The sequence below is a fragment of the Mizuhopecten yessoensis genome, unplaced genomic scaffold (genome assembly GCF_002113885.1).
Source record: "Mizuhopecten yessoensis strain PY_sf001 unplaced genomic scaffold, ASM211388v2 scaffold9309, whole genome shotgun sequence".
In the NCBI taxonomy this organism is placed as follows: Eukaryota; Metazoa; Mollusca; class Bivalvia; order Pectinida; family Pectinidae; genus Mizuhopecten; species Mizuhopecten yessoensis.
Genome location: NW_018407983.1, coordinates 743904 through 862361, shown reverse-complemented (window position 1 = coordinate 862361; position 118458 = coordinate 743904). Strand labels below are relative to the sequence as shown.

General features: G+C 34.6%; 6 protein-coding genes across 6 annotated transcripts in view; 3 read left to right on the top strand and 3 right to left on the bottom strand.

Annotated features, from left to right (window-relative positions):
• Positions 1-3567: 3567 nt before the first annotated feature.
• On the top strand, positions 3568-15040 carry LOC110457766 (neuronal acetylcholine receptor subunit beta-2-like). Its single transcript, XM_021509152.1, has 6 exons — positions 3568-3649; positions 7602-7804; positions 10180-10224; positions 12343-12455; positions 12696-13231; positions 14355-15040. The coding sequence occupies exons 1-6, from the start codon at positions 3619-3621 to the stop codon at positions 14891-14893; spliced, it is 1467 nt and encodes a 488-aa protein (XP_021364827.1). The 5' UTR covers positions 3568-3618; the 3' UTR covers positions 14894-15040.
• Positions 15041-39245: 24205 nt separating this feature from the next.
• Positions 39246-46768, top strand: LOC110457762 (acetylcholine receptor subunit beta-like). The gene is made up of 6 exons (XM_021509148.1): positions 39246-39273; positions 39630-39799; positions 41269-41313; positions 41499-41611; positions 44626-45173; positions 45953-46768. Exons 1-6 carry the CDS (start codon positions 39246-39248, stop codon positions 46402-46404), a joined length of 1356 nt encoding a protein of 451 aa, XP_021364823.1. The 3' UTR covers positions 46405-46768.
• Positions 46769-52091: 5323 nt separating this feature from the next.
• Positions 52092-56951, top strand: LOC110457785 (acetylcholine receptor subunit beta-like). Its single transcript, XM_021509184.1, has 6 exons — positions 52092-52365; positions 53451-53641; positions 53898-53942; positions 54699-54823; positions 55076-55611; positions 55847-56951. Exons 1-6 carry the CDS (start codon positions 52344-52346, stop codon positions 56278-56280), a joined length of 1353 nt encoding a protein of 450 aa, XP_021364859.1. The 5' UTR covers positions 52092-52343; the 3' UTR covers positions 56281-56951.
• A 5789-nt stretch (positions 56952-62740) lies between these two features.
• LOC110457789 (neuronal acetylcholine receptor subunit beta-4-like) lies at positions 62741-81573 on the bottom strand. Its single transcript, XM_021509191.1, has 8 exons — positions 81506-81573; positions 79818-79917; positions 71912-72075; positions 69045-69089; positions 68569-68681; positions 65122-65657; positions 64365-64595; positions 62741-63048 (listed from the first exon to the last, which is right to left on the bottom strand). The coding sequence occupies exons 2-8, from the start codon at positions 79867-79869 to the stop codon at positions 62837-62839; spliced, it is 1353 nt and encodes a 450-aa protein (XP_021364866.1). The 5' UTR covers positions 79870-79917; positions 81506-81573; the 3' UTR covers positions 62741-62836.
• Positions 81574-88966: 7393 nt separating this feature from the next.
• LOC110457761 (neuronal acetylcholine receptor subunit alpha-3-like) lies at positions 88967-96602 on the bottom strand. The gene is made up of 5 exons (XM_021509147.1): positions 96563-96602; positions 94278-94480; positions 92345-92457; positions 90772-91310; positions 88967-89433 (listed from the first exon to the last, which is right to left on the bottom strand). Exons 1-5 carry the CDS (start codon positions 96600-96602, stop codon positions 88967-88969), a joined length of 1362 nt encoding a protein of 453 aa, XP_021364822.1.
• Positions 96603-105296: 8694 nt separating this feature from the next.
• Positions 105297-118458, bottom strand: part of LOC110457760 (acetylcholine receptor subunit beta-like) — a 15520-nt gene continuing 2358 nt past the window's right edge. The window contains exons 2-4 of the mRNA XM_021509145.1: positions 107225-107397; positions 106266-106310; positions 105297-105413 (exon numbers count right to left, since the gene is read on the bottom strand). Of these exons, the coding sequence (XP_021364820.1) occupies positions 105297-105413; positions 106266-106310; positions 107225-107397 (335 nt within the window). The remainder of the gene's footprint in view (positions 105414-106265; positions 106311-107224; positions 107398-118458) is intronic.

Below are 118458 nucleotides of genomic sequence, written 5' to 3'. Positions count from 1 at the left end.
GACATCTAAGGTCATTTAAGGGCGTGCCTCCATGTGTGTTGTGTATGTGTGCAAGTGCGAATGGATGAATGTAGGATATACATACCAGCTACATATTACACGGTTTTTGTGGTTTAATTTCAAGTCACAAACAGTATATTCATTCCAGAAAAGTTTCAGACACTGTTATAGGTCGAGTTAACTGATATTTTTCTGAGAAAACTTAAAATGCTACATTTCTCTGTAATGAATGTTATCAAAAAGTGCACTATTATTTTATGATCATGAGCTAGTCTTGCTTACGTATAATGGGAGGTAATCCAGGAACTGCAAATTACACAACATGGAAACTAGAATTGGAAAATAATTCATAAACGACATTAAGTTGAAAGATAATGAATGATTGAATGTTTCTCCAAAATCAGATATCAGTTAGTGACTAATAAACTATCAAATTAAATTTGTGAAGTGAGAGATATTCGTCAAGTGTTGTTAAAAGTCATTTGACTCGTGGAAATAATACTGCTTCAATATCCGCCCCGGTTTTGTTAATTAATTAATGAATTTTGGTATGTATGTTCATTAATTTGTTGAAAAAGGAAATATGTTTTATGCATGTAGTCGACTGAAATTAAAAGGGCTTTAAGGATGCATTTTGAAGTAGAGAATATTTGTATCATGCGTCTTATCACCTCGTCATAGCGTGCCATTATACATGAGCTTTTTCAAAAGATTCCTTTAAGAGGATTTATCAGCGGAAGACATTTCTTGTACTTGAGACATTATCAAATATTCAACACATATTCGAGTATTACTCAACACCTATATACCCGATAGCTAAAAGATGATCCGGTAAAAAGGTCCTTTCAAAGGAGTAACTTGACATTATTGTGTTCATAAGTTGGCACTTGAACGTCATTTTTCGTAATCTTAATATGCCTATCCCATCCGTTCGTTATATAAGCCATGACCTAGAATCGCGTTTGGCGTATACAAAATTTGTCACTTCACGATTCACTGATCCCTGTTAATAGTTGTTCTGCATGTATTGTTGAGATAGCCTTTTACACTGTTTGTACGATGCCAAAAGGACAGTATTACCTTATAAACTTTCAGATAACATGTTAAAATAGGTGGCATGTGATAAGATAAGAATTAGTTCGTCTAAATATGTAATAATCTATTGATTGGCAATTAAGTAATGATTGCAATTTATATAAGCATTCTCTAGCTATTATCTTATTCGGCAAAAATCTAATATAGAATAACCTTCAAAGACTAAATTAAGTAATTCTGGAACCCAAAACGTTAAACAGCCATTAAGATATTTAAACGATACGAGTTTATTTCAAAATATAGTAGATAAATTTGATGATGAAATTTGAATAATGATAGCATTTTAATTACGATATAACGCAAATTCGATACGAGATATGCTCTTAGTGACACAATATTAGATTAAGATATTTTGTAAGCAGTCCATCATTTCGGTAATAATGTTATCCTGTTTTTAGTATTCAGTGGTGGAGACTTGATAATACACATACCGGTTTAAAACTTCATTGAAACCCTCAGACACATTAATTATTCACAATGTCTAACCTCAGTCTAACACTCCGTGGTCAAAGCACTCGAACTATCGTATCTGATTGGACGTTGTAAATATATGTACTACCTGTCCGATAACGGGTTTGATTTATTCATATCGATTAACAATTGACTTAAAACGCATGCATTGTTATTGGAATTCAACAAGATATTTTAAAATTTGCTGTTTTGTTTTGTAGATGTGTGAAAAATTAGCACAAATAAAGCAGTTATCGTAATAATTACAAAATACGATAAACATATTTAAAACTTGTTTTTCTCTTTACTTTAATACGTATAATTATGACGACATTTTTTATGATGCCGGTTGATTACAAACGGCTATGATACCAACAGAGTGGCAGTAGAGTTAAAAGTTTGGTTGATTTAGGGATATAGAATCGCGAGTGTTCTGTGTGGAGGAAGGCACATATATTTGAAGCGGTGATGAATAATTAAGTAATTTAAAATACAATGAATGCACAACAAAAACGATTTTACGATTATAAATAACATTTCATTTCATAAAAATAGAAGTCTAGCGATAGACATCTTTTTCACAAACGTATATATTCATGTGCAATATATTATTTGAATTTCCCGGTGTTTAATTTTGGTATACAATTTCATGGGTCAAGTCTAAACCACGTGATAGCTGACCCCTGTTTCAGCAGGTGAACCCCACAGGGGGACAGAAAAATTTGCAACCGCACGCCATCTTTGATTTTCTGAACGATAAACAAAAGATACAAGTAATTTGACCTTTTATATGGCAAAAGTTTTCTAACCCTCCCACCGCACCCCCTTTTTAGATTATATATGTTAAGATGTTTCTATGTTGTTTCAATTTTATGATGTCTTGTGGCGCTTAATTTATAGGCCGCAATTTTACTCATAAAAAATGATATCTGAAAATATTTTAATCCTAAAATATGTTAAATAAACTTTCGGCCATCCAAGAGATGAGCCATGTTCGGCCAATACCTTGTTGTGTCATTTTCTCTGAGTAAACAGAGCTTGTTGTCCTGTAAGGAGGTGTGAGGGTTTATAACTATAGAAGTGCAGTGTAAAAATGTAATTCATCTGATGTATTTTTATCTATCCTTATTGACTAAATGAATACAAGAATCAGTGTTTGAGATATCCCTTTGATAAGCAAATCAATTAAGCTAGAATGAGTTAACATAGTGACTGTGTTATTTAAACAAAACAAAACAAAAATGAAAAAATTCTAAAAGACTACTTGTCTATTCAAACGATGGCGTAGTTTTGGTTCTATGATAATATAGTTTTTTCGTACATTTAATATTTTCAGTTTGTTTGCTTGTGAATGGATAGTGCCTTAGAAAAGTGTGAAAGTAAAGGGAAGACAATTTTTAATGAATGAACTAATGGAAGAATATCAGGTAAGTCTATGAAGGAAATTTAAGAAGGAAGCCGGAAAGATTGAAAACTTGGATAATGAATAACCGAATAAATAGCTGAATGAAAAAAAAATCAACCGGAGTTCCTCATCTCCACTAGGGGCTGCCAGAGTCCTGGAGCTCTCGGTTCAACATTCTTATCAATGCATTGCCTTCACGTTGGAGGGCTTTCATTCATTATAAAATAATTACCGTATATATGACCTATATATTGGCTGGGAATTATACATTTAAACTAATTTGTATGTTACATACAAATCACTTGAATAGCATAAGAATTACGTTGGTATATCTAGACCAATCAAAATGCATCTGAAACACGACGAGATGACACCACAATGGAGACCATTGGATATGCCACTCGTAAACACAATTTTTCTAGAAAAAAATATCTGTTACTTGTTTGATGAAATCTACTATAAGAATGCAGCATTTTATAAGGTCGTATTTCTTTAAATGTAAACATATTATGGCATAGTGTTTGACTTTTAGGTATGAATTCTAGGCGGCCTGCGTACAATATGTATATATTCATATATAAGAAATAAATTCCAGGCTGTTGCGTGCATTGTTCGATCTGGAATACATGCGAGCAGAAGTTGAAACGAGTTGACAGCTCACAACAGACATGTCTGCAACAAAATCTGATATCCTTGTCGGTAAGAATTTAGAGTTTTGCTAAACACCGCTTCCTGTGTATGAACCTGAATTGACAGGAGTAATTAGATGAAAGGAAAATGGAGCGTTATTTCTAGAACAAGTATCAATTCGAAACTGATAATACATGTTTTTTTCAAATGCATTCTAAAAAGATTGATCAATTGATGTTTAACTTCTGTAGTTAATATTGATTACTGTTTTTATTTTCATTGTAAATAAACACTTACAAACAAAATCATATCAATTATATCAAAAGGTTTTTAAAAATTTAATAATCAAATTATCATGATTTAAATTGACATTTAATGAGTAGTAAACGATTCATCTAATCTAAAAGGTAACTGTTGTACAGCATAATTGATGTGAAACATGCTACGTTTTTCTATTATATGCGTAAAATCGCAAACTCATTTTTAATGTCTGTGTGAAATCTACGTCAAACGATTCAATTTTCTAATATACATTTAGCAAAAACACATAATTTTACTTCAAACTGATTAGGTTTAATGCAATGTTGTTGCCTTAGTTTATACGAAGCCATATGATCAACGAAACGTAGAAATGAAAAACAGTATTCGATGTTATGTAAAACCAGTTTACCTTTTTACTCTTGTGTTCAGACACAATGTTTATATTTTATTTCTGATTCGAAACATTTTTTTTTATTAAAGAAACATTTTCGAAATATCTATTTCTTACATAACATGATTTCTGTGAGCAACTCTAATTTCCTAAGGACGGTTTTTATGATAAATACATATTTGTAAAAAAAATAATCTTATGAAAGCCCTGCTTTTATTAGTAACTGTTTGTGGATTAATCATTAAGCTCACGAATACCGTGAAGCTACCTGAAATAAGGCTGTGAAGATAACATAATAAATATCACATTGTAGCTCTGGTAATATTTAGAGTCCATTCATCCAGTCACCACCTATGGTACGGTCAATAACTGTAGTTTGGAGATGTATATCGTCAACCTAGTCCCGATCACACCTGTCAGGCAATCTGATCCGACTGACGAATAGTTTTAGTGCTTACCTTGTAACACAATACACAGGAGGGTTTATCGGGTTCCGGGTCTTACCCTAGATTAAATTATCCATCCTTGACAAAAATATGTACTATACAAAATGTAAATGTGTGAACATGTATGTGATGTCGTTCATCGCTATGCCAAACTCATACAACAGTTAGGGGTGCTCTGATGGCTGATTTAGACATCATTACAGTGTCATTTAATTAGTTTTATAACTTAGACATGAAATCTGTTACGTATAGAAATGTAATTATAAGTTTATTCATTTGCTATCATTGTATCATTGATGACACCATAAATATAATTTGATTGATACATTCACTTTAAACATTGCTTTTAGCGGTTTGAAGGAGATGTAATTGTGGTATGACGAACTGTTTGCGAACTGCTTAAATTCGAAGATTTTAATAATAATTTCAAACGATCATACTCTGACTATTATGTAAAAAAAAGAACGGCAACGTTTAATAATGTTACTTTATTTTTTTGCAATAATGACATAAACAAGGTGGTTTGTTCCATTACATTTATAGAGGTTAAAATTAACAAATGAATAAGATATTTGGTGTGAAAGGAAAGAAAAAGGAAAGGTAGGGGGAAAATCCAAAAAAACTCATTAAAAATGGTGGCAATGGAAATACGCTGTCCCTTCCCCAGTGAATTACATATTGAACTTTATCTATATATTGATGATATCCTTGACCTCTATGAGTCTATAGAAAAATGCAATGGTATTTGAACATTAATAATATAAAAGAAAATATAAAATGACGATCTAACCAGCGCGTTAACATATTTTATGTTCTCTTGTATATAGATCACCGTTTGGTATTTAAAGCAAACATTTTTTTTATGTATTCTTTTCTTCACATTATCCTTGTAAATTTATAATGGTTTAATGGAATACGAAGATTACGAATTATAAAGAAAGCTTATTGCATATTTATTACATCAAAAACTATTTTTATAACATCAAAAACTATTTAAAGAATATGACGCAGAAGCGCTTTCCACAACATCAACGTATACTGTCTATATTCGAATGAACCACATGCATACTGTATCGGCTGAATTCCGGTTGAAATATCAGCTTTACGAAAGCGTTTTTCAATGTGCTTCACGCTTAATACAGAACTATATTTCGTATGATTAATTTGAAACATTAATCTGAATTTGATTTCACCTAAGCACTGAACAATAACCGAAATCAATGGACTCCCCAACAGTTAAGTTTTAATATGCTACACAGAAAATGAATAATTTTCCAATACGATACACTGTATAATAATAAAAAATATAAAAAACCCACTTCATATCAATAATTTTTATAACGGTAGTAAAAGATTAACCTTAAATTTAATGTGATATACTAAATATTAATAATTTTCATAAAGATACACTTCTTATCATTTTTTTCAATGCTTTGGTACGTTTTATATGAACTATGTTTTAATATGATACACAAAATACCAAAAAGATCGACATATATAAAACTTAGTACATAATATATTAATAATTCTGCCAAAGTGTGTTTGAATAATATTAATGTAAGTTAAACGTATACTTAACTAAGTTTGAATAATATATATATGGTATGAATGTATGAATAATATTAAATTTAGTTTGACTAATAATAAAGTAAGTTTCAATAATATTGAAGTAAGTTTGACTAATACAAAAGATTGAATACATGTAATACTTAAGTAATTTTGACTAATACCAAAGAAAGTTTGACTTATTCAAAGGAATGTCTGACTAAAACTAAAGTACTTATGAATGCTATTTAAGTAAGTTTGGCTAATACCGAAGTAAGCTTGACTAAACTAAAATAAACCAAGGTCCAGGAGTGATTGAGCCAAGTTTGTAGTTCAGTATAGAAAACACAGTGTATCGATCGGAGTGTATCAACACTGCTGGTGGCACGTCTACAGCGTTGTGTTGTATGTGTGTAATTGTAATATATCATACAGATATAATCAATATTTGAAAAGCATTATAAGGCGTGCTGATTAAGTTTAAGTAATATAAAGGCAATATAATTTGACCCACTGGTAGATGAGGTAATTTTTCGAATAACTTCAGTGAAGATCTAGATGTCTAAATATCTAGATGTCGTTGACATTGGTTATCAGATCGAATTTTAATCATAGTAAAATCATATCATACGTAGACTTTGCAATCGCATATTGCCAGCAATCTTTTCATGCAAATTAATGGTCGTTTATGCTTGGTTTACGACAAGTATGTCAATGAGTTGATCCTTGGGTTTCTCGTATGTTTTAAGAAAAAATCTAGACCTTACTGGGCTATACATGTGGAGTATTTTATTAGTGTATAGTTGACCGTTTTAAGACATGGTTCTGTAATAAGAATAGCGTACAGCTTTGTTCTCGTGTCACGATGTATTTGATAAGAAAACTAGTTGAATCATATCCTATTTATAATACCATTGAGAGAATGAGAGAAAATCTATAGTTTCAAGTTGAACATTATTAATATTTCACGAATGTGGAAGACTACTTCAATATTGTACACGCTTGTCAGCACGAGACAGTGTTAACAGCAATACACAGTATTATTGATGATACTCTTTTACTTGATGAACGCGAGACACACACGTGATCACACCTTTAAAGCGCCATACAGCTGTTTCGGTCTTCTAGGACTTATCTGTGACGCTAGGGGCCTAAAAAGTCGAAATCCTAGTTGGTCTATCCTGCTGCAATCTCTACCCAGAGTTGTCGTTCCTTTTCAATCACACCCACATTAAAGGGAGTGCAAGGACCGTAACTCTGCGTGAAGATTGATCCTGCTGTTGAAAGGGGAGAGGGGATAAAAAATCCTTTACTACACAAATTTGAAAAATAAAATGGACTTGGATGTTTAGATAATACATATGCTATGTTGTTGTAGGAATTATAATAGTAAGTGTCACCATGCAACTGTCTGAGGCTCCGCCTCCACCCGGCGGAGGCGGCCCGGCCGTATACAGCCGCGAGCTCGAGGAGGCACTGAGGGAATCACTATTCACAACCAACAACTACCAGGTTTTACAACGGCCGTCAGAGAAGGTGGAGGTACAGGTGTCCCTCAGTCTGCTCACAGTCAACGACCTGGTAAATAAACTGAAAACAACCTTTAGAATAGGAGACGGATATATAAATATTTCTCGTATCTAAGACGAGGATATCCCACTAGATACCACGCGCTGGATTTGTCCATTCGTCCGATCTTTTTGGAATATTTCATGAGAATATTCAATTTTGTCATTTAATCTCATGCATTGATGCGATTTAATTCACGATATTATGTGTAAAATATAATACATTGAAATATGTCTTTTTCTTCGTTATCAAACACAGTTGTGACATCATCCTTTGTTCTCATTGTACATTATATAGTAGAGTGTACAATGAAGTACCTGTCCATTATTAAGCCATAGCTGTCCATTATTGTGTTTAATCATGGACAGTTTCTGGCCTAAATATGGATAGTTACAGGTAACAAAAATAATTCAAAGCACCAGCAAGTTTGTGAAGAAAATTTACAATTTATCTATAACATATGGCTTTACTAGATATATGTACATTTGATAGTAATGCAATTTTTTTACAATACAATACAATACAATCCATTGAAACACCACAGATAGTTATATTTTATCTAGTTATGATACAGCAGCCATATCACTGTTGAATTTTATTGAGGAAAAAAGTCTCTGAGAACAGATAAATCCAACAGAATGATTTAAACTTACTTAATGAGGGAAAACGGTAATCCAATTTTTATTTTTTTAAATATAAATAATGATGGGTATAGAAAAACATAAATCTTGATCTAGGAATACTCCAAACAGATCTTCACACAAAAAGATCCATACTTGGAGGTAGAATAAATCCAAAAGACTGTTCCTTATGTTTCACGAATATAGTGGTTATTTCCTGAAAGTGAGATGCAATGTAATTGAACTGCCGCCAGTGTTTGTTTTGGTGATATTTGAGGTTCTCTCTGCTTCAGGAATTTCTCAATTTTGGTCTCGATAGCCTTTTTAGTAAACTTTCACTTTTGTTCTCTGTTCAATGTGTCTTTACATTAAAAATCTTTCAAAAATGATGTTGAAAGTGATATTGTCGTCTCCTGATAATCTCATGTTCTCGCTTCACGTGCCAAAGATTCACTATATCAGTATTTGAACATGTAAATCATGTGCATTCCTAAATATAATACCAAATGTATCGTCATTGTAAGCTTCATTACCGGTACATTGTTCAGTAGCTGTCCATACTTAACACAAAATGAGGCCACTATTAATACAAAGGGGCGCTGTGTTTTAAGTAGGAGAAAAGTCGCAAACTTTCCATTCTATGAGAGAATGGACTGATCGATGCCTTTAGGGGCCAATTTGAGGCATTTTACCTTTACATAGCACGGACTACTTTTAACGCGAAGGCATTCATACGTTGCTTAGGCAGGGAAAGGTCACATTACTTTGAGGCCCCAGACGGTCTACTTGGCAGTCATGAACGTCCAAATGTTATTTTTTTTCGAAACAATGACCTGTAACTTTATTAGTGAAATCGGGATATCTTGGTCTCGGTTGAGGATTTTGTACCACCGATAACAAGGCTTCCGTCACGGTTTTGATTTTGTTACATAATCTTAGCCTCGTCTGAGATCAATTACAGATAAAGGTATTATTAATCAGTACTTTGTTTAATGAAAAAGGGGGTGTCTCAAGAGACAGACGAACAAGGTGTTGTTTACTATGAACAGGGGCTCTTTCACTGTTAATACGTTTTCTCTGTAGTACTGATAATATGGCATTCTTATGCTGACGAATTTGTGCCATTTTAATCCCTTCGTTATTTCGCGTTATAAGCAGGCGAAGGAACGATACGTTTCGTTTGTCGCTTTCGTGTTACTGGGGGCAAATTCGCGGCGACGTACCGATAATTAGCGTTCCTTCGTTTCGTTGCCTCTACAGAAGGCGAGGTTGAAGAAAAGAAGGGACGAAAAAAGAACATGGCGCTAATTAGCGTCCTCTTATCTTCGTTTCGTCGCCTGCATTTTTCTGTATTTATTTTGTTCACGAATGCGACAGGGCGATATGTATCGTTCCTTCGCCACGTATAAAGTAAAATAATTTTAGGAGAGAAATTTACATAAACTCTAAGGTTGTTTTCAAATCCCTCTGAAATTCCATGTATATAATAAAATTGCCTGATTGTTGATTAAAACACTGTTAAAACAAAAACTGAATAACGATGGGAAGAAATGGCATACAAATCAGTAACCATGCATTTTGCTGGATGACGTCTTGCTACAACACTAAAATGAATGACTATGTAAATATAAATGATTAAAAGTATGGATATGAAATATTTTCTGACCTTTTTGTTTAAATGACAAATTGCCAAATGATAATATTTTACTGATAAACAACTTTATTCAATAACATATGTCCTCTCATACATTTCATGTATTATTATAGGATATTCGGGACCAAACATTGTCCTTGACGGGATTTTTCACATTTGTAAGTATTAATTGCAGTACCGATCTACAATACTAAATATATGTTTATAAGTATGCCACACACGGACCATATACTGTATACCAGGAAATGTTCGCCCGGTCAAATGTTTGACTTTCGTCCTATGTTAACTTCGTCCATCACAATTAATTACTAGTTTTATTATGTTGTTAAATAGTGGTCGCTGTTATGATATATTCGGCCTCATGACAGGGGGTGAAAATGGCGAAAATTAAATTCCAGATAAGATTTCCCTGTGTAAAGTTATATAGTAACACAATCTTTATTTCCGATCGAATTTCACCATTTACCTTGTACCAACGTTTTGTGGTGTTTAAAAATAATTATCAATATTCCAAACCTGACTATCATTGACCCTTTCCGCTTCCTCTATTTCTTGCCAAACTGTTGGAGTTAATTATTTCCAGCTGTCCTCAATGCCATTTTGAGTCTTCTCCATTCAGTCGCTGTTTCTGCTATCCATTACATCGCCAAATTGATCCTTATGACTTGTCTTATCACCTTCATCTTCTAGGTTAGTTGCTATATTGCTGTCTTCGGATATATCCAGAATTCTTGAGTTTGGAAACTGTGTAGTTATATCCATATCAGGGTGTTGTGAATTGTTCTTATCTTGTCACTTGCTTTCATTTTTGCAATGAAGAAATGGACCAAATATTTCGTGTGACATTTTATGAAATTTTATACCAAATGATAGCAAAAGGAGAAAAACATTATATCAAAGATACCTGTTTGGACTCGGTACAGAAACAGCTTCGCCTGGTTAAATATTTCCTAAGACTTCCCAACAAACCTTGCAATACGGACACTTTTATCCATACATCCAGTCTTAATACATAGCAACAGTCACTTTACACAAAATGTGAACTTCCTGTTTTCAAACATGGATGTTACATAAGGGTGATGACCATTCAAACCCTGACGAAGGGCTAAAACTTGGATGTAGAGTGACTTTTGCTATATATTTTGTTTTATTATACCTCAAGTGAAAATCCTTTAATCTGATTGGTCGAGAAAAATCATTCATTTCACACTGTCCTATTCATTTTAACATTGAGTCAATGGAATGCAGCTTTCCAAAGCCCTAGCAATGATTGACAGTGTGTGTGTAAAGGGCAAAATAGTGACCGCGCAAAGAAGATGTGCGTACGATTTCTTCAAGTCGCCATGTTCGTTTTCGGTATGATAAAATAAATACTACATTCATTAGAGTGTGACAGTGTCTAGGTTCATCCCGAGGGTGTCACTGTCACCCGAGGCGAAGCCAAATGATTCTGGAGATTTCCTCAGAAACTACTATCCGGGTACTTATGAAACTTCTCATGAGTATTTGTACGATTATAACTTTTCCTCTTGTTCTTGTCTTCGTTCTTGTTGTTCTTCTAACAAAATATTTCCGGGCGATTTCTTCTAGGTTACTACCGGGCATTTATGAAACTTCACATAGACATCGGTATGAAAATGTAGATATGCGCAACCTGTTTCAATTTCCGATCTGTTATCACAGTGGCTTCTGGTCGATTGACACATATATGGGTGTACACCAGGGTGATGCAAAGGTTCCTCTCTGACCTGATTTTGTTCAAACTAAGTATGTTATTGTATTTTGGCATTCCAAACTCTTTCTGATGCATCATTGGCGACTATGGAGCAATCTGTGGGATTTGTGTTAGGGTCCCGTTACAATTGAACCTATTCTATTTACTATAGCGCAGCCAACTCATTGTCCTGCAATTGTAGTGAAATACTAGTTAATGTGCGTCAATAAAATGTGAATAGGATGTAATGGTAATGAAATCAACATAAACCATCAGTGAATATATGCATTGTGAGAAAAAAGGCCATAGTATGGTAATTCCAGTATTGTTTAGTATCGAAGAGTTTTGTATAGTGTTATATCTTAGACGACTCGCTTTTTTATTCAATATTTCGGTAGTAATTCACTTGTAACAAACTGAATACATGTATATTCAATTCCATATCTGATATTGCTTGAAAGAATCTAAAAATGAATATTATAGGTTAAGCTAAATCACAAATTGGACAATAATTCAATATTATGTTCTTTTTTTTATTATGTCTTTCTCGGTCACGTGACAGTACTGGCAGGACTCGAGGCTCGAATGGAGCACAGACTCGACCTATGACAACATCCGATTCCTGTTCAGCACCGAGACATACGTTTGGCGGCCGCCATTGATCATAGAAAACTCGTGAGTTAAATAATATAGGTCGTCTTTTTTTTCTTTCCTAGCTTTATATAAACGCTTTTCAAATAGTCTGAGGTCATTTGTTCGGAAACGATAAAACGTGGTATACTTTAATGCTATAGTTCCTCCGAGCTTTTAAATCCTCGGGAAGTCGTTTGCACTGCACCACAATGGCGACAATAATTGGTAAACGTTTTTTTCACAATAACTTTAAAGACTGTATTTGATAAATTTGCTTTTCAGAGTGGAAGATGTGTCCATTATAAGTGACAAGAATATCCCAATGAGATTCAACAACCGTGGTCTCGTCACGTGGAATCCGGCGGGGATCTACAAGGTTGCGTGCGAGGCGGACACGCGCTTCTACCCCATGGACATCCAAAGTTGTAACATCTCAATCACAGCTTGGGCGTACACACAAAACGAAATCAGTCTTCGATTTAAGGACGATCCTTTTGACTTGACGTTTTATTCTACAAATGGCGAGTGGCAGCTCGTGTCCACAGAAACCATTCTTCCAGAAGCAATCGCCCGAGGTGGTCAAAGCTTTTCTGGCCTTGACTTTCAGATCAAACTTAGGCGTCGGCCCATGTTTCACATCCTCAATACGTTGTTTCCTGTAGCTCTTATGGGGATATTGAGCGCCATGGTGTTCAAACTTCCGGCAGATTCCGGAGAGAAGATTGGATTTTCGCTGACGATCTTGTTGGCCTACACCGTGTACCTGACACTGATATCCGAGAACATCCCCAGTACTTCTGTCACACTCTGCTATCTGTGTAAGTATTTCTATAGAATTATAAACATTTATGTGACAGAATAATCCATTATGTTATTAATCTTACTATTCATAAAGTAATACTTCGAATGAAGTCAGGAAATCGACGTATTTTACTGAGCGAACTATATCATCATCGACAAAGAATCGTCCAATGCCATTTATAAACAAACCCATTTCTTTTCCTTTGTTTGGTACAGTCCTTCAATCACTAATGTTTATCTCAACACGGCACTTAACGGTTGGTCAGTCGATTACATGAATTTAAAAAATAAAAGTCTATTTCCTCCTATTTTTGTAAGATACCAGCACAAATAAATGCGTCAATATTATCTAGTCTTTGACTTAAATACAGACGTCGGCTACGGTGGGTTAACGGTAAGTTAATTGGGACATGCTTTATCTTTGACCAATGCGTTATTGAACTTGTCAAGAACATAGTGTACCTTAAAAGTAGATAGGTCTGCAAAATCATTGTGACGTGGGTAATGATACTAGGACAATACTGTAGTTGTACCATACGCCGTAATGTTGTCCTTATTCCACAATTGACGCGTTGTTATTCACAGGGACAGTTCACATGCCGTTTACTTGAAGATAAATGGACATGTATAAAGTAGGATACTATTTTAGATAGAGCTGTGATGTCCGTTTATATGGACATGTCGCTCTGTTATTTTTGGTATTGTTATAAATCTAGTGACATGTCCCTGTGTTATGTTTGGTATTGTTATGAATCCAGTCACATGTCCCTGTATTATTTTTGGTATTGTTATAAATCTAGTGACATGACCCTGTATTATTTTTGGTATTGTTATAAATCTAGTGACATGACCCTGTGTCATTTTTGGTATTGTTATAAATCTAGTGACATGTCCCTGTGTTATTTTTGGTATTGTTATAAATCTAGTGACATGACCCTGTGTCATTTTTGGTATTGTTATAAATCTAGTGACATGTCCCTGTGTTGATTTTGGTTTTATTATAAATCTAGTGATATGTCCCTTGTTGATTTTGATACTATTATACATCCAGTCAAACTTGGTACATTTTCTTTCCGTTTGGAACAACTACAGGAGACAAAAACTGTGTCTTGATTTCTGTCTTCTTTCACCGTGTTGCAGCTTTGTATCTTGCCCTCACCTTAAGCCTGGGGTCCTTGAGTGTCCTGTGCACCATCGTGGTACTGAATGTGTACTTCCGGTCGGACGTAGACGAGCCTATCCCAGGATGGTTGAAACAGTTGACGTCGAAGGTACTGATGCGTGTTGCTTGTTACAAAAACAACTGTTGTTGCGTCAGAATGAACGATATCCGGATACACCCTGCTTCCGAAATCTCGTCCACGGAACAGGGCAGTTTGGTTTTACAGGAGGTTGAGCAGGCTGATATAACAAAGAAGACAGTGAGAAAGAGAAATAAGAAACTTGATGAACAACCACTGGAGTCTGCGTCAATATCTCCTTCCTCGTCCACAGCAATACTCATGGTCGAAGAGGCCGGCGACGACCTCGACTTGACCTGGAAAGAACTCGCCGTCATTTTGGATAGACTGTTTTTCCTGTTGTTTATGTCGACAATACTTTTGTCGACTGCTACTCTATTCTATCTCATCCTCGGGGAGTGGATCAATGTTGAGGTTTCTAATATCCATGACGAGTGACGAGGATCTGTTTAGGACTGGATCAATGTGTCGATTTCCAATACCCAAAACGTTTGACGTGGATCTGTTTAGAAGTGGATCAATGTTGAGGTTTCTATTATCCAAGACGTCTGACGAGGATTTGTTTAATTATCAAACACATGTACAAAGGCGCTCTAAACTTATGTAAATACTTGTAGAACGATTTTATATCGGTCAATTTGTCTTAAATGTTTTTTCTTCTTCTTGATAAACTGTATATAGTAAGATATATATAAAGGGCGAAACACATTTCTTTTTTCCCCTTTGGAACTTAAGCATCCAATGAAAAATTAATGAATTACAATGTTATTCATGGTAACTAAATAGTATTAAATAACAAACTTAAGGGACTGTACTTCTTTCCTATTGAAATCCCTGTCATATCTAACTGTTTAGACAAGGCAGTATCTATGTTTACCACAGCTTGGGCTTACAAAACCTTACATGTTAGGACGGTAAAGATCTAAGTTGTTCACAGTCTCCTTCAATCGGGAACCGTCGGCACTTTCCGTAAACGTTTTCGGAAGGTGTAAAATGTATACGAGGGTTTGCATTATTAGGCTGGACAAGTATTGCGTCTTATATTGATATTAAGAAATTATTATTTTTGGCACGAATAAATCGACACCAGTACGCTAGTACACCGAATATTTGTCACTAGATTTTTTATGTTCAATGTAAATGTTGGTAACATTATTGTTCAACACCAGCATTCCTTCATCTGTATAACCACGGTGACTATATATATATATACCCATCACTAGTTAGGAGATGGTTTTACATAAGCTCTAAGCTTGTTACCAAATCCTTTTGCATACTTTTGATTTATTGTTTCAAGTTTTTAAGTTTTATTCAAACTTTAGGCCATAGGCCCATCGGTATACAATACATATTATACACAAATTATGGACAATCTACAGAGAATGAAGACAATCATATTTAAGCAATAAACTGCATAGATGTNATTTTTTTTATGTCTTTTCCAAATTTCAAATTTCCCGCTTATTACCGTCAGGTCAGGTCAGTATCTAGAACGGCACAAAGATAACAGCTGACGTCATGCGCTATTTCCCATACAAAATTGAAAAGACTCCGCAACTTTCGTTAATAATTCATTTGATTTTGATTTATATATATGTATATCATATTCTCGATTCATAAATAGTAACAAGTGTCGTAAAACATTTTCCGATTTTATTGCGACCTATATCCGGCGCACGCACTCAACGGAAGCCCGCAGTAATCAGGTCAGAGTTATATTTGCAGTCCGGCATGTTGTTGATGTTGATCGCGCAACCGGAGAAGGTTGAATTGGTGAAAAATCCAGGCGTAAAAATGTTTGTTGCTCTCACAGACACTTGAGACAGGCAGCTGGTGTTCGGGATCAAAGCATAAGATACCTATAAGTTCGGTAGTGACACTGTTAAGTCGCTCGGAGGTGCAAAGACCAACTTCAGTTATAGTCTCTTAAGATGAAGCCGCTATTGGCAGTACTTTAGTAGTAATATAGAAGGGCTTTGCCACACCAAATGTAAATATTCCATTATAATACCCTTAATTTGTTTGCCTCACAGATGAATTTTCCTAGTAGATACAATTCTTTAATATTATGGACACTCATGAATAACTGAACGACTTTAAACACAGACGGGTTTTTCCAATAATAGCTTTTGATAAAACGGGATATGAGATTTTGGAATTTAGAACAGACCAATGAAAAATGAAATTCGTCCTCTACTTCAAAGGGGGAGTTACACTGTATACACTATCTACGTTATCTAGGTATATTATTATACCTTCCAACTTCTACAGCCAAAGAATGGGTAGATGTACGGATTCGAGTAAAACAAATCAATGCGATATTTCTTTGGTATAAATTTTGTGAGGTAAAATTGTAATGATTCTCCAAAATCTTTTATATGTTTATACAATAAACATTTTGCAGAGTTTTCCACTGTGGCCCTTAGGAATTGTATGCCTTGATCAAAAATTCTTTGTTTTATCAATGGTAATAACAAATTATGCTGAGAAATACATGGATTTAACCAAACATCACGAAGACCTAGATTATTTAATATATCTCTTACTGCTATAGCCCAGTTGAAATCATTTCTACTACAACATTGTAATAAAATGTTCTACCTTATTCTTCAATAAATATTGTTTAAAATAAATGTTGGGAAACACTATGGATTTATACCAGGTATCATATGTATCCTAAGAAAATATTCTTTGTACGATGAATTTGTTGATTATATAAAATTAGGTGCATATCCAGGAAAAAGACAGTGGAAAAAAGTTGTATATAAAAATTGATATCGAACCGAAGAGTTTGCATGGTTAGAACGTATGTCGGATGACAACGATTTCGTACGATTTATGTCCATTCACCATACGCTAGAGTCGCATTACGTGGGGAAATTAGCTGCAAAGTGTCCACGGAATTCTTAATCTATACACTGTAAGTAGGTTAATAGTTTGTGTAACGTCTCGTATGTCAAAACTCGTGGAATTATGTCATTACTGTGGGAAAATCTATTATGATAATGTTACACATATAGCCTTACATTGTAACAAAACTACTTTAGTAAGAGAAAGATGATGGTGACATTTAATTACCATATTGGATATACAGCTAAATGTTTATTTTCATAATTTACCAGATTTTGATTTGGCTTATACCCTATCGGGTAGTGAATTAAATTATAAACTGTCTTCTGAAGATTATGAAAATTTAAGATTATGGGTAATAACACATGTGTATCAAATGTTAAAAAAATGATCTACAAATCATTTGATAGCTTAAAGCAATGGTGCCCATTGCCGTGTACATCTTCTTTCTCTTATAAAATACTTATGTACACATTAATGATACATGTGTACTTTTCCAATGCCCATGTATATATGTTGATTGATTCTTAAATGTAACTGTTCTGTTTATGTAATCTTCATATTGGAGGAAATAAAAGGAATAATACAAATAATGATAATAATATTGATTTGAATTCATTTGTTGGAAATGAAGTCTTTGGGAAGTTTGGAAATAATCATATCGAGAATGTGGTACCTGATCCAAATTATATGCAAAAGATATCGGAGTAGGGTTACTTTTGTTTTGTTTAAATATGTTTTAAAACATTGTATCATACAAATAAAATATACAACATTGAAAGCTAATGAGTTGGTCTTTGATGTGATTTATTATCACTGTCGTTGATATTTTGTTTCGACCGCTTCACAAAAGTAACGTATTCTTATACGCTTGGTAGTATTGAAACGTGTGTTGCTGTAAAAAAAGTATTTGCCATATGTATGTCACCATTTCAGCTTTAAATTTTGAGCCAAAACAAATAACGTATTTCCCGTCCGTTTCAGAAGAAGTACTTGCATTTTTGCGAAGGCACACATCATCGGTTTTACATGGATTATAATGAATTATCTTCTTGGAATGAGCGATATTGAATTAGAATATGTAACTGTACTGTGTATTGAGATTTGTATCAGCATAAAGCACTACTCTGTCGCAAACACCCCCATTTTTACCTTAGCTCTACGTTACTAGTAAAATTCAATTCAATTTCGACAGTATTAATACGACACACTGTTCTGATTTCCCCGATGACTTTAGCATGGTGTCAAGGGAGGTAACTGCGATATCTATCGACAGTATTTGCCAATATGATGGTCTGCCATCACCCTCATTTTTGTTATGATCTGCACGACTTCCTCCATTTCATCGACCTCCAGGCTAATTTTACATTTTAATGAAATGATTTCTCAACTATTTCGTTTTGCTAAAATTTCAATAGCTGATTATTTCACAAACACATGTATAGGAGGAAAATGAATGAGAATTAGTTTCTATTTTACAAATGATTTAATAACGCATTTATGAAAAAAATGCATTCCTTCTTTGTTTGATATAAAAAAAAGTGTTTATTATAAAAATATCGATATTTCCATGAAATATTGATGTTAGGTAACCACACGGTATGTGTTGTTATCATTATAAATTAAACCAGCGTAACGAGAAAGAGTGTAAAATATAGGTATAGGCAGTGGATTTTAGAGAAACCCCCACGTTACTTCATAGAACAATACGTGTACGTGAATCATCACAATGATCACATTATGCGAGGATGAACATTCATTTTTACACATTCACATTTAAGTATCCCTGTCCCAATATATTTTGTTTTGTTTGTGTGAATATACAGTAACCTCCCCTTAATTCCATTTAAGATACAGCGGGAGTGTTGTCCAGGAAACTCAATCTGTTAGAGCTATAGTGTAACAATCCGAAGTCCATGGTTCGAATCCTGGTATAACCCCATATAATTTAATAAACTCAGAACACTGGTGTTGAATATATTTTGTTCGTTTCATCTTTATGAAGGAGGCACGGTAGTCCAGTGGTAGGACGCCGGGCTCATGACCGAAGGGTTGCGGGTTCGCGCCAGGGCACGGTAATGCGTTGTATCTTTGAACAAGATACTCCGCTTGTTCCAGTCTACTCAGCTGTAAATGAGTACGTTTTTCGGCGGTGCTACAATTGTTGAATGCTAGCGGTTAGCGCCGAAATGGCAGCTCCGGCTGTATGCTCCCCAGGGAGTTGAGAAAAGTATTGGCTGGTTTCAAAGGCCCTATAACCACGGATATTAATTTGTGAAGCGCTTTGAGACGACCTACGAACTAGGTTGTGATAAAGTGGTATATAAGAACCTCGAACTATTTTTATTATTATTGTTTGTTATTTTTTCATTAAAAACCCGCAAGGTATGGTTTTCTTTTCAAAAATGATTTATCAGTCATGTCGGAAACACTTAGTTCCCATTGCGTAGTTACAGGGTTTGGTAGTGGTACAAGCATCCTTAAAGAAATGTATTCTGTATTTCTATTTGTCAAACATATCTGAGAAGGGATTTGTTATTGATCCCTGTCTGTTTATGTCTTCAATCTTCACCAATACACGTATACTGATGCACCTTAGCATGTCCTGTACAGCTATGTAGTGAAAACAAAGATTTCAAAAAAATACTTACAATCGAACAAACAGCTGAAAAGACCCATAAATGTGTGTTATGTAATAAAACCCGACGGTTAAACGAGTAAATCTGTCGCCAAGACCTTATGAAATATAAAATTATGTCATCAGATATATAGATTTTCTGGTAAATCTGTGTACTGGGACAGTATTTAGCTATTGGTGACATGCAACATCAATGACTCAATTTACAGTTGTTGATAACCTGTCACGGGTAGAACGCATTTTTTTAAATTTCATTCAAATTTGCTTGGTAATTTTTACAATTTCCTCATAGTATCTACTGTGTAAAAAAACGATTATTTCCCGGGAAAGGACTAGACATTTAGCATTTACAAAGGAACCGACAAGCTATTGTTTTAATCTTTGCAAATAAGATCCATGGTTCACTGCGTAGCATTCCTGCCATGCATACATCTATACAGTTAAATTGGTTTTTGTTTGATAACTACTGCTTTGTCTGTAGATCTGATACCGTTATATGGGTACATTGTACATATGTCACACCTCATAAAGTATACAAATCAGGTCTAGTCACTGATGGAAGAATAAATTGATTTACATGTCACTACAATCGTGTCGACCGTGGAAATTAATTACCCGGAACACCACCGGTACTTCCTATAGAAACTCGATAATTCTTAACACTTCTATCTATCTAGCTATCTATCTATCTATCTAGCTAGCTAGCTATCTATAAGCACACAACTATATAAAAACCATCGTACCAGCTTTGTTTATCAAGTTTCCGTCACATTACCCAAAATTGTCCACATTTTTTGTTTTATGCATTTTTTCTGTTTTCTGTTTTATGAAAATAAATGGAAGGCCTTTCAAAAGTAGATATCTTAAGTGTTCAGAAAGGACTGGATATGGCATAAATATTAATTAAATGTAAACTGTCAATAAATGGTTTCTGAAATTCAATGTCCGCATGTCTTATCATCTATACCTTATATACAGTCCACGAAGAATTGTTTAAATGTGATCTGATTCTCAATAACGGTTGTCTTTATCTTTTATTTTTTAATATCATGAATCTAAATATCTTATGCTTTATAAAGAATCAAATCAGGATTTTTCAAAGACATAAATTAATCTGAATAATTTAATACTTGTAACGTCATTTAATCTTCATATTTACTACCGGTAAATTAAGTCGGTTTCGCTTTTGATGACAACATGGATGTCAAAATCCATTAAAACTAAGTAAATAAACTAAAATAATAATAAAGAAAACACACGGTACAGTTAGAATAACATGCATTAACGTTTCATTGTTCTAGTCGAGACATTAGTATAAAGGGTGGGAAATGTAGGGACTGAGGATGTTTTTATATCACTGGGAGTATAGATACATACCCAGGAGTCGTACAAATTGTAGGTGTCGTATGATACCCACAATACGCATTCACTGTGTTCACAACACCGATATATTAAATTAGACGAATAAATGACAGTCAAGCTTCGGTTTACCCATGCGTAGACTGCCTTTCAGTCCATATGATTATTTTCTTGTCTATGGACTTGAGCAAGTCTAATACCGGAGCGATATTTTATGCTGTCTAATCCACGCCCAGAAGTCTTCGTTCCGATAAAAAAAAAACGTGTCTGGTTATGAGAAGTATGGATTTAACACAAATTCCCCAAAACACTGGATTGATTAGAGAGCCGGATTAATGGTAATGTGGTATAGATAGTTTGGTAACCGGATTAGTGGTAATCTGGTTAACGAGGCTTATGTATGAATAGTTAGCTAACCGGATTAATGGTAATCTGGTTAGCACGCTGATGTATGAATAGTTAGATAACCGGGTAAATGGTAATCTGGTTAGCACGCTGATGTATAGATAGTTAGATAACCGGGTAAATGGTAATCTGGTTAGCACGCTGATGTATGAATAGTTAGATAACCGGGTAAATGGTAACTCATTCATTCATTCATTCTTTATTACCTTCAACCTTGCGGTTCATCAGCAAGATCAATAATAACTTGATTAACGAAGTTGATATCTGGATGGCTAGACAACCGGATTTATGAAAACTGGATTAATTAGACTAATATCTGGATAGTCAGACAACCGGATGAATGATAACTGTAATGGCTGAACTGTAAATACCCGAAACGACAGTTTATCTTTACACAATTATGAGGCTTGGTTTTATTTCAGAAGATAGATATCGCTGTTCCCAGCCAATAGTATACGATGCGACATGCTTATTTTCACCAGCGCAACTTTTAAATTAATATAAGAGCTTATGGTTAATTGATCCGGGACTACACGTGGGTTTATTTGATGGAGCATGACAAGTGCCTCATGTTTTATGAATAACACATTCTTACTAGTCAGCTAAGGCTCTGGGCATCCAGTTAAGTAGGAAAACTCAACTCTAACAAGAAAGTGAACCATCCCGGTCTCCAGTCATCGGGTTGTATATACTACCTAGTGTTGCTTTAACTTTAAGCATATAAAACGAGGATAAGATGGCTTCTGGATTGGGAATAACAGTATTCTGTAAGTATTCGAAACACTTTTATTTCTATTTTGTTTATTTACTTTATTTATCTAATTTTATTTTTCTGCAAGGCCCGTTTATCTTACGAAATCTTGAATTTTAACCCTTTCACCACTGTTGCCTCTTATGGACTCATCTAATCAATGCATGGTAGAGTTTACTGAAGTTACATAGGGTGAAACGATTAAGATCGAATGTGACATGTATCATAGCAACAATTTTAGTCGTTGATTGGTTAATTAGCGAGTAAAGCAATATAGCGGTATTATTTACTTAAACAGCAGGATCTCATCTAGTTCCATGATTGTACATAATTCGTTAATACAGTACGGTACATAATATACTTTTAATTATTCAACTGATCTCTATAAAATATGATGAGCCCTTAAATTGTGTCAATTGTAAACGCACCGTACCCCACACCCTTCTTTACAATTATCGGAATATACGATTGAAATTGGCAAAAAATACGCAGGTCCCTACTCAAAATTAGCAGCAACCCGTGTTTTATCTCTAGTAATAAAATATGTAACATTGTGAAACTTGTGACGTATACGTGGTGTCTTGTGACGTTGCATTAAATAAAGAGGTATGGGGTGGAGAGGTACATTTTCATATTTTTATTATTGTTTTGTTTTTGCAATCCAGTGAATTTAGGAAGTTAACAATTACACAACTTTTCATTGTCAGATGATAAAAAATATATTTACGCACAAATTTTAAGAATCTTGCAGAAGGATAAACTGTCCATTTCACGCATCTGATGAATTAGCATGTCCAGGTCTTGTAAATATACTTGTGATTTGCGCAACATGGTCCAGCACTATTTCCTTCGTTCCTGGCTTCATACACCAACATACTCTGTCTCCAACACACATACACACATGTAGGCACGTCCTTAAATGACCATAGATGTTGATTCAAAATGTTATTAAACAAAATTAAACCAAACCAGAACAAATTCTTTCGCGTGATGCAGTTGTACTGATTAGGGTTTGAATATATGCAACATTCTCTTTGACATTGCTTACTCATTATATTTCTGCATATTTACCTTTGAAATTGATCCTTATTGATTTCCCCGTTATCTAGCCTGGGGACATTATTGTTATATGGAAATTGGAAGACATATAATCTACGTACTTACTCCAGGAGATTACCCACTCGCCCACCTGCTGACATCCCTTTGACGTCATACATGGACACACACATGTATATGGATGTCAGTATGGTAGCATAAAGCAAAAGTGATATAAGAAAATGTGTTGTATGAAAGTCAAACCCAGGTAAATATCAGATATTTACAGGTGAACGGCAGCATTTATGAAACAGCATATAATTGACTTCCCATTGTTTCATAAAACAACACCTGCCTTTTGTTGGTTAACATGGGAGAACATCCCGTCAGTACTGTACACAGGTGTCACGAAGATAGATAACGAAGACATTATATCTTAATCTCATAGAACAATTAAATTCACAAAACAAATATTATATAGCATTTATATAATGCTACTTAAAAATGAATGTGTATTTTTTGTCGATTTTTTTCCTGCTGACCTAACACAAGGAAGACACAATATCGTCAATTTGTGATTATACAGTAGGTAAGAGTGGATATTTAAAATATGCCGGGCATTTTATTGCTTTTGAATTATAGCAGTCGCAGACGTTAAAATAAAGCCGTATCGGTATTACAGTATATAACATACTGATTATCTAGCTAAAAATAAAAAGAACCAACATGGTTGATCAACAACATAGTGTCAACAATCATTTTTGTGTTCTATGTATGCATTAACCTATACGCTGTATTGCATTCGGAAATAGATAATTAAAAAAACTTGAACGTTGATTCGGCAATCTTCATTAACGGCTCAGAAGGTGGTCATGCAATGCTACCACGGATTTAGATATCACAGCAAAAGCGTCCCGTTCACCGGATTTGAGGGTTAAGGACAACTGACAACAGTACACTTTAATCGTCAATTTTGGTCAGGGAACACTATTTTTGATTGAATTACACGGTAATAGCCCAAATGACATGAGCCTACCGGTTAAAAATCAACTTCTTCTGACGTCCCAGTTGGCAAGAAACATCTATACATAAATTTTATTACATTATTATAAGGTGTTTACTTTTTGACCCAGTAATGTTCTTATTATACTTTAAATATTTTTGCTTAAAATCCATTTTAAATGGTATATGTTGTTATTATTGGTATATTGAACTAAAAAAGTAACATATATATTCCAATATTTATGACATTTTTTTGCCAAAAGTCAAACCACAATCTATAAAACTAAGGGAGGTAACTAAAACAATTTCTAGAAATTGTTTGAGTTACCTCCCTTAGTATACGGGTAATACGCCCTGACACAAGTACCACCACTTTCCCGCGTTTCGGAAAATAGCAGGAAATATTTGTCCTGTATACACGGAGTATACGAGGGCAGTTGCCTGTCTCGTGCAGAGGTTTTGACCAATCAGATTGAGGCACATGCTAAGGGTAGTTTACGGGTACGTGTATGTTTATTCTGGCTTCGAACCTCGCACGGTGTAGTACAGTTTGAAATAGAATTATAGCAGAATTTTATGTTTTTGTAACAGATGTATGTGTGGGCATCGTCATTTTTAAGAAATCCCAGCATCAATTTTGTAAAAATCCTTAAGCATTGTCGGGCTGGTACACCTCCTGTCGCGCCTAATAAGGTTTTCAGGTTGGGTGACGCTTGGGTTTACATTTGTAGGGCGATGAACCATGCGAGGGTATATGTGGGAGGATTGTTTGTGTGTAAGGTAAATAAAGTCAGAGTAGTTATTTTGATTAAATTCATATTATATTTATGAATAAATGCCGACTCCGTCCGTGCTATCGGTCGAGCAGCTATTTGCTATTTAAGTGTTTGTGTTGTGTTTGCCTTGGCACGTATAAGGAGTATATAGAGGACGTGTATTGCACAAGCTGCTAAAGGTATTGGTACAATGCAAATATTTGGTTTATTAAATGGATATTAAGATTACAACGCAAATTTAGAATCAGTATATTTTGTTCTCTACTTGTTTTGGTATAGCTTTTAGTATAGAACGTACTTTTCAGAGAGGCTGAGGCTGTATTCATGTTCTTTGTCGATACGACGAATTTCCTAATTAATTGGATTTGTTTGATTTACATGGTAAGAGTTGTGTGGGAAGGATCTGCCCATGAATGGCTTTCAGACTGTACATACCATGTACCTATTGAAGACACTGTAAAAATAAGCATACTATGCTCTTGAATTGATCTATCTTTGGTTGTAATTACACGGTATTAGCCCAATTTTTATTTTATTTTATTAATATGGTATTATATGGTTTACGGTATTACCCCAAATGACATGAGCCTACCTGATAAAAATTAACTTCTTCTTACCGTAAATATGGTACAAAACTATTTATATATAAATTTTGATATTTTATCAAAAGGTGTTAAACTTTTCACCTATTTTTCTTATCATGCTTTTGGGTTTTTACACTGAGTACTTGAGAAATTATTTATATTGTATCACTATTGATATATTTAACTTATAAAGGCATATAATTTCAATATAAAGCACGTGTCGAGCTAAAACTCAAACAAAAGTCAATTAAACTAAGGGGTGTATCTTAAATAAGTCCCAACGCTGTATACAGGTTACCCACCCTGAATCATGTACCACCGATATGTCTATAACACGAGCTGCAATGGTTTATTGATATATTGCAATAGTTGCTTTTTAACATGGACATACAAGTTTTGATTATTTGATAACAGATACGTATTTATGATATATACATGTGTGGCAGATTCTAATTGTCCATATGATTAAGATCGCCTTCTAGCTTCGAGCTAGAGGGAATTTCCCTTTAGCTGAGTGGTATCGCGTCCGACTAAAAATCTAGGGATCGCGAGTTCGATCCCCGGTGGAAGCACACCATCTTGGCCGCTTTTGTTTATCGCGATCCAAACGATTGAACCGGTTGAACCACAGTGGTTGTGTTTATGAAAATAGGTCGGACCTAGTATTCACATGCTCTTGCAAAACTTATGTAAACTTTTGCAGGTCCGCCAATAAATGCTACATGTAAAGACAGACGAACCGATTTTTCCGCATAAACGGACAGGCTTTTAGTATTAGATGTCCATTTCTGAGCTTTTGTAAACCACATAATCTCGTAGCGATGAATTTTTTAATGATCTATATTTGATTGAATTACACAGTAATAGCCCAAATGAATGAGCCTACAGCCGAAAAATCAACTTCTTCTTGACGAAATGGGGTTTCAAACATTCATATATAAATTTTGATATTTTATAATAAGGTGTTCATATTTTGACCCGATAATTTTCCTACTATTCTTTGGTTTTGTTTACATTAAGTACTTTAAAAATAATATATGTTGTTTTTATTGATATAAAAAAAAAGCAAAAAGCATAAACATTTCAATATTAATGACATATTGAGCAAAAAATCAAACCGAAGTCCATAACACTAAGGGAGGTAACTCAAACAAGTCTTCAAGTCCCATCGCTGTATACTGGTAATGCGTGCTGAACAATGTACCATTGATGGGTCTGTAACACGAGCTGTAGTAGTCTTGATACAATCCTAATAGTTGATTTATGAACTTGATATTAAATTATATGCATATTTGATATCAAATCCGTACCTATGTTCTCTACTTGTTTTAAATAAATAACATTTGATATAGCGCCCTATCTAGCTAACATAGGCCTCTCTTAAGCGCTTTACTACAGTACATAGATATACAATTTTAATCAATACAATTTTGTGAAATTCGCAGGAGCTGCCTTATCAGGCGCTAATTACTAGTTCTATACCACATAGCTAATATATCCCTGTGTGTGTATGCCTGCGTGTGTGCTGGAGATGTATTGTGTTCTGTTTGTAGTGGGACCGTACTTAAAACGTTAGCATTTATAGTGCCACCTCGCTTGAATGCCGCAGCACAGATACGGCAACATCAACCACAGACCATTTTATTCATCACCTGTGTTTTTGGAGTTGTGTGGGAAGGAGAAAGACACTTTCTCTGACTATTCCATGTCGAACCCCGGCCGCCTGCTTGGAAGGCCGGAGTGTTAACCACTTGACCAATCTACCCATGATTGGCTTTCAGGCTGTACATACTATGGACCTATTACAGACACTGTAAATGGCGCACTATGTTCTTGAATGATCTATCTTTGGTTGTAATTACACGGCATTAGCCCAAATGACATGAGCCTACCGGATAAAAATAAACTTCTTCTTACCGTAAGTATGGTATAAAACTATTTATATATAAATTTTGATATTTTATTAAAAGGTGTTAAACTTGTCACCCGATAATTTTCTTACTATGCTTTTGGGATTTTACACTGAGTACTTTGGAAATTATTTATATTTTATAATTCTTGATATATTTAACTTACAAAAGCTTATCATTTCAATATTAAGGACATGTTGAGGAAAATTTTAAACCAAAGTCCATCAAACTAAGGGAGGTAACTTAAATATTTCTAAGTCCCATCGCTGTATATAGGTAACACACCGGGTGACCCTGAATAATGTACCAAAGAGATGTCTATAACACGTGCTGCAATGGTATTGAATACATTGCAATAGTTACTTTTTAATATGTATATATAAGTTTTGATTATTTGATAACAGTTAATTGTACATAAGATTAAGATAGCCTTCCAGCTTCGAGCTAGAGTGAATTTCCCTTTAGCTCAGTGGTAAGACGTTCGACTATAAATCTAGGGACCGTGAGTTCGATCCCCGATGGAAGCACACCATCTTGGCCGCTTTCGTTTATCGCGATCCAAAAGATTGAACCACATTTGTTGTGTTTATGAAATTAGGTCGGACCTAGTAATCAGATGCTCTTACAAAACCTATCTAGACTTTTGCAGGTCCGTCAGGATTTATACCAATAAATGTTGTTCCGCATAAACGACCAGGCTTTTAGGATTTGATGGATATTGTAAAGATATGAACGTTTTAAATGATCTATATTTGATTTAATGACACGATAATAGCCCAAATGACATGAGCCTATCGGTAAAAAAAAAAACTTCTTCTTACCATAAAAATGCTATCAAACATGCATATATAAATTTTTATATCTTATAAAAAGGTGTTCATATTTTGACCCGATAATTTCCCTATTATTATTTAGCTTTTTTTACATTGAGTACATAGATAAGATATATGTTGTTTTTATTGATACGATAAAATAAAAATAAAAAGCATAAACATTTCAATATTCATGACATGTTGAGCAAAAAGTCAAACCAAAGTCCATAAAACTAAGGGAGGTAACTCAAACAATTCTAAAAGTCTCATCGCTGTAGTACCATTGATGGGTCTGTAACACGAGCTGCAGTAGTCTTGATACAATCCTAATAGTTGCTTTATGAAATTGATATCAAAATTAGAATGCATATTTGATATCAAATCCGTACCTATGTTCTCTACTTGTTTTAAATAAATAAATATACAACATTTGATATACCGCCCTATCTAGCTTACATAAGCCACTCTTAAGCGCTTTACAGTACATAGGTATACAATTTTAATCAATACAGTTTTTTTGAATTCGCAGGAGCTGCTTTATCAGGCGCTAACTACTAGTCCTATACCACCTGGCTAATATCTCCCTATGTGTGTATACATGCGTGTGTGCTGGAGATACATTGTGTTCCGTTTGTAGTGGGACCGTACTTCTTACAGTATCATTTATAGTGCCACCTCACTTGAATGCCGCAGCACAGATAAATAAATAAATATACAACAATGTATACCCAATCTAGCTAACAAAAGCCACTCTAAAGCGCTTTACAGTACATAGATATACAATTTTATACAGGCAATACAATAAGAATATATATATTAATCAATACAATATTGAGGAATTCGCAGGAGCTGCCTTATCAGGCGCTAACTACTAGTCCTATGCCACCTGGCTAATATCTCCCTATGTGTGTATGCTGGAGATGTATTGTGTTCTGTTTGTAGTGGGACCGTGCTTCCAACGGTATCATTTATAGTGCCACCTCACTTGAATGCTACAGCACATATACCGCAACACCCAACCAAGACCATTTTATGCTCCACCTGGGTTGTTGGAGTTAACAATTACGGCAACATCAACCCCAGACCATTTTATACTCCCTCTGGGTTTTTGGAGTTGTGTGTGAAGGAGAAAGACACTTTCTCTGAATATTCCATGTGTACGACGAATTCGGGGATCGAACCCCGGTGTGTTATCCTAACCACTCGACCAATCTGCACATGAATGGCTTTCAAGCTGTACATACCATGTACCTAATACAGACACTGTAAAAGGCGTACGATGTGCTTGAATGATCTATCTTTGGTTGTAATTACACGGTATTAGCCCAAATGACATGAGCCTACCGGATAAAAATAAACTTCTTCTTACCGTAAAAACGGTACAAAACTATTTATATATAAATTTTGATATTTTATTAAAAGGTGTTAAACTTTTCACCTGGTAATTTTCTTACTATGCTTTTGGGTTTTTACACTGAGTACTTTGGAAATTATTTATATTGTATAATTCTTGATATATTTAACTTACAAAAGCTTATACTTTCAATATTAGGGACATGTTGAGCAAAAATGTAAACAAAAGTCCATCAAACTAAGGGAGGTAACTTAAACAATTTCTAAGTCCCATCACTGTATACAGGTAACACACCCTGAATCATGTACCCCCGAGATGTCTATAACACGAGCTGCAATTGTATTGATACATTGCAATAGTTGCTTTTTAATATGGACATATAAGTTTTAAATATTTGATAACAGATACGTATTTATGATATATACATGTGTGGCAGATTTTAATTGTACATAAGATTAAGATCGCTTTCTCATTTCGAGCTAGAGGGAATTTGCGTTTAGCTCAGTGGTATGGCGTCCGACTAAAAATCTAGGGACTGTGAGTTCGATCCCCGGTGGAAGCATACCTAATTGGCCGCTTTCGTTTATCGCGATCCAAACGAATTAACCGGTTGAACCACAGATGTTGTGTTTATGGAATTAGGTCGTACCTAGTAAACAGATACTCTTGCAAGACCAATGTAAACTTTTGCAGGTCCGTCAGGATTTTATACCAATAAATGTTACATTTAAAAACAGACGAACCGATTGTACCCCTCAAACGAACAGGCCTACTGGGTTAGCCTTTAGGATTGGATGCCCATTACTGAGATATTGTTAAACACATGTTTCTGTAGCGATGAACTTAGGAAATGATCTATATTTGTTTGTTTTACACGGTAATAGCCCAAATGATATGAGCCTACCGGTTAAAAATCAACTTCTTCTAATGAATCAAGCGTATCAAATATTCATATATAAATTTTGATATTTTATAAAAAGGTGTTTATATTTTGATACAAATAATTTACCCCCTATTCTTTGATTTGATTTACATTGAGTACTTTAAAAATGATATATGTTGTTTTTGTTGATATAAGAAAATAAAAAAAATGCATAAACATTTCAATATTAATGACATGTTGAGCAAAAAGTCAAACCAAAGTCGATAAAAATAAGGGAGGTAACTCAAATAAATTTAAAAGTCCCAACGCCACTCGCTGAACAATGTATCACTGATGGGTCTGTAACTAATATATAAACTGAACGTCATAGAAATATTTGTAGAGAACATAGATTGTGTAACAGATGTAATGACGGTGATGTATTGAAGTGTCCATTTTATAAAGAGTTAAGGGAGAGATATATAAAATAATTTTACAACAGAAATCCAAGTGTGTTCAAATTAATAAAACTTTTGAGCGTAAATAATGTCAAAGAAATTTGTAACACTGGGAAGTATCTATATTATGCTACGAGGAAACGTGAAAATCTGTAATGTGTTCAAGTATTTAAGTATAGTCTTTAGTATTAAGTAATTTGGTGTTCAAGTATTACTGATTATGTATGCATGCACAATTGTATTATAATGTGTTAAAAGGATTTCGTCATTACTCTCCGGATGATGTATGTAGATGTGTGTGTGTGTGTGTNTACTGATTATGTATGCATGCACAATTGTATTATAATGTGTTAAAAGAATTTCGTCATTACTCTCCGGATTATGTATGTAGATGTGTGTGTGTGTGTGTAATAGTGCCCTTATAAAATTAGAATGCTTCGATAACAAATCCGTATATGTTTTGAATGGCTCTCAGACTGTAGATACCACGAACGTATTTAAAATGCGTACTATGTTCTTCAATGATCTATCTTTGGTTATAGTTACACGGTACTAGCCCAAATGACATGAGCCCACCGGTCAAAAATCAACTTCTTCTTAGTTAAAATCATGAAACAACTATTTATATATAAGTGTTTAGATATTATCGATAGGTCTATACATTTTGACCTGATAATTTATATATCATGCTTTTAGATTTATTTACACAGAGTTCTGTTAGAATAGTGTATTTTACTTTTATAGAAACAAGACACTTTAAAGCATATATATTTCAATATCAAGGACATTTTGAGCAAAAAATCAAACCAAAGTCAATAAACCTAAGGGAGGCAACTCAAACAATTTCTAAGTCCCATATTGGCCTTAAACACTGATTGCTATGGTATTGATACAATGCAGATTTTTACTGTAACAAATAAATGTGAAATATTCATATAATACAAATATATTAACAAATAAATGTACGTATCAAGGCTGTTACCGTTTCAGTGTTGCTTCAATAAGTTGTTTTAGGATGTAAATAACGCACACTGTAAAGTGTGTTGCTTCTAAAATCAACTTTTTTCTTTCTATAGAATATCACGTCAATAACACAAAACTGGTATTGGCCTCCATACTTCATTGAGAATATTAATTTGTTATGTGTATCTTTTTTAATTCTTTATAAAGATGGTTATGTTTTAAAGCTAATTTTTTTTACTCTTTATGGTTTGGATTTTCTTCTATAACGATAATATTAACATCCTATAGAGCAACTAGTTGTTAAAATATAATATAGTTTGATGATGTAGAACAGAGATACATTCTCCCCACGTACATCTCAACATATCTGACCACCACGCGACGACTGTTGAACTGACTGTTGGCACTAATATCTCACGAGCTTACAAAAGGAAAATAATATGTTATGGCGACACAAATTACGAGCTTTTTAAGACGAGAAATCAGGAAAAGAGACCGACTACTACTTAAATCCAATCGTTCTCCTTATAACTTCAATAATTTCCGGAAACAACGTAATCATGTAAATAATCTAAAAAAACACACAAAAGAACTTTTCTACGCAGATATAAATGGATTTCTTTAATCGTTATTCAAATTCGAATCCAAGAAATTTCTGGAAAATTGTTCGTAGATTAATTAAAACTTCGGATAACTGTAATAATATACTCAAAATAAAACTGAAAATATTGAAATTACAAATTTAGGTAAAGCTAACATTTCTACTTTCGACGATACTAATATTGATGTACCTAGGCTAGAGCTTAAGACGGACGCCACCATATCTAACATACCTTTCCAATTAGATGTCATTGTAGACATTTTGAAATCTTTAAATATTAGTAAATCTGTTGGTAGCGACACAATCAGTCATACCATGTTAAAAAATACAGCACATACAGTAACTTTTCCTTTATCACTAATATTTAGATCTCCTTGGAAACTGAAATCTTTCCAAAACCCTGGAAATAAGCGTTAGTCCTGCCGTTATTTAAAAAGGGGATAAAGAGGATTCTGCCAATTATAGACCTATTTCATTACTTAGAACTGTTGGGAAAGTTTTTGAACGACTAGTTGTAAGATATATAAATAATTATTTATTAGAAAACTCATTGATATATAAATACCAATCAGGTTTCCAGCCTGGACATTCTACAGTACATCAGTTAATTGAAATTTATCATACTTTATGTGAAAATCTAGAGAAAAAAACATCCTACATGTTTAGTTTTTGGCGATATATCTAAAGCGTTCGATCGTGTGTGGAACAAGGCACTGAAAGGGAAACTAGAAAATTATGGTATTTCGGGAATATTGTTGAATTGGTTAAATAATTATGTTAGTGATAGACAACAACAGATATTTGTTGGTGATACTAAATCACATATGAGAAATACTAATGCTTGCGTTCCACAGGGTTCGGTTCTAGGTCCATTATTATTCATTCTCTATATTAATGATATTTCTGATAATCTGTTTATGTTATAGATATTGATTTTAATAATGTAAGTGTTGACTTCGTGGATAATCGTAGACACCTCGGAGTAGTTTTGGATAATAATTGTAAATGGAGTAACCACATTGATAATATATGCCAAAAAAATTCAAAACAGGTAAGTGTACTGCGCAATCTAAAATATATATTAAATAGACCAACTCTTAATAAAATATACAGACATATATTCTTCCATTACTAGAATGCTGTTGCGAGGTATGGGTGGGTGTACTCTCGGTGACGCAGACAAACTAGAAAAACTTCAACTTGAGTCTGCACGGATAATCACGGGTTTACCCTCTTATTCTAGCAGAGAATCTTTATACTCTGAAAGTGGATTCGAACCCTTATCTCAGAGAAGATCTAGGAGAAACCTTCAACAATTCTACAAAATTCACAATAATTTCACGCCAACCTATCTTACTTCTCTACTGTCTCCTCTTGTCTCAGGAAATTCACAGTACAACCTCCGTAATGCCGATAATTATTCTCTTCCTAATTTCCGACTTCAACTTTCAAACTCATCCTTTTTCCCTTCTACAATCCGACTTTGGAACCAATTAGACCTAGACATAAGACAAAGAGTTTCACATACAGCGTTTGTGTTACATGTTCCAAATTATTATCTGATTGGCGAAAGAAAACTTAATATTTTATATACCAGATTAAGAAACAGAGCTACTTCCTTAAATAATGATCTATTCCATGCAAATATAATAAATTTCCGACACTGTCAATGTGGTCATCAAATTGAAGAGACTTATCACTTCTTTTTTGAAATAAAATATATCGTGAACTAAACTATTTCATTTGTCTGGACCTGCAGCTGATACTTTTTGGTAGTTTGGAATTAAACCAACAGGAAAATGAAATAATATTTCAACACACTCGGCAATACATTCTAGATTCACATAGATTTTGAGAACGATACCCCCCATACACACACACACACACACACACACATACACACAACCCCCCACCCTTCACTTTTCTACAGACATTGTACGCTCTTGGTATTAATTTGATCTATGTTGGTAATTTATTAGTCGACAATCTTTTTATCTTAAATGTTGAAGAGTCGTGTTTCTGGTCTTCCCCGATACGAACGGCCCTCAAGAAACGAAATTACCTGAAGGAATGGAACTTACAAGGAGAAGGCAACAGAGGCACGGGAAGTGATGAACATTAGAAAAGCAGAGTGTTATGAATAGTGGACAGTGTTACTAGTGCCGTCTGTGTCGGAAAAGATCACTACCACGATCTCGCATTAAATATCTTCAAGCTATGACCCCCTCCCTCTCTCTCTCTCTCTCTCAGTAACATTAATCTTAATTGAAACTATGGCTTTACATAGGCTGGAGAACTTGTGCCCAATCCCTTTGAGTATTAGATGAAAATATATTTAAATCAGCAACGATTTAGCTACTTAGTGATCTATTTTTGGTTTATTATTGAAACGGTACTAGCCTAAAAGGCATATACCTACCGTCTAAAAACTCAATTAACTTCTTCTGATGCTACAATGTGGTATAAAAACGTGTATATATTTTTTGATGTATTTTTTAAAAGGTTTTTTAATTTTTACCCACATTTTTCTACTTATTGCTTATATATATTTGTACTAAATACTGATATTCGAATATATTCTGTTATGAATAAGATACTTAAATTTAAAGAAAGTATAGTCATTTTGATTTAATTGCATTTTATTCAACTAAGTTAAACCATTTGTCTATAAAAATAGGGGAGGTAACTCAAACACGCTCTGACACTTGTATTCATCATGCGTCTGCATCACACCGACTACTTTAGTTTGATACAGTAAAAACTAAAAAGCAGTTGCTTTGAAATATATAGATAACTGTATATGATATTATAAATTTGATAATATCGAAATAATTAATTAAAGTTAATTAAATGTTTCTACGAAAAAGAAAGATGTTTAGTGGCATATTCGAAAGTCGATGGCAGAAGTATACCACAATAAAGGTGTATATTTTTATTTTGCGGTAAAAGAAATGAGTCATTCACATGTTTATTGCTTTTGGCTTGTATATGAATCCAACTGATTCGTTTAATTATTTGTTATTTTTTATCGAATTTACTTGATGTGCATCTGGGAAAAAACAGTTATTTTTTACACAAACATATACGTTTTATGTGTCCCTGGTTGACCTAAATATAATAAATGAAATAAATATTATGAATTGTTGAATGAGAATTGAACATTCTTATAATGCTGCGATGTAAAAGATTGATTTATGATTTCAATTTTCCAAAATCCAATAACACTATTCTTGTGTAAAAATGAACTGACCACAAATATGTCATAGTGTTTTTTTGTGTAATCCTGTTTTAGTTAAGATGCACGTCCATTTTTTCTCTCGACTCCGTGTTTTTTATTTGTGCCAAAAAATGACAACCCCTATCCTAAAAGAATAGCAGTTGTGCGTATTATACGAAGATTAAAACTATTGGATGATTGTTTTACAGGTGATTAAAGATGTGGAGAAAGAGAACAATATTTTCAATAAAATAACAAAAATTATTATACGAAATCAGGACTCTGTTTTCACTTCCACACTCAACTCACTAAGTGCTCGTTTCAGAAACAAAGATATTCAAATTGAAAAAAAAATATGCAGCGCTTGAATGTGAGAATTTCCACACACGATTTTGTAGGTTTATTCTCTGAGTTCATAAAAAGTGCTAACATTTTGCTGTTCTAACTGAACTAGGTAGATTCCCCCTCTATTTTGATATGGTAAATAAAATGGTTAGCTTTTGGTATCGTTTTAGAAAATTTGTACGTGTAAATTGTTGATCAAATCACATTATCATCATTATTGGTGTTTATTACATACTTACTAATAAATACGGGTTTTTTGTATATGCGATACGACATAATTGCTCTAACCCATATCAGCCCTCGCCGTATCACACCCCAAAACCCGTATCAGCCCCCGCCGTATCACACCCCAAAACCCATATCAGCCCGCAAAACCCATATCACACCCCATTTGGAAAAAAAATCGTTTTTCAATATTTCAAAAATTAAAATAAATCATAAGATAGTAGTTTTTATTAGTAAGTATGTAATAAACAGAATAAAACACGCCTTTTTCCATATCACACCCAGTATCAGCCCTTGGGCTGATATTGCAGTCTCGGGTTGATACTGGGTGTGATATGGAAAAGGGCATGTATTATTCTCTATATATTTGGGACCTATATCATGTTTAAATCAAATTTTGGACTAGTGCAATATTTAACACTACTCTCATGTGGCCAAAGAAATAAATTATCACGATTACATGTATAGAACGTGGAAGATACACAGGTATACCAAGACATCAAAGGTTATGTAACAATTGTTCATTAGAAGAAGTAGAGGATGAGTGTTGCTTATAATACATCCGTATTAATTAACGTTTAATAACAGAATCATTGTTATATTACAGAATTATACATTTCGGTTTTCCAAGTATGAAGCAACGTAGGCAGGAAGACACATTTAGATAGGGAGGAATAAATAGGCACGTGTACGCTCCATGTTTGCCTCTTCAAGTATCTATGGACGGATATCTGTATTGAGAAGTATAAGATAAGGTTAAACATTTCGACTACTATTATTTCCCACGGGGCTATTTTCGTACTAAAGTTAAACGGATCTTTTTGTCAAAAGAGAAAATACATTCCGGATTCTTTTACAGCTTTTTTGATCGTGTTTCATCAACTTTCGATGTGAATAGGTTCATCAACTTTCGATGCGAATGAGTTGTCAATAGACTATTCATTCAATTGAAAGTAGATAATTGAAGTGTGCTGCCGTCATTTGTACTATATGAACTAGATTCAACAGCAACTTTCTGTATCTGTCATGTATGTAGCATTTTATTAAAAAGATGAACTGTCTTAATTGGACTATAGTGAATGCTTGAAAGCACAGGACATACATACAATATAATTCTATCCAGGCATGTGCGAATCGACATTTAAAATGTAAAACGTGACTCAACCCCATGGTCTAAATATTTATTTAATGCATACGGTGACATATTTGATTATTTTTTCGGGATTTCTTTATATTCGTACACTTTAAATTGATTAATGGTGCCATGTACGTACGTCACAGCTAACAGTCCGATTTTTTTAACTCCTCTATTAAAGTGTATGATTTCAATGTGTTCGTGTCATCGAGAAACACATCTAACGGAACTCAAATTAAAATCATAAAAATCAATCAGAAATTATAAATTAACACTTTGAAGCGTTGTAAAAACTGGAATAGATGACTAAATGAAATATAAATAAACAGCATGACATATGGAGTAATCCTAATGTATTTTCATACGCTTCGAAATTATTCTTTCCCTTTGGGTCGTTTACTGGACCAGGGCCATACGCTATCTTTGTGTAGATACAAAATAAACTTCTTTTTAAAACATATGTCTTCATAAATTTATCCGGGCCTGGACGTGCAATGGAATGGACAACACAACTGGGGAGGGTGGAAGTAGTTGGACTTAATGTAAGGTTTGCTTACGACAATTGTACTCTAAGTGACTTCATGCTAAGTGTTTTCTAAGTTTTTTTTTTTTTTATCATAGAAATAATCATTACAGAAGTAAGTTTTATGGAACATATCTTTCAAATTGTGCCAAAAACATCAGCGGGATTCCATCATTGAATACTATATTAGTTAAATTAATGTGATATTTTTTAATTATCAGAGTAACACAGTCATTGAAAACAGAAAAAATCAACTAAACATAATTGAAAATATAGCTCCGAGACTTAATAAACCTACTGCAGTTCATATCTGATGCAATAAAGAACAAGTCGTGTCGAGAATGAGTTTCTGTGACGTGATTAACTGAGTAACCTCTGTTGACAGTTTTGATGACGACGAGAACATCGACTGCTAATTACCTGTGTTTACTGTAACTATTAGTTACCTGTACTTCTTACATTAACTATTTATAAAAAGTACTGTAAAATCACGGATTCGTGACTGATTAGCACTGTTTAACTATTAGGTGTCTCGGTACAAATTACACACTTAGTACCTCTCACGTTGATACACGCTGTTAACATCTTGTCTCAATCCAAGTTGTGACGAAAAGGTACTGAAAGAGATGACCCAGTGGTCAGAGAAAAACACCCTTTAATTTTCATGTCACCCCTTTCTTGTGTGTGAAATCCTACAAACACATGTTATAACGCGAATTGCTCAATTATCTACCTCTTACAAACAAACTTATAACTTAACAAGTCATCTCTCTTAAAATGTCTAACCTGTATTCCAGAACGATTGTACATGTTAGGAAGGCAATGTGTTCTGTCCTGTCCCTATATATGGACACCCAGATGTTTTGTTTAAATAGCAGTTGCTATTTCTGCTAAACAATCCCATTTAAGGTAAGCGTAACAACTGGTGAACCCGTTGCAGGCATAATGTCCGGTTCGGGTGCTGTAATGGGTGGCTTCATCGATCATGGTGCTACAGCCTCCATCACGCATACGTACATTACACAGACGGAGGCACGTTCTTAAATTGCCTTAGCTGTTAGGGCGATAAAACCTAAATCCAAAATTCAAATCAAACTAATCTTTACAAAAAAACAAAAAAAACAACTTTATAACTTGACTCTCCCAGTTATCTCCCTTACAGTGTGTCATTTCTTACAAAAAAACTTTCAAAACTTGTCTGTGTTTTCTCCTCGTGTGAGCGTTATATCTGTAAAACTCATGTCATGATTAACATGTTGTCCCCCAGGGTTTTCTCGTCTGCCTTGCATTAAAATCTCTTATGATAATTTTAACTCTCCATTGTTTAAACGTAACTTGACTTTCCCTGCTTTATTTTTTTCTATTCAAGTGGGTGCTGTCCTCTTCAACGACGCGCAAGCCCTTACTCCAATGAACTATTCCACAGCCCTGGAGTCAGAGCTCCGGTCCGGTCTGTTTTCCAAATACGAGGTACTCCAGCGTCCTTCACAGAAAGTAAGAGTTAGGGTGTCCATCACACTTCTGACCATCAACGAACTGGTGAGTGACCATTGTCCGTGTGAGTTATAGTGTAGTACCCTAACTAATTAATATTTAATAAAATAACTTAATACGGATAAGTAATACATTAAAGAATTTGAACACTATTTGATAATTGTTTAGGTAGCAGTGATTGTTAATTTTGTGCCTATCTTCAAATATTTGTTCATAAAAATGTAAAACCAATGTTACAGAAAGTGACATATTGTAATTTCTATTTATAGGCGAACTACATTGTGTAACAACGTACCTTAGTGTGATTGCTATTTATTTTATTATCACAGATTTTAATGTATTATTGCGTGTGTGAATGCTTTTGGTCGTATGCCGGTATAGTTTAATGTGATTGATGTTCAGCCAAAGGGTACCATTGTTCCAGTAACAGTTGTGTAATAGACAAGACGATTTCCTTTTCGGAGCTGTTTTTAATAGTCTACCTTGTATATTTCGTCTTTTCGTATTGCAGAGTTATCTGCTCTTGATAGCAGGTATTGATTGTTACGTCATTTGTTTGTGAGAGTAACCTCATATTTTTTTTCTCACACAAACTAATGACGTAATAATTAATACCTGCTCACAGGAGCAGATAACTCTGCAATACGAAAAGACGGAATAGAAGATAGATCTAACTAAATGTTGCTTCTGGGTTGAAATGGTTAACCTTGGCGAGGTATTCGTCTTTCATCTTGTTACATTAACAATTCATGGAAAGCAACATTGGTATTCTCCAAGGGATTCCTTTATTTTGGTTTTCAAGTAAGTAAAGATTGAACAACTGTTATTCTTCAAAATGTGTCGTAAGATGTGTTTTTACATGGAAATGGAAACATCTGTAGAAACTAATTTAAACAAGTCGTGTTTACATCGTACAAGTTTGTAAAATCAATGACTTAAACAAATTTTTACATATTAATTTGATGGTATCGTTTACATTAATATACACATGGTTTCTTACGGATAGAGAAGATGTTTTGTGAAGAGCAGATATAAATTAATCACAGGTAGATCTATGCTGATACTTTATCAATTATGGACTTTTGATGAGGTGAATATGTGTTCAAATGAACATGAAAAGGATATATCGACATGGACGAAGTCGAGGTCAATATACATAATTATATATATAACTTTTCAGGTCCATATATCAACATATTCACCGAAAAAAGTCCTTAGTTACTATATCAGATATATAATTATGCTGTTTTTAATTATTAAATAAAATAAGGAACGTTATGAAATCGTGAAGAGAAAAAGCGGTGCATTTGGCAAAAGGCATTGTGACGTTATAATTGAAGTGACGTCATAAAGGAAATATTAACCTTCCGTTTCTTAAAAAGGTGACTCCGAGTCAATATCACAATCACCGACCTCCATGGGATTATCATCAAACCCATGAGAATTTATACATAAGTTGTGTCATCTAATAGTATGAAATGTGGCCTTATCACGTACCTGTATTGTCATTACAGAACATCAAAGACCAGGCGCTGTCCATCACCGCTTACTTTACACTGGTATGTACAAATGTATATTACAGCGGTTCACAACGAATTACTTATGTTTACCTATCCAGACTTGGTTCAATTCAAATTCGAAAACGAAATCAAATTTGGTTGAATTTTCTTATTGAAGTTTAAAAATTAACTAACCTGATCTAAAAGAAATATGTAATAAAACCCTTAAACCTTTCCTTTTATAGTCATGGATGGACTCGCGTTTGTCATGGGCGTCCAATGTGACCTACAGCAACATCATGTTCTTGTTTAGCACGGAGACCTATGTATGGAGGCCCTCTCTCATCATCGATAACGCGTGAGTATAGCCGTTGTTTACTATACGTATGGAGCCCTATGCATGTAGGCCCTCTCTCATCATCGATAACGCGTGAGTATAGCCATTGTTTACTATACGTATGGAGACCTATGCATGTAGGCCCCCTCTCATCATCGATATATAAGTATGGAGACCTATGTATGTAGGCATCTCTCATCAGCGATAACGCGTGAGTATAGCCGTTGTTTACTATACGTATGGAGACCTATCCATGTAGGCCCTCTCTCATCATCGATAACGCGTGAGTATAGCCATTGTTTACTATACGTATGGAGACCTATGCATGTAGGCCCCCTCTCATCATCGATATATAAGTATGGAGACCTTTGCATGTAGGCCCTCTCTCATCATCGATATATAAGCATGGAGACCTATGTATGGAGGCCCTCTCTCATCATCGATAAGGCGTGAGTAAATCCTTTGTTTACTTTACTTTAAGTACGTATTGAGATTTATGTATGTAGACCCTCTTACCTAATCGATATTACGTGAGTATATTCGTTAAGTAGTGCACGGAAACCTATGTATGGAAGCACTCTCTCAACATCGATATTGTTTGAGCATAGTCGTTGTTTACTATAAAAATGGATCAATAAAGAATGGGACACTCACTCATCATCGATAACGCGTGAGTATAGTAGTTGTTTATGGACTAACATCATTAGTTTGCACACTATGGACACATTCAGTAATCTTACGCTGTTATCCAACGAACCTTGTCAAGAACGTGTTTATTGTATCCATAATTTCCTTGTGTATCATTTAAAGTCTCGTGGTATAAATGCTCGTTGAGATACTTTTTTTGCTTTGGTGGTGGTCATGGTGACTTGCCCTAACGTCATACATGTCACTAAGAACATGATATAATTACACGTTACGGTCAAATCACGTTTCTGTGATTAAAAGCATCATCGAAAATCCACAAGGAATGTTCTCCTTTCAATAATTGAAGACTCGGCAATCAGTGCGGAAACCAACCCATATAACAGGCCATAAACCCCATACATCTTTGTACTGTATAAGGTTAGCCTCTACGCCTCCTGGCGAGATTTAATTGATTATAACTACACATGCCAGTGGCTATATTACCGAATCATGTACATCACACATTAACGATTTATGGCTAAATATAGGAAAACTTAGTGTCAAATACAGCGAAATCTCAATATAATGCCCCTCGTTTCATTAGCCACCTCGCTTACGGACAGTGTGTTTCAAGTTTTCTTCTGGCTTCCTTTATAACTGTTCCTTTATACGTCTCACTACGATATTCCACTAAACCCTTTATACCGTCAATATCTACCTAGATTCATCGTTACAATGTAACGCGATTTCACTGCATGCTTAAATAATAACATATCTCTAAATGTAAAATTATTATTAAGTCATGAATTAAAACTTCGTCATCCTGTAACTATTCTTGCCTGACAAGTTGTGGCGTTGTAACGGGGTTTGGTGATATGTCGAGAGTTACATACAAAGGATTATGGTAAGGGAAAAGAGAAAGGGGGCGACGAGATAGGCTGGCGGTATACTAGCTCGCAAAGGACATAAGAACATTATTTCGATTGCCATGGTTCAACTATAAATCATAATCTTAATGTTGCATTATGAAGGCTTACACACTTTACATGTACTATTGAGGCATTACCTTTCTAGATCATTCAGATAGTTACTGATTAGTTTATTACATTTATTAAAAAATCCCGAGATTAACTGTTTAGCCTTCTCCCTCCTTTTAGTCTTACTGCGTCTTACCTTTTTAAAAAAAATCCCAAGATTAACTGTTTGGCATGCTCCCTCTCTAAACCATCCAGAGATACACTATAAAGCCTTCACTTCGGCTCTATCCTTATCTAATTACAGTTGAGTGTGATCATTCTCTAAAGCATAAAGTTATGTACTGGAGAGCCGACTTTCTTTCTTAAGCATACCTAGGTTTTCTGTCCTCCATCTCTAAAATACCCAAAGATTTTCAGCAGAACCTGTTCTCTCTATTAAACTACACATTTCTTAACTGGAAAGCCAACTTCCTCTTTGAAACATCCGAGCCTTTCTCTCTCTCTGAAAATTCCCAGGATCAACTGCAGAGCCTGTTCCTTCTTTTAAACACTTTTAAACATTTGGGTATTTTCCTGTAGCACCAACTCTTCACTAAGACATCTTTACATTTGTCATTTATTTATCTATTTGTTTAAATGGCTTTGCAAAAAATATTTCTCGCCAAAATTAAACGATATACAGTAGATACAGATTTGAATGAACTTTCTGTATCGTGTCGTTCAGGACCATGCGTACTTCTTGAACTCAAATATTTTACGTGAAATGCTTCCCAGTTTGCGTTTACTGATTTTGCATATGGATCATGATCAGACGAAACCAGAAACAGCTGTACTTCATGTACTTAAATCGATGTTTCTGCATAGCTTATTTCGAACTGTAGCTAATCTTGTTCTCGTAAGTTGACAGGTTAGAAACGATTTTGTAACACAATATAAATGTTTCAGCCAATCAAATTTTAAAGTAGATATGTGTTCCCCAATAAGTAAGCGTGTCACATTGTCCTCGATGCTTCAGGGGTTACGCTCACTTTCGCTCTCAGCACCCATGGGATATGCCATAGAAAAAATTGAAGGCACACAGCTAGCTATTTGATTGGTTTCAGGTAAAAAAAAGCCTGACCAACCACTAGGTTGATTCATGTCATTTGAATATTAGAGAGGACCAACACCAGACTTCAAAGCCAGTCAATTTTACCGCTACACGAACGCGAGGTTCTTTTGATGTACATCAAAGGATCAAACTATTCTTCTCGTCACATCCACAAGGTAGTGCACACTGAGCCTTCGATTTTGCTATGACATATTCCAGGGGTGCAGAGAGTGACTTCGAGGAAGGGGTCACATATGACGAACTCAACAAAAATCAATAATGAAATCTAAACGAAAAACAGATATAGCATCAAACTGATATGCGCTTGTCTTTATTTCTAGGGTGGACGAAATGACCGTTATGAGCGACAAGAACATACCCATCCGGATTGACTCGTCGGGAGGTCTGACCTGGAACCCCGCAGGTGTGTACACTGTGGCCTGTGATTCGGACATCACCTACTATCCTCTGGACATTCAGACGTGTACACTGTCCGTCAGCTCGTGGGGCTACACGAGCGGCGAGATTACACTTGTATATGACACTGACCACGGTCGCGGTATTGACACCACCTCCTACAGCGAGAACGGCGAGTGGTCGCTCGTCGGCTCGAACGTGGAGACGGAGGGTGAAAGTCAAACGCGAGGGTCCCAGACCTTCTCCAACGTGAAATTCAATATCGTTCTGAGGCGCAGACCACTGTTTCATCTACTCAATACGTTATTCCCTGTTTCATTGATGGCGTTTTTAAGTGCAATGGTGTTTAAGTTGCCGCCCGACTCCGGAGAGAAGATCGGGTTCTCTCTGACCGTTTTACTAGCGTACGCTGTGTACCTGACCTTGATTTCAGACAACATCCCAAGTACTTCAGTCTCCGTCTGCTACTTGTGTGAGTATAACTTTAGGCCATACACTCGTTTCGGGGGGATCTGTCAATAATCATTAAGTGGGATGTATTATACCGCATTTCATTTGATTGTGCAAGAATCCAAATTTTCACAACCCTTATAAGCCTTTAACAATGCGTACGACTTATACAAATACGACAGTGTAATATAAAACATAGCGAAAAATCCTGTATTTTTGTTTTAGTACCGGCGTGTAAATACATAAGTTTTTTCAAATTTGGTTTACTTGCTTGAGTTACATAGCGTGCATTTTGATACCGAGACCTTCGTGGCCTGTCCATCACCTTCTAAGGTAACAGCATTGAAGTTGTCATTTAGAAGGAGAAAGGAACAAATTCTTTTCTATAGAATAATTATTTATAACTACAGGTTCTTCCTTGGATGGGTAAATCATGTATATCATTCAAATGAGGCAGTAGATTCACATGTCGTTTCAAATACATTTTTACTCCAATAGACATCAGCCTGAGATCGAAATCTTCGTACACATCGACTAGAATTAACATGTACTTTTAAGTCTTTATGGAGGAAATTATCATTACTTCTTACATGCGTGTCATTGTCAAAGACACAGAAACTATGCCATGAAAATTATGATATAACTCTAGATGAAACAAAATAAAAGTAAGAGAATGTAACCCGACTAAGATTCATATGTATTTGTTGCAATGTTAACAATGTCCTATTATTGAAAATAATAAATAAATGTCATTTTTTTTTTACCTGTGTTGCTCACTGATTGTGCGGTTGTGCTTTGCAGCTATCTACCTTGCGATGATCCTGTCGTTTGGTTCTATCTCTGTGATCTGTACAATCCTGGTACTCAACTTCCACCACCGCTCCAACGAGAAGGAACCCATACCGAGGTGGCTGAAGATGTTCACATTCGCCGTTGTGGCCAGGGTCGTCTGCTGGAAAGGACATTGCTGTTGTCGGAAACGGAGCGCCTTCAGTCCTTCATCTCCAAACAATCAAGGCCATTCTTCATCTGCCAAGCATTTGGATGCTGAGATCAACGAAAAAGACGTGCCTGTGGATGACACACCGGGACAAAACGACGACGATTTTGACGAGGTGGACGATGTGACATGGAAAGACATCGCCGGGATCTTGGACAAGTTTTTCTTTTTCATTTTCATGGTGTCAATTGGTCTGTCCACCATCGTAATCTTCTCCCTGCTAATGAACAACTTCTTTGAGGCTTCGTACTAAACGAGTGGTCAAGCCGGACACATAACTGATTATACAACACAGATCTGGTCAGCAAACATGTCCTGGATATTGCTAGACATATAGACAAATGATTCCTTCTTTCTCCTTGTTGTTACCGACTAAAGGTTTGGCCATTTTCAAAGAAAAAAGTCACGAACAAGGCGTCTTAAAGTCTTTTAAATCAGTTGACGCATGCATTTTTGGCATCCATATACTGATGTTTGGTAGCTTCAGTGCCTGGCTGTGCGACCGCGCAGCAAGGATAAAAAGCCCGAGTGAATAATTTTATAGCAATCATGTGTTTTTGTGTTAAATGGTTGTATGCTACCTTATGCTGACATTCGTCTCTTTGCCCCTGAAAAGTGTTTCATAATAAGAAGCACTGAAGCTGTATTTTAAGAATCCCCGACCTACATGAGGAAAATCATTCAAGAATTCCACTGTATGGTTTTTGTAAATGCAGTAACCCCCCTTTGATTTCGTTTTGCTATTATTGTAACTCGAATGGGCCGGGTTACTGTAGCAGGCTTGCATGCATTTTTAATAATTAGATGATTTTGAGTTATAGAATAAAGTAGTACACTGATTAAATGGTTGGTAAGGGAGACAACTGTGACTAAGATAACTGATACAATGCGTAAGGTAGCAGATATATATTAAAGTATATAAATATTTATGCACTTTTAGAAATATAAATATTTTTGAAAAAATGATGTTTCTGGTATCGTTGTAATCAAATTTTGTTATCCGGAGAAAACCTTATTTGAAATGATCTATTATGGTTTATAAACGAATGAATGAAGAAGGACATTATTTTCTTTACTGGTAAGAAGATGAATTTGTAGCATAAACGAGGGACAATGACACTGTGATATAACCTTGTGAGCTGTCTTTGATTATTAAATTTTAACGTGTATACATAGAAAATAACTTATTCTCTGACGTACTGTACAATATGTGATTTTGTGACGTGAAGTATTAGATATGCTGTTGACGTGTTGTGTCATGTATGATTTTGTGACGTACTACCAATATATAATTTTGTGACTTACTACCAATATATGATTTTGTGACGTACTACCAATTAGATTTTGTGACGTGCTGCTAAATGTGTGATTTTGTGACGTAAACAATAAGTGATGTCGTGAGGTGCTGTTCAATTTTTAATTTGGTGACGTGCTTTGCTATAAAGGGTTTGTATGGCGTACTGAACAATTTTAAAACATGTTCATCGTGTAACATTGGATTCTCGGGCGTAAACAAGTTGTAATTATGTCGAAATCGTTGGAAAAGGAGGCATTTTACATTGATGAAAAATTTAATAAAACAAATAAAACTCGTTCCATCTAACTTTTATAAAAAATTGAATCTTGTTTTGAGATTCTCTCTTCGGAAACATGCTCATTTGGTGAATGGATGATATATCATATCTTCATATTTTGATGAATACGAGAAGATTGCTTTTTTCCCCCTCAAACAGTGTCTATCTAATCTAGACACATTTTAGATAACAGTTCTGTGGAAGAAGTAAGCCTTTCATTTTCATTAAACCTGTTGCTCGTCCGATATGCGTTAACATAGTAAATAGAGGGCTTCAAAGCTCCCGCACTTACCATAACGTTAAGCATCTCTAACATTGTTGTTTGAAAAATATTCCATTACTGCTGGAATAAGCGATTCCACATCAAATGTACTGTTTAACAATGACTTGTAATCTATGATATATATTAAATATTTTGCATTTTTTTAAGCATGCTGATTTTGTGAGAAAAAATAAATATTTGTTTAAATGTGTTTGTTTTTCCTGTTTATTTGATACTGGTGTAGATATTACTATATTCTAGATACGTACGTCATACATAAAACAAAAGTGTTATATTACACAGTTATACAAAGAACAGTATTCAAACCAAGTATGTTCCATATTGCATACACAACTCAGATACACTGTGTCCCAATTTTTGCAGAAACTAAAGTTTCGAAAATAACTGGTTTCATAATGGAAAAATACTTAAATTGAAGAGATGAGATTTAGCATACGAGAATGCTTCGACTAACGGGGTTCAAGTAGGTCAAAAAGTGTTAATGCAAAATTGGGGAAAAATATATAAAGATCAGTTAAGATAACAAATAGGATAAACACTTAAACGGCATATTTACGCCGATAATTGTTATCCTGACCGTTTTCAAATACTCTGGAATAATACGGATAATATACACAGCTTTCACACACAATTCTTGTTTTTGGTAGAAAAGATTGTATTTTATGTAATGAGATCTGAAATGGTTCTTAAGTAGGAAGAACCACTGTCACTTGGAAATGGCAGCCTACCTTTACCGCGAAAATAAAACTGTCACAAAAACAATACTGAATACAGTATATTTCATTGGTGACTTGATGAGAACTTGAAATACTCGACCTACACTTCTCGTAAATGACACGAAAATGGATACCTTACAAAGTATTAATGACTTAGCGTGTACTGTTATTTCCTTATACAAGGTCGATGTATATTGTGGTTTTCATTCAGCGAGCATTGTCGAGGATTCTGCGCTTTTTAACTACAATCTTATAATGACATGCTCTACCCGATACTCTTTCGGCGCTGTTCTACATCTTGATATATATATTATTTGCTTCGAAAACTCCGGTTGAGTATTAGATTTCTTTCAATTCAAATTCATCCCATCATAAATTTAGATATATCTTATATGCTTTTCGTTATGTTTTATATAAAAGATTTGACACAGAAAACAGTAGTATTTGTCGACACACTCAATTATCTGAACCATAATTAGAACTTATTTGAGCGTTTCTAAATAAGATCAGCATAGGACATAGATAATAATTTACATAAATGTGTAATGTGGCACATGTATAGTGGTTTACCACAATATCTTTTGTTTGGTGGTATATACGTACCATTCAGTGTAACACAATACCTTTTGTTTGGTGGTATATACTTACCATTCAGTGTAACGAAATTCCTTTTGTTTGGTGGTATATACTTACCATTCAGTGTAACACAATTCCTTTTGTTTGGTGGTATATACGTACCATTCAGTGTAACACAATACCTTTTGTTTGGTGGTATATACGTACCATTCAGTGTAACACAATACCTTTTGTTTGGTGGTATATACTTACCATTCAGTGTAACGAAATTCCTTTTGTTTGGTGGTATATACTTACCATTCAGTGTAACACAATTCCTTTTGTTTGGTGGTATATACGTACCATTCAGTGTAACACAATACCTTTTGTTTGGTGGTATATACGTACCATTCAGTGTAACACAATACCGTTTGTTTGGTGGTATATACGTACCATTCAGTGTACCACACTACCTTTTGTTTGGTGGTATATACTTACTATTCAGTGTACAACAATATCTTTTGTTTGGTGGTATATACTTACCATTTAGTGTACCACAATCCCTTTTGTTTGGTGGTATATACCTACCATTCAGTGTACCACAATACCTTTTGTTTGGTGGTATATACCTACCATTCAGTGGAACACAATTCCTTTTGTTTGGTGGTATATACCTACCATTCAGTGTAACACAATAACTTTTGCTTGGTGGTATATACGTACCATTCAGTGTACCACAATACCTTTTATTTGGTGGTATATACGTACCATTCAGTGTACCACAATACAATTTGTTTGGTGGTATATACTTACCATTCAGTGTACAACAATACATTTTGTTTGGTGGTATATACGTACCATTCAGTGTAACACAATACCTTTTGTTTGGTGGTATATACTTACCATTCAGTGTAACGAAATTCCTTTTGTTTGGTGGTATATACTTACCATTCAGTGTAACACAATTCCTTTTGTTTGGTGGTATATACGTACCATTCAGTGTAACACAATACCTTTTGTTTGGTGGTATATACGTACCATTCAGTGTAACACAATACCTTTTGTTTGGTGGTATATACGTACCATTCAGTGTAACACAATACCTTTTGTTTGGTGGTATATACGTACCATTCAGTGTAACAAAATTCCTTTTGTTTGGTGGTATATACTTACCATTCAGTGTAACACAATTCCTTTTGTTTGGTGGTATATACGTACCATTCAGTGTAACACAATACCTTTTGTTTGGTGGTATATACGTACCATTCAGTGTAACACAATACCGTTTGTTTGGTGGTATATACGTACCATTCAGTGTACCACACTACCTTTTGTTTGGTGGTATATACTTACTATTCAGTGTACAACAATATCTTTTGTTTGGTGGTATATACTTACCATTTAGTGTACCACAATCCCTTTTGTTTGGTGGTATATACCTACCATTCAGTGTACCACAATACCTTTTGTTTGGTGGTATATACCTACCATTCAGTGTACCACACTACCTTTTGTTTGGTGGTATTTACCTACCATTCAGTGTACCACACTACCTTTTGTTTGGTGGTATATGCTTACTATTCAGTGTACAACAATATCTTTTGTTTGGTGGTATATACTTACCATTCAGTGTACCACAATACCTTTTATTTGGTGGTATATACGTACCATTCAGTGTACCACAATACAATTTGTTTGGTGGTATATACTTACCATTTAGTGTACCACAATCCCTTTTGTGTGGTGGTATATACCTACCATTCAGTGTACCACAATACCATTTGTTTGGTGGTATATACCTACCATTTAGTGAACCACAATACCTTTTGTTTGGTGGTATATGCCTACCATTCAGTGTACCACAATACATTTTGTTTGGTGGTATATACGTACCATTCAGTGAACCACAATACAATTTGTTTGGTGGTATATACTTACCATTCAGTGGACAAGAATACATTTTGTTTGGTGGTATATACGTACCATTCAGTGTACCACAATACAATTTGTTTGGTGGTATATACTTACCATTCAGTGTAACACAATTCCTTTTGTTTGGTGGTATATACGTACCATTCAGTGTAACACAATACCTTTTATTTGGTGGTATATACGTACCATTCAGTGAACCACAATACAATTTGTTTGGTGGTATATACTTACCATTCAGTGTACAACAATACATCTTGTTTGGTGGTATATACGTACCATTCAGTGTAACACAATACCTTTTATTTGGTGGTATATACGTACCATTCAGTGTAACACAATACCTTTTATTTGGTGGTATATACGTACCATTCAGTGTAACACAATACCTTTTGTTTGGTGGTATATACCTACCATTCAGTGTACTGTTTTTTACTAGTTATTTACTAGTATTACATTATTAAAACACAACAAACCAAACTTGAAATTTGAAGTCGTTCATTTTTCAGGGGCAATAATGAATAAAGAATACCTAATTACTGAGGACAGTAATCACGTGCGTATACATATTATAGTTTTAAAATAATATCCTACAAACAACGATGGATTTTGTATTGATAAACTTGTATGACTCGTATATGTATCGCAAGTGCTTCAAAATACCCCTCTGATAGGTTTAACTGTTCTGGACATTATCTACTTCTGTAAACTTAGTTGTATTTAACAATTAGAGCACGAAGATAACTTTTTGTCACTACACATTGTAACGATATTCACAAAGGGGTATTTAAAACCGTGTCCTTATTTTTTGGGTAAACAATTGCTCTACACTCGCCGTGGAACGTTCTCGTTGTTGACGGATAGGCCGAGAGCGCTTTGACGACACACCTGTAAATTGGAAACAAAACAACCCGTGAGGCATAGTGTCACAGACCTATTTGGTCTCCATTGTCATGTTATTGTCGTAGAACTATGTATTGGAACGTGGGTATCATTTAAACAAAAAACATAACTACCACTGAAAACAAGTTTAAAGAATATGTGTCCTGCATTTCATAAATAGGAAAGAAACAACAAACGAACAGTTCATTTTGTCTGTGGAAAGAGGATGACATGATTTGAATAACTTAGCGAAATGAGACGATTTTACCTTTCAGGTAAGTAAAATTTGCTTTTATCATAAATGAAATGATATTGCATTTTCAAGTTTCAAAATATTTATTTCCCAGTAATTTACCATTAACTAGTCATCATAGGTAGGTTTTGGACCGTTTATAAAGATGTATCTCAATACATGTCGGCTTTTCGCCTTACGCAGTCTTTCACAATACATCTCCAGCACACACGTAGGCATACACACATAGTGAGATATTAGCCAGGTGGCATAGGACTAGTAGTTAGCGCCTGATAATGCAGCTCCTGCGAATTCCTCAAATTGGTATTGATTAATGTATATGCTAATTGTATTGATTGTATAAATGGTATATCTATGTACTGTAAAGCGCTTTATGGTGGCTTGTTCTACCTAGATAGGGCGCTATATCAAATGTTGTATATTATTATTATTATTATTTTCTCCGACATTGCCTCATCTATTCGTTCGTTCGTTCGTTCGTTTGTCATAAGTATCTACTACAATTAAACACATACATATAACAGTTTCCATACAAACCATGACAACCTTTTATCTCTATTATCGACCATGGTATGCCACATACATATTCTTTTTACACATATGCACAAGTATCTATTTCAAAATCGGTTGACACAAAATATCGTTTTTAGCTCTTTATTTCATATGTTTTCGAATGAGAACCCTTCTTCATACTAGAGCATTATAATTGTGGAACGAATCCCAATAAAAAGATGCATTTTTTGTCGGAATATAGTCCGTTATGAGAAATGGTCTAACTGTTCTGGCACGTCATGTATAGAAGTATATAATTTTTTTATATGGTGATTTGGCCAAAGAAAAAAAGGCACTTGTAATACATATTTCTTCTAAGTGAAATGATACTAAATATTTAAAAAATACATTTACCTTTTTTTGTACGGAACTAAATTACTGGAATTTCAATAATGAAGACGTCAGTTTTACAAAAGATTCACTTTCCCGGCTTAATTGACAAAAATGTTTAGAAAAAAACAATGAAAAATAAAACACCTATACTGTTCAAAGAATTAAATGTCCAACAGATTTATAAAAATTATTTGAATATTCATTAACATTTTATATCATTAGTTCTACTGATCCTGATTTTGAACCTGTGTCATGACATCAATGGCGCGGGAGTTGGAACCCCTCCCGTCTATTCCACAGACTTGGAGACGAGTCTGAGGACGGAACTGTTCACAGGGTACGAAGTCTTACAAAGACCGTCCAAGAAAGTCGACGTCTTCGTGACTTTTAATGTCCTAACTGTCAACGATCTGGTGAGCTTGACCACATCACATCCGCCCTAGTATCCATATAACGTACGGTACCATGCCGGCTTTCGTTTTCATAAATGCATGCCATTCCGTTTTCACGATAATATTTAACATCATAACAATATCTCCGGTTCTTTGTTCCTCCTATTACTCCAAAATAATTGAGGATTAGTTTACTGTTCATGGTATCAAAGGTGATGAAATGGATGTTTGTAACAGACCAAGCTGAACTAATGTTTGATATGACTTTTTATTCCAGGATATCAAAGACCAGTTCATGTCCATCACTGCCTATTTCGAATTGGTAAGGAAACGATACACCAACAAGGATAAGAATAAGAATATAAAGCTTTACAACATGTTAATTATATATCTAACCTGTGTTTAATATGCATAAATTAAACGATTTGGTGGGATTGAATTTCCAAACTCATCAGTGGATGGCCTTGTGTGATACAATGGACTTTTTGGCCTGTATCTGTTGGGTGCGGTAATTTAATCCAATCAAATGTTTATACATGCAGCTCCATAAACAAATTGTTTTTCTTTTCTCTTCATAATATTTATATACCGGTATATATTTTATATGTCTTTTCAATATCAAAATAAAAGGTTAGAATTCAAACCATTAGAATCAATTATAATAAAAATGAGTATTAGTAGTTGTTTCCCCTAATTTGATTATTAATTTGATAATACCAACTTGTTTATATGTGTTTGTATGTGTTCTATGTCTATGCTTGTACCACTGTCTGTTACTATGTTTGGAAAGGGCTTAAATAGGCTATGCGTGCTGCCCAATCCATTTATCCTTTGACAATAAAATTTATTGAAATACACCAACAAGGACACATATTGGTATTAATATAGTGCTAGGCATACACATTTGTATAGATAGATTCTATATTATAAGCAACTTTGTTGGTGAATTGCTGAATAAGAAAAGTATTTCTCTTGATATGTGAGTTTTCGCAAAATCCCATGATTCGAGGTTCTGTTTATTGCTATCTACAAAGTGAGTTGTTATGACTTTTTATATCACTGTGATTGTGTGTTGCAGAAATGGGAGGATGCTCGACTTTCCTGGTCCGATACTTCTTCTACAACACAGGACTTCTCCTCCGTCCAGTTTCTCTTTTCCACGGAGGAGTACGTTTGGAGACCCTCTCTCATTATTGACAACACGTACGTAAACGTCCATACTTCCGGAAGTGTAAAATTTTGAGTAATATTTACAGTAACGATTTTTATAATTTCATGTTTCATTATTTTGACAACTGATACAGAGTCTTTGAATTTCAATTGATTCCTTAAATATTTCTATCATGAAAGAAAATAAGGAAAATTCCAGTATTTGCTAAATTTATTAAGATATTCAATTTATCTTTTTCACAAAATCATATGAGCTTTTATTTCTTTTTCATTTTTTCATTAAAGAATCGAGGATTTCTCTGTCATTCACGATAAATACATTCCTATGCGAGTCACATCTAGTGGCTTTGTGGTGTGGAATCCGGCTGGGATATATACCATCGCCTGTTCGTCCGACATCACCTACTACCCATTGGATATCCAGTCCTGTACGCTGTCCCTTAGCTCCTGGGCTTACACTAGTGATGAAATCGACCTCAAGCTCAGTACTCCGGCCATCGACTTTTCTTTCTACTCAGATAATGGAGAATGGGAGATGGTCACTTTTTCAGCGTCTACTGGGGACGCAAAAACAAGGGGCGATCATACATTCGCCAATGTAAAGTTCACCTTGACGATGCGGAGGCGCCCCCTCTTCCACGTGTTAAACACTCTTTTCCCTGTAGCATTGATGTCTGTACTTAGTGCTATGGTGTTCAAGCTTCCAGCTGACTCTGGCGAGAAGATGGGATTTTCTCTAACTGTCCTCCTGGCGTACGCTGTTTACCTGACTCTTATCTCTGACACCATCCCAAGCACTTCTGTGACGGCTTGCTACCTCTGTAAGTTATTTCTGTTCAAATAAAATACACTTGTCTTTTTTTCCAAATATATTCACTTTCTGACTGTTTTAGTTATATATTTAATAGTTCAGTCTGCATGATTATACAATAACTGTATTGGACGCATTTTCCCGCTATTCAAACACATTTGGAAATTCATATCTTTAAAACAATTCTGAAATCGAAAATCAAACAAAGCGATTGAATTCTTATATATTTTGTTTTAAAATTTTAGCTATCTACCTTGCCTTGATTTTGATGTTTGGAACTTTTGCGGTGATGTGTTCCATTCTCGTCCTCAATGTTTACTTCCGTGCAGAGGAAATGGAAATCTCGAAAGGTTGGAGGCTGGCCACCAAAGTAATGGCGTTTTTAGTGAGGTGGCAGCAACCTTGCCTTCCCTACAGATGCCACATACGACAAAATGACAGAGGAAACAAAGTGGAATCCTTGTCATTGCAGAAAGCTCCCCTTCCTGACGATAAAAATAGCATAGTTGATCAACAGGAGGTCGTGATAGAAAATGAAGTAAACGATGACTTAGAGATCAGCTGGAAGATCATAAGCTACATCCTTGATAAATTCTTCTTCGTCTGTTTTCTTGGTTCGATTGGTATTTCCACTTTCGTGTTCTTGGGTCTCATATTCTCGGAGTTTAACTCTGTGTGAGACGCAAACATACGAGGCGGTAATGGTAATCACTCGTAGGAAATGTGGAAGGTGTACGTCAAATTACTAATAGCTATGCATCATTATACCGTACTATTGAGAATCATACAGGAGCCTTTCTAGTTCGTTAATATTATGACCAGTATTCACATGATGCCGTTTAAGTTTTGTAATGTCACTTCGAGGCGTATCAGGAAAAGGCAAATCAGATGATAATGATTTTCATGAAACAGATCTATGATTACTCATTTTCATTCCACCCGGGACAGGGTTTGTAGAGAATAGTGTCATTGTACCATTTACGTATCAATTTTGTCTTTGCGCACCTACAACAAGAACGTGACGTCAATAACACCGTGACTCATACAAGTGATGACACTGGCCAAAAGGTCGGACTAATCAAAGAGTGACGTATGAAAATGTGTTGAAATCCATCATCTTGGGAACAATTCTTTTTTTAAGAAATATTTCACTTTGGCATATATTTTATCGTGAAATAATTCATGTGGACGTGAAAATATTAGATGATGTATATGACGGCGGCCGTATGTTATTATTTCTGTGAAGAGTTTTCTCGAACCTATATGACTTATCGCTGTTGTGAAGTGAGGAAGCCAACAGCGCATTTACACAGACCATTAGTGTATTCATAAAACCGTACTAGTACTCAAGCATGGGTTCTGTTCCCAAATCGTTTTATTGTATCTTGTTTACATCAAGTGACACGGTCAAAATGTCAAGTCTTGACATTGAAAAAAAATAATCGGCGATATATCTGTGCAAAATCATTGTTCCATATCATTGATAAATGTACTGTTCTTCACTCTATCCCAAGATCATTAAAACCTGGACTTAATCAGAAACGACGATTTACTTTCCTAAATGTACAGTTAAGGCAATTTTAACATCATTGAATCTATATCAATGCAAAGTCTTTGCGTACCTCTTGTTATCCATAAACCAGGCAAAGGATTAAATTAACCTTTGACGCGAGTTTATTCTGTGTGAGAACACTGTCACATTATTGAATATATGGGCTCTTAGATGTGTACCTTTCTGCTTTAGGGGGACCGAACGCTCTTCAAATAATATTTATATAAAGGAACATTTCAATGAATTGTATCAGTTTCTATTACCGTTCCTGAATAGATATTTATCTTGAAATCAATACCAATGTCACACCTTAGGTTTCTACAGTTATCACATTGGTAAATAGACGTACTGGCACCATGGGTTACGATTGATAGAGAGTGTTTGCTATCTAAGGATATTAAATTCTACCAGAGGTCATACGATATATTCTACAAAAGATAGGATAACTACAAAATTTCGTCAAGACGGATTTTGAATTTTTATAAAACTTTTGTATGTTTGACTTTTTAAAGGCGCTAAAAATGTACTCTGAATATCACGTATTGTAGCCGAGACATGTTCACTGTTGACGGTAGAACCTTAAATTGTGTTACATATAGTTAGTGTTTGAAAGTAGCGCCTGTCTGTCCTTTGTGATGACTGAGGGCAAGGCAAACGTGTTACTTATAATGAGTTAGACACGATCAGCCTATAGTATTACTGATAATCTGGGTCAAGGCTTAGTACTCAACATTACAATGAATAGAAATCGTGATGTTGCCGTGATTTAAAATTGTCTAATTTTTTTTAAAGACAATGTTGTAAAGCCGAGGCGAAAGTTAATGCTAAAGAAAGTGTTCTTTAAAAATGATTCGGTTTGTTACATGAAAAGAAACTCGGAGAATAACGAAGTAATAACATAAGTAAGACTGAAAATCGATAAAACTAGCGCAATTTGTACCAGTGTCAATTTCACGTTACACACGCTATGACTTAGCACAACAGGTAGGTGTTATTGTATTTATATATATTTTAGTTATACAAAGTGTGCCATTGTCAGAAATTGTTGTTAAGACGAGGTGAGAGTTATTAGTAATCCCGTAATTGGAAAAAAAATGTACGATAATTCTTCAAACTAGGGTTATGATATAAAGTAGGACGATATAATTAACCAATCAAAAAACCAAAAAAAACACCATATAACAAAACAAAAACCAGAAAGAAATGAGGATAATGGAGGAAATTTAATGACAGGCTATTCTTAATATTTCGACACAATGATATGCAAAAACAAGTTTTAAGCAGCGGAGCGGATATATACATGTACCACGCACAGAGATAAAGAAGCGTAGTTACAGGTGCATCGCAGAACAACTTAACATCTTGCATTGGATTCAATAAAGTTGTCCCCTTTTGGCATCAATATTTACAATAACAGCAGCAATAACGGATTCTCTATTCTTACTTTTGAATATCAATTTACTTTCATTATAAATTTTGGTCAGACTTCCATAGTTTCCATAGATAGCCCAAACGGTTAGAGTAATAGCAGAACAATCTGGAGTCCAGTGATCGAATCCTGATCTAACCCCTCTGGATTTTACCCTCCTAACAATGTTGTTAATTAAATACTTTTTCTTTCATCTTAATTTTTTTTTCAAAAAAGTCCCGCAAAGTATATTTTTCTTCTTAGAAATAATTCATTTAAACTGCAGTCATGCCAGAAACGTCAGTTTTCAATATGAAGTGACAGTTTTGACAGTGGTACCGGGATCCTTAAGCTGAGAATGTTACGTAAATGAACATTGTTCGAATAGTTGGAAGGTATATATTGTTAACGGACTTTTGCAGAGACGGTCATTTTAAAGAAGAGAAGGATCAATATATATTTAGCGTGTAATTAAAACACGAGTTGACAATATATAGTCTTTAAACATAAAGACTATATATGTGTACTTTTAAAGTTTAAATATGGGCATCTACGGTGAACACATCCTCTTCAAAGAGTTATTTAAATAACGCTAAAAGGATCGTAACATTTTCAATTTCCATACCCCAAAACGATACATAATTGATAATCTGTGCCATGGTCATATTATCAAGTTTCATACCCAGTATCAAAAATGTACATAAAACCACTGAGATCAGGAATCAAAGTGATATACAGTGTTTGAAATGTGTAAATAAAACCGTGACGTATATGGTTTAAATCAATACTCATACAAGATATCTTTCAAAAGGTAAAAAAGCAATTTTCATAAGAGGAATAACAAATCTGATATTAGTTTTGTACTTTTGAAACGGGTACAGTTCATTGGCAAACCATTCAGGCAATAAACATATAGTATACTGTTTAAGATATGATGACTAAAGGATTAGCATACTTCAAAGATTAGAAACGTAGTGTTAAGTAGTCCCTGTGCCTCGTACTTGTAGAACGGCCTACTATGTGTTGTAAATGAGTATCACTAAATCCTTTTTAGTGCAATAGACACGATTGACATGCAAAGTGTGCTAATCATGAACCGATAGATAGTTATTCATAGGTATGACAATTTGTACTTCGTAAAGGGTCTTATTATTATGAAAACAAATCTAGTGACATGAAACGAAAAGTAAATGCGAAAAGGACATCATTAGAAAATAGCTACGTGTGTTATTAGTTAAAAGTACATCTGTATATATTTACGATATTTGATGCACAATCCAAACAAAACATTGCTCTTATAACCAACTATAACAAGGACCTTAACTCGTAAATGTTTTCCAATTTGAAATGTTCGTATTACTGTAAGATTTTTTTTAAACGGAATCCAATCATACCGTGACCTCAAAATATTGACGGAATTTCCGATTGACGTTTGATGCTAGGTGGAAATGGTTGACATAGAAACACGTCCCCCCTGAAAACAGGACATTCTACAATTTGGTTACATTTTGTTTTTCAAATGTTTTACGAGCAAACCGCCCCCCCCCCCCCTAGTAAAATGAAATTAAAATTTCCATGTTGTTTTGAATGGAGTCATAATGATTGAAATGCTTCTTTTGAACATTTATGATGGCATGTAATACAGTTCATTACAGTTCTGTTTAAACATTATCTCAAAGCTACATGCATCATAATCTCAAAGCTGCATGCATCATGTGCTTTGATTTCATACTTATCTAATTGACGGCAAGCTGTATCTATTACCATATGTTAATGGTGCAGACCCACGTGTGTGTCTTACGTTCTCCTTGAACGTAACAGTGTTGTATTCTATTTGTATAGCTGCCTTGTAAAAACCTTGGGCTTTCAATGTTATTTCCAAGTAAATAGTTGTTTTGCAGGGCATCAGTACAGCTCACATGGTATGCATGTATATTCAAAGGGAAAGCACTCGAATGAAGTTAACATTGACTGGTATGTAACGCGTATGTACACATGGGTAAATAAATCTTTGTTCTAAAACAGAAATAAACTAATTCACTTAAAAGTGACATAGATACTCTCAATCCGATTCATTTTAATGTCTATGAACTGATTACACCGCTTCAGAGATCCGTTTCTGGTAACCTTTGCGTCAATTAAGTGGTTTTATAGACACTAAAAGTATATTTATACAACCAGGAATTTGTGAACGTCACAATGGCATGACATCTGATGCTGTGTACATAGGATGAGGGATGAAAGATTGATTTAGATCAAATTGCAATATCCATAACTTTGAATCTCCCCATTTTCTAGTTTCAGACAAATCGATATTCATAAAAAAAGAAAAACGCTAATTCTGTCTTTAATGGTCCCCAACACGGCTTCATTAGTTATTTATTGATTCGGATAAGTAGTGGAATATTACTAAAGTATGTTACTATTGCATTCTAAAAAAATCATTATTTACATAAATATAGTTCATATTTTGTTCACAAGAACTGTTACAATCAATGGAAATTAATTTAATAACAATATTTAATGACTACAGTAATAACATTATGGACACATTCATTCGGTCTATCTCTATGCTCTATTTAATAGAAAATATGTAAGTATAAATACTAATGTAAATGTAACAATAATGTAATATTATTTTATACATGATTAATATAAATCGAAAAAGAATCGGTACACCCTGTTATCTTCACAATCTTATGGAAATACTTTTTTAACGTAAATACAATATTCCGTCTTTGCGTATTGCAGAGTTATCTTCTCTTGGGAGCAGGTATTGATTGTTACGTCACTTGTTTGTGAGAGTAACGCCATCAACTTTTGAGAAAACGACGTAATTTTCTCACACAAATCAATGACGTAACAATCAATACCTGCTCACAAGAGAAGATAACTCTGCAATACGCAAAGACGGAATATGTTTCTTTGAAATAAACATTTTCATTTTACGTGACGGTACAATACACAAATCTCCAATAGAGAAGGTAAGCAGGTCAACAATAATATTTGTCAAAGGTCTGTTTGTCTAGCACGGTATACCACGAACAATTGTTTTCATCTGGTTTTAATATTATTGCATTTTCTCGATTTTCAAATTAATTAAAAATAGATAGGTATATCAAGTTAAAATAACGTAAAAGTATGTATACGGAGTGTTTCTTCCAAAATCGCAAATTCGACACTTCGTCAATAATGATTGCAACATCAAATTAGTTTACAGTATACAAAGTTATATGATCAATATCTATTTTTCTTTCTGTAATTTCTATTTGTTGCATGTTACAAATCTGCAGCATGAAATAAATGAATATAGCATTGAATGTGATAAAGTATTAATTATTATTTTCCAGCAACAAATACAAATAATGTTGTCATACTATCTAGCCATTATCCCAAAATGGTAAGACTAATAATGACAACAACAGTCCAATATGTACGACTACTTTGGAAAGGTAGTAGTTCACGTTAGTGAGTCAAGTGAACTCAACCTTTCCAGAGACACTCTCCTAATATCCTAATTGGCATGACGATTATAAACATAATTTTCATCAATCTAATTGTTTAATCTGATATACAGCTTATAAGATATGCCGGATAACCAGTTACTTGGTGCCGACTTATATCCCTTCTCTATTATTTTCGAGAGAAGTTTGCCGACATTTACCGCCCCTTTTCTAAATATGATATACCTATTACGTCTCTTGTTTGATTGACGTGATAATCTGATCATTGTGCTGTTTAGAACATTAATGAGGTATATAGACCAAATATATTATACAGACCTAACGGTAACATATATGTTTTGCATCATCATTATGCTTAAGCTTCCGATTCATATGATTAAATTCGATCACACGATCAAAATTGCTCAAACATTATTTGAGATTCTGAACGTTTTTATCTAATTATGACGTGATGCTAATTGACATTATGTCAACGCCAACAGGTCCTATTTGTTTTTAGAAGTTCAAGACAGAGTTCTGTGTTATATATAAAAATATTTATCATTGATAATGACGTATACAATTATCGTCATGTTTAAAAAACCCATTAAATCATTCATCGATTTCATTTCAAAAGTAATCAAACTTGTAGCATAAAGTCAACGAAGCTTGATTTCACGCATTGCGTATAATATCAAAATACAATTTTCATATAATACAAAATGCATCCGAAAGTCGCAAAAAATGCATATATCAGCACATGCAGTATCAGCATTATAACGTTATCTGAGACGAAACGCAGAGATTGGGGTAGTACTCCTCGGCTGCTCCACTAGATATTGGCGAACTCGTTCGATAGAATGCCAAAGAAGACGATGGAGGTGAGGACAATGACCCACATAAACACATTGAAGAACATAGCGTCCAGGACCTGGGAAACTATCTGCCAGGACAGTTGATGATCGTTGCTTTCCAATGAGGCCGAATCGTAATCCTCAACAACAGACATGGACTTTTCATTGACGTCCACCTTGATCTTGGAGACTATAAAACAGAGATAACATGTGTAAGATTATTCTCTAAATTGTGGATGTGCATGTTCTCATGGCGTTTACATAGAAATTCATTGACTAAAAGGGTTGTTTAGGAAAGGAATGTTATCAAGAAAAAACAGCGCGAAAACGTCCACGTTTCGATTAGACAAAACCATTGGTATGTGTAAAATCGTATCAAATTACTGCATAAACATTATGCTTAATATTATATGGGCCAAAGAGGTAATATCAAGGGTAACTGCCCTATTAACACTAGATCCTTGTAAATGTATGTTTGTAGGAAACGAATTACTTAAAATTGGTATATGAGGCAAGGAAGTTATTCCAATAGTGTAGACAATATGAATTTGCTCCGACAATTGGCAACCTCAAATTGTCTTCACTATTGGAATGACTTCCTTGCCACTTTGCTGCTAATTAGATATATTAAAATTCCCTTTCATCAAGAATACAGAATAAGAATGCATGGTACCATACTAATGATTTACGAATGACAAAATAGATATTGCTATATATGAAAGATTCATGAACTTTGTGAAGGTACGAGGGCTAGCAAAGGATAATGTTGAAAGAGAAGGGAGATATTCACCAGCAAATATGAGAATAACATGCGTTAACCACTTTTGGCATGAGAACAATTATTTCAATGAGAATTCGGAAACCACTCAATGTGCTAAATGATATTGAAACAATTTCACCTATTTGTATTCTTTTACCAAATTACGCAATGTTGGAAAAACGCTAGAGCTGAACTTTAAGTTAAGTTTTTTAATATCATTAATAAAATATGAGAATTGTTTTGGTAATACTACACATATGATAAGTGTTATGAAATACTTGTGTATCTAGAGATTTGTTATTGATCAAAATAATTTATTTAATATTTTATTTGGCTCATGAAAAAGTAACAATAAAACAACACACTTATCTTTATGATGTTTCATGCTAGGCTGATTGGCATATTGTGATGTTGCTTGTTATAAGTGCCTAAACTTGGCATCAAATTGTAAATAATTGTCATCGGGATTATTCTTCTATTTGGCAATTATTTGTTGCGGTCAAGGTAGAATAAAATGTAGGCCGAAGTGTCAAATCACGAGGACATTCCAAACAAAAAGACGACATAAAAAGAACAACCATGGGAATTAAAAAGAGTTAAAAAGACACCAAAAGTAGAGATATACATTTGTAGACTCTTAAATTTCCCAAATGAAGAGTTGATTGATTTTCATTTTAACTGTTATCAATGCTAAACCATTTTATTTTTGATATCTCAATACACTTATAAAATAGAACCATTCATACCAGACACAACGTTGATAGTCTTCGTTTGTTTGGGTTCCACCTTCTTTTTACAGCACCCACTAGGACTACAGCTTCCTTTCCAGAAACCCATTGGCATGAAGACGGATATGGTGACACGCCTTAACCAGTTTGGAATGTACTCCTCGTCCGGCCGTGAATGGACGTTGATCACCATTATGGTACACAGGACAGACAGAGTACCGTACGTGAGGATAAGGCTTAGATAGATAGCTGTATAATAGACAGACGTCATGTGTAGTACTTCATTAAATATATATCAATGAAAAAAAGTCAAAATATGTACAAAATAGAACAATGTAAATAAATTTCTAGAAAGTATAATCATATCAAGATGACCATAAACAATGATAAACTCTGAAGAATTTAGCATAAAAATAAATGACTAAAACGAATATTATAATTGTAACGAAATTTATATTAATTTAATCAAGAGTACATACGTCGCACTTAATATTTTCTTATCTTATATCTGTTTCATTTAATGACTACACAATTACTTGTAAAATGACACTGCACAACTTTCCCCATACTCCTTATGGGTTTGGTTTTTACATTCAAACTTACTGATTAAGTTGGAGCTAGCTTAAAAGTCATCTATTTCAGCAGCATGAGTACATGAATTATATTAATTAATTCAGTTAATGCATTCCAAGAGAATATTTATTTTGTTTATGTATGTCCTTTTCCATGTGTTAAACTCACTCGAAGGACAGATTGTGTGCCCTGGAATACTCACACAAAAAGCAAACGGAGACTGAAGTGCTAGGGATGTTGTCCGAAATCAAGGTCAGATACACTGCATACGCCAGCAGGACGGTCAACGCAAACCCAATCTTCTCTCCGGATTCTACAGGTAGTTTGAAAACCATGGCGCTAAGCACCGCCATCAGGGCTACCGGAAATAGTGTGTTTAATACATGAAACAGTGGTCGGCGCCTCAGTTTGATGGAAAATTTGACGTTAGAAAAACTATTGTCACCTTTTGAACGACTTCCAGATGAGCTACCAGACGTAGCTATCAACTCCCATTCCCCATTTGCTGTGTATGTATCAAGATCAACAGGTTCAGTATCAAAGACGAGGTCGATTTCATTGCTGGTGTATGCCCAAGACGTGAGAGACACACTGCAAGTCTGGATGTCGAGAGGATAGTACATAATGTCTGACTCACATGATACAGTGTAGATGTCGGCAGGTGACCAATGAATGGCACCAATGTTCCGTATCCTCATAGGGGTGTGAACGTCACTAATAATGGATATTCCATGCACCCTGCAAAACGAAGAAATATTGGTGACGTCAAACACAAGAAATTATCAAGCAAGTTTGTAAAACTTATACTTATCACATTTGTTGGCCCGCATTTTAGCGCGCATGGGGTTCTTAATGTGGGAGGAAACTGAAGTACCAGAAGAAAACCCACGTGGTTGGGCAGGTGACCCATTACATTTTCATGTCTTATCGGGGAATCGATCCCCGGCCGCCGTGGTGAAAGGCAAGCGCGCTATCCACTGCGCCACTCGATTACCCAGGAAATTGTACTGATGATGTGACAAATTTAGAACAAAGTTTACATTGTTGTAAAGGAAGATTATTTACGTTCCGAACGATTACTGACCTTAGCTGCTGTACATGTACATACATGATGGACAATAATATAGTTATATACCATGCGCAATATAGTAATAGGAAGGATAAGATAATATCTAGACCTTGCTGCAATATATCTCATCTTTTATTGTCCCGTGTTATTCATGTCTTTTGATTTTTAACATTATTTTTGCCGTAAATCAATGTTATTCATCAATTTATATCGGCAAATTACATTACATCCGTGCATTTTCATGGTATTATAATCATTTGTCGATAACATATCACGAACGTTGCATACTGACATAATTGTAATTGTATATACATATATAAGGCAGCTAAGCAATTAGCTTAATTTATGCTCGTAACGTCATAACAAGTTCTGTAGATTTACTGTTATTTTAATATAATTTTTGGAGCTTGAATTGTTTGCGCAATTAACGGTTCAGTGATTGGCTGCCGATGACAGCGTCAGGGTTTCTGAGGCTGGTCACTGATTGGTCAAGGGGTCAGAGGTGACGCTATCTCACTCTGGGACATATCCCCGTATCAGGCAGCCACTGTATTTGTACGCTCATCAAGCTCTCATGATTTTTTTTATTTCTTTTTATACATGTCTTGGTCGATACCGAGACGTATCGACGTTGATAAGGTGACCGAACCATTCGGATACAGTTTCTGGACAGTGGCATCAAGCTTCTTTGGACAAAGACGGTTTTCAACCCACGAACAGGATTCTGAGGGTTCGTCGATCAGAGATGAGACAAAATTGAGTATACGTTTTGTTTGTTTGATGTGTAACTAATTATGGCTGTTCTTCGCACTAGAGTATTACTTTTAGGACACAGTCTTCTTAGGCGACTTTGTCACGAGGTTTTATATGACATTTTCCTGAAAGTTTTGGCTTAGGCATAGACGTATATCGTTACAGGCTTATGTGTTGGAGGGTCAATATATAGCACGCCTCGAGCCCTGCCGTTTTCCGGAGGTTCACGACAGGTTTTGTTTTGAAGATCCAGCTCTACGTTGTATTAATTCAGATGGGTTGTAACAGTTGTTGTGACTCTCGATTTTCTCTTTCTGTGTTTGCTGATACTATATATAACTCCGCTGTCGCACTTTGCAAGAAATATGGGGTCAGTGTTTATATTTGTAAATTATTATTTTAGCCGACCAACACCCCGTCGAGTTGAACAAGGTCTTGGGGTAGATTGTTCTCGGAGTCGAGAGGATTCGATGTCTATTTGTGGGGGAAGACATTCATGAGTAGTCCTCATGAAGGTCTTTGTGGCGTTTTTTGGCAACCCCACTTCGGCTAGCTGTTATAGTTTGTAGTAGTGGTTGCCATGCGTGTGTGGTGGCAGCTACTGGGTTATTCAATTTTTCATATAATTTTCCATATATTATTGATTTTATGCTAAGAGCCCTATTGTAGCTCTATTGATATTTATAAATTCAATGTCACCAATCTGGTGGCCATTTTCATTCATATTGTTGTCCCAGGTTTGCTTGTTATCAGTGCAGGGGCATAAATATAATTAACAGATATGAAAACTGTTGTACAACTAATAACCATTCCAACATCTTAAAATAGAATCACAATATGCTTCCTTATATGGAATTACATTATGTGTCCTAAAAGGATTGCATCATGTGATAATTCAAGAGTTGTATATAAGAGATTTTGCAGTCATATTGTTTAATTGAATGTAATATGGAATACATTGTTATGCCATTTTAATGAGTTATTCAAGAAATCAATTTGTAGATGGTTGCTTACAATGCCTGCTGATGGGAAGCGAGCACGTGTTTAATAAAGGAACTATAAAAAATTATGCTCACATTACTTCAATTAATACGCTCTTGATTTGTAATTTGTATTAGCTCCTAAGTCTTGTTTTACTTTACGTCATGAAGATAATAACGTCAAACTCATGAGTATGCGAACCAATGGTTTCACTGGATGTTAACGTTATATATATCAATAAAACGTTTTTTTGATTGAATCAACAAAAAAGGTAAATATTGCCATGAAGACTTCTTTTAAATAAAATCATTGACTTAGGAATGCGATGTGGTAATACCTTGGCCTCGGGTTACAGTGATATTCTCGCGGCGACCCGAGGTACTGTCACACTTTAATGAATAAAGTATCTATATAAGAACTGTTGCTAAATAATTGCTTGTTTTGTTGTTTACATTGGAATGTGTTTTGTTATACGAAATATGCGAAAGTATGAAGGAAATTACGCTTCATGAAGATATTGACAAATAACGGAACTAAAAATCCTGACTAGGAATACGTGGTAAGGAAGATCCCATTTAAACAAAACTAGTAATACAATGCAATAAGCCAAACAAAGTCAATATATTCATCGGTGTAATTCAAGGTCAATAGTGTGAAAACCCATTAACGAAATGTTTAGAAACATAGCAAAGTGGTTGAAAAACCTTTAAAACTTTCCAAAACGTTACAAAGTAGAATGTTTAGATATAATATTTAATTAACTCTTAAACAAGTACTTTACGTAAACTGGACCTCACGTTATATTCCTAAATTATCTGTTGTAATCTGATAAAGTTTTACACTCACGCGTTGTCAATAAGTAGCGAAGGGCGCCAGACGTATGTCTCTGTGCTGAACAAGAAATTGATAGGGTCGTAATCTGACAACTCATCCCATGCAAGGCGCTCGTCCTTCCATTTCTGTGGAATATAATGTTTTTCCCCTCATTAATCACTTTTAATATTTTGTTATAAAATTGAATGAAAAGAAATCCTGCAAAAGCATAATTTTCAGTACTTGGTCCATACAACAATTCACAAACAACGGGTAATTATAATGTACTTTAAAAAAATGCAGTATTTGTAACATTCACCTTTTTGTCTCTTATTATATAGGAAATATAAAAACCCCTAAGTTAGTGTATGCAAATATGAAAACGAAAAATACATTAAACATTTTACAAAGTCTTCCTCGCAAATCACACCACATTCTGAAATGATGTTTTGATACAGATTTCCTTTTATCATGTAAATATTGCAAACAAAGCTGAAATATGGACTTACAAGTGAAAGATAACCGGTCATCGACAGGGTTTGGTCTTTGATACTCTGAAAGAAATACAAAATGATTTTATCAAAAACTGTTACATGTTATGCATTCGTTAACACCCGATATATGCATGCTATTAAACACAAGAATAGCAGCAAACTGAATGTACATAACAATAACATTTGTTCGACGTACCAATCAAATCAAAAGAGTTCCTTTCAAAATCTCACTGTTTCAGCTTGTGCTCAACTCGCAGATTGCAATTGACGGCAGTTATGCAACTTTTTTTCTTCATCGTTATGAAATATTCTGTAACCACTTAAAAATGATTTGTTTTCCCTTTAATGAACTCATTAATTATTAGCTAGATAAATATTAGCTTGATATTGTTTTTTTGTGGAACCTCTAAATCATAAGCTCAACCAGAGTGATCTTTCCTAATTTACTAATTGATTTCAATTCATATGAATATAACACACTATATTTCTGAAAAATATTTTCAGGTTGGTTAGTATGATTTTGCAAAGTTCTTTTAACACAACCAATAAGAGTTCCTATGTGACGTTTCGATGACAAGAACGGTATGTACACTGTCACCTTCATCAGAAAAATGACCAGTTAAGCGTATGCACACAAAGCGTAGCTGAATCGAATCATTTCGATATATATATATATATCTTCTTCCTAAAATTCACAAACCTGGGAACCCTGGTAGACCCACCATTAACTCGATCAACCACCCGACGGAGAAATTTTCCCAGTTTGTTGACTTCCACCTCCGACCATTCGTAGAACATTTACCATCTTTATTAAAAGACACCACAGACTATTTAAACAAAACACCTGCTAAGAACTTACAAGAAGGTACCTTGTTAGTTACGATGGACGTCGTTTCCCTCTACACTAATATACCGCATGACGGCGGCATTGCAGCCTGTCGCGAGGCATGGGAACGGCGCAGTACCAAACACCCATCGACTGATAGCCTGGTGGATTTACTGAGACTTGTCCTCACACTTAACAACTTTATATTCAATGAGGATAACTACATACAAGTTAGCGGTATAGCCATGGGTACTAAGATGGCCCTTCATATGCCAATGTTTTTATGGGACATCTTGAAGCCCAACCTTTTACATCTGCTCCAATTAAGCCATTTAACTGGTTAAGATACGATGACGTTGAAATCAAATGGAAATCGGGTCGGGACTCCCTTGACGAGTTTATTGAGTACGCTAACGCGTTCCACGCCACAATCAAATTCACAGCGGATATCTCGACGGAGAGCAACACATTTTTGACACCAGTACCACTCTGATTGATGGTAATATTAGTACGGACCTCCACTGTAAACCTACTGACACACACCAGTATCTCCTCCCATCCAGTTGTCACCCCTCGCACACCACGAGAAGCATATCCTACTCCCAAGCTCTGCGCATCAGGCGTATTATTTCGGATGACATCATCTTTGAACGCAGATGTTCAGAGTTAAAGTCCCATCTTCTTGGCAGAGGATACAAATCTACTTTGATAGATCGGGAATTAGACAAAGTGAGGGTACTGGACAGGGCAAGTCTGCTTGTATACAAAGTCAGGCCCCATACACAAAGGGTACCTTGTTTTGGATCACCAATCTGCAAACCCGCTACCCTCGAGGTATGAACGAACGATAGGCGGTTGCCATCCGCTCGTTTTCCTTCCAGGGGGCATTTGACCTAATGATTCATTACTGCACAGTTGGTTTGTTATCTCGCCTGCCTGCTGCTTTATGTCAGTTTGTGTGACCAACAGCTGTTGTCAGATTTATTTTGCAGATTTATACAGTATCTTAGCCATTTCATCTACTTATTCCTCCTGTACGCACTTATTTGATAATTACATGCATAATTCCTGCAAACCAATAGAGGCATATGCATTATTTCTGCAAACCAAAAGAGGCGACTAAGTGCGACCCCCTGCTGTGACTTAGATCCATCGCAGTATTGAGAGGCGACTAATGAGACATTTCGTAGCAGTTGGAGATTTTTCACATTTACCGGGCCAGATTTCCAAATGCACAGGTTCCACGATTTTGATATCTCTCGTTGACTCACTTTATATGACTGTATCTTGCGCACGAATAGGTCCTCTACATCAGCGTTCCTTGTCCGCGATGCTCTCCGCTTAATTGCTGCCCTCGGTTGTCTATAGCCGAGGGGACTTGGTTTTATATAATAGCTATATTTTGAATTATAGTATATCAATTCTATCTTCTTGTAATATGATGTATATTTACATGTAACTGTTCTGTTTCACTGTGTCTTGAAAAAGGAGGCGGATCGCTCCGAAAATTTGACAACCTAAACTTGTCCACACTGTTGGAATCACTTCTTTGCCCCATATATATAACAACTACTATTGTACATAAGCTTACGTAGCCGAATCGACATCAATTTTGTGGACAACTCGTACACATTTTACACCTTGTGTGCATACGCGTCACTGGTCAATTGTCTAATGAAAGTGACAGTGTTCATACCGTACTAGTTATCGAAACGTCACATAGAAACTCTTACTGGTTGTGTAAAAATAACAATTTATAATTACACACTATAAGATAAAGGAAATATACCATACAGTAATATGAAGGATGAAATATGTTGGTAGTGTTTGATTAAGACATTTCCCTTTCTCTTTATAATGGTATTGCAAATATAATTTTCGTGTGAATAAATTTAAACAGTTACAGACAATGTTTAATTAACTATAAAATTGTAATGTTGATTGGAACAACATAATGCCACGTCAATGCCCAACCAAGGTTACAATGGCGCGGCTTAAATGATAGAGTATATAGCATTAAGCCTGAGTACACACGGTACATAGGGAAACTACTGACCATGTCGTTGATTGTGAGTATACTGAGGGATACATTGATCATCACTTTCTCCTCGGGACGCTGTAGTACGCTGTAGTTACGAAACAGCTCGGTTCTCAGTTGTGTTTCTAGTTCTTTGGAATAGGGTATATCGGGCGGTCGAAAGCCATTTACAACTGCAATATCTACGAACAAGCGATAACAGATTTAAGACAATTTGTAAGTTTTTTCAGTTCTTTTCGGCCAGATAAATTTACTGGATTTGGAAATGGAAGTTTCAATAACTAATTTGTTTTGCTAAAATATAACTCCTTAACATCAATTGACAAGAACAACATTATAACTCAACATTAATACCATGTAAACGAGATGATATTAAAACACTCCCCCCCCCCCCCCCCCCCCCCCAACAACAACAACAACAAAACATTCAGTGCTCTGGTATGGTGAACGTTTCCTATACAATATCTTACTGCCGTGATCATGTCTTCTGTCAAATCCAGGAGAATATGATAGTCAGAGATCTAAGACACGACAAAGAAGTCTGTTTATAAAAAAAGTACTGGCTAATTAAAATACTTAGGAAATCAGGTCATAACATCAATCGTAGCATTGGTTTAAACTATTTATTGGTAAACAATTGGCATTATTTAAGATATGTCAATGCTCATTGTATGAAGCTGAAAAAGAGGCGTATGTGTTTTAATTGAATTTGAAAAAGCTTGGGGCTAAATCAAAGGTATGTAGTTCTTAAAATTTTAAGATATCATCAATAGGACTTCGTGCCATCATCTTAATTATTTTCTTTAAAATCCATTTAGTAAAATGAGCTAAACCAGTCCCTGCAGGTAGGGCGTAAGAATTGTACCTGCTGTCCCAATTGATCGTAAGAGGCGACTAAATTTGGCATCTTATCTTTTCTCTTTCTAAACAACTTTCTTCGTGCTAATTTCTTCCCTGACAGTGCCTCACATTTTGGCATTTAGTTGAGCGTTCGCCCCTGTGAGGAAGGCTTTGGAGTTCTGTCCCATGGCCGACACATACCAGAGTCTGTAACAATGGCAGTTTCTTCTCCTGCTTAACGTTCAGAAATTTAGGAGTGGGACGACTGGTTCGCCCGTTGTTAGTATAATGTGACCGGGTGGGGTGTCCTGCTGGGTGTCTTCGGCAGTGTATTTCAGTTCGGTAGCACCATTAAGTTGGCATCAGTTCCGCGCAATCACAAGGAAACAAAAACAAAAAATAACAAAATAAAATAAAGATTACTACATGTAGCAATAGTGCACTGCTAGTACCAAATGAAATACCGGTGGTCTATGGATCTTCTATAAAGTCGACATCATGCGGACAATATTGTTTGTATATACTTTCCTGCTAGATGTGTGATAACTTGTCAATGAAGTACTGCTACAGGAAATGGCATTGCAACAGCGAGGCATCGAACAGTCGAATCATTGTCTCTGCTGTGAACATTACACACACAAACATATATTACCCTTTGGGAGCTCCGTTGCCATGCTTTTGACTCTTATTGCTATACAAATTTCTATGTTGTATGCTCTATATGTATGTTTGGGGCGAATGTTCAAGTGCTGACATATTTGACGTTGAATAACTTAATGAAGGATATGTTAAAATGAAAAAAAATCAATATCTATTACTATTTAAGTAACCATAACATTGTTTTCTGATTTCTGTTTGTATAGCTTGTTACACGTTTGTAACGATCTACAACCACTAAATTAAACCCATCGTTTCGTCGAGATACTACATTGACAAAGCACATTTTAAATGTCAGTATTTCAGACGAGGTTAAATGTATACCACTATAGGCCAGTGGTTTAAGTTTAACGGCACAGTGGTTTTTCAATACGTTCCAGTAAGATGCCAAACGGTCATCATTGCGCTTACTGAGTAATGCAAACAATATACTAATTGATAAAATATATCTATTGATGTAAACTGGAGATTACATCGCGCAGTCATTATCCTGTTTTACAGCTCTTTCGTTATTGCAATTGCTGCTAATGTACTATGCCTATATACACGTCAATGCTTCGTTCTCTCTTTTGTTTGTTGAACAGTACAGATCGAAATGATTAGTTAGAGTAAACGCCACATTATCATGCTATTTTATTATACTCATACTGCTGAATGGATTTATGACAGCATCGTATATCCCATTACCGGCTGTTGTTTAAACATTCCCAATAACATGAATGCTACAATTCGTGTAGGAGTCATATGGTCAAGCGGTCAGGACGGCTACTTTATACAGGACACGCTTCTGTCATCAATTCTTTTGGATTTATTGATTTATTTCCGTATTTTTTGGTGTCTCCTGAATTCCATTGTTATTTATTGTATCAACTCCTTGACACTACTCTTTTGTATTGGCTATCTGACATTTGACTATATTTGGTTGTAATTTTCATCCTCTCAAGCACTTAAGTTCATATGCTAACCGTGACAACAGATAATGTGAGCTCTCCAGGGTTACGCATTAGTGCCATCTCGCTAAAATGCAATAACCAGGACAAAGCAGCATGACCCTAAGACACGTTATTTTGACAATAATCTTACAATAAGATCCAAGCTAGAAGGCGCTTAATAGAAACAATAGAAGAAAGGATAAGACTTCTAGTTGTATGACAATCCAAATACACGTCGCAGTTAATGATACTTATATTTATTTATGTGTTAATCGAAACACAACGGTTTTATTGTCATCTTGCTTGCATGTACCATATAATATTATTAATAGACCCTAAGACAAGTTATATCGACACTCATCTTACAATACGTTCCAAGCTAGATGGCGCTTAAAATAAACAATAGAAGGAAAGATGAGTGTTGCAATGGAAGAAGGATTTTGGTTTGTTTGTCCCTAAATGAGGACACAAGATAAATTTGTGATTTTGCAGGGGATCCCGTATAAAACAATTTTTATAATCAAGCGACGGATACGACATGAACTTTTTCTAAATCGGAGAGGAAAAGATATATCATTTACATCGGTATGTTGATAAAAGATAACTACATGTTGACTCATAGAGGTTCTTGGTACCACCATGATCTACATGCTTATACATGGATATTTATGAACTTATACCCTTTATCAAACCCAAATCCTAAAATTACAGCTACAAACTATTTTTTTGGTCTAGTGAAAAATAAAAGACGATGCTCATATTTTCCTATAGCTTTCACAATTGAGTGTAGGCTAAGTTTAAGGAAGATGACCCATACGCGTTTTGTTCAATATCCTTATATGGGGTTTTAGGAGCAAATCTGTACGCATGTTGACAATAAAACCGTTTTGTTTTGACTTATACATAAATACAAAAATATATCATTAATTACTACGTGTAATGTGTTTGTCATACAATTAGAAGTCTTTATCAAGTATGCAAATTATAAATATGATTTAAAATGTTTTTATTTAAAGAGATGGAAGTGATTTTTCGGATTCTTATTTAGATAATTTCATTGCCTGTTCGCTAATTATGTATTCAATTTTCTGTATCAGTTAATTACTTCAATGTCATTTGGGAAATAAAAAATAAAAATCTTGTAACAAACATCAGAGGTTTGATGTATATTTTATGTCGAGTCATGGTCATTTAAAATAGTTACTGGTTTTTGAATTATAGGTTTCAAAGAATTTGACGCCATCCGACATGAAACCAGTTACATGTATCGCTCTCTCTGTCTCGACCACGTTTTGTCGATGTCCTTGATTGTATTAGTACGATTTACGTGATGGTCGTCAAAATAAATGAACTGCTTAGACTGTATGGGAAAGGTATTCAATCATATAACTTATGACTGATCTATTTCGAATTACATGCTTTAAATTCTTGTGGAATTTTACACTCAATCTCTTATACAAAATATTACTTCACTTTATGTGTACCAGTTTTCTCGTTGTAAATTTAACAGATATATTCTCTTGGGTGGCTATGAGTCTGGTCGCTTCTCTGGATTCCTCCAGAGTCAAGCTTCCTTAATACGATTTGTTGAAAAGAGTTCATGTTACAATTAGTAGGATTGTTATAGAGTGAGTAGCCCCTGATCCGCCACATATGTGAATTTGGCTACTACTTGTTCATTGATTGCACATACATAGTTATCTTGATTCAAGCTATAATCAGGTTAACTGTTAACTCATTGTGTGAAGTTATGTAAAAATAGCAGGTCGGCATACAACATACACCCTTATGTGATTGTAGCACTGTTTTATGATCGCCACCAGAAGTTCAGGAAAAGATTCATTTCTTTCTGTTATATCTAGGTCGATGATTCTATATATGCTCATTACAGTGCCAATCGTGTGATATGCATGTCGATTGTTTTGATTATGTTTACTAGTATGCCTTGTGGTAATGTTGTCACTACCTCAATCCTCGATGTGAGGACGTGACATTACTTGGATGCGGCTTAGATCTACAAGGCGAGTATCATCGAGGAGGCAGAAGACGCTTACTCTTCCGGAATACCTGGTCTTATTCCCCTCGTTCTTTTCCAAGGGTCTCCATGTAAATATTTCATTTGTTTAAATTTTTCCTTATTTTGATCGATGTTTAGTTTATATTAGGGTTTTGATGACACTTTTCTTTAAGAAAACAAGATATTGTCATTCATCAAGCTATTCTAATAATAACCACTTATACTAATTATTGTTTAATGTTAGGTGTTTGAACAGAGAAACTATTGTCCTGATTCTTGGAAACCTTCTGACAATTCCATGCATTCGTTGAGTCAATTATTGTAAAGGGATATAACGTTAATTAAACTCAAATATTCCTTGTTTACACATCGCATGTTGACAATAACGTTAGGATTTGTGTGAATTGAAATCGATCTTGAGTGTTTAAAGTGGAATATGTTATTTCCTGTTGTGGCATTTTATCAATATGTAATTGTAAAAGGGGTTCGTAAATGTCAGTTGTGGTTGTGTTTGTATTGACTATGCGTAACGGAAAGGTAAGAAGCTGACTAATATGGGATTTGAAAAAGACCCGCCCTATATACCATACATGGACGAACCAGGTGCCACTAGTTAGCTTACAGCTTGTCTGGAAAGGGATTTTGTAGCATATAAAGATAAAATGTGATTGGTTTATAATATCAGCAACGGTACTTTACTTACACGTTTTAATGCATTACAACAACAAATACATGTCAATACTTTTTTTAAGTTAGAAATAAAGTTAAAGGTTTACCAAACAACTTTTGCATGTGTGTTTGATGTAGTATTAGAGCACGTAGACATGGAACGCATACACTTACATTCATTTTTGTTTTGTCATAATCGCGAACGTAGATCTCATGAAAGTAAAGTACCAGGCAGTATAGTTAAATTGTATACTCGCATGGATACGTAAACATCCAATATATATCTAGTGTCAATCGAACAGTCACTGTCACGAACAAATGTGATAACATGATAGTTAAAAATATTTGTTTCATTGAAATATTGTTTTAGTTGTCGGCTGAAATCGGGATACGAAAATGAAAACGGCCCCCCCTCACTTCATGATATTTTTTTCCATTTCACTTACAATCAGTAACATGCAAGTCTATTTGTGTGGAATTAGCAAATATTTTCCTTTTTAATGTGTATTGAAATACCGTTCTGAGGCAATATTTGTCTACTTCGTTCAACAACGATTAAAATAAGTTTATGCAACATCTTTACAAATAGTTAAACAGTTGAGACTTGAAGTTATTGCCCAAAACCCAAGCACAAACACATTTTGCTTCATATTCTATGGATATATTTCAGAAATGAAACAGGTTCTCAAATCTGCACTCATCGCCAGCTTCAAATTATACGTGAATTCGAAAAAGAAAAGAATTCTGAAAGGCTCGCTCAAGTTGGTGATATTCAATTCAACTAGGCTTCACAGCATTGGTTTTGCGTTTGTTTTAAAACACAATTTTCATGATACGGAACTGAATTTGTTTGGATTTATTGACGGTCTCAGTTGACATGTAGATGATTAATTGGATGGTTTATTATGAAAATATTGTCCCGCAACCCTGAAGTTATATTTTTGTTAAAAAACTGCTAAACAAATATTCATGTTTTTTGAACTATTCAATAAATGTCATATCAGCACGATTATTACTACAGAAAGATAAAACTTCAGAATTTAGAAATTTCATAAAAAAGCTAATATCGTATATGATACACATACATTTTTTTACCTTATAAACATCGTCAGTTGTCGGTCCAGGTTACTAGCCTAAGGTATAAACGTATGGAAAATACAGTAAAATGCTGTTGAAAACTTTAATCCTTTCAACAACATTTTTTCTTCCAACACTGGGGACAAAAGAAACGCACCAGTACACCATACTACATGTGCTAGTTGGGGAATTAAATTTCCGTGATTCAGGCTTGAATGTATAACTTCTCTTTTTATGATGAGAACATTACTGACGTCTGTATTTGTCTATTGATCATTTTAACCATATATGCAGATAATATATACATATCTAAAGGGCGTGTCAGAATGGGTACACGTAATAGAACATGATATCGGATAAGTCGTGCCACTGTGACGTCCCATATTCACTAGCCTGATATAGATGGGGCTTTCCATGGCCTGAGTACCGAGAGAGACGGGGTATCGGTCACTACACTGACCGTAAAATATGAAATTATTAAAAATCGTGGCCAAAATCCTTTAACTGTTAAATCTGAATTTCAAGTTAAAAAAACCCCAAACAAATCGAAAACAAAAAATCCTGCACTCCTTAAAATTTGTACAAATATTCACTGTTTCTTTGGTTTTGTATTAAATAAGTCTTCTAAAGAGTCTTATATGATTGTATTTTTATCTATTGATGCATAACGATCGTTTTTAAAGATACGTGCAGTTTTATTGTATCTTATATATACACATTCCGGGAAAGAATAGGCCTGCTGTATCTCACTGCATGATCTTATTAGGCGACTTATGCAATGTTTACTGCATTTCTACTTTGTCCTCTTCATAAAGGACATTGAAAAAATCGAAAGCAAAATCGATCTGTTACATCGGTTTGAACAGTGGTGGCATAAATGTATCAAAAGTGATTTACCTTTCAACCTCTACCATAGTCAAAGTGAAATAAATGTTATAGACAGTGACGCATGTAATATTGGGCTACATTAATCGCTAATGGCAATTATGTACAGACGCAATTATTTTAAAACATTATTGGAACCAACATATACTCAAGTGAATACTTTTTAACGAATGGTTTGGCACATAATAGAATGTTTGTTTTATGCTAAAAGATCACATGAAAATCACAGATAAGCGACAAACCTCAGGGGAAATAAGACATCGTAATATACTATATCGCAGAATATACAAAAAAGGCCGATTGCACGAATGAATGGCTTACTAATGAAACATGATACGTTCGTTATTTTATCTATTTATTCAGTCATAAAACATTGTATTTTTTTCAGTTTTTAACATAATTCTGAGTAATTGCTAATATATTTCCTTTACTTATACCACTACAAGTGTATAAAAGGACCATCGTTACGTAAAGCAACACCGACTACATATTTAAAACCATACACTGATGGTTATCATGTTTTTCACACAATATCACTTTTAAAGTACAGAAGAGATTTTAGTTTTAAGACAGGTTCCAATGTTAATATCTCTGCATTTCTGCTTTGTCCTCTACAATAAATGTACTCTTACGTCATATATGTATATATATATATATATTATTATTTATTTTCAATTTGAAGATTTTATTTTCCATTTTTTTTTTACAAGGCAAGACAAAACATATATGACATTGTTCAGAAGTACATGGTTGCTTAGTGCATGCTTGTTCATACATTTATACATGATAAATGGACAGAAAGGCTTTATCGAGATTACTTGTGGTATGTGTGTGTTTGTGTACTTACTGGCTAATAGTGTACTTTGGAGGATTATCTTCAGCGGTCCCCGCACCATCATCGTCACGGTGTGGAGGTGAGCTCTATTGAAAGGCAGTGTAGCGATGAGCTATGTCCATCAGGTAATGTTAAACGATGTATCAATTAATGGTTATTGATTTCTATCTCTGAGTGTAAGTAAATAAAAGTTACTTTCATGAAGCAATACAATGTCAATAATAAAGTGATTAAAACGTTCATCACTTATTCCTCAGAGCTTGGCATGAAGCAATTACTTTCAATGCTACTTCTGCACTTCTAAGAGCTAAACAAAGACAAAAAATAGTGTGCACTCCGGGTACAATTATTAAATATGCCATTCCGTTCCTGCTACCATATTCATCCTCCTTTATATAATACATTGAATCTGTCTCATGAAAATAGGATTACTTGTATAACTATAGCAGGATGTATCTTTTCCAATTAATATGTTAGTTTGATTTAAATGATATACATTGATAACTTCCCTGCCTATTTGTCTTTTCGAAATAATTCACACGCCATGATAAGCAAGTGACACATCACACAATATTATCCCATCTCTACGTATGTAAGATACAAATTTCCCAAACAGAAAATTCATGTTGGATACAAGTATACCATCATTTGGGGTATATGTATCCAACATGGATGCACTCAGTGACCTTTATTGTTATGACGTCACAATCAGATAACCGCATTTCATCATAAAGTCAAAATCGCAATCAAAAGCCTATCAAGATTTCATTGGCTTACTTTGATAATATAAGTTATTTCACAAGCTTACCCTGGAGATCCTGAAATAATCTTTGGATATGATATATACTTTGTTATATACCGGACTGTGTTTTGCTCTTTCTAAAAGTGACCATTGTTTGTGAATGCGTTATCTAGACATTTTCCTATAATAAATGTTGCAATCGGATCGTGCAAGTCGTTTTTAACAAAACAAAAATCGGTAAAGAGGTGGGAGATAAGAGTCAATCATTATAAAGGTAGATAGTGTACGTGGGATATGGAAATTCTACCTCCCCGTGCAGAATTTGCCATGGAATGGTAGCAAAGCCTCGGTTCTAACCAAAGTTCTACAGCCAAGAATATCCATATCCCATATGATACCGTTAATTCGAGATCATGATACAAGATGCATACTGTAAATTCGAGATTGAGATATAAGATGCATACCGTCAATTCAAGATTGTGATAAAAATGTTTACCGTATATCATAAATTCGAGATTAAGATAAAAAGATGTATACCGTGAAAGTATGCATAGCAAAAATTAGATTTAGATGAAAGATGTTTGCCCTTAATTCGGGAATGAGATAGAGGGTGTATACCGTTGGTTTAAGATTGATATAAAGTATATATACCGTTATTTCGAGTTTGATATAAAGGATGAAAACCATAAATTTGGGAACATTATAAAAGATAAGTACAGTGCATTCGGGATCAGGATTATAATAATTCCCTCTTGGTAAGATTACACTGATTTGACAATCCAATAACGCATGCAACATTAAAATATTCCTTTTACGATTAACGTGTATTCTCCTATCGGCTAACAACATTTGTCTCTATAGTTTGCATTAAACCAATTTTTTTAAGTGTCAGAAAAAAACGCTGTAGTAAAATTAATTAAAACATACATTGTACGAGATATTAAAGTGAACGACTTACCTGGCTGCGGTGGTGTCGGAGGCTGAACACCGATGCTGTTTAAATGAAGTGGATTTGCTGCTGACTGTTGATATCCCACAAGCCTATCGAATGGTTTCAGTCAACACACAATCACAATACATGATAATGCGCCTTCTCTGGCTTAATTAAAATTTTTGTGTCAATGAAGATTAAGATTAAACATTCTTTATACGTTATTGCCGACGGCCTGAAATTAGGTATATATATATTCAAATTGAAAATTCACTTTTTATATACACTTTTAGACCAAAGTTTGGTTCGTTCACACAACGGAATAGATCAATCCTTCAGATTAAATCAGAATGTCTATATCGGTTAAAAGCATCAATCAAGTAATTAATAAACATATGATTCATGTCCTTAATATACAAATGTAACGAGATAAAACAACTTTAGTACATACGATAGGGTTGGTGAGGCTGCAATCAATGTTAGGGTCTTGCATTATAATGGAAACGGATATTAACAGTACTTTTGGTTGCTGCGGTGAACATTTCATAAAGCTAACTTCTACCATAAAATACCAAGAGAATACCGAAGTCAACAAAACCATAACTCAAATTAAAAATCGATAAAACTTGGACAAATTATGAATAAAGAAGAATTGTATGGAGATCCTAAAAAAGGACGAAAATTGTAATATAAAGTGTTCGGAAGGGAACATCAACGACAATTGCCATGACAATCTAGGTCAAATCCAAGAAATGTCACGTTCTCAAATCGAGAATAAGGGTACTGACAACATAGCACCAAGGCAAACTGATAAGCATAATCAAAATCATCGACCTGGATATCAAACAAAGAAATACACAGTGGGTAGGAGAGCAGGGGTGTTTACTATTAACTACATATCATGAATGTGTAAATATCTTCCAACGTTGAAACATATGCTCGTAGTGAATGTGAAATATTATTATGATATAATGAATATAAGCTGATAGCCCCAGTTCCTCAGACGTATGCTAGAGTTAACCAGTGACAGGGAAAAAAATAATTATCAATATCACATGATACATGTATCAATACACTGTTATAGATTTAATGAGTCAAATAAAATTGACGTGTTTTGAGGATTTCTTCTGCTTTAAAAGCCCTCTTTCTTACTGGCAACAATTTGAATTTTCACTAAAAACTATTAAAAAATAACCAACCGTTGAGTAACTGGGGCCTGATGATCAATATAATAATACATATTAGATAAGATGGATGTGTGTTTTTGTTTATTTTCAAATTTTATGACAAATACTTTAGTTATTTTCTTTTAGATACATTTCAATTTAAATAAAGGCATTCCTTTTTTTTTAGAATTATGTACTAAGTGAAAGACAAAAAATAGGATATCGAAGCGTAAATGAGATATCTTGTTTTGATACATTTCAAAGTAAAATAAAACCGTTATTGTAGTATTATGTATTGAGTGATAGAAAAAAAATGAATATCGAAAGGTTAACCAATTATATTGGTTTTTAAACATTTTAAAGTTAAAAAATCAAAACGTTTTTAAGCATTATGTATTAAGTGATAAAGAATTGAAATATTGAAACTAAGGCAACGTATGAACAAAGAAACGATTTACCTTGATAACCATGTAAAAGTACCAGGAAAGATAGACCAGGGCCCGTATTCATGAAGCTGTTCTCTTGCTCAAACATAGAATTTGTGCTCAAGCCGGTTTTCTTTTTTCGGTTAAAACTTAATGAAAAAGTCTCACTTTGTCAATTATTTGAAACTGTTTCCAATGCTTACATTTGGCCTTTTGATCTTTTGACACGCTTTAAGCTAGTTACAAGAAATTTGGTTTGAGCACAGAATCCATGCTTGAGCATGAGAATAGTTTCATGAATACGGGCCCTGGTGTTTGGGAAAGTTAAACTAACATACGAGAGTCAATAACTCTGATGATGTAGATAAAACTACTAAAAATATTGGATTTTAAAAGTAACATATGATTGTTTCGATTTTGCTCTTGGCTGTCTGTACGTTTTCACTTTAATTATATATTTAACAACTCTGAAGAGTTATCACAAGTGCGACATCAAGTACAGTGTACACAATGTTAACGAAGTTCAGCAAATTCTACGTTAGTAGTAGATGATTATTCTTTGGTTAATATGTCTTTGCCGTTTTCTAGAATAATATCAAACATCGACTAAGATGTGACGTCATTGGCTTTTTGAGTTTGTTATTGACATGATGAATGTCACAAATCGATATACCCTTGTAGGTTCCTCCTAATCGGATACGGTATGGAGGCATTGGAAATACTTTTATTTATATGAATGCTTTTGACGTGAACATGGTCTTTATTTGATAACCGTCAAAACTCATTTAAAGATAAATGGAATTTAACAATTTCCCGTGAATATAAATTGATGCAAATGATTAGTTAACACGAATCCATATTCAGAAACAAATGTTCAAATTACAGGTATAATGAGTTTACATCAAGCTCCCTGCCAATCTGTTATTGTTTTCGTACTTTATAACAATTATATTATATAATCAACAAATACATCCATCAGCATTCAATGCTCATGGCCAAACGCCGATGTTGATTAATTATGCTGAAATCATATTGAGTTCCTAAGAATGGCACCTGCCCATAACCATTTCCCTAAAGTATATGAATAATGACTTTGTTTCAGAAGGACAGTACTTGGTTTATTATGCATGATTAAATACATATTCTGTTGACAACTAACAAGTTAGCACACAATTCATTTACATGGTGTTTGATGATAATTACGTCAATTCCCAGGGTATTAATAAATCAATGCACTAAACTGGTTTTTCTCCCATATTTTTTTTTATAATTTAGCAAATGGGTTTTGTTTAGGCTGAAACTTTGTCACGATTTTCTCAGGATCGATATCCTTGCTGGTTGTCATGTGCATACAAATAATTTGCATGTCTTTTTTGTGTTTTTTGTGTGTGTGTGTGTTTTTTTGTTTTTTTTATCTAATAATCAATTTTTGATCGAGAAAATATCACGAAATGCATTCAAATATAACGAATTTACGTCAAAAGCGTTTTATCTAAATCCCATTACGTCACAGACAGTAGTTCGAGACTGATTGTTATTTCCCTATATTCCTCATTGATTAGCTGTCAATGTTTAGCAAATCTATTTAAAGTAGGTTTTGACCATTTCTGGTGAATATAAGAAATTGTAAAGTATCTCCAGAAAGTCATAGGTCCACGTTTAGAGAATTTTGTGATCACATACCAGACAGACCTTTTCAAAATCTAGTGTCATATTTACAAAGGAAATTGTTGACTTTGTTTAGCTTTCTGTTTATCTACAAACAGGATTTTTAAACAGGTGCTTTCTTTCTTTGTATGGTCCCTGCAGGTAGGGCGTAAGAATTGTACCTGCTGCCCCCAATTGCATGATCGTAAGAGGCGACTAAATTTGGGACCTTATCTCTTCTCTCCTTTCTAAATAACTTTCTTCTTCCTAATGTCTCCCTTGACAATGCCTCACTTTTCGCCATTTGTTGAGCGTTCGCCCCTGTGAGGAAGGTTTTGGGTTCTGTCCCCTGGCCGAGACATACCAAAGTCTTTAAAAATGGTAGTTTCTACTCCTGCTTAACGCTCAGCAAATTAGGAGTGGGACGACTGGTTCGCCCGTTGTCAGTATAATGTGACCGGGTGTGGCGTCCTGCTGGGTGCTGGGTGTCTTCGGCATTATGTGTCAGTGAGGTAGCACTATAAAGTCGTCATCAGTTCCGCGCTATCACAAGGAGACAAACACGAACATATCGCAGCCTCCCAAAATACACACACATACCCTACACGCATGCATCTTGCACACAGGGGAGGCCGTTCTTAAATGACCTTAGCTGGTAATAGGACGTTAAACAAAATCAAACAAACAAATTGCAACAACTTTAATAAGATTCATCTTTTTGGAAATATTTGATATCAAATTGTACTTAATGCACAAATAATGAACGTTAAACGCGTCGCAAAGTTTCAAACCGACTGGTCTCCAACTGAAACAACTTTTATATACTTATAGTTATAACTGTTGTTGACCCATCGACAACTCCTAAGCACTTTCCATCCAAGGGAAACAGGATATCTAATACAAAATGGGAGGAAAAGAAAAATAGAATGTTCGTGCTGGACATTAGTTAAAAGGTGGAATGTGCTTTACCCTCTGATGTATATCGTAAAAGGTTCATATCGATCGGTACATTCATATCGATCGGTACATCCTTTAATTGGAACACACGGCGTAATTAGTCTCGGTGGCCACCAACGGGGCGGGTAAACAATACGAACGGGAAATACACAACAACAACAATCGAAACCATAATGAAGAGAACTACAGGTGACGCCAAAACAGCAGATAGCAAAATATCAACTCACAACATAAGTGGTTCTAGCTCTGGTGCTGGTCAATGGAAAGGAGTCTAAACACTCGAACTGACAGTGTAAAATATACAGCTCAACATTAGCCTTACATCAAACTACCATGAAACATTCACATTCAGTTTAACGGCAGAAACAGTATTTTGTATATAAAAATAATAATAAAAAGGCGTAAAGTGGGTAAAAGGATCAGAATCAAAGAGCCACCCAGGATAATAGGATAATAGGATAAACCATATATCCCAAGCGTTCAAGGCGGATAAATTTCTAGAGAATTCCGAATGGCCGCTTCCTGCTATTTAGCTGAACGCAAGTGACAATGTCTGTGAACTTAACAGTTTTTGTGTGCATGGTACAATTGTATATATTTATTTCCCAGGTTATGCATGTACACACAGGGTCAAAATATCATTCATCCTTATTAACACTTTTTGTTATTGATTTGTTAGTTTTTACATTTGTTCTATTTTCAGAAGACAAACGTATACATGACATCGCATCAATACTATACTTATACCTGTTGTAGTCACTTAAGAAAAACTCGTTAAGTTGGCATGTAGAAAATAGTTAGCAATTAAACACATATAAATTGTATATTATTAAATTGAGATATAATTGTTGATTGCTCATCACTTTCACTCTTATATGACGAGGGTATCATTGCGACATTAAGTTGTTTTCACATCAGCATATTTGCATTTTACGTCCATATGGGCACCAGCATATTTCAAACTTCAAACTGTAAGTTACACCCTTGTACACAATATATATAGTTCATTAATCGTGCTATGATTTACAAATAATTGGTACCTTTTTGACATGTTTTCACAAAGTTCATTGGCCATATATCATATACCTGACTTCTAACAGACAGAGAACCTATCATGATGTCACTTTAATTCGACAGTGTTAACTATTTTTGAATGGTTAGTAAAACAGTTTCGTTTCATGAACTTTAATATGAAAATGTATGAAACCTTTTCATGATGCAAACGTCCACGATACTAGACGGGGACATGCTTACCTCAAACGTGTGCACATCTTTTGATCGCGTCACATCCATGTGACGATTTTGGCATGGTCATGTACGAATGTTTTTAAATGCCGTGTCTTGTATTTGATGCTAGCAGTTGTATTTTATGACCGGAAGAAATGCCTTCCGAACAAAACAGAACCAGCTTTACATGTCATATTTTGAGTTCGAATTATGGTTTTCTTGTCGATGTACTCTTTTTTTTTACGATTATATTTTTTAAGAGAAAGTACCAAGAACTCGTGGAAAGAACGGAGCAATATATCAGAGAAAATTCAACATGATCAAAAATAGGACCTTTTCAGCTTTTTAGAATATTTGAAAAGTAAATCAACAGTGTTCTTTATTCTGTTAATTTCAGATTAATAAAATTGATTTTTGTGAGTTTTGTCGATTTGTTATTCTTTTTACATTGATTCGAAACATAATGTGCTCAATAATGCATGCGATGCAACAATTTTGTCGCAACACGATTTCTCACCCCAGCACGATTTCTCACCCTGATGAGACACATGTGCCGTAACACACGTGTCATTGTTGACAGATAATAGTAGAATTTTCGATTTATATTTAGATGCAATATTAAGTGCATTTGTTATGAAAATTTTAGTTATATCTTTCGTACAAATATAAGCGTTAGAGAAAATCAATCAGAAAAATATTTTGTGTTGATGAATTAAGGTTATGTCGAAAAATAGGTTACGTGAAGATATAGTCCCAATTTATTTTCCAACCGGAAGAGGATAAATGTAAACCCACCTAAGCTCAGTAGGTTGAACAATGTTGATGATGATATGAATTTATTTTTACTGATGTTTTGACTTGTAAGTAGTATCACGCAAATACTTTGAATGGCGTGTTGGTAGTGTTCAGCTTATCCATGTTCTTATTACAGCTTCCTTTGTGAATGCAAATCATTGCTCATATAATGCCACAATCGGTTCAAAATCTGATCGCACAAACAAACCACTAAGCACATGTATGCGTCTCTTGAATAGGTTTTACTTGCGTATGTCGTTAGGATTGCAAAACATTTAAGAATTCCTATCTATCTGCCGGTGTAAAATACCTCAAGTATAATTTCGTGATCCACTTAATCAAGAGGCAAAAAAGATAAAATAAAACATTAAGCCAACTCCCTTAAAATTAAATTAATAAAATAATCATAAAAGCCTAATTAGTTTTGGACTTACGTAGCCACCGTTCTTCCTTGACAAATGGAGGCATAAGTCTTTAATGAAACACACAACATATTTTATTACCCAATAGTCTATATAAATTATAATTAGTCATATTTGACTGTTTCTGGCTTTTTGTCCAATTTCGGCTGTAGGGGTGAAACAGTAAAAACTGTTTTCCCGGTCAGAGCGAACTGTTACCCGGCGCGAATTCGATGCGCAGAAATCCCCCCTCGAGAGCCCCCTTCAAGCGTTTCGGTGACCGCGACTCAGTGTTGAAGCAATGGCAACATTGCATGCAGCAGTGATACTAATATTTATTTGGAAATAAAACAATTGTTTCATGGCTATCTGGGGAACAGTCAAAACTATCATCCCTCGGTAGAGGGAAGCCCTGTGGAACTGTTTGCCCTTGGCCTAGGGGCCTCGGGCAAACAGTTCCCCAGGGCTTCCCCCTACCGGGGGATGTTAGTTTTGACTGTTCCCCAAATAGCCATGAAACAATTGTATAGTGTCAACAAGAACAAGAACCGATAATGCCTCCATGATGACCACGAAATCAGGTTCTTTGTGATCTGAGGCTCCAGTCGACAGGTCCAGACGCATGGAATGAAATTGCCACATTTGATTGACAACACTGATCACATGGAAAACGTTAAAACTGTTGATAAGGATTAATTGGGCTTTAAAATATCCTTGCTAGTAATCACTTATTGATCCAAATTGACCTTTAAGTTCAGCCCATTCCGTAAATGGAAGGCAAATCATGCGTAAACTGCTCAACTGAAAAATGATTGAGGATGTAGATTTGATTCCTAGAGTCAAACAAAGATAATTAAATTACACGAATCGTCAAACAGAGGCACTTCCCTCCGCTTTGATTTTCATATACTCTGCGACCATTACACTGAAGAATGCAGTGGAAATGACCAGGATCACACCAATGAAAACGATAAAGAAAAAGCTGTCCAAGACCTTCGCTAGATGTATCCATGTGAGTACTTCTTTGTCATGTTCACACACGCATCCTTCATTCTCCTCAACCGTTTTCTTTTCTGATATCCTCTTTGTCAGATGTTCTAGTCCAACTACGTTGATAATGAGGTTTTTCTCCGGGGACACGCGCCTGTTCTTTTTACAGTTGCATAGAAACCTACAACATCCGCCCGAACACGTGAGCCTCATAAGACATATGGTGAAGGAGCGGGCAAAAGCTGGAATTGGTTGTCCCTCTGCCTCTCGGTAATGCATATTTAACACAAGGATCGTACAAAGCACTGCCAGTGTCCCAAGACTCATTGTTATAGACAGGTAGATTGCTGAAAAAAAAGAAACATAGCGTTCATAAGTGTTTTTATACATTTAGCGGGGTATTCATAAACTAAAATGAGATTTGGTTTGGTTTGGTTTAGAATTGTTTAACGTCCTATCAACAGCTATGGTCATTTAAGGACGGACTCCCCTATGTGCAAGATGCATGCATGTAGTGTATGCGTGTGTGTTTTGGGTGTTCGTGTTTGTCTCCTTGTGATAGCGCGGAACTTATGCCGACTTTATAGTGCTACCTCACTGCAATGGTATGTCTCGGCCAGGGGACAAAACCCAAAGCCTCCTCACAGGGGCGAACGCTCAACTAAAGGCCAGAAGTGAGGCATTATCAAGGGAGACATTAGGAAGAAGAAAGTTGTTTAGAAAGAAGAGAAAAGATAGATCTCAAATTTAGTCGCATCTTACGATCATGCAATGGGGTAGCAGGTACAATTCTTAAGCCCTATCTGCAGGGACACTACTGAAATGAGAAATAAATATTTCTTCATTTAAGAAACATATAGCGTTCACCTTTCCTTTGTGACATAATTAATCGCTGTACAAACCGCTGTTTACGCCATGTAGTTATCAAAATTTGCTATCACCTGAAAACAATTATTTGAGGAATCTCATGCATAGATTGATCTTCTTACACAATGCAATTTAATTGAATTGGATACGGTTGCCATTGAAAAAGCTGGATATAAAACAAAAACACCGAAAAGAACGTCGCAGCTTCTTCTTCGTATCATCAGAATGTTCTAGATTTCATAACGCGACGTCGTTGTTGTCCCAATGTGACGTTGAACATACGAAGTGGATTTAAGATTATTAAAATCTCCCACCCTTTGAGGAAGAGATAAGGTAATCTCAACCCGAGGGGAAGATTCTTACGTCGCCAAGCACGAGGCTTATGGGGATGAATGTTTTTTTCCCTTAACATGTATACCCATTGTTTATGATAAACATAATATATTGTTACAGGTCTAATGCATAGTCGACGTGACATCATGGAATTGTTACAAATAGGGGAATCCACCGTCTCAACTCTAGGGTGAGACAAGGATATCTCACACAAGTAAAAGTGTGGATACACCTGTCAAGTGTAACAGAAAGAAATTACTTCTTTCCTGTTATCGACGGTTCTGTCACATACGTACAGGAAATTAGAATACTTCTTGTTCGCTGACAACAATGAATAACCAACCTGCTATTGGGCGATACGTATCTGCATCGTCCACTTAAGTTATATCAAAGTCTATCGTACCGGATTTTATTGTATTATCTCATACACAAGTTTAGAATAAATGCATATGGAACCTAACACGAACACCTACTACATTACTTACAGAGGTATGAGACGGTGACTGAAGTGCTTGGAATGTTTTCGGATATCAGGGTCAGGTACACGGTATATGCCAGGAGAACGGTCAACGAAAATCCAATCTTCTCGCCGGAGTCTGCTGGAAGTTTAAATACCATTGCACTCAGGAACGCCATTAGCACTACCGGAAATAACGTGTTGAGAATGTGGAACAATGGTCGCCGTCTGAGATTGATGGTGAATTTCAGATTTGAGTAAGTTGTTCCACCTCTAGACTTAAGCGCTTCCGTCTTGTCACCCGAACAGCTTATCATCTCCCATTCCCCATTCTTCGTATAGAAATCTGTGACCACCTCTCTAGGGGACATCCGTAGTGAAACCTCGTAATTAGTGTATGCCCACGATGAAAGTGAGATAACACACGACTGCATGTCCATCGGATAGTACGTGATGTCGGACTCACAGGCAACAACGTATACATCAGCCGGTCTCCAGTAAACGAGTCCTCTCTTTAGAATCCGCATTGGTATATCGTTGTTGCTGATTACCGAAAGGTCGGTTATTCTGAAAAGTTATCAGAAAGAAAGCATTACAACAGAAAGGATACACATACAGACACTTTTTAATGTTCCCTTTATTTTGTTTAAATAATTTATGCTGATGAAGCACATCGCATACTAATATATAGGTTTTATATGGTAAGAAATACCTGCCTAAAAATCATATTTCACGAAACGTTTTATAATGTTTAAATTATGATCAAACATAATTATATAAGGATAGTTTCTTTCGTTACAAAGGCGATAAAACAATGCATTTTGGAAGGGTAAGTCCAACCGTTCTGATAACAAGCCTCCAAAACATTAGAGTGTATAGGTCATCAACTACCTATTCTTGATACCTGGAAAATGTCGTAGCAAAAAAGAAGGCTCAGTGTGACCGCCTTGTGGATGAGACGTGAAGACTAGTTTGATCAAATGAATCTGTCGGTCGCGTAATGTTGAAGTTGACTGGCTTTGAAGTCGGGTGTCGCTCCTCTAACTTTCAAAGGACAGGTAACAGCCTTAGCGATTGGCCAAGTTTGTTTTTACCGGAGACCAATCAAATAGTTAGTCGTGTGCCTTCCATTTTGCTATGACATATTCAAGGGGTGCAGAGACCGAAAGTGAGAATAACCCCTGGAGTATCGAGAATGCCAACTACCTAAACAAATCACTAAAAAGAATGTAAGGAATCACCTGGTCAAACCTTATTTTGCTAATGCAGAAAGTCAAACAAATGAAATATTTATGGTACAACATGACCAGTTCGTCCATTAAGGTATCGTCAGTGGTACTTAGCTCAAAACAATGAAACCATGTCAGAAGCGGTCTAAAATATAATTAGAAATACAGCAACAGACGGAAGATGTCTATACAAACCTTATTATACGTTACAAGTTTACAACTATAGAAATGTGGGAGAGTAACCGCAATATAAACAAACGGACTGAAAATGCCAAAGTTATGATGTCCCCCGAAAATTTACCAAATAATTACTCATATGTGTTTTTGTTTTGTTATATTATATATCTTTTTCAATAGTAGTTTGATTCTTACGAGTTATCGACAACCAGTGTCGGCCGCCAGAGTTCTTGTTGTGTGGCAAACAGGTTTCGGACGTTTGTGAAGTCGGTCATGCTGGACCAGTCAAGACGGTCGTCCCTCCAAATCTGCAAATACCATATGGTTATATTCCTTATTTACATCATTTTAATAGTCCATTAATGCAAAGGTAATAACTTTACCTGACCATCAAGAAATAAAACACTCGACTATATTACTTGAGGTATATAGACTATAGTAATTGAAATGTTGAAATCTATGATACTCTAATTATTATTTTCTGTGAATATGTATTAATTGGTTCTAGTATTCTCCTATTCATTTAATTATATATTTCATCTTCTCTATATTACTCTCTTCCCTCTCTATATATATATGAACGTATACAATGTGTGCATTTTCTTCTGGAAAGGTCTTTGATAGACAATGCTTGTGCCTAATCCAATTGTGTCTTAAATGCAATAAAATTAATTTAAAATGAAAAAAAAAGAATTAAAATAAGAGTATAGTTTCAAAATGTTTTTTTTCACATCTAATTCTTTATCTAATCAGGTATATTCTCTGAACAAAAACACAATTGTAGTATGTTAAGATGATATTGATACATATATACATCTACATGTAACACCATTACATTCTGTAAAAAAAACCGTAATATCAACTTACCAAATTGAAATATCCTGATAAGGAAAGTGTCTGATCTTTAATGTTCTGAAATGAAAACATGATTTTGTTTTACTTGACATATCTTCATCGATATTAAAACAGTCACAGTCTCTAAAAGTCACAACCCCCCCTAACGCTCAATTATGCAAAACATCCTCCAATTTGGCAATATTGAATTAACTAAAACTTTGAGGTTGTTTGGGACAGAGAAGTTTTTATTAGGCGCATGTTTATGTGATCGAAAACTGAAAAATAAGAAAGCTAATAAAGATGTCATAAGACACCATTTCTCTCCTTTCTGCTTCTTTATTTTCTCCTCCTTTTTTCTTTATCTCCTTCTTTTCTTTCTGCTTAGAAGAACAACAATACATACACTTGAATTCGGTTAAAACGTTCACTTCAATATAACTTTTTTATGTTTGTTTTTGCTTTAGTATCATATACTAAGGTGATTTTCCTTTGTTAGTGTTGTTGATTTTTTAGAATACAATATCAATATCAATTAGGTAAATAATGGCAAAGTATGAATTGCGAAAGAGTGAGCGTGCTGATTAGAATACAGAGTGAATGTTAAAAATGTAATTTACTGTTACCAACATTCTGAAAAATATTTTTTTTAACAAAAAAATAAAATAAAATAAAATGCAGAAGCCAATTAAAATTATTGTTAACTTGGATGGCTGCCATTATCGATTCTCAATTACAATTAAACTGTATATTCCCTGATTAATTTTGTTGAAGGCCATGAGATCTTTAATTTTCTGATAATGTCTTAACTGTACCTGTTAGAGGAGCGTTTTTGTTTAGTTACTTTTAATTGTTCTTTTCTTTATTTTTTTCTTTCTTTCTGCGTTCTTTATGTCTTTACTTTTTCGTGTATATTCTTATTCCTTGGTTATGATTTATATCTATTCTAATATCTATTGAAGTCTCCATAATAAGACGATATAAAGACGGGTATCAATAAGTATTTATACATGTTTTTTACTATGAGTAAATTTAATTCGACGTGGCCTTTCGAGGTATTATGTATTCATGTTGCGTTTCTTCGTGAGGACTTCATAACTTTTAAAAGTAAATATCGCCGTATCTAGAAACCTCGTTTTCTTTCTTTTAGAACTATTCAGTGAGAGAGTAATGATTATCAGAGAAAGGCGATATCTAATTGGAAAAATAAGTTAACATTCCTCTTCATTTTAAGGCTTTTAATGTCAATTGATTATCTTGTACGAATAAGTAATTTAAAGTGTGCACCACGTACCATATCGTTGACTGTGAGAAGAGTTAACCACAGTGTAACATCGACTTTCTCTGTTGGCCGCTGGAGTCTTGAGTAGTTTGTAAACAGTAGTTCCCTTAGGGCTGCCTCTAAGTCACGTGAATACAATGCTGGACTCTTAATACTTTTAGCGCCTCCTCTTTGTGCAGCAATTAGGGTGGCGGTACATAGGAAAAGTAGAAAACCTGGAAAGGGTATTAATTGATTGTCATCCAATAAAACGACATTTGTTTTACGTTCATATGAACAAAAATATCAGAGAATTTTTGTTTTGTGTCATCAATGATCATAAAGGCGAAAAGAGCAGATCAACTCCTAATTCCCGAACCAATCAATTCCCTGGTTTGTTCGACGTACCAAAAGAAACCATTACACAAAATATAATATAATATCGTTTTGGTGTGCATAAAGAATATAATCATTTATTATATTGAGATAACAGTTTAAATCGCGGAAGGGTCATTAGTAAACGTTGTTTTTTTTTCAAATAAATTCACACGATTTTATAACATTAATCTATGAATTGAATCTGTTACAGTGTATCTAATTTTTTAGCTGATGTCTTTCTGATACCATATTGCAGTTGTTGCACCCGGAATATTTATACTCGTTTAGTTTTGTTTGATGTTTCATTGTAAACATACATAAAGATTTATACATTTGATCATCATGTTCTTCCTAACATGTAACAGTTATATGGATGTACATGTAAAGATCTGACTTCTGAAAATGCCTATCACAAACTGTTTACGTGCGTACTTTAGCGCATTGTTTAAACCTAGCAGATTCGCTCATTGGTGAATTGGAGAATCCACAACACATGAAATAGACAACAATATGCAGAAGTTTTTATCGTGTAATAATAAATTATCGCAATATTCAAGCGCGAAACGTACTAAAGTAAAACTAACGCTAACATATGTGTGCTTACATTATCAAATAAGATCCATTATGAATCGATCATCTAAGCAAATGTTTGCTATTATCAACAAAATTATTCTGAATTCTGTATTGATTGACATTTAATTACGAGCTGGTGCCTATCAGAAAAGGTTATCGGATAATCTTGACAGATAGACAAACATATACAAAAATGTTCAAATGACCTTTGTTTATGGTAACTATTAAGCGAATATCGAATTCAAATATAGTGCAAAGGGAAGCTAAAGAATCAATGTCAATTATAGTTTGTTTTGATGTTACCGTGTAAAAACGTGTTAAGTCAACAATGCATTGATATTTCCCTTGACAAAGCAGAATGTCATTGGAAACAGTATTCAATCAATATATACAATTACAGTGACATTTCATTCTCATGATTGGTAAAACTGTACTATTGATTTTATACATAGTCCTCATCGTTCATAACAAGCTTCGCTGATAATACATGTATAACTTTGCAGTGATAGCCGGAATATGTACATAATGAACTGTTTAGAAAGATAGAACATGATATTAGGGATAAAAAAGTAACTGATGGAGTTTTACCCGGTTGGATACTTTTACTTATACGTTTATATTTGAACATTTGCAAGGAAACCATTGTTATTTTATTTTTGTAACTTTTTCCTTTGTTTTTCAACAAAAACTCCCTACGAATAAAAATGCAATAACAGCATAATTGTATGTTTCATCGGAATGAAATATGATCACATCCAAAAGCATGAAAGAAAATTAGCCCGAGAACAACTTTATCTGATCAAGACGTCACATACAAACGGTTATGCAGATTTTGTTAGTAATTACAAAAACGTTACTGGTACATGTGCCTATAGTATGTGTTGTTGGGGTGGTCGGATGGCGCAGGTTGGTCAGATGACGCAGATGATTGCACACTTGTCTTTTACCAAAACGGCCGGGGTTCGATTCACCGATCGGACGTGAAAAGATATTAGGTCACTTGCCTGACCACATGGGTTTCTCCGGGTACTCCGGTTTCCTCCCACATTAAGAACACCGCGCGCTAACATCCGAGGCAACAAGAGTGATTAATATAAGTTGTAAAATCATAATTGTTGTTATGTGTTATGTGTTATTGTGTTCTCTACAGCAATACAGTGGAACTAAACAAAAGTGTTGTGTTCCTATAACGATTTCATATTTAGGAAACAATAATTATTTTTATGACGAATTGATACCATAAGAAAAACTGGAAGCGCAATCGACATAAGTTTTTTTATCGTGAATTTAAGTTTAAGGTTTCGTTACATTGCGATAAACGACACAGTTTAAAAAGCAGAGAAACAAAAGAAAGGATATTAACTCACCCCACTGTAATGCTCGTGGTGCTTCCTTTGCATTAACCATATCGTCAATTAGATAATACTCCTACCATAGTCAGGAACAAAAATGAGTATGTCTTGATGGGTATATTTCAATTTCAGCTATGCCAATTATAAAAAAAAATAATCCTGCTTTTAATGTTATGTTGATCAATATGTCGGAGACCAATTCAAAGTTCTTGTAAATACTAGCGTACCCCTATGGCTATTGATTTATGGATCGCTTGCCATATGAAAGAAGATGTGTTAGCTTAATTTCACGTCAATTTTACATTTTAAAATTAAAATTTAAAACATTAATACACCTTAGAACAATGCTGCAACGTAGTCAATTGGGATAAACATAAGTGAAAACATTGATTAACAGCATTTATGTTCTTCGTAGACATATTCAATGGGGACCAATGAGAAATTCTACAATATGATATCACTATTTTATTTTTTGATTAAAAGTATTAAATATTGATGTAAACATACACTATTAAAAACAGGTTAATGTTCTAAGTAGTTAAAACCATATTATTACATGCGACTTTCAAGAGTAGTCGAAGATTAATGGTATGACGTCGACAACGGTGAGTTAATGGCAGAGTTAAGCATGGGTTCTCTCTGTTTGATGGTAGCTTTAAGTTTTATGGAAGTTGTTTCTTGTTTTGATGTATGTTAACGGATAAACAGCATATCTCTCACTGCGTTTGTAAACACTATAAATTCCCACCATGACAGCTGTATCTTGTGTTAATGGACGGGTATACTTTTAGATGCAAACTTTAACCTTTCTTCAACGTGTACAGTCAATTTATTCAATCATAGCCACATTAGTCACCTTTTTTGTACGCCAATTATGCCAGATATGGCAAGAATATTTGCAGCCATATATGAGGTCTGGTTAATCCTATTAACCTAGTGCAGTGTGCTTACTCATCGTAACAAGTTTCTTTCGTTGGTGTTATTTTATGGAAAATTCAAACCTGCATGGATAATTGGCAATATTAATAAGGTTTTGTATCATTTTATAACATGTTACTGAAAATCTGTAGAAAGTAGGAGACATTTTAACACTTTGCCTTCTCCCATTTCATTTTCAAAAGATCATTTTTTTGTTGTTTTCTTCATCAAATCACTGTTGTTACTAAGTCATGGTATGGGGTGCTGCCAGTAGTACTATTCCGTCTTTGCGTATTGTAGAGTTATCTGCTCTTGGGAGCAGGTATTGATTGTTACATCATTGGTTTGTGAGAGTAACGTCATCAATTTTTGAGAAAACGACGTAATTTTCTCTCACAAACCAATGACGTAACAATCAATACCTGCTCCCAAGACAAGATAACTCTGCAATATGCAAAGACGGAATTGGTGACGGCGAAACAGAAGCAGACCCGCTGTCACCACCGCTAACGTCGTCACTCCGGGTACCGCCGTGACACATACTTGGTGAAGGCTTTTATTTTGTCCACTTTGAGGTGATTTAGTAATTGCTTGACGTTGTTGACTGTAGCTTCAATTCTTTCATTTTCAGTTTCGCATTCTCGACTTATTTCTACTTTATTAAAGTTAAACGAAATACCGCTGCGTTTATCCGGTTGTTCATTTTTCACATATTGATAAATTTGCATCTGAAGCGAGATTACGCTTGCAAGTTCAGATGCAAGTTATCAGCTTTCGGTTGGAATAGCTATGGTTAGCTGGTTTCGTATTCAGTGATGTAAAACATTGCAAGGCTCTGTAATATGTTCAGCAACCTGAAGAAAGCGAGTAAATCGGTTTGTTTTGATATTAATATTTTCTACTTAAGACGCCTAACTTACTCTTTGAAGAAATTTCTGGCCTTACCTATCGTCCACTTCTAAATTTAAAATCATGCTTTTTTGGAAATGCAAATACTATACTGCATTACAAGTTTGGCATCAAATATTGTTACTCGATTTTTTCCATACTTAATATAAACGTCTCTTTTGTGAAATTTTGTATTCTTCAGATTTGATAATGTAAATAATTTTGTGAAGAAAAAACAGAACAATCGACATTTAGTTTGTTCAACAGATTAATTACAGTGAATTTTACAAAATCGATGAATTTGTTATTTACTTTCTTTATATACAGCGTGTTTCATTATATGCTTAACATTTAATTGATATAGTCAATTATTACTTGATAAGCACATATTTACGTCGATGGTTTCTTTGCATTATAAAGAACTTTGTTTGTTCGCGTATGTTTACGCTTTATTGATTGATCCAATTAATCAGATCCTGTCTGTTTCGAACTACTATGTATCGTCATAAAGCGGCATTTCAATGAGAGAGCAATACCCAAGGTAAAGGACAACTTCAGCTGCTCGTGCATGTTAACCTTGTCTTAAACTTTAAATTTAGATGACCCTAGAATAATTCCTCTTTCAGCATAGTCTTGTTCTACATATCCATACAACTGTGATATATTTTGCTACTTAGTGACTAAAGATGATGTAAGAATTACAAAAGGTACGACGGTATCAACAAAATAATGTACAGTGCATTTTATATGTAGAGATTCAGTTTATATATTAACAATTTATATATTTTAGAGTTAACTGTTGAAAATTTCCAGGATTGAATGTTGCGATATTTTCTTATATTTTCTATTGGTGTTTTTAGGGGTGCACTAGGCCAACATGTGATTGGTGAAAACGTTTCGAAAGTTGACCTGTCATGTGACTTCAATTCAATTCAATTTTATTACATGTACCAAATATACATTACAAATAACTCATTTTTTTTGGTCACAGCGCCGGTGGAGATGTGTTTCAAAAATTTCATAGAAATAATACTTGCAACAGTTAAGAGTTTGTGAAAAAAAGACATGAACACAATATTTTGTATTTTAGAAAGGTTTATTAACCAATAAAAAATGAATAAAATCCAATATTAACAGTGATGCTTGATTAAAACGCCAAATCTTGAAGAACAGATTGTTTCTGGAAATGAAAATAAATAAATTTGGTGGACTTCTGTAAACATTACCCTAGTTAGACCTTTAGCATTAAAGCCTTGATAACTTCATGACCTTGATATTTTGGATCTTGACAGAACTAACTTTGAAAATTTTACTCAATAAATATCGTATACCGAGATGTCATTTCCGTAAGTGAAACAATGAAGGAAAGAAGATGGTCTGAATACGTTTATTATTCTTTCATTCGACTCCTTTCATTTTGAAAGAATGTCATTGTCATTGAAATATTTTGTTAGTACATATTTTAGTACATACAAAGTATCACAAATATCTTTAGAATCCTTACAATAAAGAAACACAAAGTGAATAAAACAAGGCCATCTTAAATATTATTTCCAATCGATTGGTCGGTCTACAGACGAGACATACACCAAATTTCAAAGTCATGGGTAGTACAAAATTAATGTTGTTTAACCATATGCTAAACTTCGTCATTGGCTTTAGCTGGAAATTTATTTTGTCATTTTATGAATATCTTTTTGTGACATTTTTTTAAGGATTTACTTAAAAAATGTCACAAAAAGATATTCATAAAATGACAAAATAAAAGGTCCATAAAATAAAAGGTTTCACTATTGAAAATAGGTTAATTTTACGTTTTTAATTGATTGACAGTAAAATGCCTTTCGATAGGGAAGCTTTGCCCGATATATGGATGCAAAATTGCTCCTTGAACTTAGGACAAAATAATTAACTAATTGTAAGACAAAATAGCACTTAAAAATTGAACACACTCCCAAACAAGGGGGTGAACATTTGCCTTGATAACAATATCCATATATACAGATAGTACACATGTTACATTTCTATGAGTATGGAACTCATAGGTAGATGAAGACTTCATGTGAAAAACAGTCTCATCGTTGTTTTAAAATAAATACAAGCAAATCAGAAGTTTCATCAAATATGGAAAAATATACATACGAACAATATAAAACATATAGCAACTAAAAAAATATATTTAAAAGTAGGAACAGATAAAACATAGTTTAACGTATGATGTAATATTTTCTGCGGCTTCTAAGACTTACAATATATTATATATGATGAAGACACGTTGCATACATGCTAGTTTGGGCAAATATAGTTTAAATTTATGTTCAGAGTATAAATGTATTTATTGAAAATATGTCGAGTTGAATAATTAAAATATCTTTAAGAATAGATCGACTCTACTAGAAATAAAAGGTATGCTGTTTCAAGTATCATGCAGTTTTACATACAGTGCGTTGGTCACATTAGGTAACGTTAATCAGCATGGCATATAATACATCAATATACATACAAACTCGAATGGAGGCAATAACCGCCTTACAGCACAGGTAATATTTGTGGCTAATGCTTTCAAAGCATTCAATGGGAATTAGTACAAACGCGCGGAGAGCGGGGGTAATGAACTCACTCAGCCATATTTACCTTTGCCAATGTATTGGACAGATATGTTTGCTCGAGTAATTAAACTGTAGTTATGTATATTATGGCCAATTCACGATCTGTTGTGTGGGTCTTGAGTACACTTTATTGAATGGGTATGCTGTCGTCATGACAGTGCAACAGACGAATGTCTATATCAACAATTTATATCAATTTGAAAATCTATCTGAAAACTGTTTTTATGTGATATGTTTCAAACCATATAAATATATGTCGTTGAATAAATCACAAATTAAAAACGAGTAATTATTGACTTTTGAAAAGATCAAAAAAGGGGAATTAGTACAGGGATCAAAACCATTGTAGCGTCTGGAGAAATAAAAATATATTCATGTACATATATACAAACAATATATTACAAACAACGCCAAATCAATTATGTTACGCAATCAAGAAGCGCAATTACCACACAGACCATATAGAAATCTGTACCAGTTATTTATCATTTAAGGAATAATGGTAGGAAGCAATGCTTATTGGCTGTACGATTAATTACCAGGTAATTATGGTTAACATTTGGTGCTGACACAAGAGTGCTGATAAGAAAGCACGCGCATGTGTTCCATACGTATGGTAGGTAATCATAGTTGTATATAAGAAGACTGACCTGATAAATGTACAACCAAAAGAAACTATTCAACATAACTGTTGCTGATCTTGACAATACATCTTTCAAGTGTTAAGCAGGTTTCCTTTCTCTTATTTTACATGTGTTGAACAGTTTTTTGTTCTGATTTGGTATAGTATAATTTTTTTATATAGTATAAAGTTAGTGGGATTTGTACAAGACTAAAACCAGATAAATAACATATCCGATAGTATGCCAGACTGTTTTTATGATTTATCAGTTATTGAAGTATCCAAAACCGAATTCTGCATGTGATTGATAATATGTGAGTCAAGAAGTTGCTCCTATATGCCTACTGCAGCGTTTGTTTTGTGCCATGGCAAGTGTGACAAGCTAGTGGAAGTCGCACATAAATCTTTTGTCATCATGTAATCGGCTAGTATATATGCTTCTGTATAATACATTGTATGTTTTTCACCGAACATTGAATAGCAAAGGCAACAGAAATACACTTCACTTACATCAAACTTTATAAAAAATATTGATAACTACTTTATATGACAAAACGAGATGCATTTAAGTGAAATATGTGTCTCTTTTGAGAGTTTATGGAATCAATTTTTTTAAAAAAAGGTGAGAACTGGGAAATATGTGCTCCTTTTTCATATATCGACGTATCCTTCAACATTTTAACATTACATTATAATAAACAACAATACTTTGCGTGGAGCTGCAGGTTTTAACAAATAATCAACATACAGTATATGCGTGCATTATGGTGAAATATACAACGGCGGTGTCAAAATGAGGTAAAATATGCCGCTTAGGATTGAATTATATATTCTATCATATATTCAAATCTATTTTTTGATAACATCTATTTTACCACGTCAAAATGTAAAAGAATATGTCTTCGTTTCTTTTTCAGTTGAACAATGTAAAAATCGAATTAATCAAACAAAGATGAGCTTTTGTGCATGCACAAATTTGTCTCGTGGTGTCTCGTTTTCATTTTTGACCAACAAGCTCTCGGTCTGATGTCATAGTAATGGACACTGCAACCAGTACTAGTGGTTCTATTCTGCCAATTCATGTGAATGCGTGTGAAATATTTAGATACATTTGTATACATGTTTCCTCACTCGACAAAGCATACTCGTCAAAGACCAGTGACTCCAAGAGCTCTTGTTTAAATTAACTATAAAGGGAGGGTTTTGGAAGAGCGTTGCAAGTGCTTTATCTTCCAATGTATCTGAGCAAATATATCGTGCACGCGAGTGCTTATTGGTCATAAACTCATCAATATTAACCAATGAAAAGTGTTTTGCGTCGCTGAGATGGTAGAATACGTGAGAACAACTTCATCTTGCTCTTTAATACACACTGAGCGTGAAACGTTCAAGAAAATGCGAGATGCATGTTTTTTTAAACAGATAATGTATTTTCCAAGTATTTTAATGCAATAAGCAAGAAATACCCAATAGAGGCGCTTAAGATAAGTATCATAAACACCATAAAAAAGAAGTTGTCCAGCACTCGTGATACGACTTTCCAGTCAATATTTTTCTCCCTTTGACATTCGTCGCTGTCCTCTGGTTCCTTCGGGATGGCCGTTTTATCCGTTATAGTTACACCAACATCAAAGCAGTCGTCGACCTGGATTGTCTGTACGCGCTTGGATACAGGGCGTACTTTAGTTCCTCTCTTGCAGCTTTTGCACGTGCAACCGTTCCAGCAGGTGATCTTCATCAAACAGACGGTGAGCACGTAGAGGCAGCCAGGAATGGGTTCTTCCTCGTCTGGGTGGTTGTACAGTGTCACTGTCACTATTGTACAAATGACGGCCAGCGTTCCCAGAGTCAGGACCATCGACAGGTAGATTGCTGAACAACACAACATATCGTAAAATGAGGAAAAGTACTTCTTATACATATTTTACTGTAATCCGAAAAAAATCGCCATTTACCGTGAAGATAAGTATTTGTCAAATATTTTGTTTGCCATTTATAGTGAAAACAATTTTAAAGGTGTTGAATGATATCCATTGTCAAGAAATATTCATCCTTGTAATGAAAGGCGAATTAGGCGAAAGCTTCCCATTGTACAGCTTATCTTGATTTTCAAACCTTGCATTATGTAATGTCGGGTATATATTAAAGTCAAAACTTATCAACTTACATTTGAATTCGGGATAGTACTGATTTCAAGAAATCCCTTTCGTTAAAAGGAAGAATGATCATAACATTATCGCGAAAAGTAAGCAACATAAACGAAATTAAAATGATTTCACAATGCACTTTTCAATACCTTTAGTGTTGCACTCCACTGTTTAGTACATACATAGCTTTTAACACCTGTCTAAACCGAATGTTTTTCATTAACCTGTTTCTGAATTCCTTTGATTTTTGCTTTTATAAATAATGTTTGTTATTGTTAAGAAAACAAATAGGATATTTTAATCAAACCAGACCTTCACTTATTGTATATGGAAATGTGCATTTAGTGAACATGTATGATATGAAATCATCAAACTTAAATGACTGATGGATGAGCTTGGTTTACAAGAAACTTAAAAGGATCGAAAAACAACTAGAGAATATTGAAGCGTCAATAAAACAATAATTCGATTCCAACACCGATAAAACTAGGGCAAATTATGAACAAAGGAAAGATTTGCATGAAGCCCCCTTGAAGAAGAACAGGAAAAAGACCAGGTGTTCCGGAAGCGTAAGACCAACGAGGACTTTTTTCGAATACAAAAAATGAATGACGTTTAAAGGCTACATGTACACCTGTTGTTCGACCTAATGAGTGTTCGATAAGGATAATTATGAAATTAAAGAAGTAAGATCAAACAATTTACTTACATAAGTAGCAAATTGTGATGGAAGTACTTGGTATGCTTTCGGAGATCAGAGTCAGGTACACAGCATACGCCAACAAGACGGTCAAGGCGAACCCGATCTTCTCTCCCGAGTCGGCTGAAAGTTTGAATACCATGGCGCTCAGTACAGCCATTAGTGCCACAGGAAAAAGCGTGTTGAGGATGTGGAAGAGAGGACGACGTCTCAACTGGATGTAGAACTTTGCGTTAGAGAAGCTGACATCTCCCTTCATTTTGTCCGTCGTTCCCTGTCGATCTCCGTATGCACTAATCAATTCCCATTCTCCGTTTTCTGAATAAGAGTCCATGTTTACTTCTTCTGTTCTGTCTAATGCCAAGACTACTTCTTGACTTGTGTAGGACCACGAACTAAGGGAGATAACACAGGACTGCGTGTCCATTGGATAATAAGTGGTGTCGGATTCACAAGAGACCCGGAATATATCCGCCGGATTCCACACGACCTTTCCATGGCTTAGAATACGCATAGGCACATCTGGTTTACTGATGACATTGAGGTTGTCGACACTGCAATATTTAAAAAAAAAATGATAATACGTTTTATCGTCGAATAAAAATAAAGTTTATTTTCATATATAGCTTAAATCATTAGAGAGAACATTCACTCTGTATTGAAACATATAATTTAGATAAACGATTAGGGTGGCTCGTCTTTGTACATTTTACATCGATGACATTATTTCGAATATTGAAATCATATTGATATTATTTCATCCATTTCATTACGCAATAAATAGTTACACTTGACATGACTTTAAAATAACCAACTGTATATAAATAAAAATAACAGATCATTATAGCAATGAAAAATATATTTCTTACGAGTTGTCAACGACAAGAGCTGGTCTCCATACGTAACTTTGGGAACTGAACAGGAAGCGGATATTGCCATAATCTGGTAGGCCTATCCATGATAGGCGACTATCAGGCCACGCCTTGAACAAGCAAATCAAGACGGGAAAAGGTCAATAATGTATATCATACAATCAACCCATTGTCAGTCTATTTTCAAGGATACTTGTTGTTGTTGTTTGTACATATATTGGATTTGAGTTTTCATTTTGCACTTGTGTGTTGAATTTGATAATAAAAGATCCCCGTCCCACTGCCCTGTAGTTTTTCGTATATACAGTATTTTTTCCTTTAAATTTCATGTTTGATATAACTGTAGCTCATTTGTGCCGGGAAACTTCCGTTCACCAGGTAGCTCACTCGGTTAAATAAAACTGAAGTCGTGGTCTCGAATAACCGGGCCTAGCTACAACATTATACTCACAGGAAAATGTTGTTGATTGTATTTGTTTATTAAATCTTTATTATTATGTCATACTAGTCCCCAAAGGTTGGCTTTATTTTCAAAAAAGTCATAATAGGGAAAAAAAGGGAAGTAGTGGTACGGGGATCCTTAAAATTCGATAGGAACAAGACTTGAACTGAGATTTAGCCGTGTAATGTTTTTTTCACATAGTGCAATGAATCTTTTATTAAATCATAAAAAAGTTTAAAGAAATATACTTATCATTCAGTTAATTCTTATTCAGTGTTTTCCTTTACGATGTACTGTTACTGATATAATTCAGTAGTTAACTTTTTAAAGATAAAATATGATATTTAGCGTAAAATGCATGTAAGAGATAAAAATGTAGTTATATAGAAGGAATGTATTCCGAGATTTCGATTTGTTCGGAATCACACTATTGATTTTTAAAGGTTTGTTTTCATATTCACTGTTGATATTTAGAAATCAACATGTTATCATTTACATTGTGTTTTCATTGCGAACTTACCAAGTTAAAATACCCGGATATGGACAGGACCTGACCCTTTATGTCCTGAAATTAAAAGAGAGTTTCATTATAAGCTATCAAAACACTCATGATACAATTTCTTAGTGTATTATGCTATTAGCAATCGGTACATAATGAAAGTATTCTATCCTGCCAAAGTCTTGTAAAACATTTAAATCAATTATTCTACTTTTCTATTCTCCTAAATATTTTCGTTGGTCATAGCATAATCATTAGACATCGGTTTAAAGCTAGAAACGACATTAAGGTACTTCAGAGAAATATACTTTCTATTAGCATGAGGAAAATGTTTAGAAACTTCCTAATAGCATTTTGGTCAGAGCATAGTGACGCCGTTATAACGAGACGGTGGCAAGTTTGTAGCATTTTTTATATTTCCAGCTAACGATTCAATGCTTGAATCTTTCTGTAGGAATACTGGTGGATAATTTCGTACACCCTTTTTTTTAGGAAAAAGCATATCAAATGGATGGCTGTGGTAACTTTGAAAGTTATGCATATTTATGTGACAACTTAAAAAGATATACATGTGCACATAAATGAAACCATCGGTATTAATTTTTTAAATATACTGTATATGGATATATATATTATCTGCATTATTGAAGTGTTTGTCGTCCGAGAAACAATATTTTTTACCTGTAAAATATCAAAATTGATATAATTGATTCTTAATTCGGATTTCAAATAATTTAAACACCAAAACTTGACATTTTAAGCTAACCATTTTGCCATAGATCGATTACATTACAAACATCTTTTGCTATTTTTTTTTGTCAAAATATTGACCTTTTTAGTCTTCCTCGTGAAAACGTATATTTAGAATTCAAACATGTTTATTTGAAGGCCTGTCAATATTAAGAAACTGATTAAATCGGTGCCAAAATGTGCTACATCATTATTGTCATATTTACAAGATAAATTTTATAGATATTTACCATCTCATTGATAGTGATGAGTGTGAGAGACACCGTGATGACCACTCTCTCTGCCGGACGCTGGTCAACCGAGTAGTTAGTGAGAAGGAGTGACCGAAGGGTTGTCTCTACGTCTTTAGAGTAGGCCAGTGGAGGTTTGGCCGCGGACGTGTGAAGATAACACAACACCAACACTAAAACAGTAACAGGTCACTTAGTTCAAACAAACAGTATTTATTCAATATTCAAACATGTTAATTACAGACACGTTATTACACAGGGATTGGAAAACAACCTTAAAGCTTATATAAATTCCTCTCCCAAATCATTTAATACCATTATTTGTGGAACAGTGTAAAAGTGAATATAGGTCAAAAGTAACTAGAAATAGTAAGTAACCTATTACAAAATGTTGTTTCTAGATGTTGATACGAGAAACATAAATTGAAATATGGCAAAATTTTATTATACGTATACCTTCATAACGTTAACATTTTACAATTTTTTCTCCAACAGATAACGTTTTTCTAAATAAGCATTTCCTGTAAACATTGCCGGAATAAACTCCAGCTACAAAGTTACAGACAATCTTGGTTGTAAAAAACATTAAAATTTATCCAATAAAGATATTAACTACACTGGGAATTTGTTATTCCTATGCATATGATACTCTGTCAGTTCAAAGCGATGCTAGTTCACTTCAAAGCAAGCAGATTGATGGTATAAAATACACGAACAAATCAAAATTATGGAATATGATTTGGAAGGAATAATTCATTTATTAAGAAACAATAAAGTATGTAAAAATTATACACAAAATTAAGGGATGTGTTTTAGAACCAATAAAAATTGAGATTAAATTGTACATACGAATTATAAACTCAAATAGAAATAATTGAATCGTGCAACGTACGTACATGTATGTATCATATTTGTTTTGCTTTCATATACATTGTACTATACATTTGGTGCATACCAGGTTTGGAATACTCCATGTGTCATTGTTGAGATATGAAGCTTATCCTTAAAGAAAATACAACAATTTGACATAAACACAAAAAGTCAATATTGACATAACACACGGTTGGTGTTTAATCATTTATTGGGACAAGAAATAACTACATGGCATTTGTTGTTAAAATAAGGACCGTTAACCCTTTCAACCCTATGTAACTTTAGTAGACTATACCATGCATTGATCTGGATGAGTTCATTATGGTCTACAGTGGTAAAAGGGTTAAGGTACAATGTATATAATGAGAAAATCAATGACTCGTAGAGTCCAGTTCTAGACGTTGAAAGCATTAACAATTCTAATAATCACATAGAGATTTTTACACAGTCATTAATGAAAAATAGGAAAATATTTATGCATGTATAATATACATGAAGCTGCCAAGTGTGGTGCATGGAATTCACTTTGATATACCAATTGTTGTATAGCTAGGTGGAACCTGTTTCACTACCTCAGCAGTTCTTATATACATTTCCTTCGATGCAGCATGACAAATAGTTGCAGTATTATGATGTTACCTTATTTATGATCAATCCAATAAATATGCACACAATTTGACCCCACTTTTTACTTTCTTATGAAACGACAGGTCCATCATCCCGTCGTGCCGAAACATCTCTTTTTATGTATTGTTTTTTCATGCTACGATCTTGAATACTTTACTTCAATGAACAACCGTGTTCGCGGATTTATGTATTTTCATTTACTTTAAATGTTTCATCATAGCTATCATTCGGCTTCAAACTAGCAAAAGGAACATGCCCTAATATGAAAAATAATAGTGAAAACAAATTTATTCAAATTGTGTATAATTTTATTGATTTATATTTGTGTCTTGATAAGATAGTGGATTGCCTCGACATTTTGACAAATCTCATTGTCCGAACTATCGTTAATATTCCTTTGCTTATGGGGATCATTCTGTTTCGGCTTCATAAGGATCGGATTCATTGGAACAGGTGACACATTTCATTGATTGCACCAGTACTGCCGTCGTTACTTCTCTGCTGATTTGTCTTTCCTTAGCCTTTACATATCCGAAGTAATATGCATCAAACGAAAAAATGTTTGTTCTGATTCGGTGCCCCTTCCCCCTATATTGGAGCATAATGTCTTCATTTCACATAATATATATTTTAAGGGTAATCAGTACCTGTAAACTAGACATTCTAAAAATCCTGACGACAGTGCTATCGAATTTTACCTAGATTTATGATCATGATCTTCGCCATCTGTATTTAGCTTGCATTAAAATCTCGCCTCTCTAAAGTTTTAAATAAGTGATGGTTTGTAATGTACCTAGTTAAACATATCCGTTCAAGTGCCGTGTTTTAATAGAAATATATAATACAAACGATTTAGTGTTTACACGCGCTCTGGGGAGATCATTTAAGTGTTTATCATAAGGCATGGAAATATCAAAATTGGGTCATGTACCTAACAACAAGGCATTATGATTTTAAACTAGCTGAAGTGCAATATTTGAAGTACACGTTGATCCAATTATTAAGATAAGGTATCACTTCGCTCTTGAGTAAACATATGTGTTTTTGGAAGGACTTAAATTCGGTTTTTCACTTACGGCGTAACTGATACAAACTACTGTGTACACACTTCTACCCTATCTAGACAGTCACCGACTAACAAAACAGTCTCAACACAAAACATAAAGGAAATGTTGAACGAGAATTGTGTTTACCGTTCATGTATAGCGTACCTGGGACAGTAAGCTGACCACGGTTATTGACATACACTAGCCTGCAAAACAAGATATCAGGGTCATTTATGAATAAGACGTAAGTCACGATTTTGGAATTAATATTTTTTAGATTAAGCTTAAAATCTAAATTAAATCGTGATAGAACATCAAGACTAAAACAAAATCTTTGAGAATGTATTAAATGGAACTGTGTTTCATATCATCAATAACGTTTCATTTCAATCATAATATTAACGTTAATTTTTTTCTATGTATTCTTTTCCGGTTTATGATATTTTATAAAATCTGCTTTACCAAATGGTGAAACAGACTTTTCGCGGGAAATAACGTCGTGTATTTCATTGTTACCAGTTCCGACCGGAGACGAACGTCAATCGGAAATAATTCGAGAATGTCCGTCATAGTTTGAATTTGACGTTACTGTAACAGTATGGCGAAAAGACTCGAATAATTCCCGACGGCCAAACCATTCACGTGTATTAGCTCTTTCTGTTATTGGTACATGTACATAACAACATCCTTTGTCAGTAGACTTAGCTAAGTGCTATACAAAAATGTAAACATTTACCTTTACATGAACATATATTATGAAAATGGATTATTTCACAAAATAAATCTTATTTTACAAGTAAACATCTATCTACTGACTTTTGATATTTGGTTTTAGTCTAAGACTGTTTCGTGATCCTGTGAATAGGTTGCCTAAGCAATCGATGTGAAAATTATTTATCATTTAACTGTAGATACATTAAGAAGATATGTTTTACAGGGTATCATAGATTGTACACTAACGAGTTGAAAATGCTTGCTTTGTTCAGTAAACATGCCATTGTATTTGAAACAGTTTAGATCTTTGAAGTATGACACGAGCGATCATTAAGTTAAAAACAAGGAGTAAAATTATAAAGATGAAAAAAGAAGGAGCAAGAAAATCACTGAAAATAAGGTGAAATGTACCTTTGATGTATGACCTACCTGTCAATTGTATTGCACATTTAGACAACAGGACTTTTATCGTGGTTATTACTCGTTTTACAGTCAACAAGATAAAAGGACCCGACTGTATCATGGTTATTTAATAACATAATTTCTTTTAAAGATTTGAACACATTTTACAGTTATTAAAATTCAAGACCGGGGTGCTTTATGGTTATAACATGTTTTACAAGAACAGTTAATTCAATCACACGATTTGGTTGAATCAAGATACATTAGTTTGATTATAAATTGTGGTTCAATGCGAGGAAGTAATATGCATATGTTCATAGCTGTTCAAAATGCAAACCATCCTCAAATGCCACGTAATTTATAATCAACGTCTACGGATGACGTACACGCACAATCATTGCGCCAATACATTTAATAAAGACAATTAATAGACATGTCATTTAAACCATAATATTTTCAAATGTTTACACCTAGTAAACTCACACTTACATATTTATCCTCACTGAACAATTTGTATATTAAGTATCTCTCAATCTTTTAAAGGCGAAAACATATGATTTACAGAAAACAAATTCTTATACAGCTACATGTATACCATAGGCGAGTCACGTAAATGCTTGGTTTGATTATAAATTAATTAATCAATAAAGCAAGTTGATTATCGATCTTTTATAATGAAATACGTTGAATGTATTTGACATGTGATCATTTCAGATGTGTACACACTAATTATTCTTGTAATAATCAATCCAAGATACCTCATTATTTAACAATAACATTAATGCCTTACGTTTAATGATTGACAATTGATTTCTTAGTCCTTCAGTTCATTGTATTATTTAAGTCGTTGGTATTACACTTTCCCCTCTCTAGTACCGTATGCTATGCAAATACACAAATATCTTTTACGAGGTACATACATTTCGCGTCAATGCCCGAATAGTTTAAATAAGACATTCAAGTATAATGCGAAACTGAAGTAAGACACATTTGAGCGCAATTGCTGCTTTCTGGAATGTAAATAAATACATGTTCCTGTAAAAAAGAAATTGGAAACAAAGATTTTTGTTGTATACTCCTCTAATTGCACTACCTGTACATAGTGTATCTAAAAGAAATAATGTTGGTATGCACCGTCGTGGTCTTCATGTATCCTTTATATATCGTGTCTCAATCCATGTAGTTCTTTATTAGAACCAATTTTAGTTTAGATAAATATGTATATTATGTACAAATGATTAAAAATGGCCCCTGATGAACTTTGGTAAGAGGTCACTTTATGAAAGACAATTAAAACTATGGTATTGGTAACTTCTATAGTTTCGAAGAATTTCTGAGTTTCCCATTAATAGTACCAGTGAAAGAAAACAATTCTAAACTATTTCCTTTTCGATTTAAAAATCAAGAAGATATACTCGTTAATTTAAGGTAATGATAAACCATTTACCGCCGATAAGTTTACAGCCAGTCGATATATGCTATACTACGTCACTGTACCCAAAACGGAACACTTTTTAGATAAATATCAATATACTTTATACCATACTTTCAATTCCAAAAATGTTTGTCCATTTTTCATAAATATATATCATCCACTTTTCATATCTATAACAAGTTGGTATTTCCGGCGAGTGGTTCTATAAACAGATACCGAAATTCTACCACGATCACCTAGGCCCATGCACAGGTGTTACTGTGCCCTGAAAGGGAGACTTTGGTATTTTGGTTAAATACAGGGAGAGAAACGATCAATACCAGCAGAAAATTATACATAGTTTATATATTTAAGAGTTGAAGGTTGTTCTGATTAAATTTTTCCTACAAACTAACGTTCGTTTTAATAAAATAGACAAATAAGTAGTGCTAGTGTCACAAGGCACGCAAGTCGAGAAAAAATTCTGTTTCGGTAATTATTCTTACCTTTAAACTGTCCATTTAACGATAAACAGCAGCCAATAAAACTTATTTACAGTTAAATTGACATCAAAGTCAAAACTAAATACATAAAGTACTTCTTTGCATTGCATAAACGTTTCTTGGGCCGTTTTTCGGACAATACAAGAAATACTGGCAAGAATTCATCCAAGGTTTGTTTAGTTGGTCGAAAGTTAGAGACATGTTACAAAAACTGAATGTTTATATCCACCATCGCCGTCTGGGAGTAATTGTAGTAATACCATGTCTTTGTTCCATTGAAGATTCATATTGAAAAAAACCCGCAAATGTTGTGTTATTTTACTTAGGAATGTTGGTACAAAATTAAATCTTACAATTACAGAATTTACTGAATGTAGAACTAATTGAACAACTGATAAGAATGATTTGTTTATGAATGTCAGCACAAAAAAGGAGAAAACAATTTGCATATTCCCATATAATTTTCAATCAAAAGTAATAGGCGTCGAAGCCAAGATACTTCCTTCCTCTATTGTAGAATATTCTAACAGAAAGAAAAGTAGAAACAATTCCGATAATGAATATGCTACGCCTAAAGAACCACTTTAATAATTAACACACAGATACGTTTACATGAGATACACAAAACAAAGCGGTACTAGCTCTCAGTTAAATGAGCCATTCTGTCCCATTCATTATTTCATGTTTATTTTATTCCGGTCTTACAATAGTCATTAACAAAAGTAAACACAATGTGTAAAATGACAAGTGGCTAATAACAACTGCTGGAGAGTAGGAATGACGAATTGGATAAATAAAAATAGATACGTTTATAGGTGAAGAAATAAATGAATAAATAAACGATGAACGTACATGTAATACACACACATGTGGAAGCACATTTGAAATGTGATAATAGATACATCATGCCAAAAATGAATGACACTGCACCATACAGCTGTTTCGTCATTTCAGGACCCGTCGGTGATACTAGGGGTCAAACAATTGATCTAAACTACTGCTAAACTAGAAGGGGAGGTGCGTAAGATCCCTTAATTATATGGATGAAACTTATCATGATTGACATTATGACCCCCGTAAATACATGTAATAATTGTAAACGAAGGTTTTCTGGAATGGTGTTCCCTGCAACACATATATAGTACCCACCATCATCTTACCTATATCTAAATATAGTGCAGTCCCTTTGGACCATGGAATACAACAAAACCATATAGTTGATGTATTACCTGTTTTCTGTTCCATGAAATGAACCAAGAAGTTAAAATTGAAAAAATATATAAAAAAATAAAGCCTCTTAAGCAACAATCTGTTTCTTGCTTTTGAAATAAAATAAGTTAAAAACGTCGTAATATTCAAAAAGATAAAACCCCACTTGTGTAAGTAAGAAAAACGCGGGCAATTCTTTCAAAAAGCTGATCGCAAGCCCAATGTATGTCCTGGAGTCCACATTCTTGTATATCACTGAGAACTTTCAACAGAAGTGAAATCACTTACCGAGGAAATGTTATCAGGTTAAAAAAGAACATGTTTTCAAAACTGCGCACATAATATGCGTTTTGGAATAAGAAAGGTTTCATACGGGCATTTTTGCAGGTTAAGAGATATTTAACCTTTTAAAATAAATTTCTAATATGATTAATACCAATTCAACTTCAGTTGCAATTCGTTAATACATTTCATTTAGTTTCATACAAACGTTAGAATAATGGTAAATAACAATAATACATAAGTAATCTATCACAATGACAAAATTATGTATACGCCAATCCTTTGTTTCTTGTAAGCTATGAGAACATCGAATTAACACTTACAACTAGTTTGATTTGATTTGTGTGTTCCCGTTATCCATCGGAACGTTTTCTTTTTAAACCAAAAAATATATTATTTGTTTTATCAAAACATAAATGTTGCTACTCACCAGAGATAAATGCCAAACTTTTGGCGTGAAACAAATTCGGCTCCATAGTATTGATCAGTAGGTGTCGCTTGTATAGATATTCAGCACACTATTGCATAAACAACTACACCATGGACGTGCACATTGAGGTAACCGGACACATGAGATACCAGCCGCTCCTGTTCCTTATCGTCTTGTTTAGGTATAACAAGCAACTACTGTAAGTAGTATTATTAATGATTGATTACGCCAGTGAAGTCAGCTATAGCACATGACAATTAATAATCAATTCTCAGGTATCTTGGTCAATGCTTAGCGGCACCCAATACGAACAGCAAGGGGTTTTAGTTATGCTACCTATAACTTTACTGCTCTTCCCAAAACAACAGTTCAACACTTTGTTTTGATATATGATTATGTTTAAATATCTCTAACTATAAGTCGGTAACAATCGAAAGGCTAACATTTGTGTAAGTTCTGATCCCTCTACGTCTGGTCACATGTTCTTTGTTGTATCGTCTGGGTTCTATAATCTGTAATAAGTAGTTTATTGGTTTAGGGGATAGAGCACTTTAATAGGAGGGGGTCATATATATATACATACATAAGTTGATACGTATGTTATTCTAATTATTTTCCTTTTAAACTACAACGTCTTGTTTGTCAAAATGTGAATACGGGGCCAACTTGGAAGATTTGTTTTTAATCCATCGCAGCATATAGTAAACTAAATCGACGCCAGACACAGTTATACCATACTATTATTACTGTAATTACATGGATTCAAGGTCAGAGATTATCTGCCCCTGCCGGGTGAGCGACACTTTCGAGCAGCTCCGAAAAAATTAAGATGTGAGGTTCCTGAGGTCCATTATTGAAATGACGGGTTGTTAGATGACTCCCCATTATATACAACGAAAAATTGCTATGTTATTGACAATCGCAGCCGTATTATTCAGCCCTCCATATTGAACGTTTGAGTGAGAACTCATGCCCGGCCCGTGCATTCTGTGGCAGCCATTGTATGTATCCCGATAACTACATGTAAATTCATCTACGCCGAATTTCTATAGCGATACTTTAGTTGTTTCATTGAATTGATGCTCAACATACATGACTTTTATTTGTGTATACGTAACTACATATGTACTGTTAGCACACATGTCTATATCGTCTTCTCAAGGAGGAAAACGTCATCGCGTTAGCTCATCATCCTCGACTAGCTCACTTACCCCCCCCCGGGAACTCTAAAGACATAAACAGACTGTACTCTGCAATTAGGATGCAACGAGTAGTTATAAACAGTAAGACCGCTGAGTGGATGGAAATTAGGGCTGGTGTTTCGCAGGGGTCAATATTAGGTCCACTGCTCTTTTTGATTTTAACGCTATGATTTAACTATTTGCTGACGACACTTCGCTTTATGCCATAGTCAATACTCCGTCTCGATGTGCAGATTTGTTGAATGACAGTTTAAGGAAAATATGTGCATTGTCTGAAAAGTGGTTGGTTAAACAACACAAACATACAGTTTTTTGTTTTCTCTCATGATGCTACAATGTACTTGGACAGAACACATAAATTATATGATAAAGAAAGCGTCTAATAAACTAGCCATTCTAGGACAATTAAAATTTAAAATAGACAGAAACTGTCTTCAAACCTCGTTTTTTTCATTTGTCATACCTATACTTGAGTATGGTGATATCGTCTTGGATAACTTAACTATCCAACAGTCTCAATCCCTTGAGAATATTCAGCTCAAAGCTGCAAGAATTACAACAGGTGGTACTAAACTAACAAGTCATGCTAAGCTTTATGAGGAAACTGGTTGGGACAGTCTACAATACCGATGCAACGTAAAGAAAATAGTTCAGATACATAAAATGATGTTTGGCCTTACTCCCCCGCACCATCGACGCTCACCAATATAACACACGTGTTGCTGATAACGTAAGCAATGTATTTTGGAAATCTAACGTCTACAAGAAATCGTTTCTTCCTACTTCTATTGACCTGTGGAATTCACTACCCCCAGATATTAAAAATAACCCGAAATATGCGAGTGCATGTAGCAACTACAGTGTAGTATCACTCTTTCTCTCTCTCATGGTTGAAGTTTTGTCCTTTATTACATATATTATTCTTACGAGGTTGTTTAACTTTCTAGTGTTGTCATACGCTTGTCAGTAATTAAGGAGACAGATTCATATAAGTATTTCAATATTTTTTTCTAAATCCTGTACTTATGTATTGTATGTATGACATGAAAAGATATGAAATAGAATATGGTTTAAACTAAAACTATTACCTACACATGTAGTCATTACTCATGTATCGCTGGCATATGTATATATGTAGTTATAGTTCATATAGTGTGACAGTGCTACTACATAACCCTACGGTATTCAGGTATATACCACTGACAGTTAAAGACCTTAAGGCATTAAATATCTACATGTATCAGATAAATGTGGTCCTGGTTCTGTTATTGTTATCAGATAAATTTTGTCCTGGTTCTGTTATTTCTATCATACAAATGTTGTCCTGGTTCTGTTATAGTTATCATACAAATGTGGTGCTTTTTCTGCAAATTTTATCAGATAAATGTGGTCCTGGTACTGTTATTTCGATCAGATAAGTGTGGTTCTGGTTCTGTTATTGTTATCAGTTAAATGTTGGCCTTGTCCTATTATTTTTATGAGGTACATGTAAATGTGGTTAAGTTCAGTTATCAAATAAATGTCGGTACGATATGAGAAATATGACTGGCTTAACATGTTTTCACGCTAATTCTTTATAAAGAATCATTTCAAAATTTCTGACAAATAGATTAGAAAACAAATATTATTGTATTGGTTTTTCGAATGAGCTTCCAAACACGAAACAAAAAAGAATTGTTTTCGCCTTCTTTCAAGCAGCATTTTATGACATTTTTCATATTTTTGAAAAATATAATGAAATGGAACCCGGTCTCACTAAGGGAATGATATTGCTGTTTCGTATCTTTATTTGTTGGAGTTTAACATCTTATAACAAGGACATACAAGAGGAAAAAAGACATCCACTCTAAATCATCAACAACGTCATACAAAAAACCTCTTCTCAATACGCACATCCATACACACAGACTCATTCCTTCTCATCCTAAAACACCCAAACAGGACTTGATTACATAATTATATATAGTGCGTTTTTAAAATGATACTTTACATGTGTTGCCCTTGTTGTAAGGAAAAAATATTTTTTGTTTCACCTGGATAAATCGAGGAGAAACAAAGAATCGTGTTTTCTCTATAACAAGGGCAATACATTCATTACTATGCCGAAATAAAAAAATAAAAAATCCAATCGTAAAGATGATCGGGTTGTCGCGCCATTGTTGTCGTCCGCTTCAGTTATTCGGAACTTAGTTGTGGTGACTTGCACATTTTTCTAGAGAGGCTCGGAGTAAAGGAAATATGATAGGGGGAATTCGAGCGCGCAAGGTAGACATGCTGATTTATAGTCCCGTCATGTGATCAGTATCATCCAATCAGACACACTATTATATAGACGAGGCATGATGATTTAATTTGTATTTTTTTGGGTTTTTTTTTGTACATTTATTTGATTTTATTCATATATGGTGTAAATGCCTATTTTGGAAAATAAACAAATTATATCTAAGGTTCTGGTAAATATATCCAAAGCAAAACGTTTTTGCAAAACGACCTAGATACTTTTGTATTCTAAGAAAATTGCCTTTCTCATCA

Bases quoted from the DNA above. Each gene is read 5' to 3' on its own strand.
- LOC110457789 (XM_021509191.1), bottom strand. From the start codon at position 79,869: ATGATGGTGCGGGGACCGCTGAAGATAATCCTCCAAAGTACACTATTA. The intron at 69,090-71,911 runs GTCAGTAGTTTC...TATTTCTTTCAG, and splicing joins TACTCACAATCAACGACATG to AGTATCAAAGACCAAACCCT. The intron at 68,682-69,044 runs GTAAGTCCATAT...TATATTCCACAG, and splicing joins TGACCGGTTATCTTTCACTT to AAATGGAAGGACGAGCGCCT.
- LOC110457761 (XM_021509147.1), bottom strand. From the start codon at position 96,602: ATGGTTAATGCAAAGGAAGCACCACGAGCATTACAGTGGG. The intron at 94,481-96,562 runs GTGAGTTAATAT...TACCCTTTCCAG, and splicing joins ACCACGAGCATTACAGTGGG to GTTTTCTACTTTTCCTATGT. The intron at 91,311-92,344 runs GTAAGAATCAAA...ATAACTTTTCAG, and splicing joins ACACTGGTTGTCGATAACTC to AATAACCGACCTTTCGGTAA.
- LOC110457762 (XM_021509148.1), top strand. From the start codon at position 39,246: ATGGTGCTACAGCCTCCATCACGCATAC. The intron at 39,800-41,268 runs GTGAGTGACCAT...TTGTCATTACAG, and splicing joins TTCTGACCATCAACGAACTG to AACATCAAAGACCAGGCGCT. The intron at 45,174-45,952 runs GTGAGTATAACT...TGTGCTTTGCAG, and splicing joins AGTCTCCGTCTGCTACTTGT to CTATCTACCTTGCGATGATC.
- LOC110457785 (XM_021509184.1), top strand. From the start codon at position 52,344: ATGAGACGATTTTACCTTTCAG. The intron at 53,642-53,897 runs GTGAGCTTGACC...TTTTTATTCCAG, and splicing joins TCCTAACTGTCAACGATCTG to GATATCAAAGACCAGTTCAT. The intron at 54,824-55,075 runs GTACGTAAACGT...TTTTCATTAAAG, and splicing joins TCTCTCATTATTGACAACAC to AATCGAGGATTTCTCTGTCA.
- LOC110457766 (XM_021509152.1), top strand. From the start codon at position 3,619: ATGTCTGCAACAAAATCTGATATCCTTGTCG. The intron at 10,225-12,342 runs GTAAGTATTAAT...GTCACGTGACAG, and splicing joins TGACGGGATTTTTCACATTT to TACTGGCAGGACTCGAGGCT. The intron at 13,232-14,354 runs GTAAGTATTTCT...ACCGTGTTGCAG, and splicing joins TGTCACACTCTGCTATCTGT to CTTTGTATCTTGCCCTCACC.